The 144,179-nt window shown below is 43.3% G+C and overlaps 2 protein-coding genes across 3 annotated transcripts; both read right to left on the bottom strand.

Moving 5' to 3' along the window:
- Positions 1-14,403: 14,403 nt before the first annotated feature.
- MPHOSPH8 (M-phase phosphoprotein 8) lies at positions 14,404-28,188 on the bottom strand. The gene is made up of 14 exons (XM_072134258.1): positions 27,939-28,188; positions 23,989-24,141; positions 22,128-22,889; positions 21,682-21,778; positions 20,470-20,724; positions 20,233-20,358; positions 20,041-20,129; positions 19,343-19,483; positions 18,646-18,732; positions 17,770-17,921; positions 17,157-17,311; positions 16,903-17,030; positions 15,544-15,627; positions 14,404-15,059 (listed from the first exon to the last, which is right to left on the bottom strand). The coding sequence occupies exons 1-14, from the start codon at positions 28,077-28,079 to the stop codon at positions 15,018-15,020; spliced, it is 2,412 nt and encodes an 803-aa protein (XP_071990359.1). The 5' UTR covers positions 28,080-28,188; the 3' UTR covers positions 14,404-15,017.
- A 10,749-nt stretch (positions 28,189-38,937) lies between these two features.
- Positions 38,938-124,329, bottom strand: PARP4 (poly(ADP-ribose) polymerase family member 4). Of its 2 annotated transcripts, none has more exons than XM_072134260.1 (45): positions 124,250-124,329; positions 113,445-113,577; positions 110,123-110,309; positions 109,573-109,636; positions 108,690-108,783; positions 107,894-107,992; positions 106,462-106,611; positions 104,898-105,035; positions 104,124-104,297; positions 103,214-103,374; positions 100,381-100,518; positions 98,156-98,254; positions 97,578-97,761; positions 97,262-97,421; positions 95,171-95,295; positions 94,961-95,092; positions 94,783-94,869; positions 94,462-94,626; positions 94,333-94,379; positions 92,733-92,814; positions 91,309-91,446; positions 90,123-90,300; positions 88,742-88,812; positions 88,435-88,616; positions 78,590-78,689; positions 77,833-78,003; positions 75,737-75,817; positions 72,834-72,914; positions 71,939-72,034; positions 69,830-69,937; positions 66,922-66,966; positions 65,963-66,055; positions 64,222-64,263; positions 62,131-62,175; positions 60,155-60,319; positions 58,431-58,541; positions 56,029-56,706; positions 55,302-55,391; positions 53,850-54,038; positions 51,218-51,280; positions 47,026-47,073; positions 45,633-45,686; positions 44,584-44,686; positions 42,652-42,784; positions 38,938-41,267 (listed from the first exon to the last, which is right to left on the bottom strand). In XM_072134260.1, exons 2-45 carry the CDS (start codon positions 113,574-113,576, stop codon positions 41,081-41,083), a joined length of 5,670 nt encoding a protein of 1,889 aa, XP_071990361.1. In that variant the 5' UTR covers position 113,577; positions 124,250-124,329; the 3' UTR covers positions 38,938-41,080. The 2 variants fall into 2 exon arrangements, with proteins under 2 accessions (XP_071990361.1, XP_071990360.1); XM_072134259.1 differs by having other exon boundaries at positions 124,185-124,277.
- Between the last annotated feature and the right edge of the window lie 19,850 nt (positions 124,330-144,179).

The raw sequence follows: 144,179 nt of genomic DNA, 5'->3' as shown, positions 1-144,179 counted from the left end.
CAAGCCCTACCAAACCTGGGTCCTAGATTTATTTTTATTTTATTTTTATTTTATTTTTTTAACTGGACAACCCCTATATGGAACAAATTATTGTGCAAGTATTGCCATGTATTTTACCTCACAATTATGGTAAGTAATCTAATAGTAATAAAACATATATTACATTACTTGCCATTAATGTGAAGTGAAATACATGAGATAACATACTAAATGTGAGGTAATAGGTTTTATAACCATTAATGTGAGGTAAAATACATGAGATAAGTAATAAAACCTGTTACCTCACATTTAGTATGTTATCTCGTGTATTTTACCTCACATTAATGGTAAGCAATGTAATATATGTTTTATTAATATTACATTACTAAATGTGAGGTAACAGGTTTTATCTCATGTATTTTACCTCACATTAATGGTAAGTAGTGTAATAGTAATAAAACATATATTACATTGCTTACCATTAATGTGAGGTAAAATACATGATACCATACTATATGTGAGGTAACAGGTTTTATTATCATTAATGCGAGGTAAAATACATGTTATCTCATGTATTTTACTTCACATTAATGGTAAGCAATGTAATATATGTTTTATTACTATTACATTACTTACCATTAATGTGAGGTAAAATACATGAGATAAAACCTGTTACCTCACATTTAGTATGTTATCTTATGTATTTTACCTCACATTAATGGTAAGTAATGTAATAGTAATAAAACCTATACAGGCGGTCCCCTACTTAAGGACACCTGACTTACAGACAACCCATAGTTACAGACAGACCGCTCTGACCTCTGGTGAAGCTTTCTGAATGCTTTACCATAATCCCAGGCTGCAATGATCAGCTGTAAGGTGTCTGTAATGAAGCTTTATTGATAATCCTTGGTCCCATTTACAGCAAAAAATGTTTAACCCCTTCCCGACATTTGACGTACTATTACTGCATGGCGGGAGGTGCGTTCCCGCAAAATGCAGTAATAGTACGTCAAGCTTCTGGCGCCGGCTTCTTAACGGAGCCGGCGCCAGAAGCTGCGGGTGTCGGCTATATATTATAGCCGACACCTGCCTCTAACACCCGCGATCGGAGATTTCTCCGATCGCGGGTGTTAACCCCTAACACGCCGCGGTCGCGCTGACCGCGGGGTGTCAGGGGCATTTTCGCTGGAATCGGACCCCCTGGACCCGTACGGTGAACGCCGTAATAACAAAACGCGAAAAACTCGCCAAAAATTTAAATTTTCATAAAATCCCTTCACAAAAATGTTCCAAAAAGTGATTAAAAAAAAGTTATGTGCACCAAAATGGTACCACTGAAAAGAACAACTCAACACGTAAAAAATAAGCCCTAAACTAGCTCTTATATTTAGTTATTTCTTATATATAGTTATATCTCCGTAAAGATGGCGATGCAAAAACAAAGGAGATTTTCTTTATATTTGTTTTTTTCCTGTAAAATATATAAAAAACTATATAAATGAGGTATCACCGTAATCGTAGTGATCTAGAGATTAAAAATATTATAGTATTTTTAGTGTATGGTGTACGACCCCCAAAATATACAAAAAAAAAGGAACCCAAAATTGACAATTTTCTTTTCCTCCATACATTAAAGAGTTAATAAAATCTCATCAAAAAGCTACAGACCCACTAAAATGAAGTATTTGTAAAGTTCATCTCATGTCGCAAAAAATAAGTCCTTATATGTCCAAATTGCCAAAAAAATAAAGATTGTATAGCCATTATAAAGTGACAATGCATAATCTGCTCTGAATGGCGGAGCTCCCCTTCGATGCCCTGGCGTGTGCCCATACAGCAGGTTACCACCACATATGGGGTATTACTATACACAGGAGAGATTGGGTATCAAATTTTGTGGAGCGTTTTGGTATTTTATCCACTGAGAATTTGTACATTTTATGAAAAACACATTATTTTAGTAAAAAAAAAAAAAATTTCAAAATTGCATCCGATTTTGTTTTAACCCCTGTAAACCAATTAAAGGGTTAACAAACTTCATAAAAGTTGTTTTATGTACGTTGAGGGGTGTAGTTTCTATAATGGGGTAATTTATGGGGTTTTACTTTTATTTAGGTCTCTCAAAGTGACTTGAAACCTGAGCAGGTCCCTCAATAGCAGGATTTTGCTTTTTTTATGAAAATGTGAAAAATCGCACCTAACGTTCAAAGCCCCATAACATCCTACAAAAATGATAGTATGTATAAAAAACCACGGAGGTATAACGAAGACATTTGGTGAATGTTAGTTATTATGTTTTCTGGTGTTATGACTCATGTGTGGAAAAAGTAGAACATTTTGAATTTCGAAAATTGAGAATTTTTCCAAATTTTCACCAAATATCTGATTTTCTCATAAATAAATGCAAAACATACAACCAAAATTTTGTAACTATCATGAAGTACAATGTGTCACGAGAAAACAATTTCAAAATCACTTGGATATGTTAAAGCGTTTTGAAGTTATAACCACTTATAGTGACACAGGGCAGATTTGAAAAAATGGGCCGTGTCAGGAAGGTGAAAAGTGGCTTCAGCGTTAAGGGGTTAAACTCCAATTGTCACTGGGGCCAATTTTTTTTTGTCTGAATCTACAATTATAAAATATACAGTTTCAACTTACATACAAATTCAACTTAAGAACAAACCTCTGGACCCTATCTTGTACGTAACCCGGGGACTGCCTGTATTACATTGCTTACCATTAATGTGAGGTAAAATACATGAGATAAGTAATAAAACCTGTTACCTCACATTTAGTATGTTATTACTTATCTCATGTATTTTACCTCACATTAATGGTGACTTACTAAATGTAAGGTAATAGGTTTTATTACTTATCCCATGTATTTTACCTCACATTAACATATTGCCTCACATTTAGGAAGTTATCCTATGTATTTTACCTCACATTAACAGTAAATTATCCAACAGAAATGTACTCACATTAAAGGAAACCTACCAACCGGGATCTTCCTAATATGGCATGAACTTACCATGGGATCTACCCTAACATTAACCCCTTAACGACTTGGCCTTTTTTAGTTTTTTCACTTCCATTTTTCACTCACCAACTTCAAAAATCTATAACTTTTTTATTTTTCCACATAAAGAGCTGTGTTATGGCTTATTTTCTGGGTACCAAATTGCACTTCATAGTGACGGTATTTAATATTCCATGGCGTGTACTGGGAAGCGGGAAAAAAATTCCAAATGCAGTGAAAATGGTGAAATAACACATTTGTGACGTTTTCTTGTGGGCTTGGATTTTACAGCTTTCACTCTGCGTCCCAAATGACATGTCTACTTTTATTCTTTGGGTCGGTACGATCACGTGGATACCAAATTTGTATAGGTTTTATAATGTTTTCATACATTTAAAAAAATTAAAACCTCCTGTACAAAATATATTTTTTTTATTTTGCCATCTTCTGGGTCCAATAACTTTTTCATACTTTGGTGTACGGAGCTGTGGATAGTGTCATTTTTTGCGAATTTTGATGGCGTTTTCATTACTATAATTTTTGGGACTGTGCGACCTTTTGATCACTTTTTATTAATTTTTTTATATTTTTCAAAATGGCAAAAAAATGCCATTTTCAACTTTGGACGCTATTTTCCGTTACGGGGTTAAACGTAGTGAAAAAACTTTATTATATTTTGATAGATCAGGCATTTTCGGACGTGGCGATACCTAATGTGTTTATGATTTTTACTGTTTATTTATTTTTATATCAGTTCTATGGAAAGGGGGGTGATTTGAATTTTTAGGTTTTTTATTATAATTTTTTTTTTAACTTTTTTTTATTTTTACTTTTATTTTTACTTTTACTATTACTTTTACTATTTTGAAGCCGCCGGCAGCACCGATCGCGGGTGTTACCGGTAAGCCTTTGCTGCAATATGCAGCAAAGACTTACCGGCTATGGAGAGGGCTCGGCCCGCGAGCCCTCTCCATGCGTCGGGAATGGGTTAATCTATATTGTTCTTCTTAAAAATGTAATCTTTGTTTATGTAAATTAACATGGAAGGCTACTGTGGTGTGTACTCTACACCGTGGCTTCTCTGCACCCTCTGATGATGATTTACATAAACATTACATTTTTAAGGAGTTTAATCCATATGTAATGATTAAATGTTATGGCAGGAACTTACCATGGGCTCTACCTTATCTGTTAATGGTAATTTATCCTTTGTTAACTCACATTAATAACCCCAACAAAATATTTGACCTCTGAAGGTACCGCTGTGTGCAAATAATTTTTTACTTTTTTTTATTTTTTTTTATTTCCTTTTTGGCTGCTTACACATGGCCGTGTGCTCACCCAGGCCATAACCAGTTGCACAGCAGCTGCCGGGCCAAGTCACGGTGTAGCAAGACATTGGAGGAGATTCATCAATGTGTCTACTTTAGTAAATGTGGTGCACTGCATTTCAAGTGCAAATTACTCTAGTTTTCTGAAGGTTTTAGACCAATTTTAGGCTGTCTTACAATGCATAGGAAGAGGCATGTCTATGCCAGAAATAACCACACGTGCGGCACCGTACCGCTCCGTACCCGGGAAAAAGATAGGACCTGTAGTACGGCGCCGTGTGCCATTACTTCCTATGGAGAGGGGCGGGGGTGAGCTGTGCTCACCTCCTCCTCCTCTCCCCGTGCAATGCCGTTGCCCGGTATGGTACGGGCGGGCGGGCGGGCGGGCAACGGCAGTGTGAATATAGCCTTATACTGCACCAGTCTTAATCATCCAGCATCAGACATAGGGATTAGTCTGGTCTAGTTCAACTCTGCACTGGTCCAAAGTCCAACGCATTAATAAAACTTTAACAGTAGGCAACAGGCATATTATGTGTATGGGAAACTTCTCCAAGGATGGATTCACACAACTGTGTCTCTGGTGGGGGGTTTTTTGGTATCACTTCAGTTTTCTGTCCGCATCCATTTTCAATTTTTCACTTTGGTTTGGTACAATCGGATATACCAAATTTAAAGAATAAAGGAGATGTGTCCTCTGGACCACGCAGTTAAAGGACACCTGTCATCAGGTCTGTGTCACTTGTCCTGTCACCACTACCTGTTGGAGCAGCTCACAAGGATCCATCCCAGCCTTTATCTAGTTATTTCATAAATTATTCATTGTAAAATCATCTATTCTTTATCATGTAAATGAGGCTGGTCACATGGTCAGAGGCAGTGATGTCACCCCTGTTCCCCCTCCCCTCTCCTCCCCCTGCTCATGTCTGTGTGTAATGTATAGTAAAGTATTGCTGGTATCTGTGCTGCATCTGCTGACATGCTGCATCCTCCTAATATACAGGTGAGAGACACAGACATCAGCTACACATGAATCTGACATGTTCTGCTGTAACATGGCTGCCTGGAGCTGCTGTATCTATCCTATACACACACACACATGTACACACAGGCTGCAGGGGGCGTGGCCACCAGCACCAGGAAGCACATCATTATACAGCCTCACATCATTATACAGGCTGTCAGTCAAGCACTGCGGGTGTGGCTGTGCCTCCCACTCATGAATAGAGTGGACAGCTTGAATATGCTAATGCTTCATTGGACATTTCACAGATCATTTGCATACAGCTTTAGGACCTCATTGCTTAGGTTTACAGGTATGTAGAGGGACAATGAAGGGATAGAGGCAATGCTCTCTAATGGCAGTTTATGAAAATATATTTAGTTTAGGGGGTTATTTTGCATGACGGGTTCTCTTTAAGGCTGTAATAAATCCTGTTATAGAATACCACTCACAAACCTAGTCGCTAGGAAGAGTCAAATTTATTCATGGTCGCCCAATAGCATTCACATCCAAAGCACCTTGAAGTGAATGCTCAAAGGGGGGAGCCTTTCATTATTATAATTAGCATAATTTTAAAAGTTGATTTTAGAAGGAAGGAAGAAGCCATGGATAACTAATATAAGAAGATTATCACAGTCAGTGTCTGGATCCATGAGTAATTGTCCCTGGTTTATTATGGTGGTATATTTCCTTTAACCCCTCGGGACTCGGCCTATTTTGGCGATATTTTTCTAAATCTGCCCTGTGTCACTAAGTGCTTATAGCTTTGGAACCCTATAAGATATCCAGGGGATTCTAAGAATGTTTTCTTGTGAAACATTGTACTTCAAATTAGTTTAAAAGTTTGGATGAAATCTTTTGTGTTTAGTTATGAAAAACACAGAAATTTAGCAAAAAATTTTAGAATTTAGTCAGATAGTCATAGCACCCAAATAAATTCATAACTTACATTTCCCAAATTTCTGCTTTGTTGGCATGGTTTTTTAAGATTCCACATATTTCACTAGAATATTATGAGTAGAGATGGGTGAATTTATTGAAATTCTGTTCAAATTGAAAAAATTTGATTTGAAACGAATCACGTTCAAAAAACAGGTATTTCCTGGCTGCAGAGAGCCTGTAGGGTGTTGTATAACTTTGTGCCATGCTTAAATATGCATAGAGAGCGTGGTTTGGTCCTCAAACAATGCTGTGTTTTAGTATGACATGCACATGACAGCTGCCGCTCTTAGAATCGTTTCACTTTTCACTTCCATGTGCACTTACATAGGCCAACTTCACCAAATAAGTGAAGCGGGAACGCAGCCTGACAAGGTAACGTCTGTGCCAGCTTGAAAGGACTGAGCTGAGGGCCAAGATCCCACTATAACATCAAAGAGTGCACTATTTTTACACTGACATCAGATGATTCCATAGTTTACGACAGAACCTGTTCTGTTAAACCCTGTTACATGTAGAAAACCCCCCAAAAGCTTGGAGAGGGTGTCAGCAGTAATTCTGCATTGACGTCACTGATCACTTTGCCCTTCATGTCATCACTCAGTGTCCGCTTTCAATCGGTCAATAATCCATCAGTGTTGCTAAAGCCAAAAACAAACAGGAGTGGATCCAAATTAGAGATGACCAGTAAATGGGATATTTGCATGTCCTCTGTATCCACTCCTGCCTTTGGCTATCAATCCTGAGGCTTTTCGTTCCTTCTGACAGATGAAATGAAGGGGAAAACTAAACATAGTGGCAACATCATAGAGCGTGGATGGTTAAAAAAAAAAAACAGCATTATGGAAATCACAGATTGTGTAGGTGGCGGATAATTCCAGTCCCTGGTAAAGATGGTAGGAGGCAAATGGAGCAACTGGCAGCAGATGTGGCATCAGGTGGGTGGTAGCATCAGAATAGTGGCTGAGGCAGGTAGTTAGAATACAGACTCCTTTCTCAACGTTTGGTGGAGGTGTCATGGCTGATCTAATCTGATGCATAAGGCATTGGTGATTTGAATTCCAGGCCGATCCAAGCCTGATTCATCTTGACAAAGATTAGTCTCTCCACATTATAGGTGGACAAGTGGGTTCTCCTTGGGGGTAACAATGGCCCCCCTGCCGCACTGAACACCCTCTCTGATGCCACACTACTGTCCGGGCAGGACAGCTTCTCTACTGCAAACTCCGCAAGTTGTGGCCACGCATCAAGTTTGGCTGCCCAGTAGTCTGGGGAATCCTCTACCTGGGGTGGTTAAGTGCTGTCCAAGTAGGCCACCACCTGCAGGGTCTGCTCCATGTCCTGCTGCTGGTGGCACTAGGCGGATGAAGGAAGTTGCTGATGGAGGTGCTCCTACCCCCCCCCCCCCCATCTCCCCACAGCAGCCGTGGCAGTAGTATGTGAGCGATCACTGCCAGGAATCCCTTGGTCAAACCTGTCAGAGGATGGACAATGGCGCACAAAGTTACACTGGGGAGTACTCCATACGGGTGGAAACATTGCATATCAGACTATGTTGGGGTAGGCCATTCTGACGCTGCAACTCGAGGAGGGTGTACTTGGCTTTGTAAGAATGGCTGAAGTGCATGCACAGTTTCCTGACCATTTTTAGAATGTCTTGCAGATGGGTGGAAGACTTGAGGAACTTGTTGACAACCAGATTGAACACGTGTTCCATGCAGAGCGCATAGGTCATCCCTCCACGGTGCAGCGCAGGCACCATGGTTCCGATTTTCAGATGTCAAGGAGAAAGCCACAGATTAAATTCTTGTTGCATGCAGTTCCTCCCCTGTGTCACTTCGTTCACCCAGGCCAGTGATTTTCAACCTTTTTTGAGCAGCGGCACACTTTTTATACTTAAAAAATCCTGGGGCACACCACCAACCAAAATAGCACAAAATGACACTAAAACAGTCATAAAAGGCCTCCCTTTACTAATAAAAACCTCTAGCGGCCTCCCTTTACTAATTAAGAGCCCCTAGCGGCCTCCCTTTACTAATAAAAACCCCCTAGCGCCCTCCCTTTACTAATAAAAACCTCTAGCGGCCTCCCTTTACTAATCAAAAGCCCCTAGAGGCCCCCCTTTACTAATTAAAAGACCCTAGCAGCCTCCCTTTACTAATTAAGAGCCCCTAGCTGCCTCCCTTTACTATTTAAAAGACCCGAGAGGCCTCCCTTTACTAATTAAGAGCCCCTAGCGGCCTCCCTTTACTAATTAAAAGCCCCTAGCGGCCTCCCTTTACTAATTAAAAGACCCTAGAGGCCCCCCTTTACTAATTAAAAGGCCCTAGAGGCCCCCCTTTGCTAATTAAAAGGCCCTAGAGGCCCCCTTTACTAATTAAAAGGCCCTAGGGGCCCCCCTTTACTAATTAAAAGGCCCTAGAGGCCTCCCTTTACTAATTAAAAGGCCCTAGCGGCCCCCCTTTACTAATTAAAAGGCCCTAGAGGCCCCCCTTTACTAATTAAAAGGCCCTAGAGGCCTCCCTTTAATAATAAAAAAAAGACCCTTCCTTCCTTATACAAATAATAACATTATATACTTACCCTTGATGTCTTCTTCCGCGTAACTTCTCTCCTAATGGCGATCTGCCCATCTTCTGTAGCTCCTGCACCGCGCGGCCCATGTCACGTGACTTACGCGACCTGACGTCAGGTCGCGTCAGTCACGTGACATGGGCCGCGCGGTGCAGGAGCTACAGAAGATGGGCAGATCGTCGACGCGGGGCTTGTTGGTAAGTATGGGGGCCAAAATATGGGACGCGGCGGCAGCGCTACACAGGGGCTCGCCGCGGCACACTCAACCATGTGTCGTGGCACACTAGTGTGCCGCGGCACACAGGTTGAAAATCACTGGCCCAGGCAAACCAGGTGTAGAACTGTGTCACATTGCTGTGCCCTGCACATGTGGTATGATGGAGCAGCATTTAGACATGTGGAGGCTGGCGCAGGAGCAGCAGTTTGACAACGTGGAGGAGAAAGTGCCGTCTCTTGTGGAAGTTGTTGGTGTGGCTGGGCAGAAAGCACATTCACCCAGTGGGCTGTAAAGGACACGTACTGGCCCTGACCTTAGTTACAACTCCACACGTCCGTGCTGCCGGAAAAAAAAAAAAAAATTGGGGCTTAGAACTCTCCACCTTGGTTCAGCACAAGCCATTAGTTCTCTGAAGGGTGCAGAGTCCACGATTTGGAAAGGGAGGGACTGCAGTACCAACAACTTGTACAAGAGCACTTTCAGCTTCTGCACCTTAGGATGGCTGGATACATACAGCTCCCTTTGGCAGGTGCTGGAGTCTTGACTGGGTGAAATGGCATGTGTGCCACTAGGTTCTGCTGCACCTGCTGGATGGACCACATCTGACACCCGTTTCTCCCAGGCCATTGGATGGTGACGCTGCATGTTTTGACGCAGGGCGGATGTGCCATTAGCTCCCTGGTCACGCTTCACTTTCTGGCCGCAGATTCTACATATACACACACTTGGCTCCTCTGGTGTCTTAACAAAAAAACTGCCACACCACCGAGGTGGTGATTTTACTGCTAACACTCTGCACTGATTAAGTAACGCCGCTGCCTCGCTGAGCCCCTGCTTACTTGGACCTCCAAAGCGGAGTTTGTACCCCGTACTTGCTGGCTGATGCGATCTTCGCCCCGACGATGATAAATCCTTTGCTACACCCGGCTCCCAAGTGTGATCAGCTACATCATCGTCAATTTGCGTTTCCCTGTCACTGCTACTATCCTCAATGGTGTCAGTATGCACAGCCTGCCTACTGCACGAAACAGCGGATGTCTGCCCCATCTCTTCACTGCCAAGCAGCTGCTGACTGTCCTTAAACACTTCGTCCTCGCTGAATAGTGGCACAGAGCCCAGAACACCTAGTACAGTGATGGGCAACCTTTTCAGCTTGGTGTGTCAAAATTCGTCAAAAAACCGAGCATAACTCGAGTGGTGTGTGACTTCTTTGTTAAGCTGTCAGTTGGTTTCTTTTGTTGGTCTTGCTGTTATTTAACTGGTGTGGGGTGCCATGAACTAAGATAAGTGAGGGGTAGGGGCCGTTACGTGAGGGGGAGGGGGAATTCTTCCAACAACAGCTGGACTACCACAGGTTCGCCATCACTAGTCTGTATGCAGCTATTCTGTACATATAATGAGCTCCTTCTAGTCAGCTGCAGCGCGATCCTTCCATTCTGTGCCTCACTATGCGCCCATAAAACAAGTCACGGCCACATGTGGGGGGTCTATGTACTCGGGAGAAATTGCATAACAAATTGTATGGTGGGTTTTCTTTTTTTATCTTTTGGAAATGTGTAAATTTTAGGCTAAATGAACGTATAACCGATACAATTTGACCCCCCTTCCCTAAAGCAGTGCACATTAACCCCCTCTGTCTAACGCCCTTAGACAGGACTGGCAGTGCTCAATTCCTCAATTAAGATCCCCCCCAACAAATAACAAAAAAGCAGTGTACTTTTAACTACTTTTAAGGACATCTGTGTCCTGAGAAGTGCCCCCCAAAGCAGGGTACATCACAGCCCAGCCCGGCAGAGCTCAACTCCCCCCGCCTCAGCTCCTGTCTGAGAGCCGGGGGTTTCCTGTCTCCACGCTCCACTCTGACGTCATTACGCGGCCTCCACAGAGCAGGATGGGAAGACAGTAGCAGCAGCTGCGATCTCTCTGACTGAGATGCAGCCGCTCGCTGCAGACCACATCACCGGGCGTTACGGTGGCAAACATAATGTTGCTTGCCAGTCGGCCGAGACAACAGCGGCCGGCCCCAGACAACAGTGACCAGTTCGCCCCTGCACTACAGCAATTTTTATCTGGCGGGCAGTGTGTCACTGAAAATGGCTACACGTGTCATAGGTTAGCCATCACTGACCTAGTAGCTCTCTGGCTGAGGGAAATGAACAGGACAGAGGCTAGTTGAGGAGAGGTGAGGGCCGCTGACCTGCTCCTGGGTAATACCAATTAATTGTTGTATCTGACGAACCCACGGACTCTTGGCTGGGGTTGTCAGATGTTATATTTGTGGAATTGGGTGACCTCGTCAACCAATCAACAACCTTTGGGTGAGGCAGTACTGGCCTGCTGCGACGTTCCCTTACTCTGCTGCGACCTGTGCCTGCTCCACCTGCCACCACTCTGTCTAGTGGTTAGTCAACTACGTGAATTTGACACGTATTTCTTGCTCTCAACTTTAGCAACACAAGAAGTATGGGAATTTGCATTATACAGATACCCCACAAGCGACACCCTGGGAGAGGAGCAAAAATCACTACAGCAGCTGTGCGGATAGGACACAGATTTCTTCCTAGTGGCTTCAGTAACAAAAAAGCATTGCTATTTGGGGTACACACATCTCCCTAAACACACACGCTGGGAGAGGGGAGAAATTGCTACAGCACAGTACAGTAGAAGCAGCTGGACACTATAGTGTGAAATGCAGAGATTGCAAATGGCTGCCTTTTTTATAGGGCTATGTGACATCACATAAGCCTGCAGGTGGCTGATTGGCTTACAGGTCTGCAGACGAATGACGAATCCAATTTTCTGTGAAATTGGTATCAAATTACACTTCGTTTAAAGCGATTCACCCATCTCTAGTTACGAGGCTCAGAATTTGGGTGCCATTTTTCTAATTTTTTGGAAAATCAGCAAAACCCGTATGTAGATGGACCTGCTCGACTTTTAATTGACAGTGAGAGGCCTAAATAATAGCGAGACTCGTAAATTACCCCATTATGGAAACTACACCCCTCAACATATGAAAAAGCACTTTTAAGAAGTTTAACTCTTTAGGTTTTTTTTTTTTTAGGTGTTGAAACAAAATTGAGGTGTGATCTACAAATTGTAATGTCTCCTGAGTACACCGATACCCTATATGTGGCGGTTACCTGCTGTATGGGCGCACGGCCGGGCATAGAAGGGAAGGAGGCGCCATCCAGATCAGATTTGCTATGTCACATTGTACAGGCTATAATTTTTTTTTTTTTTTTTTGTGCACCTATAGGGGCTTATTTTTTGCCACATGAGATGAACTTTTCTGTCACATATTTTTGGGGCATCTATAGCTAATTGAGATTTTATTAACTCTTTGTTGGTGGAAGAAATGGAAATCAATTTTTAGTAAGATTTGGGGAGGGGGGGGGGGGAGTTTCTTTGGGCGTTTACCATATATTAAAAAAAAAAAGTTTATTATTTGTATTCTATGGGTTGCCAATATTAAAGAAAATACCTCTTTTGTATAGATTAATTTTTTTCCACATTTTACTGAATAAGTAATTTGGCAAAAATGTTAATTTTAGCATCATCGTCTTTTCATATGCATAACTTTTATTTTTCGAGTGACAAATCTGTTTAAGGGCTTATATTTTGTGAGAAGCGTTCTTTTCAGTGGTCTTATTTTAGAGTGCGTAACATTTTTTAAATCACTTAATATCCTTTTTAAAAAAAAATTCTCTAATTAAAAATTTTTTTTTTCGGAGCGTTTGAGGTTTTTTTTTTTTTTTTTACGGGGCTCACTTTGTGGGTCCAATAACGATTCTGTTTTCTTATTCAGATTGTCACAGACGTAGCAGTACCAAATATGTGGGGGTTTTGTGTATTTTATTATGAATAAAAACCAATTTGGAAAAAATCTTGTTCATTTTAGCATCACCATCTTTTCATATGCATAACTTTTTTTATTATTCGGCTGACAAATCTGGTTAATGGCTTGTTTTTTGCGAGTTCTTTTTAGTGGTCTTATTTTAGAGTGCCTAACAATTTTAATATCTTTAAATCACTTTTCAGACCATTTTAAAAAAAATTATAATCTTTTTTTGGAATATTTTTTGCGGCGTTTATCATGCAGGTCCATTAATGATTCTGTGTTATTATACAGATTGTTACGGACGTGGCAATACCAAATACATGGTTTTTTTTTGGTGTATTTGTGTTTTTTTATGGGAAAGTGACATTTTAAGGGCTTAAATATTTATATATTTTTTATTTATTCTTATGTTTAAACTACTTTTTTTTTTTAACTTTATTAACTTATACAAACTTGAACCAGTGATGCTCTTATCGCTGGTTCAAGCCCAATACACTGCTCTACAATACCTATTCACTGTAGAGCAGTGTAAACTGTTTGTAAACTGTCTGCGTGTGTGTCTGCATGCTCAATCAGACCCGGAAGGGATCCGACTGCCAGGGAGATCGGGCAGTGCAGGGTCACCCGGCAGACCTCGGGGCTGTCGAGAATTGAATCTGATCCCCAGGTAAGTGGCAAGGGGTGGGGGGAATCTGATCCATAGAGGGATGGATCATGATTGACTGCGGCATGTAAGGGGTGGGTGTCAGTGGTAGTAGACAGCTGACAGCCGCGGCTTCTGGTGCTGGCTCAGTTCGTGAGCCTGTGCCAGAAGTGGTACGCTTATAGTACGTCCACGTGCGGGAAGTATCTTTCCGCGAGGACATACTATAGCGTCCTGGTGCGCGTAGGGGTTAATGGTGGCACTAGACAGTATAACAACAGATAACAAGCCCTCATACAACTCTCTACACAGGAACAATGGGGGAGGGGGGGGGGAGGCTTATGGAAAGAGGGGAGTGAAAACAAACTCAAAAACCATGAGTTTAAGGGGTTCAAGTATGTGCTGCCAAGAAGCCAGTTTGTAGGTAAACTTACTGGATACTGTCACATCCTGAGCATTTCCCTATTAGAGCAACACAGAAGCTGTTTTGTGCTGATCTATAACTGCAGAGTCATTGTGGGAGTTGCTGAAGTAACAGGGTTATCAGAATGGCCTCCTACTATAAAAAGATTGTGTATAACCTGCTATGACTTAGGGCAGTCAATCAGTAGCCGCCCCTGCAGGTGATGTACACCAAAAGGACAATAGCAGGACCCGCTGCATCCAGCCAAACAACTGCGCGCAGCACAAGACACCTGGACCAGGATCCGGAGCATGGATCAGTACAATTCACTCCCCACTTACCTTGGCCCCTTTAGGGAGAAGGGGGTTAAGAAAATTCTACAAAACCACATTCTAATCAATAATACATCAGTTTTAAACAAAAAAAAACTTTACTCATTTATAGAAAGTAAATTTAAATATCATCCTCTATATTTTATTTGATAGGAAGCTGCAAAATACAGACTCTATAATGAGTTATTCCACATTGTGGAAATATTCTGACATAAAATGTGATAAAGGGCAAAGATGAGAATCATCTTCATTTATGTATACACGTCCTTTTCACTCGCATAGCCGCGCCACCAGCGAGCATTCCCAGGATCCGTCCTCCTATATATACAGCCTGCATTGTCCTTGGATCTCCTGGAACCAGTACTAAGTCCAGGAATGACATCTCTGCCTGTGCAAAGATTCAGCAAACGTGGTAACCAGAACTCCATGGTGAGCAGCACAGAGGATGTCAGTGACCCACAGGCAGGGAGTGAACAATGGGAGGAGAAAATAAAATTCTGTAGTTCACAATATTAGACTGGGGAAGGAGAATTAAAAGAAAAAAAAAGGTTCAGATGACTGGAGAACACACCGACTAATGTGAACCCTGGTGTCACAGCACAAAAACAGCGGCAGGAATGACGTTAAATAAAATATTCTACTGTACATTGTACTTCTAGTAAAACACAGGGGTGGGCAGTCCTGCAGACAGGTCCCTTCTTACTGTACAGGAAAGGGGCCCAGCCTTCTGTTAATGGGGCTGTACTCTGTAAGCACAAATCAGCAGCTTCACCTGAAAAAGAAAGCAGTCATTATTATACAGCAAGTAGCTACAAGCCCCCAGGAAACCAGGTAAGAAATTATTAATAAACTGTTCCATATGTGCAGCACCTCAGCCCACTCGGGAAAATTCCTCCCACCGACTGCTATGAACTCAATGACATACGATGAAACCCGTCTGCTGCGCCAGCTATATCAGGAGGCTCCGGCCATCCCCTGTATCTGGCGGGCGGCAGCACTGGCATACAGTTATACGCCATGTCCTATTGCGCCATCACCTGCGACCATTCAGGCCTTCTGGCACTCTAGCAAGTGAACACCCTGTGCTGAAACACTCTGCCACTGGGAACGTCTGCCTTCACACCCCTCCATGCCAAGTGGCGTAAAATGGAAAATTGCAAATTCGAGCGGCTTGTACAAGCCCTTATAAAAAGGAGCGGAAAACAGTAATTTGCCAGACAGTCATTGGGGGCAAAGATCATGAGACAATAACTTACCTTTGCAGTGGGTACCTCAGATAATCTTATAAAAAGTTTATTTGCCCCAGGGACAGGGCTGAATGAATAAATAAAGTTAGCATCCTGCAAAGGAAAAAAAAAATACATAACACATCACAGGCCTAACAGATAAAACATTGAGAGTAGGATGTATATAGTTTTCTCTGTATATAAGCACATACAAGGAAAGCTGCCAATAACTGTGCTGGGGGCAGAAGGCTCACTGGTACTGGCTGCCTTCACAATATGACAACTATGTGCTGGGGAAGAAACACTCACAGGTTCTGCTAAACCTAAAAGCTTGTCCACGGTCAGCAAATATGGTTTGTGCAAGGAAAAGTTATACAATTTTCCAATGTACTTTATGTATCCATTCCACAGTTTTCTACATCTCTGCTGGCTCCTAGGTTTACTTCCTGTGGAAAGAAATTTGTCCCAGGTCATGTGGTGACGGCTCATTATATAACACAGCTCTGATTACAGTAACGAGCCGCGCACCCCTGGGACATCACTTGGGCATGGACAGGGTTCTATCCACTGGAAGGAAACATAGAAGCTTTCTACAGCAGGACAGCAAGCAGAGATCTAGAAACCCGGGAGAAATTGTTACAGAAAGTACACTGGAAAATTGTATACATTGTAAACTCGCTGTATTAGATGTACATTTACAGTTTTAGGCTGCAATCACACAATGTATGTGGCATACATCGGTGCCGGGGAGAGGAGGGGATGAGCCCCGCTCACCCCCGCCCCTCTCCATAGCAATATATATGGCCGTGTCGCCGCATTACGGGGAAAGATAGGACATGTCCCATCTTTCTCCCGTCTATGGAACGGTACGGCCCCACACGTGCTGCACCCTACCACTCCCATAGGGCACCGTGAGCCCATTGCCGTGTATGGGAGACGTATATACGCCTTATATACAAACCCCATACATTCCTGTGAATATAGCCTTAGAACAAATAAACATAACAAAATAATGGTAGAATCACTTTTAGATTTTATTCAGTGCATGGGTCCTGCACAGTGAAACTGCTAGGAAAATCATTTTATATATTTTATACATTTTCGAAGATCGCATAAAAAAAAATTATGTACTGAACCATCAGGATTATATATTGTTTACTGCCATTATAGACTTTACTAGTGCCAACACACCCTTTGTTTTCCAGAGTACTGGAGATCCCCAGGCCAGTGTTAGAGCACAGTATTTGACGCTCATCCCCTACTGTGACGCCCCTACAAATATCTTCTTTTACAACATCAATCTTGCTGCAGATGGATAACACCTTTAACTTCCTGCTCCACATATTTTATGGTAATCTTACACATACACAAGTTTTTGCATTAACTTACCAAAAACACTGGTAGCTGGAATTTGTCATTCAACACCACCGCCTGGACACTGCACGGCCCACAGAGCCGAACAACCACTTCCATACCAAAGAAGTTTGCATGAAAAACGAATAAAAGAATCCCAGACTCTGAAAGCAAAAAAAAGGCAAAAGGAAGAAAATCTTTAAAAATAGAAAATAAATGTTGTAATCAATGGGCAAATATGAATACAAGCCAATAAATAATAAAGTCATAAAATAAAATAAAAAACTCACCTTCGGGTATGTTAAATGGAGGTTTGTAATTGAAATCTAACGAAAAGTCTGGTCCCTCACAAAGCCTGTGACAGGCAATGGGAAAAATGGGCTCAAGTACCACAAGACGGGCTTCAAAGTAATCCTTTATAGCGTCTTCTACTACTCTAGAGAGCCTAAAGAGAGAAGAGAGCGTGTTACTATTAGTCAGGCCCAACTGTGAACGTTATGGAATAATGATTTGACAGGCCCCAAAGCACATGTGCCCTTTCAAAAATGCATCATGTAAAAGAAAACCTACTATCAGGAATACACTAATGGAGGTTTTCCTGATGGTAGATACCGTTCTGTCAACTAAGCCCGACACCCTTTACCAAGACACTTTCCCCATAACTAAAAGCTTCATTGTTTCTGCAGATGAACTTTAGGGACGTGGAATAGCCAGGCCGGGGCTAAGGCTACACCCGCCCCGTAGCCTCTCAAGTCTTAACTCCAGGTACGGATCCGCAGCGCTCTTCAGCTACCCAGCCTACGCCCGCAGGCAAAGGTTCTTTATTTCTATTAGGGGACCTTATGTTTAAATGGGGGAGTCAGGATTAACTCATTTAAATAACAACTAAAACACAATACTTACTTTTGTAAGTGGCCATTAAGTAACTCAAAGACAATATTATCGCTTTGTTTTGCGAACTGTAAAGCGTTGCTCTGGTGCTTTGTCAGTATATTACAATCAGCGCCATGTTCTACCAACAGTCGCACGGTGTCAACATTGCCTTTTTTACAAGCCTAGAGACAAAAGGAAAATAATTAATTTGTTATATATTACTGTTAGCTACAAAAAGACATTCTTATCTTAGGCTGCGTACATAAGGTGGGAAGTCCACTGCCTGTCACAGTTATGTATGTGGGCAAGGCTCATTCAGACGGGTGTTTATTACATCGTTATTTTTTTTTTTTATGGCTCTGTTCACACGTGGTTTTTCTTTCACAGAGGTGTGGGCAGCGAGGAAAAAAAATAATAAATTGCACTATTTCTTTCGCACATGCGGACCACAAAGTCAATAGATCACAAGTCAATAAATAAAAAAAAAAAAAAAAAAAAAAAGAGAAGGCACACAGATCTGCAGTCCATTTGTGTCATTTGTTGTGCTAGGCAACCAACTGGCCAGGGCAAAAAGTACAAACGATGTGGATACAATAGACATTACACGTCTGCATTCTCTTGCAGATGAGCAGCGGACACACCAGGCTAGTCGTCAGCAAGATAGGCGATACGTCTTGTGGGAATAATAAAACAATATTATTATTAGTTCCTTTATTTATATAGCGCACACAGATGCCGCAGCGCGTAACAGAGTTTGCCAAATCAGTCCCCGTCCCCAATGGGGCTCACAATCTAATCAACCTACCAGTTATAAATGAAATGAAAGGTAAACAGATCTTGAAAATCTCAATACATTATACAAATTTGTTATAATTACATTTTTTAGAATTAGGAACCACAAAATACCTTCATCAGAGCTGTTTCTCCAGTCGCCTGTTGCATATTGACGAATGCTCCAGCTTCTAACAGCAAAGCCACCGTAGTCAGGTGATTCTAAGGAAAGAGGAGGGTGAATGTGTCCTATATTACTCATGGCAGACGGCACAACGATCAGTTTGTCAAGACAACTCGTTCTGTGTGTCGGCTGGATACACCAAACTGAGCCCACCACCGCTTAGTAGATCACTTCACTTGGGTTTTTCAATCCTTCCGTTGTTTCCTTCCTTTTAGATGCTGATAAAACTTTCTGCATGGTTTACAAACTATTAATCTATTGCAATTATGAGTAGATAGATGCCTATAGACAGCTACACGCGCTTCCCTCTAGCACTATTACCTAACATTTTCAGCTTCTGCTAAGTCGTAGCTACCGAGGGAAAATCTAGCACTTCAGTTCTCGCCCCTGATGCACTTGAAGGCCGATCTGTATTTCCCCAAAAAATGTGATCATCTCTGCATTAGTTTGTGGCCATGATAAAACAGCTGTAAAGACTCTTAAAAGGACATTACCACCAGGATGAAGGATTGTATGCAAACGAGCCCGATGGGCTCTAGGCTCTATTAACACCTATGGAGCCTCCCAGCTCATTTGCATACAGTCCTTCATCCTGGTGCTAGATGCGCTTTAATATCTCAGCTGGTTTATCATCAGAAAAATACCCACTTTCTCTGTTGCATGGATTAGAGCGGTTGTCCCATTCCTTTGCCTTGAATTGATTTTGGCTCCCTTCTTTATCAGAAGCCTTAGAATATCATCCTGCCCGGCAGCTGCAGCCATCATGACGAGAGTCATTCCACTTGCATCCTACAGAGGACAAAAACAAGCCGAAATTAACATTGCACAGTTTTCTACCTCCTCCCAAATATAAACACAAGGAAAAATGTGGAATCTCCTACTGCATTCCCTAGAAGCATCGATTATTAACGGGGGGACCCCAACAATCAAGAGAACTGAAAGCAATAGAAAGAACACATCCCTCAGTTCTAGAAGACTGATGGGTGACATTCAATTTTCAAAGATGCACCCCCCCCCCCCAACTCTTTGATCACGGCAGCAATCTAATACTCCATTATATGGATGGGGGCATACATGTCGCTCATTGAATAAGACTTAATGCTAAGGCTACATAGCAATTAAGAGGAAAGCGTACATGTTTCTCTGTAAGAAAGAGAAAGAAAAAAAAAAAAAAAAAGCATGGGTGTCTAGAGATAGCAGGAACGCTTCTATCCATGTTACATTGCCTGTATTGATCATGTCAAGGGCTGATACTTGTTGTGATAGTGACACCTAGATTTCCAGTCTTTACAATCTTTATTAAAATTAACAAAACAATAGACAATAGAACAACCCTAATAACTTGCCTCCTGGTCCAGGTTATACTGTTCTTTGGAATTAAGTGCATATTTTACAGTCAGATAGTCAGCATTTTTTACGGCTTCTTTCAATGCACCTGTTAACAAGGGAAAAATTGTGCTGCAATTACAAGTGCATTTCAGCATCACGTATAATATTAAAAAAAACAAAACAAAACCTAAACAAAAGGTGATACTTACTATTTGATATTGGGTCTTTGGGGATGATTTCATCTGATCCATCAATGTGCCTCTGGAAATCTTCTAGTGTCATCCATTCCAACTGCAGGTCCATGCCCACAACTTGGGGCCGGCTGTCCATAGCCCCTGCATAGACATTCATATTAATAAAGCTATGAAATATTGGGAGCAAACGTAATAGAACACATTATTTTCTCTGCAGAACCTGTTCCAAGATCTGGAAAACATGCAACGTACCCGAGTTTTCCTGCAGGTGACACACGGTATCCATAACCTCCTGATCTCCCTCTGATGCTCCAAATGTCCAGGAATCGGCCTCATCTTGTGTACTTCTTCGCTCTTTGAAAGCTGATTTTATATCCTTCATCTTGTAATCTTCTGTTCGCCTGTAGTCAAAGGAAGACTCCTCCTTCTTTGTACTCTCCATACACTCTTCCTTATCCTCAGCAGATATCGTGAAGGCATCATGCGTCACTTTTGGTTCCTTGAGAGCTGGTATGACAATTAAATGCATGAAAAATAAATGTTTTACGGCAAGTTCAAACGCAGAAAGACGCCAAGTAAGTCTATGTTCACACCTGGGTTCGACATTACACATTTCATTATTAATATAAGCGCAGGTACACACTCCCCCCCACTATTAATGGCAGATGCAGAAAGTCCATTAAAGTCTACGGGGAACAGAAGGTGGGGAGAAGACCTTCTATTTTTAGTTTCCATGACACGCCTTTTACACGGAATGTGTGAACTGTAACAAACTAAGCAGGTACACCATCATGCAGTACTTACATTTTTATAGTTTACATTGGGCATTTTTGGATATGGAGGATACCCAAAATGTTTATTTTTACATGGGTTCTAAGGAGCTACTTTAAACTACTTTTACTTGTCAACTCATTACTTCTGTATGCTTGTAATTTGAAAATAGTTGAGTTTAACTTATGTATAACGCAGCAAAGAAACAATCCAGAAACAGGTCTGTGAATGGAGATTAAGGCTGCATTCACACGAATGTATAACTTCTGCAGCGCTGTATTTGCATGCTGTATGAATCTGTATACACGTGACGATTTTCATCCATTTGTGCACTCATGTCACTGTATCCATACAAAATGGTGGGCTGGCAAATGATGGATGGCTGGCAGACAGAATACACGTCACGTATACACAGCAGCATACGGTGCACTGCTATATGCAGCACATATGCATACCTGTATTTAATACGTTCCCATAGACTGAATGGAAATACTGGAGAAAATAGGATATGCTCTATATTTTTATACAGCTTGCTTACGCTACGGTGGGCAATTAGATGCCATGTAAATTGATGGCCGTATTGCCCATTGAAATGAATGAGGCTGTATACTACTCCTATATACGGCCGGATAAATGACTGTTTTCATACATTCGTGCATGCAAAAAATTCTACAAAATTAATTGCACACTCACTTTTTACCACCTTTGGCTCTTTTCTTGCCTCTTTCTCTGCATCGTGCTTCTTTTTGGGTTTCTCTTTGGAGAGCTCAGATTTTTTTGCTTCTTTGTGCTGGGAGAGAAATACAGTAGTAGTAAACAAAAAAAATTATACATCTGAAAATACAGCTGCACTTTTCCATATCGTTAAATTATACCTCCAAAAAGTATGCAGTATAGATTGCATGGAAGAGTAGTGGAATCTTGTTACCAAAACACATCTAAGCATTTACTGACCCAATCAATCAAGGTCCTAGCAAACGCCTATAGGTCCATCCTGGACTATGCCCATTAGGAGCAGGATAGATGGAGCTTATTCTGCATGGATCCCAGTCTACCTTTTCATGCTGATATACCAGGAGTTCTTAAAAGACAAGAAATCCCTTTCAGAATGCTGGTTACAGCTTTAGCGAGACACCTACCTCTGTCAGAGAGTCCACAGATTTCCTGCTCTTTGGGATGAGGGCCGCCAGCTTCTCTGTGGGGAAGGGCTCCCTCACCTTATCAACAGACTTTTGTTTTTTAAGGAGACTCTTTTTCTCCACAACAGGCTCCTCCGTTAACATGGCCTTTATGTCTTCATCTTTATCAGTTTTTTTCTTGTGTTTCTTCTTCTTTTTTTTCAGCTTCACTTCATCCGTCTCCACAGTTACAGACCCCAAAGCAGGGGGCTCCTCTGGAGCATCCACCACCATTTCCAGATCTTTCTTGGGCTCGTCCTGATCCAGCTTCCCCCCATCATGAAGAACATCACTGCTTTTACTCTCCACAATTACCTCAGGTTCTGGAGGATCCGGTTTATCAGTCTGCTCTGGTTCAGGCGTTTTCTTCACCTTTTTCTCTTTATATTCCTCTTTAGCTTTGATTTTACTCTCCTTATTGTCCTCCTTCTTGGATTTCTTGGTCTCTTCCTTTTTTGGCTTCTTAATACTCAGGTCCTCTGAGCTTTCTGACAACCTTTTCTTTGGCTTGGAGTCAACAGGTTGGCTTTCGGATGGTTCTGCCTCCGCCTTTGATTTCTCTTTGTTTTTGACAGATTTCGACTTCTTTTTTAATTCCTCTTGCAGCTTCTTTTCTTCTTCTTCCTTCAGTTTCTGTAGCTTCTTTTTCTTGCTTGATTCATCTGTTAGGTTTTGTGGAGGGTCACTGTCAGTTTCTGCATCAAAAAGATCACTCAATTTCGGCTGTAAAATGGAGAAAAAAAAAAAAAGAAAGAAAAAAAAACTTACTCTCCATGAGTCAACTGAGCCCAAAGTGGTTATTCCCCATAGAAGAGTCAATGTTTTCCTAAACCTATCAAGGACAACTTATTTGCTGATTTCCCAGAATACCACGGTGGAGCATCAATAGCTGTAAGTCTGCACACATCCTACATGGCAGCCTTAATTGGCAGTCTCCGGAAGAAGAGCTTTTACTTCCACGTTATTCCTATTAAAGGAAACCTACCACTACGGATCTACCTATTGAGGTAAGTCCGGTGGTAGGTACCTCTATTATATGTGAGGATAGCCCTTTTTAGGGATAATCCTTTACTCCCCTCTATCTTTGCTAATCTTTAATCAGGGTAATATGCAAATTTTCTAAAGAGGCTACTGGGGTGTGGAGTAACTGGAGCTGAGGCTACACGGCGCGGCTACTTCAGGCTCCAGTAACCTCTTTTATCCTCCTACCCAGACATCTTCAGCGTGCAGCTACAAGGAGCTGCGTGCACTTGTCCGCGAGGCCAGAGTTCTACGCATGCATGCAAAGAACACAGGCCAGCGGCTCCGCTGTGCGATCTTGGCAGCCGGGGCTTCTGCGGATGCGTAAAACTCCGGCTTCACGGGCGAGTGAAGCTACAAGGAGCTGTGCGCTGAAGATGTCTAGGTAGGAGGATCAGAGAGGCTACTGGAGCCTGGAGTAACCACGCCATGTAGCCGCCTCAGCTCCAGCTACTCCACGCCCCAGTAGCCCCTTTAGAAAATTTGCATATTACCCTGATTAAAGATTAGCAAAGATAGAGGGGACTAAAGGATTAGCCCTAAAAAAAAGGGCTATCCTTGCATACTTTAGATGCACCTACCACCGGATCTACCTTACCAGCATAACAATGGGATATTTTATTAATGTCTCATAGGTGCACGAGTACCAACTATGTCCGCACCTATGATTGTAATTCACTGAGATTGGAGAGATAGCCTCAACTTTATGCAAGGCGTAAAACTTCTATACTTGTACTACCCATCAATGTGAATAGAAGAGACATTCGGCTGCTATGTACATGTAGCACTATGTAATATTTACCAGCGTCTCCTTCACAGCTTTCTCCTTTTTTTCTGCTTGTTTCCGTCTAAACGCAAGAAGGACTTCCTTACAGTCATCCAGATGGGCCTCAGGTTCCCAGGTATCCCCATCAGAGTCATAGCCTTTCCAGCGGACGCGGTACAGCACTTCCCCCTGTAAGAAAAGGGAGAATAAATTGCCATCAACAGAGATTCTAGATTACACAATATATGAGAATCAGAGGCAAAGCTATACAGAGTGCAGGGGTAGCAGTCACTGCCTGGTCATGAGGCTCGAGAGTGTGCCTGAAGTGCGCACTACTACATACAAAAACCCTAAAACAACAGGATATGTGGGCATCTCCTCAATTGCACCGGGTGAGATGGGAACAGAAATATATTGTAGACTCTCCAGCTTTAATAGAAGTACGGGCAGACACTATACAACCACATGAATAAAGCTCCAGGAAAACTGTGTCGATGCCCACGCATGATGTAGTCTGCACTGGTACATCACAGGACAGGATGTTATCCCACATGGAGGAGAAACAAATTAGGACATCTGCAAGGGAAGGGGCACGCAAATGAAAATAAAGTGGCCCAGATAAGGCAGGGAAGCGGAGATAACACACAATTACAATGATTCATCTCATAGGGACAGTCATTGGGAGGACGACCCCCAGCATTGTAGGTTCACATCGGCTATGTACAACTAACGGCTCTGCATGTTAATCACTGGGCAGCTGGAGAACATAACAGTACCCCTCTGTTTCACCCAAAATGAGCCCCTTTCTATGCCTTGTCACTATGCCCTTGCTTTCTATTCTTTTGAAATATCAGATGCATGTAAATTCAACCCAAAGGTAGATCAAATCTGACAAAGTAACAGGTGCCAGACTATATAAGGAACGTTTTACTTATTATATTAGAATCTCCCTCTTGGGTTGGGAGGATACAAGTGATGTGAACAGGACCTACAACGTCTATGTAGCACACAATTCAGCGAGTCCTTCCTTCTTATCACAGCTGGTGGCCAGATACCGAGTGTGCTCAAAACTCACACACAAGTCATGGGGAAAATAAAGCCGTCCTAGTACAATCATAGAAAGCCAGGTACCTAATGTAATGTCACCATTAGTGGATCAGTGCTGAACATAGATTTAGATGCCACACAGTTCAGACATGTCCTGCAGATCACCACAAGAGTTAAACATCAGGTAGCGTATTGCCAATATTACACCAAGCTCTAAATATATAAACTAACCAATAGTCCCAGAATCAAACAATGTTGCAGTCACTGTTTAACCCAGCAGACAACATCTTGTGCATAAGAGCTGAGACATTATATGCCAAGTTACAGACGCAGCATGGCACCACATAGGGGACCTAAAAGTACCAACCAATGGTGGAATTAATTTCACTGCCTAATTTAATCAAAGATACACATAACAGTAACCAGGGTAACTGGGTATTAATGAAATGGGGTCCTGGATTAAAATGCAACCAACATCAACAGTAACTTCCACATGGAGATTGTAGAAGTTTCCTCCGGATATTCCTTTTATTCCCTAGATATCTCCCACACACACAAGAACATACACACAAGAACATACACACAAGAACATACACACAAGTTAAATGGGATATAAATTGTTAGCGGATTTGATCCAATGCGTGTACAGACTTTGTACGGTGCTACAGAAAATGTTGATGCAATGACGACATATAAAATTCTGCAATAAGTAATAATAGTATATTTGGTGCCAGGGACAGACTGTTGCTGTCAGGAGGAAGCAGCGCAGTGTTTACACATCACACATACAGGATTAATAAGGGAGACAGGCCTGAGGCAGTGCTACATTCAGGATGCAGAGTGTCAGCAGTAGCAGCAACAACGCAGGTCTCTCAGAGGTTGTGGGGATACACAACAAGGGGGGGGGGGGGTCTATTTTTGGCACATTATATGTCTCTTGCACTTCACACTGCAGAAAAAAAGGTCTTCAGCCCCCCTGCTGCAGACCAATGTATTCAGAATGCAGTAACACCTATTGGGGGGAGAATTTATCATACGCTGGCAGTCCCCCTCCCGTTGTTTCGATTCCGTAGTCCCGCCGCCAAGCTACGCCAGCATGGGGCAGGATCGCCCGGTGCCTGCCCACTCCACAGACAGCCACCCCCCTCCATTTGCAGTTATTTCACTGCTTATACATTTTATCCCTTTTTATCAAGCGATTGAAAGGCTGAAAGGGGTTGTCACAAGGTTAGAAGTTATTCCCTATCCACAGGATAGGGAATAAGCAGCCGATCTATCAACCCCTCACTGATCATGAGAACTGGACCCCTGTGATTCATCCAACTCTCACTAATCGATGGAATGGCAAAAAGAGCAAGTGTCCAGTCACTCCATTCTCTGACTATGCGAGTAACAGAGAAAGCGGATATTATGTTATTCCTGTCCTGTGAGTGGTATCACTTCTAAAATTGGGGTTAACCCCTGTAAACACATCTAAAGGCACGCTGTACCCAAGGAGATTCCTTCCTGCCTTTAATAAGCAGACATAGCAGCTCTATACGATATTGGATCACTCCTCCAAATGATCGTGTTCCCTGCAGGACGGTCCATGTGTTCCCTACCGGTTTCGTATTGAACAGTGTGAATCTGCAAATAACCCTATAGGTAAACGTGGCACAGCTCTTGAAATTGTTTTACGCCACGTGGCATTTTAAAACCTAGAGGCAATATCTCTGTAACATAGACATACAACGGAACACATACATGTAACGATATGTATGACTCAAACCATAAGGAAAACATTCCTCGCTACATGCACGCCATATCACGTTACATGCACGCCATTTTCTTTGCGGTGGCACACTGCCAGTCATTTGCATGCACTTTAACAAGTTTTTCGTGTAGGAGGTTGTAGAAAACTCAGAGCAGGTCCTACTCCTGTCCTTTGCCGTCTCAGGCTTATGGGAATGTAAAAAAATAAATAAAAATACAGATGCCTTATGCATGTCATCCACATGCTGTGTGCAGATCAGGTGCTAAGCAGACAATCCTGGGGTTGTGACAAGCTACTGACAATTTGGAAGCCAGATTCCACACTGATGACACAAGAACCGGCAAAAAAGGACCAAGGATACACAGCTTGGGGCCCGATAACAGCACAAGTAGTCTTACACTGTAACAATTTCATGCAAGTGTAATACTGGTACATTTATGGGCCCTTAGGAAAAATCTGAATTCTGAACCGGTGACCCAAAAGCTGGAACCAGGCTCTGTAATATGACCCAAAAACGCTCAGTTCCTATACTTTTCTGAAATAAAAACTGTGTTCACACATGACATTTACATTGTGTTTTCAAATGCAATACAACAGTCGAGGAGATTAGATTTGCCTTATTACATTGATGTTTACAAACTGCTATGGTAACACGGTGTAAACCAATGTGTTAACATTGTGCTTTTGTAAAGCAAGTGTTAACATCAACGTAATGTAAGCCAGAGCTCCTCACCTTGGCTGGGGTATTGCATTTCAAAACGCAATTTCGGCGTCCCATGTGAACGCAGCCTAAAAAGGTGAAGTCGTACAGATGCCGCCCCAGGTCAGATTATCGATTAGGATAAATGGAGGTCTTATAGGGCGACCCCTTCTTTACCTTGGTAATGGAGAGCTGCTGGGGGTCTGACTCTCCACACAGAGACCCCAAATTGTATGTCCAGTGAGAATGTGGAAAAGCAGCTGCCAGACGCATAGGGCGCCGCTTATCTCTGATAGGACAGTGTGACACAGCACAGGACCTCCAGACATGACTAATCGATCTGTCGGGGGATATGTAAACAAACAGCCCTTGTACATCCATATACCCCCACTATGTACCCCCGTCACTGTAACGGAAGACCCCCCAGTGTAAGTCATGCTGGGAGTTGTAGTCCCCCTGTACAGGCACAGCGCAGGACCTCCTCACCCCTTCTATCTTGGAGTCCAGGATGCTCTCCACCTCGAACACGTCTTCCTCATCCTCGCTCTCCGCCATCTTTGCCCCTTCCCCGGTGTTCTCCTTGCTGGCAGCCCCGCCGCCGCCCTCAGCTCCCGCACACTCCGCCATGATGGCTCGAGCTCGGGCAGAAAATCCTCCTGCGCCACACACACCTCCCCGATACGTCCCGAGAGGGTGGCGCGCCCCGCCAATCACAGCCAGGGGACGGGGATGCCTCCCTCCAATGGGAGGCAGAGATGGAGTTTGCGGTCAAGTATGGAGCGATTTGATTGGATATCGATGACTCTTGACAAGGAAGCGGTAGCCAATGGCTGCATCGTATCGTCGTGAAGGGCGGGACGGATTGTAAGGTAACTTCAGGCAATGCCAGGGAGCCCTAGGACCACGCGTGACCGTCTGGTGCCCTCTGCGCATGCGCGAATTAGATTGGGTTAATTAATTTTACTGTAATTACTGTAATCGAGGTGTAGTGTCTGGAGAAAGCACATAATACCTGCACAACATACGCTGTGCCTTACATACAGGACATTCTGGGCGCTGACTATCTATAAATAAACTACAAGTCACAGCATGTGAAGTTAAAGATGTATCTCAATAAACTGATGTTAACATTTGCGTTTACAAAACTCATCCGTTAATGCGCTGTTAACACAACGGTTGGGTTTTGAAAATGCAAATATTAACTGAATTGAATTAGGCAAAAATCTTTCCAGCTGCTGCAGTGCGTTTTTTAGGGCATCCGTTAGACGCCACGTGTGAATACACCCTGAAAACCTGAACGTGTGAACACACCTAAAGGTGCGGTCATGCGGTGCGTTCTTGGGCCGTTTTGGTGAGTTGAGGGGGCTGTCAGGGAAAGAGGAAAGATAAGAGCAGACATGAAATGTAAGGGTGCGTTCACATGGTGCGTTCTTGGGCCATTCTTGGTCTGTTCCTGTTTTTGCATGCTTACCATGCGTTTGGCTGGTTCGAATATATTTTTCTTTATTTCTGGACGTGTAAGCAGCTGTATTAACAATTTAATTTAACCAGCCAAGATGCATGGTAAACAAGCAAAAACGCAGGCATTTTCAGTGAGTTTAAAAACAGGCCAAGAATACACTTACATTTCATGTCTACTCTTCCACTGCAGCCCCTTCACCTTGTTAGGTGCCCATTACCTTAATTTTAGAGATGCTGCTCACCCTGTCCACATACAACATATACCCACTGTATATGGGTGTAGGACAGCCCTCCGGTCCCCATACCAAGCATCGTGACACAGCGTGCCTAGGCCGCAACCTCCAGCCACTCCGGTATTCTGGGCCCCGGCTGCCTCCAGGCCCCAAGAAAAGTCTAGGCCCCGGTGGGGAAGTTGCATATACATATGAATTTCTTAATAACGTGATGTACTAGTACATCACTCATCTGTTACGGACTATGGAGAGGGCTCACAGGCCTGATCATGGGTGTTAAAGGACATCTACCTTTAGATTCCCTGATGATAGATAATTTATGCTCACCTCTCCATAGGTGAGATTTTAGTATATATATGAGCGGCCGCATTTAGAAGAAATACGTTTTTTTTCCCCGCTCTCTGCAAAACTTTATACAATGTTGTTTGCGCAGCCACAGTTTTTATTAGCCGACTATGCAAACAACATTGTATACGGGAAATTTGCAGAGAGCCGGGTAATGTCACCGGCTCTCTGCTCTGAGTGTGGGCAGGAGGCATGAGGAGAATTGTGAATTAAAAGACGGACAGGCTCAAAAAACGCCTCAGGCTCATTTGAATAATTCCTCTATTTCTTCTAAATGTGGCTGTTACTATTTATACTAAAATCACATTACTGGGTAAATGCAGGATCCGAGTGTGTCCTCTCGGAGGGGTAAGGTGGACCACAGAACAGAAAAGAGATAAAGAAAAAGATGATGACTCTCACCTGGTGTTAGGAAGAGTCTAAGCGTATCAACAAGCAGTTGTGCTCTTAGGTATTTAATGGGCATCGGGACATGCTGACAGCCACGAGATTCAGTTTTGGTCCGTTCTCCCAGGAGGATGGACCAACAAGCCGATACAATGCAATACACGTGGAATGGGAGATCTCGTCAGTCACGGCGCTGCGACATCCAAAAGCCACTCGCAAACTGTAGGTAGACTTTTAACTGTTTAATGGATCACTACGCGTTTCGGCCCCGGTCCGGAGCCTTCCTCAGGTGTAAAAGACATATACTCTGTATATATATATGTCTTTTACACCTGAGGAAGGCTCCGGATCGGGGCCGAAACGCGTAGTGATCCAATAAAACAGTTAAAAGTCTACCTACAGTTTGCGAGTGGCTTTTGGATGTCGCAGCGCCGTGACTGACGAGATCTCCCATTCCACGTGTATTGCAAAATCACATTACTGTAAAGAGGGAAGAGACGAGGAGGCGAGTATAAATCAAGGCATCTGATGGTCATCTACCACCAGGATGAAAGACTGTATGCAAATGAGCCAGAGGGGCTCCAGGCTCCGATAACACCTATAGAGCCTGGAGCCCCTCGGGCTAATTTGCATACGATCCTTCATCCTGGTGGTAGATGTCTTTTAAACCCAATATTGGCTTTTTGTGTTCCTCCCCATGACATCAATAATCAGATGCCTTTATAAGACTCCACGACCTATTATTGCTGAAGATTTGTAACAGTGTGCCCAGAGCCAGCGCCAGCACCCAGCATACCGGCGCAAGCTTTTAGTGAAGGTGGGTGGCGCATACCGCCTGGGACAGGAGCAACTCACTAGTGCCCAGCAGATAGCACTGCAGAGTTGGAGGTGTCGCTTGGGTCAGGTTTATATTGCATTTAGGAACGCAATTGGTGCCGACTCTCAGTGAATGGAGCGGGAGAAGACTCAGAGAACCTCACTGTCACTGACTTCTGCCTTAAACTGTACCCTGCCCGGTAGTAACAGCAGAAGAGGAGAGCAGGAGCCCTGGCCCTCTATGAGGGGGTAAGGTAACTCATGCTTTGCTGGCCATATTGAATCATAAAACTGATGGACATATCTATGGGGTCGGCCTGTATTAACCAAAGCTATGTATACAATTTATATACAGTCTTTGATAGTTTTAGTATATACAGCCCCCTCCCATGGATTAATTATATAGTATAATTAATGCATGGGGGGCTGTATATACTAAAACTATAAGGGACAAGCTGTGTACAATTAGCCCTTAGTGATCCATGACATAATATTACTGCATGGATTGCTGTAACTTAGTGCTCCATGCAGTGATACTACGTCATGGAGCCGATGCCGGTTCAGCTTGTCACCAGATACAGCAGGAGTTTTAAAGGGGTTGTCCGAGTTCTGAAAAAAAAAAAAAACTCAGGGAGGGCGCTGCTTAAAAAAATAAAGTCCTACTTACCTTCCGGTGCCCTCCGGTATCCAGCGCTGCTGTCGCTCCGGTCTGGGCGCCATGTAAACAAACATGGCCACCACTGCAGCGCTGGATTCAGCTTCTGGCCGGGCACGCCTATCCCTCCCTATTCACAGCATTGTGAATGCGGGCCGGAAGGTTGTCGGGTCCGGCCGGAAGCTGAGTCCAGCGCTGGATACCGTAGGGCACCGGAAGGTAAGTAGGACTTTATTTTTTTAAGCAGCACCCTCCCGCCCTCCCTGAGTTTTTTTTCAGAACTCGGACAACCCCTTTAATGCCAGTAAAATCTCTGACTCAACTCCAAAGTAACATAATATATAAATTTATTAGATACAATATTAAAAGTTAAAATAAAATGGAATTCATATATTTTTGTACAAAAAGGTAAGAAACCAGATATTAATTCCTAGATGACGCGTTTCGGGCCAAATGACCCTTTCTCAAAAAACATGACTAGTAGGGTCCAGTACTCCTGTTTTTGAGAAAGGGGCATTTTGAATACGCAACATCTAGGACTTAAAGGGGTATTCCGGGAATATGAACGTCTGACACAAAAACCCATGATGATATAAATAAATGAATACAACAATACTCAATATAATTAGTCACAAAACAGAGCTAAAATAATATGATTTTATGATTTACAAAGTTTATGGCCTCTCTAAAGTAGGTGGAGTTATCACTAAGATGGCCGCCACTGGAAACTACAAGTTCCATGATCCTTTAGTTCTCAGTAACTCCTCCTACCACTTATGCTCCGCTCCCAGTGATGATCTAACAGGTTTTCTTGCTCTGTTACCATAGTAATGATGTGTTACTGCCATCAACAAAACACTGGCCATTCTGGATGCACTGCAACCAACCAACTACAGCCAAACGTAGTGGTGATCACATGACCTGCCCAGACAGGTACAGGACATGTGATGTGGACATGTGACCAGCAGCCATCTTCTGTCCTGCAACGGACCGCGCAGAGAAAATTAACGGACTGATTAAAGGGCCGGGAGCATTTTAATTCTTCATTACAGTCTATGTCACCAGCATTTTCTGCTAAGGGGAGCAAAATTTTAAATAACAACTAATTACACATTAGCTTCTATTTTGAGTGCCAACTTGTATATGAATTATGGTGATTCCTGGAATACCCCTTTAATATCTGGTGACCAGCACTCTATTTCTTTAACCAAGTGTCACAGTCTCAGAGGAATAGACAGTGGACTCCCTGGACCACCGTGGGAGATAACAACCTTAACCGCAACCTGGGAGCGGAGTCTAAGTGAACTCCTGGTCTTCGCCAGAGCCCGCCGCAAAGCGGGATAGTCTTGCTGCGGCGGGGAGTCACCAGGTCGCTCCGCGGGTGCGTCCAGGCCCGCGGTGGCAGCCAAGGTAGGGACACAGGGATCTCAGGAAGGCAGGCAGGACCACGGGAAGGCAGGCAGACAGGACCACGGGAAGGCAGACAGGACCGCCACGGGACACCAGGACCGCCACAGAACCCGGGAACAACACGGAACACAGAGGCGTCTGGAAACGCTCAGGAAGGTTTTCTCTCCAGCAGAATGACGTGAAGATCCGGCAGGGGCTATATAGCCGAGCCAGGAATGCCAGAGCCAATAAGGAGGACGCTGGCCCTTTAAAGCAGGCTGGGTCGGCTCTAGGCTCATCAGAGCGGCCTCAGGGGAGGCCGGTGGAGACTCTGGAGCGGCCTCAGGGGAGGCCGGTGGAGACTCTGGAGCGGCCTCAGGGGAGGCCGGTGGAGACTCTGGAGCGGCCTCAGGGGAGGCCGGTGGAGACTCTGGAGCGGCCTCAGGGGAGGCCGGTGGAGACTCTGGAGCGGCCTCAGGGGAGGCTGGAGCAGCCGTGGCAAGCTGCGGAGTCTGGGGCGCCGCTGGAGCGGCCGTGGCAAGCTGCGGAGTCCGGGGCGCCGCTGGAGCAGCCGTGGCAAGATGCGGAGTCCGGGGCGCCGCTGGAGCAGCCGTGGCAAGCTGCGGAGTCTGGGGCGCCGCTGGAGCAGCCGTGGCAAGCTGCGGAGTCTGGGGCGCCGCTGGAGCAGCCGTGGCAAGCTGCGGAGTCTGGGGCGCCGCTGGAGCAGCCGTGGCAAGCTGCGGAGTCTGGGGCGCCGCTGGAGCAGCCGTGGCAAGCTGCGGAGTCTGGGGCGCCGCTGGAGCAGCCGTGGCAAGCTGCGGAGTCTGGGGCGCCGCTGGAGCAGCCGTGGCAAGCTGCAGAGACACTGGGGACACTGGGACCATGCAGGACAGACGAGGTGGTCGAACTTGAGATGGTTCAAACCTGGACTGGATTTTTGCCAGGAACTTGCTATGGGTAACCATGTCCGGGTCACCACTATCCCATAGAGGAGTAGCCCAGTCCAGCTCCTCTCCAGTGAGCAAAGAAAAAACACATGCCAACTTAGTGCGTTCGGGGGTGGATTGGGAGGACGTCAGTTTGATGTACAACGAGCACTGGACAACAAAACTCCTACAAAATTGGTGTTGCCATCCAATTTTTTTTGGCACAGAAAAATCAGATCCACAGTTCGCTGCTGAAAAACATGGCTGGGGGACAGAAACAACAGGAGGAGTCACAGGAGCCTATTGCTGGGAGGCAATAATCCGCATGGTGGCAGCGAGTTTGTCCAAGAGTTCTTTTTGCGCAGCAATCTCTTGGGACTGCTGGGCAATAGTGCTGGGAAGGTCACCCAGAAGCTGGTACAGATCCTTGACACTGTCCATGGCTTTGGCAGAGATCATGACCTTGGCGGAGTCCATGGCCGGATCTTACTGTCACAGTCTCAGGGGAATAGACAGTGGACTCCCTGGACCACCGCGGGAGATAACAACCTTAGCCGCAACCCGGGAGCAGGGTCTAAGTGAACTCCTGGTCTTCGCCAGAGCCCGCCGCAAAGCAGGAGTCACCAGGTCGCTCCGCGGGTGCAACTAGGCCCGCGGTGGCAGCCAAGGTAGGGACACGGGGACCACGGGAGGGCAGGCAGGACCACGGGAAGGCAGGCAGGACCACGGGAAGGCAGGACCGCCACAGGACACCGGAACAACACGGAACATGGAAACACAGAGGCGTCTGGAAACTCTCAGGAAGGCTTTCTCTCCAGTAGAATTACCTGAAGATCTGGCAGGGGATGCTGGGAGTCGCCAGGTTATATAGCCGGGCCAGGAATGCCAGAGCCAATAAGGAGGACACTGGCCCTTTAAAGCAGAGAGAAGTCCGCGCGCCCCCTCTAGTGGTGGGAGAGAACGACTGCAGGGAAGAAGCATGCGGCCTACACGCTGGAAGGCAGAGTGCAGGCCGGAGCCAGGAAAGGTAAGTGAGGGCTGGGGGAGCGGGGACCGCGGCAGCAGGCACGGGTACACCCACAATCCGTACCGAGGATCGCGGGTGCAACCGTGACACCAAGTTTCCTCTCTGTCATGTATGTTGCCGACCAACTAGTTGGGAAATCGGCGCTCAACTTTTCTGAGGCTTAAGGAGCAGCAGGTCTTGCCCAGACATCTACAAAACAGATGTCCATTACCTACCCTTGATAGGGTTATACGCACTACAGTGGGCTATAGGTGAGCGCCCCATTTGGGGATTGTTTTATTTTACCATCTTGACTTAACATCAACACCCGAGGTGCCGCCCTCTGTTTGTTGTTTTTTCTATCTTTTACTGATCGTTGCTATGGCAGCCTTCCTGGTCTATTGACCCCATGGCTGACCATAGTTACAACCTGTAAGATCCTGTCCTATGGGATTGCATAGGATGACAGTGATAGAATCCTGCAATCAGTACAGCAGGTTATTATAATGAAAAAGCAAATAAAATGTTTTCATATTTGGTGTCTTTAGTTTCTGCATTTTTCATACCGCTACATAAGTTCACTGGAAAGGGGTCCACTACTGAAAGTACATAGAGGTTTATATGTCTTTAGTTGAATATTGGCATACAGTCCCTAAGTACAAGGAGGCAGAGCAGGGATTTGAAGAGACGCAGAGCTGTCAGTCAGAATAAGAGGGTGTGGTTTACTGACAGAAGAGTCAGAGCCAGGAGATGTGAGTCAGGAAAGATAATTTGCATATCTGAAGACCAGCTGTAATTAAGGTACAGGGTCTCACTGGCAGCTAATTGCAGGCGATATGGGGAGGACATGCCATGTGAACATGCAATCCACATGCAACTGAGTAGAATAACCTTTCAAATAAAGCTGCCATTGGCCAAATCTTTTCAGAATATAGATATTAAAGGGAACCTGTCAAAAGGAGACCAATTTTTAGCACTCCCCCCCCCACAGAGCATAGTACATACTCTGCCAAAGTGTTTTTGTATAAAAAATAGGTTTTGGGAAACATGTGACCTTTTCAAATATATGAATAACTCCCAACACTCGGGATTGGTTGTAGAGGAGCAGGGGGCGTCGCTAAGCCTAGTGATTGGTGTTTTCATATATTTGAAAAGGTCACATGGAGGAGCTGTTTCCCAAGGGTGGGGGGGGAACTGCTCCTTTCAGCCCATCCCATTTGGCAACTGCCTAGTCACACAGCAGATGCTAATGAAAGGTACAATATACCGTATATACTCGTATATAAGACGAGTTTTTCAGCACAAAAAATGTGCTTAAAAACGTCCCCTCGGCTTATACACGAGTCTATTATTAAAAAAAATTACCCAGTTAAAAAAAATAAACTTAAATACTCACCCTCCGATGTCAGCGCGGCTCCCCGATGTCGGCATGGCTTACCGATGTCCCCGATGTCAGCGCGCCCCATCTTCTTTCTTCTTCGCGGAGGGTGAGTATTTAAGTTTATTTTTTTAAGGTCCGTGGGGGCAGGCTGCTGTATACTACTAGGGGCTGCTGTATACTACTAGGGGCTTGCTGTATTCTACTAGGGGCTTGCTGTATACTACTAGGTGCTTGCTGTATACTACTAGGGGCTTGCTGTATACTACTAGGGGCTTGCTGTGTACTACTAGAGGCTGCTGTATACTACTAGAGGCTGCTGTATACTACTAGGGGCTTGCTGTATACTACTGGGGGCTGCTGTATACTACTGGGGGCTGCTGTATACTACTAGGGGCTGCTGTATACTACTGGGGACAGGCTGTATACTACTGGGGGCAGGCTGTATACTACTAGGGGCTTGCTGTATACTACTAGGGGCTGCTTTATACTACTAGGGGCTGCTAAACACTACATGTGGGCTGGCAGGCTGTATTCTTCTGGGGGCTGGCAGGCTGTATACTACTGGGGGCTGGCAGGCTGTATACTACTGGGGGCTGGCAGGCTGTATACTACTGGGGGCTGGCAGGCTGTATACTACTGGGGGCTGGCAGGCTGTATACTAGTGGGGGGTGGCAGGCTGTATACTATTGGGGGCTGGCAGGCTGTATACTACTGGGGGCTGGCAGGCTGTATTCTACTGGGGGCTGGCAGGCTGTATACTACTGGGGGCTGGCAGGCTGTATACTACTGGGGGCTGGCAGGCTGTATACTACTGGGGGCTGGCAGGCTGTATACTACTGGGGGCTGGCAGTCTGTATACTACTGGGGGCTGGCAGGCTGTATACTATTGGGGGCTGGCAGGCTGTATACTACTGGGGGCCGGCAGGCTGTATACTACAGGGGGCAGGCTGGGATGGCTGTATACTACTGGGGGCTGGCAGGCTGTATACTACAGGGGGCAGGCTGGGATGGCTGTATACTACTGGGGCTGGCAGGCTGTATACTACAGGGGGCAGGCTGGGATGGCTGTATACTACTGGGGCTGGCAGGCTGTATACTACTGGGGGCTGGCAGGCTGTATACTAGTGGGGGGTGGCAGGCTGTATACTATTGGGGGCTGGCAGGCTGTATACTACTGGGGGCTGGCAGGCTGTATTCTTCTGGGGGCTGGCAGGCTGTATACTACAGGGGGCTGGCAGGCTGTATACTACAGGGGGCTGGCAGGCTGTATACTACAGGGGGCTGGCAGGCTGTATACTACAGGGGGCTGGCAGGCTGTATACTACAGGGGGCTGGCAGGCTGTATACTACAGGGGGCAGGCTGGGATGGCTGTATACTACTGGGGCTGGCTGGGATGGCTGTATACTACTGGGGCTGGCAGGCTGTATACTACAGGGGGCAGGCTGGGATGGCTGTATACTACTGGGGCTGGCAGGCTGTATACTACTGGGGGCTGGCAGGCTGTATACTAGTGGGGGGTGGCAGGCTGTATACTATTGGGGGCTGGCAGGCTGTATACTACTGGGGGCTGGCAGGCTGTATTCTTCTGGGGGCTGGCAGGCTGTATACTACTGGGGGCTGGCAGGCTGTATACTACTGGGGGCTGGCAGGCTGTATACTACAGGGGGCTGGCAGGCTGTATACTACAGGGGGCTGGCAGGCTGTATACTACAGGGGGCAGGCTGGGATGGCTGTATACTACTGGGGCTGGCTGGGATGGCTGTATACTACTGGGGCTGGCAGGCTGTAAACTACAGGGGGCAGGCTGGGATCGCTGTATACTACTGGGGGCTGGCAGGCTGTATACTACTGGGGGGGTTGACCAATGCATTTCCCACCCTTGGCTTATACTCGAGTCAGTAGTTTTTCCCAGTTTTTGTTGGTAAAATTAGGGGTCTCGGCTTATACTCGGTCGTCTTATAATCGAGTATATACGGTAACATATATTTTTTTTCTGTAAATTTTTTATACAAAAACACTTTGGCAGTGTTTGTGAGTCATTTGGATGAGCGCTGCAGTCTCTGAACTGCTCACAGTGCTGTACATTGTATAGTTCAGTAAATGTACTGAAGCTACAACCAGGCCAAGGATATAGTGAAATACTTCTGGAAAGTACTTCTGCAGCTTCAAGCAGTCACCATCCAGTAGGAAACAGGACTGATTCTTTTGAACCCCTTTAAGCACAAGTAGGGAGATTTATCAGCAGTGTCTGAGGTAAAACTGTGCTTATTGCCCATGGAAACCAATCAGAGCTCAGCTTACATTTTATAAATAGCTGTGGGAAAATGAATGCTCTGATTGGTTGCTGTGAGCAACTAGAAAAGTTTGACTCTAAATAGCTTCTGATAAATCTCCCTAATGACTTTTTGCAAGAAAAATGGTTTTTTAGACAAATTAGAATCACGTAGAAAGCCTTTATTCATCACGCCGCATATTCCACAGATGTGTAAGCGCTACAAATTACAAATTAAAGCAAAACAGAAAAAAATGCTTCATTATAGAAACTGATAAATAATATGAAGAAATGGCTACAGTAGAGAGCCCACATATGACCTTCATTTTATTCAACTTATAGAAATCCACATGACCAGATATCAAACAGCCACAGATCATGTTATAGCACCTCAGGACCCTGCATTATGATGTGTGAACAGTGATCGCCCCGTGGTTACTTTGCTATAGCCTCAGTGTAAGTATGTGGTGTATCTTATACACTATTGTCTACAATGGATACAGCAAAGCAGACACTCAGCAATGACAGGTATTGGGTCCTTAGGGGTTTTCAGCTGTACGAGGGCGGTTCAATAAGTACCAGTGTTAGAAATGAAGACACCATTTAAAAAAAAAAATGTTTTTTATTTTTCAACATAGTCCCCTTTTAGAAAGATACACTTCTCCTAACATTCCTGCCATTTTTTTTTACCCCTCCAAAAAATAGAATTTGTCAAACTCTCCAAAATACACTTCTGTCTTGGCGATGACTTCCTTGTTTGAGCTAATTTTTTTTTCCTCAAATTCACTGCCAGCAACCAGAGATCTTAAAGCAAATCTACCATGAAAATACATCATAAGAGACACTTACTCATAGATCCAGGCACTGTGACTGTGGTAATCTCCTTATATTTGTTATCCATGGCCTTCTTCCTTCTAAATTAAACTATTAAATTATGCTAATGAGCCTGAAGTGCTACTGAGGCAGTTCCCAGAGCCCCTCCATGTTGCAGATTCACAGACTGTTATACTGTCTCATTCTCTCCCTTTGCTCCTGGTCGCCCCCTCCCTCAGTCTGATGTAATCTCACTGCAGCACAGTAAGTTTCAGAACCCAGTGGGATGTGCTCCTACACAGTGTAACAGCCTTTAAATATGCAGCATTAGGGGGGCTCTGGGAACTGTGCCAGTAGTTCATTAGCATAATTATGAATGTTGATTTTAAAAGTAAGAGGCCATGGATAACAAATATAAGAAAATTAGCACAGTCACGGTGCCTAGATCTAGGAGGAAGTTTTATTTGATGGTAGATTTTTTTTCATGAGGTGAAATAAACACAAAGCATTCAAAAAAAGTTGCAAATAATTCATTATATAGTAATAAAAGTAAAGCAAAAAAAATAAATGAAATACAACCCTGTGTAAGTGGGTTGCAGAATACAAATCTGCGACTTTATGGGTTTATTTGTGATAAGAAATTTCCTCCTAAGGTAGTTAGCTCACGCTCATGCGCGAGATTAGCAAAATGTTACAAATGTTAGAACGATGTTAACACATGCATCAACATTGCGTTCACATTGCATTTTGTAAATGCAAATGTTAAAAGCAATGTAATTAGGCACATCTCCTGTTCTCAGCTGTTGTATGTAAACACCACGTGTGAACACAGCCTAAGGGCTCAGGTTTCATTCTCACGACCGTCGGGGGTCTTCAGCGCGTAGCTCCTGCATTGGCAGTACACAGGCCAGCCGCTGCACGATCTCGGCTCCAAAGCCGCAGCTACTGTGCATGCGCAGAACTCCGGATTCACAGATGAGTGCGCGCGGCTACAAGGAGCTGAAGATGTCTGGTAAGCGTGGCATAGCCTCATCTCCAGCTACTCCACACCCCAATAGCCTCTTTATAAAATTTGCATATCAAGGCCATTAAACTTTTTAAAAGATTGTGGGGACTAAAGGATTAGCCCTAAAAAGGGCTATCCTTACATTCGTTAGATGAGCCTACCACCGGACCTACCTTAATAGGTAGATCCGTAGTGGTAGGTTTCATTTAACAGAGCATAACGTAAACAAAAAAAAAGATGATTACATACATAAGGTTACCTGTTGTTATTGAGGGTGTGTTCACATGTACAGGTTTTAAGATGCAGCTTTTGATATCCAAACAAGGAGTGGATTGGTGATACCCACACCCATTATGATCTCCAGCTGCTTTTGGCTGCATCTTAAAAACTGAATATGTGAACAAATCCTAGTTGTGTGCTTTTTTTTCCACTAATGTAAGAGGAATTGGACCCTGCCAATCGTAGGTGTGCACTTAGCCTAAGATACTAATTGGCATTTACCTGATGGGTCAGGTGTCTGCTTTAAAGGGCATCTACTACCAGGATAAAAAGACTGTATGAAAATGAGCCTGAGGGACTTCAGGCTCCGTTAACAACTATTGAACCTGGAGCCCCTCGGGCTCATTTGCATATAGCCCTTCATATATGGTTATGGTGTAATATGATTTAGACTTAACTCTTAACACCTTTTTGTAGGGTGTTATTAAACTTTAAAAAGCTGAGATTTCTGAAAATGATAGAGTTAGCACTACATTAGCAGATATAGCACTTTTGGGTTTTATTGGTGTAACTAAAATCATATTTTAACTGCCATCTTGAGAGAACCCTGTTTATAGTGAAAACTGGGTCATGTAGTGACATCCATGAAGTTGGTCATCCCATCTATCGGGGAAGCTCGAGGGACAGTTTTACTTCCAATGAAAAGTCGGATTTGCGTTCACAGCAGAAATAAACAATGAGAAACTGAGTGAAGATCGGAAGTAGTAGGAATCGGATCCAGGTTCAGTAACTGGCGTGTTGCTTGATCCCAGTCTCGCCCCAAACCAAGTCTCATACAGATGCCCGGGTACTGACGATCCGATTTTATTGCCCATTCAATGGCCTTTTCAATGCTTGGATACTGACTGTAGAATAAAAAGAGACAAAAAATATGAAGGGACGATACATTAACTGGTGATGTAACAACGACGTGCGCCAGTAGGGAAAAGCTATAGACTGGCGCACAGTGCTCCAGCACGTGGCACAATGCACCAGCACATGATAAATTCCACCTAATATTTTCAGGAAGATAGTGTTCTTCTTACAGAGACTTTGCCATTTGAGGCCATGTGGCACATTTACTTAGGCCAGTTTTCTGACGGATTTTGCACGTTCATTTGTGTTGCACCCAACCGCTTTGTGGTGCAGTTGTAGTAGTCTTCATGCAACACAAATTTCTGCACTGTAGGGGCTGTTCTGGTGCTCAATAGGGCCATGCGCCAAATTTAACATGCAAAATCCAACTTGAATTGTGTTCCACGCCCTATGTTAAAAAAAAAAAAAGTGGTGCACTCTGTCGGGGCAGTGCAGGGGACGCCAGATTCATGAAGAACATGCGCCAGAAATCCTGAATCTGGCGCCCCCTGCACACTACACAGGCAAACTGCACATAGTACAGACTGCACTGTTCTTAGTAAATGTGTCTCAATGTTTTCCTTGTCCCATCCTGGAAAACAAATTTGCATATTTATCCATTATTTTAACACTTTGTTTGCTTCTTTTGGGCAGATTGTTTAGCAGACGGCTTTGTTCAGACACCTATAACAGTGTTTATCTCCATTTAGGCATATACAGGCGGTCCCCTGCTTAAGGAGACCCGACTTACAGACGACCCCTAGTTAAAGACGGACCCCTCTGCCCACTGTGACCTCTGGTGAAGCTCTCTGGATGCTTTACAATACTCCCAGGCTGCAATAATCAGCTGTAAGGAGTCTGTAATGAAGCTTTATTGATAATCCTTGGTCCCATTACAGCAAAAAATTTTGAAACTCCGATTGTCACTGGGGCCAAAAATTTTTTTGTCTGGATCTACAATTATAAAATATACAGTTTTGACTTACATACAAATTCAACTTAAGAACAAACCTATGGAACCTATCGTGTATGTAACCCGGGGACTGCCTGTACTTCCATTAGTTGCTGTCCAATTTTCAAACAATTTTTTTTTACTGTATGTCACTGTAAAGGACGTATAGCACATATCCCTATAGAGTTATAAAAAAAGAGTTATACTCTGGGTGAATCTATATTGCAGTATTATACTTACATATGGTTTTTGTTCATAATGCAACATTGATGTGATAAACTCATGGCTTAACTAATCACAATGCAGAATTATGGAGCTGATAGGGTCAGGGCTGTGACATCATTCTGATTAAATGTATTATTTATCTCCATAATATTTTGTAAACCAGATATCATATAGAATGGGGTGGAAGCCTGTTCTCCTATTGGTTTATACAGCTGTACCTTCTTGGGACGGACGGGTCCAATTTCAGTAAAGTTTTGAATGTGACTCCGCTCAGAATGTTGTGAGCTCGGATTGTTTGTAGAACCAGGAGTGTAGCGATCAGTTTATGTATTGTATCTATTCCTCTGGAACCTGTAAGGGCAAAAGTGAGATAGTAAGGAATAGACATTGATCAGCTCCCCTATTAAAAAAAATTAGCTACCACAATATTTATCGAGTGGCTCCCAGTAAATCTCTCTCGATTCTTTCATATTCCTGCCAATCGGTTTAGCTAAGGTGCATGTGTAGTGAATAGAGACTCAACGATTTTATCTTTTTTATTTGTCCGATTCTTCATCTCTCTATTTCTGCTTTCAAATGTACATTGTGAGGCCCCATGCCAGGGACGAGGGATAGGCAGGGTAGGCGATCACCACCCTCGCCTGCCACCCTGGGGGCCCTGTACTGGCCCTCAATAGTAATCAGCGGCATGTGCCATCTGTGTCATAGAGAGGACGCCAGCAGAAGCGTCATCACGCTACCGGCATCCTGAAAGAGAAGCATAAGGCTGAGGAGGAAGTGGCAGGCAGATGAGTATTTATTTTTTCATACTGTGCTGTGCTACCTATATACTTGGGGCATGTGCCAGTGCTACATATATGCTGGGGGGAATGATCCTGGATTACCTATATATGGTGGGCTTGTGTCAAGACTCCCTACATACTTGGGGCATGTGCCAGGACTACTTATATACTTGAAGGTAGTGTGTCAGGTCTACTTTTATAATGTGGGGAAGGGTCTGCTGGGCTATCTATATACTTGGGGCATGTGCCGGGCTACCTATATACTGGGAGTATGTGCTAGGCTACATATATACTGGGGGCATATACATTTTACAGAGGGGGGGTCAATTTTTCTTGTCTGTCTGGGGCTGTGTGCTTGGGTATCTATATACTGGGGGCATGTGCTGTGCTACATATTTACAGGGGCATGTGCTGGGCAACCTATATACTGGGGGCATGTGCTGAGGCATATATACACTGGGGGCATGTGCTGCGGTACATATATACTAGGGGCATGAACTGGGCTGCAAAAGTAGAAAAGATGCCAGCTCACCTCTCAGTACAATGTGTTGAGTGAGGCACAGACCACCCCTCTGCTGGGGCGTAACACTTAAAGTAAAAAATCCACGGTCCAGCCAAGCTCCAAACACATTGGTTGTTTTCTTTATTGGTGCATTCAATGGCAATACATAATATCCATTAGCAGCTTACGCGTTTTGGATAGAAAAACTACCCTTAGTTATAGCACGTACTGGGCTACCTATATACTAAGGGCATGTGCTGGGGTACATATATACCAGTGGCATGTGTTGGGGTAAATATATACTGGAGGTATATGCATTTCACATGAGGGGCACAATTTTGCTTGTCTGTCTGGGGGCTGCGTGTGCTGGGGCACATATACAGGGGGCATGTGCTGGCTACATATATATTGAGGGTATGTGCTGGGTTACATATATACTGTGGGGGCATATGCATTTTACAGAGGGATGGGGCACAATCTTGCTCATCTGCTTAGGGCACCAAAATGCCTTGTCCCCAGCCACGTGAGGCCTCATTGGCCTTAGATGCTTGTGTGAACATGACAAAATTGTCAGGTTTGGAAGATTTTATCTCCTATGTATTAGGTTTGTCTGAGTTTACACTATATCTTACAGGGGGCATGAGGTGTACCACTAGAGCAGGGGGCAGATGTTTTAAGCAGACAACTAAACAAAGAGTATCACCGATGGAATCTCAAGGTGTCAGTTAAATGATGGGTCACTTTTTTAGTACCATTTCCCCCTTTTATCAAGATATTTGATGTTAAAGAAACTAACAAGTAAATAACAGTAATGGAATATTCATGTACACAGCCAAACTAGATATAATATTTTGACTGTAACCTACCCAGAGACTTGATGCCTTTCTTAACAAGAAAATCTTCTGTCAAACACTGGACATTGATATTTATTAATTTACAAAGTTCTTCACTGAGTAACCAGTATCCATCCTGTAATAGGAAATAGATGTAAATACAACAGTAAATATATATTCAATTTCTAACCCTTTTCCTTTCTTAGGGTTTGCGTTTTTCATTTCACTTTCCACCTTCAAAAAGCCATAACTGTTTTATTATTTAATTTACAGAACTGTTTGGGGCTTATTATCTGCAGGACAAATTGTACGTTCCAGTGTCACTCTGAATAATGTCATTACTTTAGTAAACTTTATTTCGCATTACCTGGCTCCCTGCCAGCAGTGTGTAGTGAGTGCTGGGGGCAGCTGCAGCCTGTTTTCTGTGTCTCAGTATCCTAATGCATTCTTCCTCTGTTCCACACCAGCCCAATCCCCTGAATGCTTAATGCACATAACAGGGAGAGGGGAGGGAGCTGGATGGGCATGGAGGAGTAGAAGAATGCATGACGAGAATGAGACAAAAGCTGCTGTATCTGCTCTCCTCCCCGGGACTAATTATATGCTGCTGGCAGGGAGCCAGGTACTGTGAAATAATGTTTTATATAGTACTTCCAAATGCTGACAAAGGCATTTTTAAATTCAGAATAGCATAAACTATTGGAACCTGGTACCAGCTAAAAATTACATTCCAGGTGATAGGTTCACTTTAATAATCCATGTAGTCTACTGGCAATGTATAAAAATTCCAAATGCAGTGGAATTCATTAAAAAAACCCTGTTGTACCATTTTCTTAGGGGCTTCGTATTTTTGACTTTTACTGTAGCAACTGATCTGCGCCCCCAATGATGTCACAGGATTCATCATGGTGGCCATGACCAAGATGGTGGCGCTCATGCCACCACAATCGCATTAAACACCCACTTTATGGAGAGGGCTCAGCCCCTAACAACGCCATGATGTACTATTCTGTCTTGGGTCGGTAGGGGTTAATTTTTTTATATTTTCAAATATGTATAATGATGGGAAAAAAATGTATAACCTCATTCTGTAGAGAAGACAGAGATGACCAGGAAGGAGGCACAAATCTTTTTTTCTGCAAAATAAAAATATAGAAATAGAAATAGAATTTTAAATTTGGCAAAGACAAATGAACTCTCTTCAGTGTCTCACTGTATTTGTACCCTAGGACAGGCATAGATATAAACTGGGAGGTAACCCACCCGGGACTTCCTCTCTATAATCAGCTGTTAGCGCTACACAATGGGGGTCATCTACTAAGGGCCCGAATCGCGTTTTTACGTCGGGTTACACGAATTTTATGGTTTTGTGCCGATTTTCCCTGAATTGCCCCGGGATTTTGGCGCACACGATCGGATTGTGGCGCATCGGTGCCGGCATGCACATGACTGAAATCGGGGGGCGTGGCCGTCGGAAAACCCATCGGATTTGGAGAAACCGCCATATTTAAAAGAAAAAATGTGTCGCTTGACACGCGCTTACCTGCACCCGGCCTGGCTTGGTGAACTTCAGTGAACTCCAACGGAATTCAGCGCAGCAGCGACACCTAGTGGACATCGGGGGAACTACCTTAGTGAATCACCAGAAGACCCGAATCCTCCACAGAGAACGCGACGCTGGATCGCGACGGGACCGGGTAAGTAAATCTGCCCAAATATGCAAATATATGGGTATATGGAATGACAACCTCCACCCTTACAGCCTGATCCATCTCAGACAAAGATGAGATGGGTGAAAGGATAAACCACCCGGAGAACAAAATGGGAGAAGAGGCCCACTATGGATTGGAAGAGAAGTTAGATGCAATCAGGCTTACGATAGCAGATATGGAAGACAGAGGGAGGGCATTTCTGTTGTGACACACCTATACTCCCAGAATAAGCTTCTATACTTTGCAGATCTAATTTCTAAATTTGAGATATCCTCATCAGATAGCTATATGTACCTTCTAGTAGCCCACTGCTTGGGTCTAATGGGTAAACAGACAGGGGCTGGCTATATACTAGCGGCTTGTTAGTGAGGGAATGTCATGGCTATGTAAAGGGGGCATGGGCTGGCTATAGACATGGGGGCATTGGCTGGCTATATACTAGCGGGCATGGGCTGGCTGGCTAGATACTTGGGAGCAGGAGGTTGGCAGGCTATATACTGGGGGGCATGGGCTGGCACTAATGCATTTCCCATCCTCGGCTTATATTCGGGTCGGCTTATACTATATGTTTTTTTCCTGCCCCCATGTCATCTAACAGTTGCTGCCAATGGGCAGTGAAGTGCAGCGCTGCTTCCCGGAATTTTGAGGCCCCATAGAGGCAGATCTTTTGAGAACCCCTCCCCCTTAACCTAACACATGCAAATAACACCCACATTAGGAGACACTGATTAGTCACAGGTACAAGTGCCACGTAGTAACTTACAGGTTGTGATTTCTTTGTCAATGCCTTTATATTCCGAAAAACACTAAACTAAAAAAAAAAAACACAGTCACTTACAGTATACTGTCACCTGGATAACAACTTTGTCACTCACTGTGATTCTAAGTAGAGATGAACAGTCCCGAACTTCCCATTCGGGTACAAGTACGCCCTACATGACGCAGACATATTGGCGGATTGGCTGCCGAACAGCTTATCCAGTATATCAACACCCCTAGCCATATAGCCACGGCTTTAATTAAATAGTAGGCTAAATAGTAGCAAGGGACGGAAATTTGCCGGATTGGCTGTTCGGTAACCAATCTGACAATATTTCCTGACCTCTCGTGGCGCATCCAAGCGGTAAGTTCAGGTCTGCCCATCTCTACTACTAAGTAATACAATATATATACCCTCATACTACTGCTGATCCACATATATCATATATACCCCAAGTGCTTCCCATCCCCTCTCATTCACTGATGGGTCCATCACACATTTCTATGCTCTATGGGGCACATTTACTTACCCATCCCGATCCCGAGGTGTGTTGTCCGACGAGGATTCGGAACTGCCGCGATTTACTAAGATCGTGCATCCAATTTCCTGCATGTGTCGCTCCTCCGCTCAGGTCCACCGGAGTTCACCTTCTTCTTCCGGGTGTATGTGAGTGCGTTTCTTGCGACACAATTTGAATTTTAAATACCGCGGTTTGTCCGAATCAGTCGGGATGTCCGAGGGCCACGTCCCCCAATTTGTGTCGCATGAAAGCCAGCGTCGATGCGCCACAATCCGATCGCGTGCACCAAAAACCCCTGTGCAATTTAGGAAATATTCGGGAAACCCGACAGAAAAGCGTCTGACGGACCCTTAGTAAATGTGCCCCTGTGATTCTATGTTTTACTCATTGGGGCTCATTTATTAAGGGTCGCATGCGCACACCTTTTTCGGACTGTTCACAGGTATTTAATAAGTGTGTGCACTGGGATTGTGTTGCATGCGATCCTTTTTGTGGCAAGGCTTGCACTGGCTTCCATGCGACACAAATATGGGGCGGGCCGTCGGACGGTCCAACTGATTCGGACTGAGCGTGGGATTTATCTTTCAAATTGCGTAGCAAGCCCAAGCACTTACATGCACCACTCAAAAGATGGTGAACTCTGTCGGACCTGAGCGGGGAAGCGACACATGCAGAATATCGGGTGCACGATCTTAGTGAATCGCGGCACAGTGCATTATCGTCGGACAATCCACTTTCTGTGAACTCCGGTGACCCTGTAAGTAAATGAGCCCCATTATGTAGATACACTGATAGAGCTCAAGGCCCAAACAAGGTCATACAAGATGCATTACCATTTCCCTTTCTACTAAACAACCAGGACACCACTAATAAGGAATCTCACCCGCTATTAATTGCTTACATGTTTAGGTCCTTTAATTCATCCCTATTTAACCTAAAGGGCGATCCGGGGACACCTCAACAAACTCAAGCAAAAATTGATGAGTTTTTAGAAAAAATATACCTTCCGCACTAAAACTTGATCAATTAGAGACCTTGAATAAACCAATAGAGGAGGAGGAAATAACTTCTACCACAAAACAACTTAAGAGACACAAAGCGCCAGAACCAGACTTTTTTTTTTTTTTATAATGAGTATCAATCGAGAAACTTCTCACTCGTTATCTGTTATCTATATTCAATAAAGCCATGGTAGGATGCTCATTACCCTCAGAGATACTGGAAGCCACCATCATTACCCTTCCAAATCCTGGGAAAATCCTGAATATTCCCAAAATTTTAGGCCGATATCATTGCTAAATAGTGATACTTAATTATATGTAAAGATTCTAGCCAATAGGCTACTTCGGGTCCTGCCGGACCTGATTCATAACGACCAAGTCATTGGGGCTCATTTACTAAGGGCCCGCAGACTGCACTTTCGACAGACATCCCAATGATTTCCGTTTTGTGCCACTGGGACAGGGATTTAAAAGGGGTTTTGGCACCAAAATCCGGGAGGGTGGAGGGGGGCTGCGGGCCATCAGACGATCTGACGGATTCAGACAAACCATGGGATTTAACTTAAAAACTGTGTCGCAAACCATGCACTTACATACACTGGGAAGAAGAAGGTGAACTCTGGCAGACCTCAGCGGGGAAGCGACACATGCAGGATATTGGGTGCACACTCTTCATGAATCGCGTAAGTAAATGTGCCCCATTGTATTTCTTTAGGATGTTAGTGATCCCTATTCCGGCAGGCATATTTAATAAGATTCAAAAACAAATGCTAGCTTTTATTTTGAACCACTGGAAACCTGAAGCGGCAGCATCTATGCAGCTAGCGAGAGGGGTGGCCAAGGAGTCCCTAACCTGCGGAATTACTAGGAGGGCCATAGTGGTCCTGAATCTAGGGGAGTGTTGCAGACCAAGAGACAATACAAGCTGGCCAATACTAGAAGCTAATATGATTGGGGATAATCGATTAGAGCAGGGGTTCAGCGGAGCCTCTGCTGCAGAGGTCATGACACACACATATTTGATTTATCACTAAAGAAGGGTTCAGTGAATGTGCATATGAAACTGGTGGGTTCGGTACCTCAAACAAGGTTAAGAACCATGGTATTCGAGCCTCCATAGAAGCCTAGAGGTCTCTTGTTACCTCCTTTCAGAGGGATTCCCGATAAGGGTCCTAGAATTTTTGATCCCCAACATCTCCCTAGAACAATGGAGAATGGCAAGCATTTCTGTTGTGACAGACCTATACTCCCAAAATAAGCTTCTATCCTTTGCAGATCTAATTTCTAAATATGAGATACCCTCATCAGACAGCTATATGTACCTGCAAGTAGCACATTGTTTAGGACTAATGGGTAAGCAGACTGAGAATCCCTGTGGCACTGGCGAATCTCTTCACACAGTAAGCAGCCAGTGTGAAGGAGAGATGAAAGAAGTCCTAATAGACTCAATAGCAAAATGTCAAATAAAGTTGGGTAGACAGATTTCTAGTAGAGAACGGTGTGTCTTAAAAATCCACAGCTAATGCCAACATATTATAAAACTAGATGGTATCTTACTCCCTCGCTGCTGGTGAGGATTTATCCAGACTCGTCTGAAAGGTGTTGGAGATGCCTTACACAAACAGGCATATTCTACCACATATTTTGGGAGTGCCCCCTCCTATCTTCTTTCTGGAGGGAGGTTTTTCTGTTGTGCTCCTGCTTGACTAGGACACAAGTAAATATAAACCCTGCATTAGCAATATTAGGAGTAGACATACACAAGGTCCCCACTAAACACAGGAAATTAGTAGGACACATTCTCATGTCCACAAAACTACTGATAGCGAGAAAATTAAAGTCTACTACTCCCCCCAATATGAGTTCCCCCATGGGACCTGTAGATCGGTTTAAATCCCAATCTTTCTCCGCTGATGAAAGGTTTACAGCATATAGTACAGATAAATCTATCTGCCTGACATACAGTACAGACCAAAGGTTTGGAAACACCTTCTCATTCAAAGAGTTTTCTGTATTTTCATGACTATAAAAATTGTAGATTCACACCAAGGATTATCAATAAAGCTTCATTACAGACACCATACAGCTGATTATTGCAATCTGGCACTATAGTAAAGCATTCAGAAAGCTTCCCGAGATGTCAGAGGGGTCTGTCTGTAAGTCAGGTGTCCTTAAGTAGGGGACCGCCTGTATAGTATAAAGTGACATTCCCCTTCAAGCCTCTTAGCCTGACTCATCTCTGGCAAAAGATGACAGTTTCTGCTCACTTGACTTTTAGAAGAGATTTTTCTATGGGTAAACAGATGTAATTTCACATAAAATAGAGGAAATTCTAGAAAGGACATTTTATCCCCTACCTAAGGGGACTGCTATTTTAGTGAGGTACATTCTGGTTTCTATTAAATAAGTACTATGTTTTTTCTGCCTCCATGCCATTTAACAGTTGCGGTCAAAGAAAATGAGATCTTGTTATCCAACAAAATGGGCATATGTGCAAACTACAGTTCTGTTAAGTGCAGCGCTGCTACCTGAAATTTTAAGGCCCCATAGAGGCAAATCTTTTGAGAATCCTTCCCCCTAAACCTAACACATGCAAATAACAAGCACATTAGAAAATGGGTCAGTGTCTACACTACTGATCATACACAGGTACAAGTGCCATGTAGTAACTTACAGGTTGTGATCTGTTTTTTGGACTCAATGCCCTCAGCTCTATGTACATTGGCTTCACACTAAACTAAAAAAAAAACAAAGTCACTTACAGTATACTGTCACCTGCATAACAAATTTATATACCCCCAATATATATATATATATATATATATATATATATATATATATATACCCCTTGTACCACAACTGCTCAAACTGTACCCACCACATATATCATATATACTCCAAGGGCTTCTCATCCCCTCTCATCCACTGATAGGTTCCTCACATGTTTGTATGCACTATGTTTTACTCATTATCTAACATCTTTTTTTATTCATTATCATATGTTGTACGTTGCATACAGGTTTGTTTTTGATCGGGTGACCAGGTCTTTTCATTCATTTTCAGGGGTTTGTTAGCTCAGTTTTTGGTTGACCTTTTTTTTATTTCTGGTGACCTGATCATAGGGTACATGATTCATAAATTGTGTGTATATGTACATTCTTCACACAGACCATATATACGGTATATATAATTTTATTGTAAGTTTTTTTTCTCTATGGTTTTTCATTTAATGCACCTTGTATGACCTTGTTTGGGCCCTATACTCTTTCATGTGTACCTACATAACATTTCCCTGTATTCATTTATTCTGTGGCACGCAATGTCAGGGTCACAACTAGGGATTTTGGAGCCCCTGAATGGCACATTTTGTGTCTGTATTGTGTCCATTAGTTTCTTGTCTTATTCTACTACACCATATCACAAAAATATGTTTATGCCTATCACAGGACCTAGGCAGTAAAGGGGTTGTCTGACTCTTGTAGGCAGATTGGGGAGGTATTTAAAAAAAAAAAAAAACATGTACCCACGTCCTCCGTCACTCCCATGTCCCGCACCGCCGTCTTGCTTGTCTGTGGTGAGTTTCCGACCTGTCGAGGTGGCCGGCCATGCCCACCTGTCCCTATTCTCAGTGCCGTATCATCATACGCTAAGATATGGGGACGGGTGGTCGTGGCTGGCTGCCTCAGCAGGCCATAAGCCAAACTCAGTGGAGCAGAGTGTTTGTTTAAGGGACACGGACCAGTGAGATGGCGTCGCGGGACCCCGGGAGCAACGAAAGAGGCATGTAAAGGTTTTTTTTTTTTTTTTTTTTTAAAAACAAACCTCCCCAGCCTGCCTGCAAGATTTTCAAAGGAGTCAGACAACTCCTTAAAAGAAATTGTGGCCTCCCCAACCTTCTAGAGTTTTCAGATCATCTGACGTTTACAGAAAGAAAAACAGTAATATAGGCCGCCTCTGGGTTAAAGAGGACCTGTCACCCAATTTATCGGCAGCTCCTAGTGCTTGATCAAACGCCGTAGTGTTAGAGTGATAGCATTACCGGAAACCTCCGGTAACGCTATCTAACACTGTGGCGGGGTACAGTGTAATTGTCGGACAGCTCGCAAAGCTGTCCGATGTATTCATGAGGGGGCGTGGCGTGGCTAGGGGCAGTGACTGCCGCCTAGCGCGGCAGTCACCGCCACCCTATGGAGCGAGCGGGGCGGTCCGGGGTAGAGGCAGCGCTTTGCGAGCTGTCCGATGATTATATTGTACTCCGCCGCAGTGTTTGATAGCGTTACCGGAGGTTTACGGTAACGCTATCACTGTAACACTGCAGCATTTGTTCAAGCACTAGGAGCTGCTTACTTTAGTAAGCAGCTCCTAGTGCCGAAAATGTAGGTGACAGGTCTTCTTTAAGTACAGGGTAGGTTCTGTAGGTTTGTACTTTAGTCAAATTTGTATGTAAGCTAGAACTGGTATATTTTATAAGTGTAACTGCAGACAGAATTTTTTTTGTCCCTGTGACAATTGGATTTTTAAAAATGTTGTGCCATCATGGGAACAAGGATTATCCTTAAAACTTCATTACAGACACCTTACAGCTCATCATTTCCAGGGACTCAGTAAATTCCCAGCATCCAAAGAGCATCACCAAAGATCACAGTGGATAGAGTGGTCCGGCTGTAACTAGGGGTCATCTGGTACTCGGGTGTCCTGAAGTCTGAGACTGTCTGTATAAGACCTGTTACACTGGAACTATAACATAGCTAAATGTATTACGTAGGGACAGTTCAGAATAGCAGTGTCTATTGTCGGGTTACATCGATACTAGAATTTGGACTTCAATTTTTCAGGTATTTGCACACAGTAAAATTCATTGCAATTTTTCAGTTTTAAAGGTTGATTTCCACACTGGCAGAAAAATCTGTTGTCATAAGACAATTCTGAAACAGTTTTTTTCCGAAATGTGTGTATGGGATTGTCATATATACTACACAGCTACTGGATTTTGATATGGATTTGCAGCGTGGAAATGCTTTGTGTGCAAAACCGCTCATAATATGCAGATTCTGTTCAGGGCCTTTGCATGTTTTGGGAGGTGAGCTTTTGGGGCTCCTGGCTCTAAGCTGTATATGGTATTACCACCAGTAGTGCCATGATGGCGGCCCTGAGTAAGTGTACAGATAGGCTTGTTACATGGCAGACAACTAAAGTAGTAGAGGGAAATCTTAGACTGCAGTAATAAGACAACCAAGGTCATATGTTGTGGATAAATACTACAGTGTAAGAAATTAGTTCAATAAAGTTAACAGAAATATACATACTTTCGAGAGGTCTGCTCTTCGGGCTTTTGTGGTTGGTGCCACTATTTCCTGTGGCTGATTTCTTGCTGAGTCGTCGAAGGTCATTTCTGGGGCAATGTTAGAATTGTAATAAGCTAGACGACTTAACTCATATGAAGCTTCAGCTTGTGGGGCTACTGCACCAAAGAGTGCTGACCTTGATGCCCCCATCTGTATAAAAATAATAATTATGGTAATCAAAGATTTTTATATTGCTAATAGAAATGTATGTACGTATAATGTGCAAGCACATAACAAAGCACTAAAGGAACATACCGTATATACTCGTGTAGTAGCCGGGTTTAACCCCACCTCGGCTTATACACAAGTCAATAAAAAAATACTCACCTTCTCGCGCCCCCGAAGCTTGGCACGGCATCCCGATGCTCAGTGTACCCCCTGTGGCTCCTCTTCAGAATGAAAAAAAGATGGGATGGGAGCATTGGGGAGCAGCGCCAAGCATCGGGGAACGCCAGAAAGTGAGTATGTCAGTTTATTTATTTTTTTTATGTGCGGGGCAAACTGGGGGCTAGCTGGTTATATACTTCACTGGGCTGGCTATATACTAAAGGGGGGTGGCTGTATATTAAAGGGGGCTGCTATATACTACAGAGGACTGGCTAGCTAATTACTACTGGGGCTGGCAGCTATATAATACTGTGGGCTGGCAGGCTATATACTACAGGCGGCTGGAAGGCTATATACTACAGGGGGCTGGAAGGCTATATTCTACAGGGGGCTGGAAGGATATATTCTACAGGGGGCTGGGTATATACTACAGGTGGCTGGAAGGCTATATACTACAGGGGGCTGGAAGGCTATATACTACTGGGGGGTGGGCTGGCTGGCTATATAATACTGTGGGCTGCCTGGCTATATACTATTCGGGGCTGGCTGGCTATATACTACAGGGGGCTGGCAGGCTATATACTACAGGGGGCTGGCAGGCTATATACTAGAGGGGGCAGGCAGGCTATATACTACAGGGGGCTGGCAGGCTGTATACTACAGGGGGCTGGAAGGCTGTATACTACAGGGGGCTGGCAGGCTGTATACTACACGGGGCTGGAAGGCTGTATACTACAGGGGTCTGGAAGGCTATATACTGGGAGGCTGTGACCAATGCATTTCCCACCCTCGGCTCATACTCAAGTAAATAGGTTTTCCCAGTTTTTGGTGGTAAAATTAGGGGCCTTGGCTTATACTCGGGTTGGCTTATACCTGAGTTTATACCATAATTTGACATTGTCAACACATATAACATAGCACCTAATTCTCTTATCACCACAGTACAGCAAGTGGTTTTATATAGTACAATAGATTTTCTGGCGGAAATTATACATAAAATTATTTGTTTCACTAGCACTAAAATTATAGCTTAAAAGTTAAGACTGCAACAAAAACATGTTGGGTTGAAAACAAAAATATACATACCACAGGGGGAAGTGGATGTAGAGTTGTTGAGAAGGCTGGGGATCTTGGGTAATAAAGGGGTGACGCAAATAATCCTTTTGATTGGGGGCCCTGTAGAAATGATAACTATTATTATTAATTATTCTCATAATAGATGAATTACAAACACCTGTTAAATACCTGTCAAAGCCGCACAAATCCCGAAAAATTCTGGAAAGTCTGACGAAAGTGCCTGTGCGAGCCTTAGTAAATGAGGCCCACTGTGTGTTGGGTTCTACGTGGCTGTTTCTGCACTATAGGCTTTTGCTTGTTTCTTATATGCCCTAATAGTTCTAGGGTTTTGGACATTCCTCTTGTGTCTTGCTATTAGGGGCTTTAATATCAATTAGTTGGAAAAAAAATAGAAAGCTATGACGACCAATCAAACTCACACCTGACTTCTTCCTAGGTAACCCTTGAACTTCCCACCAATATATATATAGCATTTTATATAAGAGATGTAAAAAATCGTCACCTTTATAAGCCAAATAGGATAAGGATTTAGGATATTAAATTGATGTCACCCAGTGCAAGCTGGTTGCAAAGCAAAGAAGATCATAAGGACATGTCACAGAGTTGCATACATTTCATGTAATAAGTAGAATGGTTAGACTGTAGTAAAAAGATAAGTTGGGTAATGCAATACGGGTTTTAAAAACTTAGGGAGTAATAAATGTGTGAATCAATGTGAACACATAAATATACATACCATGTGTGGCTGTGACAATTCTTGGGCTGGTGGAGGTGGTGGTGGGGGTCCAGGAAGCAGTGGGTATCCTAGTGCAGGTGGTGCAATTTCTCCCGAAGCTCCTGGAAATCCTGAGGCTGGTTGTGGAAATCCTGGGGCAGGTGAGCCTCCAAAAGCTGGTGATATTCCTAAGGTGCTCCGTGCAAGTACCGGGGCTGGTGGGCCTCCAAAAGCTGATGGAAATCCTGGGGCTGGTTGTGCAAATCCTGGGGCAGGTGAGCCTCCAAAAGCTGGTGATATTCCTAAGGTGCTCTGTGCAAGTACGGGAGCTGCTACGCCTCGAAAATCTGATGGAAATCCTGAGGCTGATCGTGCAAATCCTTGGTTGAGTGAGCCTCCAAAAGCTGGTGAGATTCCTGAGGCTGGTCGTGCAAGTCCTAGGACGGGTGGGTCTCCTAAGGCTGGTTGAAATGGTGGGGGTCCAGGACCTAGTTGGATTTCTGGGGCTGGTGCGGGTGCCAGCCATGTTGTTGCTGCTATGTAATCCCGGGTTGGTGGTTGGAATCCTTGTGATGGTGGGATTTGTGGTAATTTTCTAGACTTTTTCCTCTTCTTTAATGAAGTAAAGCATACATTATCTAGGGAAATGCTTGGACTTTCTTTCTCTGCACACAAATATGAAACTGGATCTGCGGGTTCCTGTATAAAAGTAAATGGGTATTTATTAAGAGTGTGTCATACCCCCCCCCCCCTCCCACATTGACAAATGGCATACTGGACCTCTCATTAAGTCCAGTGCAACACAAGAATTAAATCTATACCAGGTCAGACGTGCCATGATTTCAGCTACAAGTTGTATCACCATAACTGCCCTGGCCCGCCCCTTCTCCCACATCCACTTTATGGAAAAGTAGCGTAAGAGTCAGAAAGCCCTCAAAAAGTCATAATTCCAGGCTGTGCTGCAGGAATTGCAATATTTTCTATTCCTTGTATACTAGAAAACAGGTGTACAAACCTGATAAATCTGCCCCAGTAAATATTTAAAGAATTATTCTAGACTTCTACACTTCTAGACACTTCATTTTTCTTAAATGAGTTGTTCCCATTCAGCAAATAATTGTTATGGTTTGTATAAGGAAAAGTTAAGCAATTTTCCAATATACTTTCTTTATCAATTCCTCACAGTTTTCTAGATCTCTGCTTGCTGTTCTGCTATAGAAAGCCTTTTTGTTTACTTCCGCTGGATAGAAATCTGTCCATGATCATGTGATGGACATCCCAGTGCACTCCTTGTTAGTATCATAGAGAGTAATCAGAGCTGTGTGATATAACGAGCCGTGCACCTGTGTGATCATGGGCAGATTTCTATCCACTGGAAGTAAACTGAACCTTCCTAAAGAATGACAACAAGCAGAGATCTAGAAAACCACGAGGAAAGGTATATTGAAAAATTGTATACAACTTTTCCTTACACAAATCATATAATTCCTCTGATTTAACCCTATATAGCATATATAATGGATCATGTAGACACATTTTTATGATTTGTAAGATCCTGGATCTAACACCATGGACCTGTCTGCATGTCTCCACATAACTATATCAACCACACCATATTCTAGATTCTAGTTGGCGGTCATATTATATCCTTAAAACAGAAAACTATGGAGATCATCAGAAGACGAAAAATCTTCTCTTTAAACTAAGAAGAAGTCCGCTTTGTAAGGTCCCCTCTAATCTGGTGACTCTGTCTAGTGACCCAAATTGTCCAGGTGGGATGAAGATTTAGAAATACAGTACAAAGACAAACTGGGTCATATATTATGGGTTAATAAAATTACAGTGTAAAGCTATATTCACACTGCCGTTGCACGCCCGTACCGTACCGTAGCGGGCAACGGCAGTGTACGGGGAGAGGAGGAGGAGGTGAGCGCAGCTCACCCCCGCCCCTCTCCATAGCAACCTATGGCGCACGGCGCCATATTATGGGAAAAGATAGGACAGGTCCTATCTTTTTCCCGTAGGGTGCCGTGCGCCCATAGAAGTGTATGGGGGACGTATATCGTCCGTATATACGGCGGCCGTATATACGTCCCCCATACGTTCGTGTGAATATAGCCTTAGGCTACATTCACACTGCCGTATGGAGGACGTATATACGGCCGACGTATATACGGCCGATATACGTCCCCCATAGACGGCGATGGGCGTGTGCTGCACCGTACCACTACGTACCCCGGAAAAAGATAGGACATGTCCTATCTTTCGTCGTAGTACGGCGCCGTGCGCCATAACTTCCTAGTGAGCTGCGCTCACCTCCTCCTCCTCTCCCCGTGCACTGCCGTTCCTCCTCTCCCCGTGCAGTGTGAATGTAGCCTAAGAAATAAGTTCATTAACATAACCAGATATATACCGGTACATACCGCAACGGCTGACATGTGGGATGCGAATGAGAATGATGCGGTTGGTATCTCATTTAAAGCTTCAGCATGGGGAAGTACTGAGCCGATTACTGATGAATTCAATTCTTCGAACTGCATAAAATAATAATTTTTGTAATCAAAGATTCTCATAATAAATCCATTGCATATAGAGCTGTAAAGTATTTATACATCACAAGAACACCACACGTATAACATAGCACCTAGGTCTCTTACAACGACAATGTTGTATAAATTACCATTAAAATAGAATTTCCTGCAGAAAATGTACATGAAATTCTTCATGTGAACTATCCCTAAAGTTATAGCTCAAAAGGTAAGACTGTGAAGCAAAGACAACTTTAAGCTGGTGTCCAGTTCTGTTACCACGACAATTCAGCTACTGAATTATCACAAGACCTCTTATACAGACAGTCTCCTACTTAAGAACACCTGACTTACATACGACCCCTAGTTACAAACGGACCTCTGGATGTTAGTAATTTACTGTACTTTAGCCCTAGGCTACAATGATCAGCTGTAACAGTTATCAAATGTGTCTGTAATGAAGCTTTAGTGTTAATATTGATTCTTATGACAATCCAACATTTTTTAAAATCCAATTGTCAGAGAGACCAAAAATTTTTTGACTGGGGTTACGGTAATAAAGTATACTGTTCCCACTTACATACTCAACTTAAGAACAAACCTACAGAACCTATGTTGTATGTAACCCGGGGACTGCCTGTACTTTACAAAGATATGGACAGTCAGATTTCGGTTAGCTACTCTTCGCTCACCTCCTAAACCTCCCCATACAATTTCAGTTTAGATCGGGTATCTTGCATATAAAGGACCTCATTGACCCTTGTATAAGAAGGCTCCTTCCTTCGACTCTGGTGGACGGGCATCCTTGACTTGCAGGTGGAAACTATTATTACCAACAAATTAAAGGACATCTACCACCAGGATGAAGGATTGAAGGGCAACATGCCATGACAGGATTCTTTGTCTTGGTCATGTCACCCGACAAGTAGGGTCAAGCTCCAGGTTTCAGTAGGCCCCTGGATGACATAGCCTCAGTGGGCTCCACTGCCGTGAACTCACGCGGCAGCATTAAAAATTAGGAAACTTAAACAGTCTCCTGTTGCCGAAAATATTCCCTAGTTTATCATCCCAAATAGCCCCCTCAGGGTTATTTTATAAAAGCCCCCTCACACCCTATGGATTCATTAGATACAGCCTCCCTCACTGCCGTGGATTCCTTATGTACAGCCTTATGTGGGCCCCCCCAGCAGCTCTGGGCCCTGTTGACAAGGGAGCAAAGCTAATTTTAGTGTAAAAATGTGCAGTAGGTTGCTGAATCTGTCTCACCAATACAAACTATATAAAATAAATAAATAATAATAAAATAAATAATAAAATAGCATTTTAAAATAAAAATGAATGAAAAAAATTCACCTTCTGTCATCTAAACAGAAGCTACACACGAGTTATATGCTGTATGATATATAATAGATTTCTCCCACTTGTTATACATAACGTTTAACACTTTTCAGGGTTATTTTTTTATTTTTATTAATGGGAGTTGGTCAACCCCTTTAAATGAAGCGTCAAATATCTATACCTGTTGTGATGGTAACTTGGTGCATGTATTATTTCTCCTTGTGAACATTTACAACACATCAAACGTGGTAACAGAGATGTGAACACAACATGATACATACCAAATCGTCCTCCTGAAACGCTAAACCCATGTCCACAGGTTCATCATAGGATAGAAGTGAAGGCTCTGCACGTCTCACTCGTGACTTGTTGGATACTTCCATAGCCAAAGTATTTTGAAATGATCCAAATCCAAACATTTCCTTTCTGGATAAACCACTGGGCAACTGGGGGGCAATTAATCAGAAACATTTTTATGTCCACCTCAGGCTTCGTCCACACAAATGTACATATTTTGGCCCTGTGTTGGCCAATGTTTGCACGGCTAGCACACAACTCCATGAATCACTATGGGCTCATACACACGTCTGTGCTTTCCACGGCCCTGTGTTTAATGCACAAACTATAGAGCAATTCCTATTTCTGCTCGCTTTAGCGGCTTTGCCACTCATTGGGGCACATTTACTTACCCGGTCCATTCGCGTTCCAGCGGCGGCTTCTCTGACGAACGTTCGGGTCCTGCGCTCGATGTCCACCAGGTGGCACTGCTGCGCTGAAGTAAGCCGAGGTGCCCTGGAGTTCATCGTCTTCATCGTGGTGCATGTGAGTATGGCCCGTGCGACCAATTTTTTTTTTTAAATGCAGCGGTTTTTCCAAATCCGTCGGGTTTTCGTTCGGCCACGCCCCCCCCCCAATTTCCGTCGCGTGCATGCCAGCGCCGATGCGCCACAAACCGATCGCGTGCGCCAAAATCACGGGGCAATTCAGGGAAAATCGGCGCAAATCGGAAATATTCGGGTAACACGTCGGGAAAACGTGAATCAGGCCCTTAGTAAATGACCCCCATTATCTAGAGAGCGACAAACGGGTCCATTGCACAAGTCACACAAAGATATCTTAAAGGAGGATTCCTGAAAATACCTGAATAGTTTTTTTATCATATAAAATGAGTTGCATCCCTGTTAAAGTGCATTAAAAATAAAGCTATTATTGAACCATAAAATGAGTTGCAATCAGTATGAACTATGATTAATGGGGCCTTATATTGATTCTACCGGATAAAAATACAATTCCCCATCATGTAGGGTATGAAATATCCTTTCTAGAACTCCCTCTATTTTTTAATTTCACCCGTCAACTTATTAAAAACGCTCCAAGGTCATTGGAAAATACCAGAGAAGAGTCAACTTTTGAGATTAGCCACTTTTAGAGGCCGGAGGGGGAGTTCCAATACAGATCTTTGGTTCTCTAGTACCTAGATAAGGATCTTGTATTTCAAATCACATCACATGTGGTTCTGTGCGCTACAAAATCATAGATACAGGCAGTTCTATAGAATGGGGGCATCTGAAGTGAGGTTCCCCCTTCAACCTCTAAAAGTGACTTTTTCTCAACATTTTCATGTGAGATTTTCAAGTGATATTTTGTTGGTAAATCGGCAAAGTTTTACATAAAAGAGGGAATTATAGAAAGGAAAATGAATTACCACATCTGAGGGGGCTTATAGTTTATTGGGGTAAATCTGGTAGTTCCCTCCAGAATCACCAGATTTAATGCTAATTATGCACGCCCTCGCCACCTCCCTTTCCCAGAATCGGAGAAGCTACAGATGCATTGGTTGCAGAACAATTTCTAAACTAAACCTCTATGCCTTGCATGCATGTTCACCACACAAGACTCGATTGCTGAACAAAATGCATGTTCAAGAAATGTATACGTGTCCACATTTAGACCTGTGAAATGCTTGGAGAATATAATCTGGCCAGATACAGACACCATGATTTTCCAAAGAGATAAGATCCACAAGTGCTCTAAACGCTTAGATTTCCTTCAACCACAGTCTTAGAACCTCAGGGGGACCACAGCGTTCTCCTCCTGTGGACAGTCATTGGCTGCAGAATCGGTGGTGCCGACATTTAAAAAAAATTGTACATGCCAATGTTGGTGGCATTTTGACTTTGTTGGTAGCCATTTTGTTTTGTAACCTTGTAAAAAAAAACTTCCTTAAAAACAAGGTTAAATGAAAGATAAAACTTACTTCTTCTTCTTCTACATGGTCCATTGCTTCATAGCAACATTCTAACTAAAAGGAAAATGTTGCAGTTTAACATATAAATCAACTTTTAGGAGAATGTACATAAAATATAAATTTGGAATGGGTCTGTCCCTATCTTTGGCTTTATTTTAACCATATAGTTCTGGAACTGGTGAGCAGTATAAAAAAGACTGAATATAAATGTAAAAAAAAGTCCTAGTCCACCCAAACTCACAGTGTGGGCCTGCTAGTAGATGCTGCAGTGTGTGGGATGATACATCTCTCTGCACCCTCTCTATGATCCAGGGTGCGATATCCATCCTTAAAGGGGTTGTCCACTTTCAGAAAATAATAGATATGGTTTGTGTAAGGAAAAGTTATACAATTACACTTTCAGTATCAATTCCTCATGTTTTTGGACCTCTGCTTGCTGACATTCTATAAGACGCTTTTATGTTTACTTCCAGTGGATAGAAATCTGTCCCTGGTCACACAGGTGCACACCTCGTGATATCACACAGCTCTGATTACTCTCTGTAATACTAAAGAGCTGTACACCGTGTGACACAAAATTACCATTGACAGATTTCTATCCAGCAGAAGTAAACATAGAAGCTTCCTATAGCAAGACATGAAGCAGAGATCTAGAAAACTGTGAGGAATTGATACCTTGTTTCCCCTAAATTTTTTACAAGCGTAGAAAAATAAAGCCTCCTGTGACGAAACGTGACGTTTCGTACATCTGTGGGGTATGCAAGGTCAGTTAATTATTTTTCTATTACACTCCCGGAATGCACAAGTTCTGGAAGGCCCAGGAAGTGAGTTTGTGTGGACAACTCTACCTCCGGATACAGCACAACAATAAATCACAACCCTGAATGGCTAAAAGACCTCTTTCACTAGCCTCAGTGAAACAGAACCTTATCAACCCAAATAAGCTGCCACCAACACTCAACTAATATAAAACTGGTGCGTTACGGGATTATACAGGGTGAGGAACAAACCTGGTATCTTGTATTTAACTGAGACATGGACGTGGGGATTTGTGGATTGAGATAAAAGAGCAACACAGGTTAAACACTTATACTGAGTCCACAGTTTCATCAAAGGATAGAAGTGAAGGCTTTGCACGTCTCACTTGTGACATGTTGGATATTTCCATAACCAAAGTACTTTTAAATGGTCTAAATCCAAACATTTTCTTTCTGGATAAAGCAGTGGGCAACTGGGGGGCAATTAATCAGAAACATTGGGGCAGATTTATCAAGCAGTCTGAAAGTCAGAATATTTCCAGTTGCCCATGGCAACCAATCACAGCTCCCCTTTAATGTATTCATTGAGCACTGGTAGAATTAAAGCTGAGCTGTGATTGGTTGTAATGGGCAACTAGAAATATTCTGACTTTCAGACAGCTTGATAAATCTGCCCCATTATGTCCAAGGACATATCTTATCTTTCAAATTGCATCACATGTGGTTCTGTGCGCTACACACTCATAGATACAGGCAGCTCTATAGAATGGAAGATGGGGGCATCTGAAGTGAGGTTTCCCCTTCAACCTCTAAAAGTGACTTTTTCACAGCATTTTCATGTGACTTTAAAAAGTTATATTTTGTAGGTAAATAAGCAAAGTTTTACATACAAGAGGGAATTATAGAAAGGAACTAAACCTCTATGCCTTGTATGCATGCTCACCACACAAGACTCGATTGCTGAACAAAATGCATGTTCAAGAAAAGTATACGCATCAACGTTTAGACCGACCTATGAAATGCTTGGAGAATATAATCTGGCCAGATACAGAGATATTCCAAACAGATAAGATCCACAAGTGCTCTAAGCGCTTAGATTTCCTTCAACCACAGTCTTAGAACCTCAGGGGGACCACAGCGTTCTCCTCCCGTGGACAGTCATTGGCTGCAGAATTGATGCAGACACTTTCAGCCCAAACCGGTGGTGCCGACATTTAAAAAAAATTGTACATGCCAATGTTGGTGACATTTCGACTTTGTTGGCAGCCATTTAGTTTTGTAACCTTGTAAAAAACTTCCTTAAAAACTAAAGTTAAATGAAAGATAAAACGCATTTACTTACTTCTTCTTCTACATGGTCCATTTCTTCATAGCAACGTACTGACTAAAAGGAAAATTTTGTGGTTAAACATAAATCAGACTTTTAGCAGAATGTACTTAAGATATAAATTTGTAATGGGTTTGTCCCTATTTATGGCTATATTTTAACCATATAGGTCTAGAATTGGTGACCAGTTAGTCTACCCAAACTCACAGTGTGGGCCTGCTACTAGATGCTGAAGTGTGTGAGATGATACATCTCCCTGCACCCTCTCTATGATGCAGATCCATCCTAAAAGGGGTTGTCCACTCTCAGCAAATAATTGATCTGGTTTGTGTAAGGAAAAGTTATCTAATTTTCCAATATACTTTCTGTATCAATTCCTTATAGTTTTCTAGATCTCTGCTTGCTGTCCTGCTACAGGAAGCTTCTACGTTTAATACCAGGGGACAGAAATCTGACCATGGTCGCACAGGTGCACGGCTCGTTATATCACACAGCTCTGATTACTGTCTATGATACTAACGAGCCGTGCACCTGTGTGACATCAAATTACCATCAACAGATTGCTATCCAGGGGAAGTAAACACAGAAGCTTTATAAAGCTTCCGGTGACGAAACGTGACGTTTCAAACCCCTGCAGGGTACACAAGATCAATTAATTATTTTTCTACAAACAGAACGCACAGGTTCTGGAAGGCCCAGGAAGTGAGTTAGAGTTGTCCACACAACCTCCGGATACGGCACAACAATAAATCACAACCCTAAATGGCTATAAGACCCCTTTCACTAGCCTCAGTGAAACAGAACCTTATCAACCCCAAATAAGCCGCCACCAGCTCTCAACTAATATAAGCCCGGTCAGTAAGGGGATTATATAGGGTGAGGAACAAACCCGGTAGCTTGTATTTAACCGAAACGCGGACGTGGAGATTCGCGGATTGAGGTAAAAGAGCAACACAGGTTAAATTTTATATTTAATTGCATTAAGGGCACACTACACCAACAGTACTCACAATGGGGTAGATTAATCATTAGGTAGGATTTTGAGCAGTTGTCTATGTGTTAGACAGGCAGGTTTCCACCAGTCAGATTTATAGTCCGGTGTATGTGCAGCGTTAAATGCCTTCTGCTGTGACTATCAGCTGTGTGCGCTCTTTGCGAATAGACTGCACCAGTCGCACGTATGTTTAGCATCTACTCAATTTCTGCCTTTATTGCGATGTTTTTGCACAGGAAATTCTCAGATACCTCAAAAATAAAATTAAGCAAAAACTTCAAAATTGAGCAAGTTTGAGATAAATCTCCACCCCCTGTAGTAACAATGGACCCACATACACCACCTCCTATGTGGTGTAGTTTTTCGATTAAATTTGCATTCTTTTGAAAATTCTCTGTTGATAGATGTGGTGATGCGTGACTACAAAAACTGCAAATACAATGTTTGCGCTAAAATTTCCGACAATTATACGCTAAGATGCTACATAGGTCTAATGATTAATCTCCCCAATATATATATATAAAAGTAGAACACCAGGCCACCTGCATGGTGATGACGGATGACATACTGAGGGCAGGACACTGAAGGTGGCTGTATTTTTTTGCCTTGATCCATTGTAGAATGAACAAAATGACACTATCCAATATAGGAAACAAACCCTTTCACATGAGGAATGGTATTTACTAAAGTTCTGGTAGGAAAAGTTTTCTTTATCAAAAAAGTTTAAGAAAAATCAGAGCTAAATACATAACAGGTACTTACGCCACTGCTGTGTGAGAGGGCTAAATCAATGCATTGCTCCTCTGAATATCTCACTGAAGAATCCTGAATGTGATCTGCAAGCTCCAGATTATCCTTAAAGAAAAATATAAAATGTTATGAGCAGGGGGGTAACTTTAGGGGGAGCAGAGGGTGTGGTTGCAACTGGGCCCAAGAGGCTTAGGGAGCCCATGAGGTGTAACTTTCCCATATGAGAAGACTAGTACAATAAACTATACATTATAGTCAGGGGCCTGGCACAGACATTGCACTGGGGCCCATCAGGTTCATGTTACACCACTGGTTACGAGTTAAATGTTACACATGGTAAATTACCTGCCCTTCCTCTATTATCTATACTAATACTCAAGGCCAGCTCCAGGGTTCAGTAGGCCCCTGGGCGACAGAGCCTCTGTAGGCCCCTTTGCAGTGAACTCACATAGCGGAATTAAAAATTCAGAAACTTACAGTCTCCAGTTCCCTAAACTATTCCATAGTTTATCATCCCACACAGCCCCCTCATGGTTATTTTATGTACAGCCCCCTCATGGTTATTTTATGTACAGCCCCCTCATGGTTATTTTATGTACAGCCCCCTCATGGTTATTTTATGTACAGCCCCCTCATGGTTATTTTATATAAAGCCCCCCTCACCCCCTATGGATTCATTAGATACAGTCCCTCTCACCCCACAGATTCCTTATGTACAGCCTTATATGGGCCCCCCAGCAGCTCTGGGCCCTGGCCGGGGATGACCAGTGCTGGCGCCGGCCCTGCTAGTACCTATTTTTCATAGTATTTTCTCTCCACTTATTGTAGTTATACAGTACATGGACACGCAGAAACTGTTTGAGCCCACTATGTGTTATTATCTTAGAAATGATGTCCACGTATGTAGTAACAGTTTTGTCACATATACAAAAGATAGCATGAGAATAAAAATCCATATAAAAATGTATTACCTCCAAAAGGCAAATTGCTTGCACTTCTTCTACTGCAGAATCAACCTTTAAAAAAGTAGAAAAACACTTAAACCTTTTATATTTGCTTCAATGGATTGCCTGCCAAAAGCAAAACAAATAGGCTTGCCAGTAAATGAATGGTACAGTACTATTCAAGTTGATGACAAAAACAATCAGACTTCATAGGGTTAAAGTACCCTCTATAAATACAGTAAAAAATTTTTTTTTAAAAAGTCCTAGAAGTTCATATCATGTATATAAGGTGTGTGGGGCCCTCCCTGAGCATTCACTTCAAGGTGTTTTGAATGTGCAAATGCTCCCAATAGTCCGTAAATAAACCATACTCTTCCTAAAGACTATGGGGGAGATTTATCAAAGGTGTCTGAGGTAAAACTGTTCTAGTTATAGAAACCAATCAGAGCTCAGATGTAATTTTATAAACAGCTGTTGGAAAATGAAAGCTGAGCTCTGATTGGTTACCATAGGCAACAAGAACACTTTTACCTCAGACACTTCTGATAAATCTCCCCCTCTGTCTCTGCGAGTGGAACATACAAAATATTAAAACGGTTATTCCCGACGGTGAACCCCACAACAGAAAATAGTGCTATTTTGCAATACAAAAAAACTTAAAATAAAAAGTGATTGAAAGATTGTACAGTCCCAAAGATGGTAGCAATGAAACCCCACAAAAGTCCGTACACCAAAGTATGAAAAAGTTATTAGCGTCAAAATAGGCAAAGGCATTATTTTGTACAAAAGGTTAGAATTTTAATAAATGTATTAAAACATAATAAAACCTACATAAATTTGGTATCCCGCACCTACTTTGGGTATACTGAGCCAAAGAATAAAGGGGAAATGTAATTTGTAACGCACAATAAAAGCCGAAAAAAAAGTACATTTCACTGCATTTGGAATTTTTTTTCCAGCTTTCCGTTACATGATATGAAATATTCAATACCATCACTTGGAAGTACAATTTGTAACACAGAAAACAAGCCTTTACACAGCTCTGTATAAGAGAAAACTAAATATGGATTTTTGAAGGTGGGAAGCAAAAATGGAAACACACAAATGTATGATAAGAAGATAAATAGGCGCCAGTTTACATAAATCCCTCATCAATTTGGAAACGCTATATATAGATTACCCAGGCTAGAAGATTAGTTAACAATTATTATCGGTAAGACTACCTCTTAGGAAACTTAAGTTCTTTACGGCTACAAGCAGAGCCTTTTTTTTAAACTTTATTTAAAATTTTTCAAAAGTAGAACAACATACAAAAGGCAAAAAGCGCCTCAGGGAAGTACATTATACAATCATAATAGCAGGCTTTGGTATAAAAGGAGTGACATAAGATATTTAACAGACACAAAGTGAGAATAATCTCACTAAATGGCGCTTCTTCCCCAGGGTGGAGAACACACAGTCATCCCGTCACACACACAAATATGGAAGCTATTCCTCCTCCGCGTATGAAGCTGTCTGGGCAGCCAAGCAAACATCCCAGATCAGAGAGTATCGATCCGGAGTACCTCTAGCAGCATGAATCGGAAGATCTGCTTTGATCAGCAAGAGCCATTTAGCAAACGTGGGTAGTTTACAAGGTGTCCAGTTTAACAAGATCCCTTTCCTACCAAAGGACATTAGTAAACAAAAGAGGACTAATTATGGATAGTTAGCCCCAAATAGACAAATTTATCAACAGCCATCAAATTCGAGAACTTCAAAATCAGAGTGGGGTCATAATAATAATAATTCCATAATAATTCCTTTATTTATATAGGGCACACATATTACGCAGCGCTGCACAGAGTTTGCCAAATCAGTCCCTGTCCTCATGGGGCTCACAATCTAATCAATCTACCAGTATGTTTTGGAGTGTGGGAGGAAACCGGAGGACCCGGAGGAAACCAAAGCAAACACAAAGAGAACAAACAAACTCTTTTCAGATGTTGACCTGGATGCGATTTGAACCCAGGACCCCATCGCTGAAAGGCTTTGGTGCTAACCACTGAGCCACCATACCACAACCATAATCATCAATAGCCACAGAAAAGCTAGGAAAACTCAGGATGAGCTTGGGCAGACATGTCTTACTCCATCAGTAGCTCTTCAATCCCCTGGGTACCTCATGATCTCATACCAAACTTGGAGGCGCTACGCTTAAAATCAGTGGGGGTTTTTGTGATCCCAGACTTCCAAATAGATTTAGCACTAAGATTTGTAACGAATGTGAAATAATTCCCCCTGAACCTATCCTTTTAGAGGGGTTATCTTCAAGTTAATAGGAAATATATAATATTCCTTTGTCTTAACTTTCCCCATACTCCCCTTTTCATTAATTATTGGACATTACTTTGATGCAGGATGCATTGCTCTGAAAGGTGAGTAAGGCCGTGCTTTCTATATAAACAAAGCTACTACACCCATCTACACTCAGTCCTCCAGCCTGGCTGACCGCTGGAAAAGTTTTTAGGACGGGTCTTTTCCTCTCTGTCCTGGTCCTAAAGTGTCATTAGAATTTGTAAATTAGGATTGTAATAGAAAAGGTGGACTACAACAATAAAAGATTTGGAATTTCTGTAATATCACCAAAATGCATAACTGGGTTAATATAATTTCATCAAATCTGCAACTGTTTTTGCCCTTTACATAATTTATTTTGTAATTACCGTATATACTTGAGTTTAAGCCGATTCAAGTATAAGCCGAGGCCCCTAATTTTACCACAAAAACCTGGGAAAACCTATATTTTTTTTACTCGAGTATAAGCGAATTTGGGTTTTCAGCACATTTTTTTGTGCTGAAAAACTAGGCTTATACTCGAGTATAAACATCTGTTTAGGACTTCACTTTTGTGACACAGGAATGTGATAAATAAGAGTGATAAATGTACACTTACCCAAAATTGATCAACAGAAGACCAATCCATGTAGGGCAAAATATCCACATCTTCTTCTGATATAATTTCAAGGGCATTTGGTTCAATGTCAAGGATTTCTTCTGCGGTCTAAATAATAAAATATTATTTTATTTTCAATTTTCTTTCAATTCAAACTTTCAAAAATCTTGCAGTATCCATATAATAACACTCAGGAAAACTTACATAATCTGCAGATTTTAAAATCAGAATATTACACATATCCTGACAGGCTTGTATTTACTCCTCCGCTCTTAAAGGGGTGTTAACAAAACCATAATTGTATGGCCCAGTTCACACCCGTGTCAGGGATTTCTGTTACCCTCTCCAGAAACGTGACAGAGCGGAAAAGAAAAAATGAAAAGTAAGTGAACATTTTTCTCTGTTATTTATAACAAAAAATAAAGTGTAGGGTGATGCACTTTTTACTGTTTTAAGTAGGAATGACTGGTGCGCTAGGGTTTAAAGTGAGTCTATCACCTCCACCAAGCTTTATTATCTGTTGGAAGCATGTAGCAGAAAAATGTACTCTTAAATAAAAAATAACTATGATTTCTGTCATTAAAGAGGACCTGTCACCTAAATATTCGGCACTAGGAGCTACTTACTAAAGTAAGCAGCTCCTAGTGCTTGAACAAACGCCGCAGTGTTACAGTGATAGCGTTACCGGAAACCTCCGGTAACGCTATCAAACACTGCGGCGGGGTATAGTGTAATCATCGGACAGCTTGCAAAGCTGTCCGATGTATTCATGAGGGGCGGTCCGAGGCGCTGCCTCTTCCTCGGACCGCCCTGCTCGCTCCATAGGCCGGCAGTGACTGTCGCGCGCTAGGCGGCAGTCACCGCCCCTAGACACGCCCCAACCCGGCCGCCTCATGAATACGTCGGACAGCTTTTCGAGCTGTCCGACAATTACATTGTACCCCGCCGCAGTGTTTGATAGCGTTACCGGAGGTTTCCGGTAACGCTATCACTATAACACTGCGGCGTTTGATCAAGCACTAGGAGCTGCTTACTTTAGTAATTGGGTGACAGGTCCTCTTTAAAGCAATTCCTGAGACATTTTATTATGTATTCTAAAGAGGAAGTTGGTGCACACATCTGTTCTTAGTAACTGTACTGCTACTCCTGCCTGGACCACTTCTTCTGTCAGGTAGGGGTGAGATTGAAATAAGAAGTACGGTAAGTGATTTAGACTAACAGTGCTCCTGGGGCTAAAGGCATGCCCTTTGTGCACCAACTGCTTAATTAGCATACGGATTACATTGGGAATATCTTGGAAATGGCATGTGTGGGCATGGACTCAGGGGTGGATGAAACCTAGTTTAGGAGCAAGCTACCCTGACACTAGCTGCCAGGCCACTACCAAGCCAAACCCTGTGGTCCTAACCATCTAATTCAATCCAATTCAATTCACTGTCAGTCCTCGGTGAGGTACTTTGCAGATGCCCTGTCAAATAGCATTCCCCAATCTCCCACAGTGCCCCTATTATTCTACTATCTAAAATGTTTTATTTACCACTTATGACTTATCAGATTTATCAGGACTTGTATGCCAGTTTTCTGGTGTACAAGCCCTGAAATAATAGCAATTAAAGGTGAACTGCCAGTAATTGAGATTTTTTTTCCCCTTTATGCCACCTCCACGCCAAGTGGGCATTCAAGGGTGTGAAGAGGGATGCGGGGCGGGATTGTTATATCTCCAATAGAGTGTATCATTGGTGATTTTCCTTTTCATTGTGGCCTTTGCTTAATTATTTAGGATGTTAATCACTGGCAGGAATATTAATAATTTTATGGTGGGGTGCTAATATGAATCACTATATTGGCTGCTGCTATAGTGATAATATTAGTAATATTGACCTTTGTATGATGGTATATATGTTGTTGTAATTGTGGTTGCCATCATGTGGCAGTATTATTTTACCCTCATATATTGTTATTTTTGCTAATATTAGGCTACATTAATGTGTTGGTACTTTGCAATGGACACATGGTTACTGAGCTGCAATTTGGACTTTCTATTGACTTTTATTAAGAGGTTGGAGATGATTAAAACATGTAAAGTTTCTACGACTGTTCACTACTCACCCTTTTTTCCACTGCCACAAAACTTGTAAATTGAGTCACTATTGAGTATTCTTTACTAAGTTCGATGATTAAGGACTTCATCTCTTGTTTCTTCATCTGGATCAAACATAAAATGACAGTGGATTATTATAATAATATTCCCAAAAATAATTTCTTGTTTTTTAAGTACACGATACTCTACTCATTATCCTGTAGAGTCGTATCCAAAGATCTACTATCTGGGTAGATCAATGAGCAATTTTGAGTTTCACTGTAAACACCACCATCTCTTTAAATGCCTCTTAGGAATAGAAATATGGTGAAATCTTAGTTGATTTTATACCAAACCTTGTACCTTCAGTCCTTAGGTTGGCCTACACCCTTTTCCTCTCTACACATACATGCTTGATTTAGCAGAAAATATATATATATATATATATATATATATATATATATATATATATATATATATATATATATATATATATATAATGTATCCAACATTGTTCTAGAGGCATTCGATCATCTCTGATACTCCAGTCACATCCAGAGCAGCAGTCTTATCCTTGCCATTGTATAATCTCTAATACTCTAGTCCACTGTTGCAATTATCAATCTATCATTATATCATCTCTGATAACTGTAGCTCTAGATGGGACTGAAGTATCAATCTGATGTTATATCATCTCTCATACTCTAGTCACATCCAGACATGCTCAACAGGTTTATTTATAGTTCTATTGGAAAATATTCAACATAGTTTGCATTTTATACATTTTTATCACCGCTCTTTTTATGCAGTGAAGTCAAGCAGACAGTCCTATGATTAACAGGCAACTTTGTAAATTGATGCAGGGAAGGTTGTCTGTATGGACACATATAATTAGTGTATAAGGTGCAATAGAATGGCACTGACCTCATTCTCATCCTCCTTCTCGTGGAGAATCCCATCCTCATAGTCTTTAATTAGAGCTCGAGCTGTGAGTGTGTGCAGCATCTGGACACAATAAGATTAACATAAGCAAAATTATTTACCAAATCTATGTCGCTCCGAGTCTGAGGGATTTTTGATCCAAATGTAGAACTGCTGAACCCAACCAACAGTTCAGTCCAATTATACATTCGGACTGGTTGATCGTAAGGGGGGAGATTTCTTGAGACTTATATGGAAGTTTTCTTTAGATCTGCAGGAATTGCAGATCTTTAGACCTTTATGCCTCCCCCATGTGCCTGCTCACTTGCACCCATTGCACCCATTGAGGCTTGAAAGGGCCAGGTAATAGCGCAATTTTATGCCAGGCAGGACTTGGTGTTGCACTGTACGCCAGTGCAGATGGCTGCCAGTCGGAGCTTCCTGATGTATCTGGCATGGAGGTGGGGCAAGGCTTATATCATATGTAAATGTCCTCCTCGAGGTGAGTGTGTCGGAAAAAACATGCATATGTACAACTGGCCTTAAGCCCCTTGCCCTATGGCTGTATGCCTGGGTGTAGCATAAAGCAGGATACAGGATGGGTGAGCGTTCCTTACCCCTCCCCTCTTCATGGCGGCCATCTACCTTGGTCACGGTGCTGTGAAAGAACATATGCTCTGTGCACATACGGTCGTGTGCATGGGGCCTAGGAACATTCTCTACATCTGCTGAGCAGGAAACTGCTTTTTGTATATACTGTATATATATATATAATATATATATATATATATATATATAATGTATGTGCTTTATATATTTTATGGGAATACATCTAGCCAGATTTATTCAGACATTATTTTATGGATCATGGGAATTAAAAGTTTATAGGCAGATAAATCAGCTTTTGTCACATTAATGGCAAATACAAATAAAAAGGAGAGTAGTTGCACATAGTAAAGAATTTTCTTACCGTGTGAAAATTATCTAAGTAATTTAGTTTGGGATATACACTCACCGGCCACTTTATTAGGTACACCATGCTAGTAAAGGGTTGGACCCCCTTTTGCCTTCAGAACTGCCTCAATTCTTCGTGGCATAGATTCAACAAGGTGCTGGAAGCTCCTCAGAGATTTTGGTCCATATTGACATGATGGCATCACACAGTTGCCGCAGATTTGTCGGCTGCACATCCATGATGCGAATCTCCCGTTCCACCACATCCCAAAGATGCTCTATTGGATTGAGATCTGGTGACTGTGGAGGCCATTTGAGTACAGTGACCTCATTGTCATGTTCAAGAAACCAGTCTGAGATGATTCCAGCTTTATGACATGGCGCATTATCCTGCTGAAAGTAGCCATCAGATGTTGGGTACATTGTGGTCATAAAGGGATGGACATGGTCAGCAACAATACTCAGGTAGGCTGTGGCGTTGCAACGATGCTCAATTGGTACCAAGTGGCCCAAAGAGTGCCAAGAAAATATTCCCCACACCATGACACCACCACCCCAGCCTGAACCGTTGATACAAGACAGGATGGATCCATGCTTTCATGTTGTTGACACCAAATTTTGACGCTACCATCCAAATGTCGCAGCAGAAATCGAGACTCATCAGACCAGGCAACGTTTTTCCAATCTTCTACTGTCCAATTTCGATGAGCTTGTGCAAATTGTAGCCTCAGTTTCCTGTTCTTAGCTGAAAGGAGTGGCACCCGGTGTGGTCTTCTGCTGCTGTAGCCCATCTGCCTCAAACTTTGACGTACTGTGCTTTCAGAGATGCTTTTCTGCCTACCTTGGTTGTAACGGGTGGCGATTTAAGTCACTGTTGCCTTTCTATCAGCTCGAACCAGTCTGCCCATTCTCCTCTGACCTCTGGCATCAACAAGGCATTTCCGCCCACAGAACTGCCGCTCACTGGATGTTTTTTCTTTTTTGGACCATTCTCTGTAAACCCTAGAGATGGTTGTGCGTGAAAATCCCAGTAGATCAGCAGTTTCTGAAATACTCAGACCAGCCCTTCTGGCACCAACAACCATGCCACGTTCAAAGGCACTCAAATCCCCTTTCTTCCCCATACTGATGCTCGGTTTGAACTGCAGGAGATTGTCTTGACCATGTCTACATGCCTAAATGCACTGAGTTGCCGCCATGTGATTGGCTGATTAGAAATTAAGTCTTAACGAGCAGTTGGACAGGTGTACCTAATAAAGTGGCCGGTGAGTGTACAATTCTACAAACTCAAAACAACTTGTAGTAACATTAGATACTATGGGGCATATTTATCATACGCTGGCGCTTGTGCGCCAGCGTATGATAGCCCCGTCGCTGCATGTTCGCAGCGAGATACGCCTCTTGATGTATCGGGGCAGCCGTCTGCTAGCAATAAGTTAACATTTGCGATTATTTCAGGGCTTCTACGCCACTGGCGTGGTGCAGAGGTCCTGATAAATATACCCCATTGAGTCAAAGTTATTGGACTAAGTAGACTCCATCAGAGGCCAAGAAAATTAAAGGTCATAAAGGACAGAAGAAAAATATTTTCCCACATGTTTAAGCTTAGAGCATATACATTATGACCTCTGAGCAGAGCATGTACTATCCCTACTGGGATGATGATAGATAGATGATAATGATAGATATTGTTAGAGCATTTTAGGCATTTTTTCCTGCACATTTACTCCATATACTTATAAGTTATGGAAAATATATATCCATGGGAAATAACTTTTAGGATCCAGTTGATACCTCTGTTATTTCCATGTGTGATCAAACACAAAGAACAGCTGCTAATCATTATGTATCTCTATGTGCTCTCAACACACATTTTTTGTGAACTGGTGCTAACTGAGGCCAAAATATTGATCAAGTTGACAAGAAGAAGTGTAAGGAGTGATATAACATACGGTTCCCGTTGTCTTCTGCAGCTCAGTGGTTGAGACCATGTTCTCCAGCTCTGTATTATTAACTAAAGCCTTTAGGGTTGCCTGCAGCATGACACAATAAAAGTTTGTTTAACTTCTTGAAGCTTGTAAATAGAAAATAAAATTAAGGAAATCTTAGAGCACTTCACTATAATTTAAAATACAGTATTAAATGGTCATCAACATTTCAAAGAATATATATATCTTGTCAGAGTTCACTTCTCCTCTTACTGCTTCCTTTCAAAACTACTTCTCCTCTTACTGCTTCCTTTCAACACTACTTGTATTTCTATAACCTTTGTTAAATTCCACCTTGCTAGCAAGGCAGACAGAATCTCACTGATACGTCTCCATCCACTAGGACAACACTGTAGATATTATTGCTGATAAAAAAAATGAAGATTATAAATCTTATCATGACATAATGTTATTCCTCAAGTAAAAAAATTGAACTACTAAACTGCAAAGCTGTTCAATTGGGTAAAACATTTTTGTAATCTGGGGTGGTACTAGCAGTGAGAACCAATTAATAAGATACTCATCTCTGATTATGTGGATAGGCTCCTAGATGTTATTGTGAACCCCCCTACTTTTTACTTAGAGGTGCTTGATTTACAGTGCATGCTGGTTGTGATTGTTACAGAAAATGTATAGAAATTAATTGGACTAGCCTCTAGATGAGTCACTATTAGAGGCTGAAGGAGGAGCTTCATATCACTAACAGGCTTGAACCTCATTTCATTAACATTGTCATTTTAGATATTGTAAAGATGAGAATCTTATCTTTAAACTGTTGTGGTTCTTTGTGCTATCGAACCAGAGATATTGATGGCGATTTTTATAAGTAAATGGGCAAGTTTAACATAAAAGAAGGGATTGCTAGAAAGAATATTTCCTACTCTATCTCATGGGGCTTATACTTTAGATGTATTATCTAGAGTTAACAAACAAGGTTAGGTTTGAAGATGGTCATGGTATTAAAATCTTAAGGACATGCCCTAAAATGGCCTTCAGGACACAGCACTTTTCTTTGTTTTTCCCTGCTTGAATTCCAAAAGACATAACTTATTTTATTTATCTTTTTATCGTAAAAATTGCACGGTGAACAGACTAAAACAGCTGTTTTGCTACTTGTTTTTTCATTAAAAATGTATGCAGTTCATCGTACAGTATAATAAACATAATAAAATGATTCTGTAGGTTAGTTCGATCAAGGAGACACCAAACATGTACAGCTTTTCTTATGTTTTACTACTTTACCAAACAAAAAACCCTTTTTAAGGAGACCGCCTATGTGTTACTATATTCTGGGAGCTATAACTTTTGTATTCCTTCATCAAAATAGGATTATTAGGGCTTGTTTATTGCCAGTTAGATTGGTACTATTATAGGGTAAATCTTACTTTACAGTGTGATTGCAATCAGCAGGACGAGATAGATCGTCTTAAAGTGTGATGTACCTGTTAATTAGGATGATCTATCTCGCCCTGCATCATTAAGCAAGAGAGCAATATGTTGGAATATGTTGCAATATAAATCTGCTTTTGTCGCATTTATGGCAAATACAAATAAAAAGGAGAGAAGTTACACATAGTAAAGAATTTTCTTACCCTGTGATAATTATAAGTAATTCAAGCTTGGGATATACAATCCTACAAACTCAGAACAACTTGTATTAACATTAGATACATTATTAGGGCTTGTTAATTGTGAGTTAGGTACTATTATAGGGTACATCTGACTTTTTGATCGCTTTCTATTACAGTGTGAGTGCAATTAGAAGGACGAGATAGATCGTCCTAAAGTTGGGCGTACTTGTTAATTAGGACGATCTATCTCGTCCTGCATCATTATGCAAGAGAGCAATATGTTGGGCCCTTCCTGAGCTTAGAGAAAAGCCAATTGTTCAGGAAAACATGCAGGGCATGTTTTTTTTTAATGTATAGGTGAAGTAAATGTGAGACACTTGTACAAGCCACATAGCCAAAAATGGCTTCACAGTCTAATCGTGACAGCTGAAGACTACTTTCTACATAGTCAGCCGTAGCCAGTTAGCAACTATTATTTAACATACGCACCTGCGTGCAATAAGGGACAAATCCATACACGCAAAGAGAATCATCCGAAAACAACGCTTGTATGTTTGTAGGGGCCTGCAGGATCTCAGGGGAGTTCTTACTAAAGCGCCTCCACTTGACTGAAATTGCAGTACATGGTGTAGATTGGAGACGTTTATTTTGGTTTTCCATCTGAAAAAGAAAATAAAGAAGAAACTTTTAATATGGCAATGACAATCCATTTGATTTTCTAACAATTTTTTATCTGGTTAAAAGAACCCCCCAAAAAAGCTGTTGCACTCAGCTATTAATGACTCCTATTAGTAGGTCATTAGTATTATAGGGGCCTTTATCATTAAAATGATGAGTTCCTAAACGTAAGCCATCAAAAGGTGGGCATCCGGCTCCTGACACAACCGCTGACTGACTGTTTTAAAGGGAACCTGTCACCTATTGGGGGAGATTTTTTTTTTTTATAGGTAAATGGATGAGATTTTACATAAAAGAGGGAATTTAGAAAGGTCATTTCATACTTTACCTGAGGAGGCTAGTAGTTTAGATAGATTGATATATAGATTGGATAGTTAAAAAGCATTATTTATGCCCCGAGGGCATAAAAAAAATTTAATGACATTTAACAAGGTCATTTAAGTAGCAGCAGGACATTGCAATTTTGTATTCCTTACGTCACCCAGGAAAATGACAACCACTACCTAAAGTATCTAAGTTAACAGTATAAAAAGTCTGGACCACTGTAAACCAAGAAGCAATATATTACCAGATCTCTCCATCTGCTCTTAGATTTGTCAGCAAAATATTCAAAGGCTCCAGAACCATATTGTGCCAAGCATCTGAGCATATGCTTATTTACTGTAGTCCTAAATGTAAAGAAATATAAAATTAATACATGTGAACAAGAAGTAGTAAATGTTTTGTGTGCAATTTCTTGTAGCCCAGTTATACATATATTTAGCATAGTTCACTTGGTGTACACTTTTACTATTGTGGGATTGCACCAAATCGCACAATAATAATTATTGTATTTTAACCATAATATCCCTGCTCAGAACTTCAGACCCCTTTGAGAGACTTAATTTGGAAAAAAGGTGATAACCCACATTACATATGAAATATTGACACATGAAAAATTCTGCACTTTAAAGTTTTGGGCTTAAAGTGGAGGTCCAATGGTTAATTTTCTGCAAATTTTGGTTTCTCATATACCTCTCTTTGCTGCCGTAAATGCAGGTTTCACGTCCCCGATTTCCGTCACATGCAAGCCGGCGCTGATGTGACCCAATCCGATCGCATGCGCCAAAAACCTGGGGCAATTCAGGGACAAACTGTGCAAAACGCTAATATTCGGGAAACCCAGCGATCCGGCCCCTTAGTAAATGAGCCCCTATGTTGTCAAGCAGCTGAATACCTTCTAGATCATGTTGCCAGCTTGGTGGCATCGTCCAGAAAATCAACTTCAAAATGAGTTGTTAATTGGTTGTATAAAGTCAAGGAGGCGGAGAGTTTAATACTGAAGTCAAGCTCTCCCTGCCTCCTAACACCTCCTCCCATGTGAGTGGCATAGGACTATAATTACAGTGAAGGGGGCATTTTAAGGCAGGGAAAGCTTGACTTCAGTCGCTGCCTCTTTGACAATTTACATCTCATTTCAAAATTTCAACATTTTCAGGATGTTTCCACCACACCAGGTCATGAAAAAACATGATCTAGAAGCTGCTCAGCTGCTTGAAAACATACTGGTAGTGCTTTATTAAGCCAATTTCTGATGACAGGTTCTTTTTAAGCATGAAGTGGTGCCTTTTTGTAGCCAAGGTCCTCCTGGAGAAGAATCCACTCCTATTGCATCAGTATAGTGGAGCAATCCTGCTTCGTCCCTAATGTGAAGCACTTCAGCGCCAAAAGGGACCACTTCATGTGTTTCCTTCTCTTCCCATAGCTATGAAACAAAATCCACATCTGATGAAGGTCCGCTTTGGACCAAAACTTCAAGCATTTGGATTGTCTGATACAAGAATACAACTTTTGAAACACTACATTGAGTGCCGATTTCTTTACCATTATTTGATGACGGAGTGGGGACAATATTCTGGCACCAACTGATATACAATTTATGCTGAGCTGTGAAATTTTGATCTAAGGTTTGGGAGAAACCTAAACAACTGCTGAATATCAAAGGATGTTTAGTCTTTGATAGAGATGAGCGAGCACTAAAATGCTCGGGTACTCGTTATTCGAGACGAACTTTTCCCGATGCTCGAGTGCTCGTCTCGAATAACGAGCCCCATTGAAGTCAATGGGAGACTCGAGCATTTTTCAAGGGGACCAAGGCTCTGCACAGGGAAGCTTGGCCAAACACCTGGGAACCTCAGAAAAGGATGGAAACACCACGGAAATGGACAGGAAACAGCAGGGGCAGCATGCATGGATGCCTCTGAGGCTGCTTAATCACACCATTATGCCAAAATTATGGGCAACAGCATGGCCATGACAGAGTGACAGAATGAAGCTAGATAGCATCTAAAACATCCAATAATTGACCCTGACACTATAGGGGACGGCATGCAGAGGCAGAGGCAGCGGCAGCAGGCTAGAGAGTGTCATGGCGACATACCCTAAATGGACTCAGGCTTCAAACCAATGGGTGGCAGAGAGGAACCAAAGGAGGTGAGCAAGAAGCGCTCAAATAATATCGGTACATGATAAAAGTTTGCCAGTATATTTTGTGGATTACACAGCAGGGTGGCGACAAAGTTAACATGGAAGCCATGAAAACAACCCAAAATTCTGCCTGACACAGCTCGTTTGATAAGGGGACCATGTATGGAGGCAGTGAACTAGTAGTAGATTAAAGGTGCTGCAGTTAAAACTATGTTAGTTGGATCTTGGCATGGAGCTGGCGCTCCGCTGCCAGGCGAGCTTTCGCCAATCCAAGCCCCTGTCTCTAGGCTACTCCCCAAACAGCCCTTCTAAGAACCTTTTGTATAAGATCAAGTGTAGTAGCGTTCTTATAAGTTTGGGATATGGTGGGTGAGGGGAATGTAAACAGATGCGCAAGAAGCGCTGAAATAATATCGGTAAATGATAAAAGTTTGCCAGTATATTTTGGGGATTACACAGCAGGGTGGCGACAAAGTTAACAAGTTTGATGTGGAAGCCATGAAAACAACCCAAAATTCTGCCTGACACAGCTCGTTTGATAAGGGGACCATGTATGGAGGCAGTGAACTAGTAGTAGATTAAAGGTGCTGCAGTTAAAACTATGTTAGTTGGATCTTGGCATGGAGCTGGCGCTCCGCTGCCAGGCGAGCTTTCGCCAATCCAAGCCCCTGTCTCTAGGCTACTCCCCAAACAGCACTTCTAAGAACCTTTTGTATAAGATCAAGTGTAGTAGCGTTCTTATAAGCTTGGGATATGGCGGGTGAGGGGAATGTAAACAGATGCGCAAGAAGCGCTAAAATAATATCGGTAAATGATAAAAGTTTGCCAGTATATTTTGGGGATTACACAGCAGGGTGGCGACAAAGTTAACAAGTTTGATGTGGAAGCCATGAAAACAACCCAAAATTCTGCCTGACACAGCTCGTTTGATAAGGGGACCATGTATGGAGGCAGTGAACTAGTAGTAGATTAAAGGTGCTGCAGTTAAAACTATGTTAGTTGGATCTTGGCATGGAGCTGGCGCTCCGCTGCCAGGCGAGATTTCGCCAATCCAAGCCCCTGTCTCTAGGCTACTCCCCAAACAGCACTTCTAAGAACCTTTTGTATAAGATCAAGTGTAGTAGCGTTCTTATAAGTTTGGGATATGGCGGGTGAGGGGAATGTAAACAGATGCGCAAGAAGCGCTAAAATAATATTGGTAAATGATAAAAGTTTGCCAGTATATTTTGGGGATTACACAGCAGGGTGGCGACAAAGTTAACAAGTTTGATGTGGAAGCCATGAAAACAACCCAAAATTCTGCCTGACACAGCTCGTTTGATAAGGGGACCATGTATGGAGGCAGTGAACTAGTAGTAGATTAAAGGTGCTGCAGTTAAAACTATGTTAGTTGGATCTTGGCATGGAGCTGGCGCTCCGCTGCCAGGCGAGCTTTCGCCAATCCAAGCCCCTGTCTCTAGGCTACTCCCCAAACAGCACTTCTAAGAACCTTTTGTATAAGATCAAGTGTAGTAGCGTTCTTATAAGTTTGGGATATGGCGGGTGAGGGGAATGTAAACAGATGCGCAAGAAGCGCTGAAATAATATCGGTAAATGATAAAAGTTTGGCAGTATATTTTGGGGATTACACAGCAGGGTGGCGACAAAGTTAACAAGTTTGATGTGGAATTCCCTGTAATAGCTCTTGGGCGGTGTGCCTTTTATCGCCTAGGCTCAGCAGTTTGAGCACCGCCTGCTGTCGCTTAGCGACGGCACTGCTGCTGTGCCTAGAGCTACCGACTGATGGCGCCATGGCCACGGATGGTAATTCGGAGGAGGAGGAGGTGGAGGAGGGGTGGGAGGAGGAGGAGGTATAGTAGGCCTTTGAGACCTGGACCGAGGTAGGCCCCGCAATCCTCGGCGTCGGCAGTATATGACCAGCCCCAGGGTCAGACTCGGTCCCAGCCTGCACCAAGTTAAGTGTAGTAGCGTTCTTATAAGTTTGGGATATGGCGGATGAGGGGAATGTAAACAGATGCGCAAGAAGCGCTGAAATAATATCCCTAAATGGTAAAAGTTTGCCAGTATATTTTGTGGATAACACAGCAGGGTGGCGACAAAGTTAACAACTTTCATGTGGAATCCATGAAAACAACCCAAATTTGTGCCTGACACACCTCGTTTGATAAGGGGACGATGTATGGAGGCAGCTATATGGACGACTTTTGGAGGTAGAAATGGAGACAACGTGTGGAGGCTGCTATGGAGACAATTTAATTTGGATAGTGCCTGTATGTGGCAGTCCAAAAAAGTTTTCAAACCAGAGGAGCAGGTAGGTGGCCCTCCAGAAAAATGGAATAGATTGAGTGCCTGTATGTGGCAGTCCAAAAAAGTTTTCAAACCAGAGGAGCAGGTAGGTGGCCCTCCAGAAAAATGAAATAGATTGAGTGCCTGTATGTGGCAGTCCAAAAAAGTTTTCAAACCAGAGGAGCAGGTAGGTGGCCCTCCAGAAAAATGAAATAGATTGAGTGCCTGTATGTGGCAGTCCAAAAAAGTTTTCAAACCAGAGGAGCAGGTAGGTGGCCCTCCAGAAAAATGAAATAGATTGAGTGCCTGTATGTGGCAGTCCAAAAAAGTTTTCAAACCAGAGGAGCAGGTAGGTGGCCCTCCAGAAAAATTTAATAGATTGAGTGCCTGTATGTGGCACTCCCAAAAATTGTTTAAAACAGAGGACCGGGTAGGTGGCCCTCCAGAAAAATTAAATGCATAAAGTACTATAGCTAGAGCCAGTGTGCCCTGTCAAAAAATAGCCAGTTTCCTCTGCTTTAGTGTACAAAGAGGAGGAGAAGGAGGAAAATGAGGAGGAGGAGGAGTGCATAAATTATTCAGGTTGAGCTTCCTTCACCTGGTGGAGATTGGAAATTATGAGAAATCCAGGCTTTATTCATCTTAATAAGCGTCAGCCTGTCAGCGCTGTCAGTCGACAGGCGTGTACGCTTATCGGTGATGATGCCACCAGCTGCACTGAAAACCCGCTCGGACAAGACGCTAGCGGCAGGGCAGGCAAGAACCTCCAAGGCGTACAGCGCCAGTTCGTGCCACATGTCCAGCTTTGAAACCCAGTAGTTGTAGGGAGCTGTGTGATCATTTAGGACGATGGTATGGTCAGCTACGTACTCCCTCACCATCTTTCTGTAAAGATCAGCCCTACTCTGCCGAGACTGGGGACAGGTGACAGTGTCTTGCTGGGGTGACATAAAGCTGGCAAAAGCCTTGTAAAGCGTACCCTTGCCAGTGCTGGACAAGCTGCCTGCTCGCCTACTCTCCCTCGCTACTTGTCCCGCAGAACTACGCACTCTGCCGCTAGCGCTGTCAGAAGGGAAATACTGTTTCAGCTTGTGCACCAGGGCCTGCTGGTATTCATGCATTCTCACACTCCTTTCCTCTCCAGGGATGAGAGTGGAAAGATTTTGCTTGTACCGTGGGTCCAGGAGAGTGAATACCCAGTAATCGGTGCTGGAATAAATTCTTTGAACGCGAGGGTCACGGGATAGGCAGCCTAGCATGAAATCTGCCATATGCGCCAGAGTCCCAACGCGCAAGAATTCACTCCCCTCACTGGCCTGACTGTCCATTTCCTCCTCCTCCAACTCCTCCAACTCCTCTTCTTCTGCCCATACACGCTGAACAGTGAAGGTCTGAGCAATGCTCCCCTCTTGTGTCTCGCCAACATTCTCCTCCTCTTCCTCCTCATCCTCCTCCACCTCCTCCGATATGCGCTGAGAAACAGACCTGAGGGTGCTTTGGCTATCAACAAGGGAATCTTCTTCCCCCGTCTCTTGTGACGAGCGCAAAGCTTCCGACTTCATGCTGATCAGAGAGTTTTTCAACAGGCCAAGCAGCGGGATGGTGAGGCTGATGATGGCGGCATCGCCACTGACCATCTGTGTTGACTCCTCAAAGTTACTCAGCACCTGACAGATATCAGACATCCACGTCCACTCCTCATTGTAGACTTGAGGAAGCTGACTGACCTGACTACCAGTTCTGGTGGAAGTTGACATCTGGCAGTCTACAATCGCTCTGCGCTGCTGGTAAACTCTGGATAACATGGTTAATGTTGAATTCCACCTCGTGGGCACGTCTCACAACAGTCGGTGAGCGGGCAGTTGGAGGCGGCGCTGCGCTGCCCTGAGAGTGGCAGCATCTGTGCTGGACTTCCTGAAATGCGCACAGATGCGGCGCACCTTCGTGAGCAAATCTGACAGATTGGGGTATGTCTTGAGGAAACGCTGAACTATCAGATTTAACACATGGGCCAGGCATGGCACATGTGTCAGTCTGCCGAGTTGCAGAGCCGCCACCAGGTTACGGCCGTTGTCACACACAACCATGCCTGGCTTCAGGTTCAGCGGTGCCAGCCACAGATCAGTCTGCGCCGTGATGCCCTGTAATAGTTCTTGGGCAGTGTGCCTTTTATCGCCTAGGCTCAGCAGTTTGAGCACCGCCTGCTGTCGCTTAGCGACGGCGCTGCTGCTGTGCCTAGAGCTAGCGACTGATGGCGCCATGCCCACGGATGGTAGTTCGGAGGAGGAGGTGGAGGAGGGGTGGCAGGAGGAGGAGGAGGCATAGTAGGCCTTTGAGACCTGGACCGAGGTAGGCCCCACAATCCTCGGCGTCGGCAGTATATGACCAGCCCCAGGGTCAGACTCGGTCCCAGCCTCCACCAAGTTAACCCAATGTGCCGTCAGCGATATATAGTGGCCCTGCCCGGCAGCACTCGTCCACGTGTCCGTGGTCAGGTGGACCTTGTCAGAAACGGCGTTGGTCAGGGCACGGATGATGTTGTCTGACACGTGCTGGTGCAGGGCTGGGACGGCACATCGGGAAAAGTAGTGGCGGCTGGGGACCGAATACCGAGGGGCGGCCGCCGCCATGAGGTTGCGAAAGGCCTCGGTCTCTACTAGCCTATAGGGCAGCATCTCCAGGCTAAGCAATCTGGAGATGTGGACATTAAGGGCTTGGGCGTGCGGGTGGGTTGCACTATATTTTCTTTTCCGCTCCAGCGTCTGGGGTATGGAGAGCTGAACGCTGGTGGATGCTGTGGAGGATCGTGGAGGCGACGATGGGGTTTTTGTGCCAGGGTCCTGGGCAGGGGGCTGACTATCAGCTGACACAGGGGAAGGAGCAGTGGTGTGCACGGCCGGAGGTGAACGGGCTTGGTGCCACTGATTCGGGTGTTTAGTATTCATATGCCTGCGCATACTGGTGGTAGTTAAGCTAGTAGTGGTGGAACCCCTGCTGATCCTGGTTTGGCAAAGGTTGCACACCACAGTCCGTCGGTCATCCGGTGTTTCCTTAAAGAACCTCCAGACTTCTGAAAATCTAGCCCTCGCCGCGGGAGCCCTCGCCACGGGAGATTCACTACGTGACACATTTGGCGCTGATGCACCTGCTCTGGCCCTGCCTCTCCGTCTGGCCCCACCACTGCCTCTTCCAACCTGTTCTGCTATAGGACTCTCCTCCGTCTCAGAAGCACTGTGTTCACCCGGCCTCTCAACCCAGCTTGGGTCTGTCACCTCATCATCCTCCGATCCCTCAGTCTGCTCCCCCCTCGGACTTCCTGCCCTGACAACAACTTCACCACTGTCTGACAACCGTGTCTCCTCATCGTCGGACACCTCTTTACACACTTCTTCCACTACGTCAAGAAGGTCATCATCACCCACAGACTGCGACTGGTGGAAAACCTGGGCATCGGAAAATTGCTCAGCAGCAACCGGACAAGTGGTTTGTGACTGTGGGAAGGGTCCAGAAAACAGGTCCTCAGAGTATGCCGGTTCAAATGCCAAATTTTCCTGGGAGGGGGCAGACTGGGGGAGAGGAGGCTGAGGTGCAGGAGCTGGAGGAGTGCCGATTTCGGTGACATGGGTGGACTGCGTGGAAGACTGACTGGTGGACAAATTGCTCGAAGCATTGTCGGCAATCCACGACATCACCTGTTCGCACTGTTCTGGCCTCAACAGTGCTCTACCACGAGTCCCAGTAACTTGAGACATGATGAACCTAGGGAGTGTAGCTCTGCGGCGTTCCCCTGCTCCCTCATCAGCAGGTGGTGTCTCAACCCACCCAGGACCACGGCCTCTGACCCCTGCAGTAGATGGACGCCCACGTCCCCGCCCTCGTCCTCGTCCTCTACCCCTAGCCCTCGGGTTAAACATTTTGAAAATGAAAGTTATATAACTTTAATTTTTTTTAACTTTTTTTTGTGTTTTTTAGTTTTTAAAACCAAACAATGCTATCCTATTGCTATGGCTATTTTCTAGCCAAGTATGAAAGCACACTGCTATGCTAGATGAGATGACGCTGAGTTATGAAAAAATAAACGTAAAATAAAAAGGAAATGGCAGACTGTGCCTAATTGAAATCCAACCCCTAATAAATTTTCCCACTTCGGTCTTTGCGATGGATATGTGCGTCACTAAGCGCTAAACACAGCGGTCGCAAGTCTCACTCCAAATTCCTCACAATTGGCTAGTATATGCACTGCAGCAAGGACAGCCACCAGCAGATCAACCAGAAATAAAATATATATAACGCTATTGTAGGCGTAAGTAAGCCGTTTGGATTCTCCTTTGGCCATTTTCTAGCCAAGTATGAAAGCACACTGATGAGATGACGCTGAGTTATGAAAAAATAAACGTAAAATAAAAAGGAAATGGCAGACTGTGCCTAATTGAAATCCAACCCCTAATAAATTTTCCCACTTTGGTGTTTGAGGTGGATATGTGTGTCACTAAGAGCTAAACACAACGGTAGCAAGTCCCCCTGCAAATTCCTCACAATATGGTACTAGCTGCACTACTAGTGCCAGCAAGCCCAGCCACAAGCAAACAAAAAAAAAAAAAAGTATAACGTTATTGTAGCCCTAAGAAGGGCTGTTGGGTTCTTGTTGAATCACTCCTGCCTAACAGTAATCTACTAGCACCCTAACGCTGTCCCTGACCAGCAGCAGCTCTCTCCCTAGCGGCATCCAGACACAGAATGATCCGAGCAGCGCGGGCAGCGGCTAGTCTATCCCAGGGTCACCTGATCTGGCCAGCCAACCACTGCTATCGACGTGTAAGGGTACCACGTCATGCTGGGTGGAGTGCAGAGTCTCCTGGCTTGTGATTGGCTCTGTTTCTGGCCGCCAAAAAGCAAAACGGCGGGAGCTGCCATTTTCTCGAGCGGGCGAAGTATTCGTCCGAGCAACGAGCAGTTTCGAGTACGCTAATGCTCGAACGAGCATCAAGCTCGGACGAGTATGTTCGCTCATCTCTAGTCTTTGAGTCTATTTGGAATAACCATCATCAATCACTGGTCATAAATGTGCTCCATTCATATGCAGTATTTGGGTTCTTTGCAAGACCTTAGGTCTCAATGTTTACTGTGAATATGACATAAGTGTTCATAGTGGGGAAACCCCTTTAAACAAGCACAATGCAAGTCATTTACTAAGGGCCCGATTCACGTTTTTGCGACGTGTTACCCGAATATTTCCGCTTTGCGCCGATTTTCCCTGTATTGCCCCGGGATTTCGGCGTACGCGATCGGATTTTGGCGCATCGGCGACGGCATGCCCTTAAAAAAAACACGACGGATTCGGAAAAACCGCCGCATTTAAAAAAAAAAAAAAAAAGTGTTGCTGGACTCGCGCTTACCTTCACCCACGATGGCTCAGTAAACTCCAGTGCGTACCGATGCTCTTCAGCGCAGCAGCGCCACCTGGTGGACGTCGGAGGTCCCGGCCGGACCCGAATCCACCGCAGAGAACGCGCAGCTGGATCGCGAATGGACCGGGTAAGTAAATCTGCCCCAATGTGCAGAGACTTGTCATTCCAAAGCTATGCCCAGCTTATTTATAAGTATTAGCAATCAGCTACTAGGTAATTATAAAGTAACACATTATTGATTGATATAACTTACCCTACACCACAGGTAAACAGCTGTATTTGATTCTTGTTTAGAATCTGAAAGACCAGATTTTCATTTTGGATATGTCCATCACTGATAAGAAAAACTTTTTGACTTCCTTTTTTTGGTGTCAGCAAACTCAAGGATTGGAGAACCTTCCAGAAATCAGTGCTACCCATGTTGGGTTTTGCTTCCTGTCAGTAAATAAAAAATAGTGGAGTAATGCAATAAAAAGGACATGATTAGAAATATAAAGAAAATGAAGGAATGAAAGAAATGTTCTCTTATCTTTAAAGAAAATGGTTGTCAAGCAACTTACTTTTAGAAACTTATCGATCTCTGAAAATTCATAACGGTGGGACTTTGGGAAAAAATACATCTCTTTATAATCTGCAAAAAATATAATAATATTTTGGTGCTGCTATTAAATATAAATTGGTCATAGAAAACAGTGCAAAGTTACAACCCTTGTACCACACTGCCAAACCTCCTGCTATCCATGACAGAAGGGTAAGCCCTGAATTTCTCCATGGAAATACATGCTGGGCCAAACAATGTGTGAACATGCCCTTACAGGAAATCTTACCACCTCAAACAACTACAAATTTTTGAAGACCCTCAAATGTGCCGTGGATTTTGGAATACTTTCCTGTCTACTTGTTGCTGTGTTCTCTAGCACTAACAGTTTTTGAGCAATCAGTGACCAATTAGATCTGGAATATCATTATGCCAGCTAGTGACAGGTGGGCAGTACCAGGCTGTTTTCTCCTGTCAAAAAAGATTCATTAGCATTTCATGTGACAAAGCTAAAAGCACTAATTGTTTGATAACGGTGTGACCTTATAGAGGATGCAGAAACACTCTGCTTGTAGCCTAAGTGTATACGTAAATATTCTGAGAATTTGTAGATTCAAAACAAAACAATGGGGGGGGCGGGGGAATTATTAAGATGGGTGTTTTTAATGTCTTCAAATTCCCAACGCTTGCTGTCATATCCACTTAGAGGCTCTGGCTTCTTGGTAAATGTGGGTGAAAACTCCGCCAGTTCGGACCTGTAGACCATTTCTATACTGGCGAAGTTTCTATACTATAGTTTCCGCCCCGCTGCCCACCCCGCAAGGCTCAATGTGAAGTGCGTGTCAGAGAAGCCAGAAATCTGTCGGGGAGGGGGAGACTCATGTGCCTTCTCTGCCAGAAAACTAGTGGAAAAGGCATAATGAATTTCCCCCACTGAGGGGAGTAAAAAGCAGGAGAGGTACCATATTTCCTATGATCATCCACTCCTAGTTTTAGTTGAAAAACTGCATGCAGAACCCTGCGTTTGTTATTACAAATATGATAAGACCACCGAACATAAGATACTAGATTGCCAACAACACATTTTGCTATGTGTAATAGGGATTAGCTTAAAGTATTCAATGAAATTGTGAGCCCCAAACTTTATGTAACCAGGGTTCCAGGGATTGGGTCGGGTGCACCCCCATGGTCACTGGTAAAAAATCTGTATCTGTACCTAACCCCAACCTATATTATGTCCCTATGTCCCCTTTCCCAAAGCTCCCCCTATTATAGTGCCCTCTTTTTTTCTGCTCCCTCCTTATTGTGCCCACTTTTCTGCAACCACCACCTCCTTACAAGGACTGGGAACTTCTGGTGTAAAAGAACCCATACAATGTGCTTTACTCTATACAATTACTTACGTGATCCAAAAAGTACAATGTTTATGTAGTTGAAAGAAGCAGAATGCAGTGCGAGCAGAGCAACCTGTTTAGCGCTGTGAAAACAGGACTCCATGGAGTTGGAGCAGTCAAGGCATATAGTCAGAAATGTATCTTCAGAGCTATATTCTATTTCAGGTTTAAAAATTAACATACACGCCTATAAAAACAGAATCAACATTAATCAATGGATGGGGTATTATTACCTGTAAAAGATCTGTAAAGGAAAAGGTATCAACTTCAACCTATGGGGGCTTATTTACTAAGGGGATCGCATATCTGTCATGGTTTTTGGGATTTGCGGCGCTGGAACAAGGATTTAGAAGGGGATTGTTTCGCACGCGATTGGATTTTGGCGCAGCGGCACCGGCTTTCATGCGACAGAAATCGGGGTTGTGCCGTCGACCAATCCGACTGAGTCGGACTAATATTCAAATTGTGTGTCATCCAATGCATCGGGAAGAAGGTGGTGAACTCTGTTGGACCTGAGTGGGGAAGCGACACATGCAGGATATGAACAAGAATTATCAATAAAGCTTCATTACAGACACCTTACAGCTGATCGTTGCAGCCTGGGACTAAAGTAAAAAATCCAGAGGTCCCATTGGGCAAAGAGGTCTGTCTGTAACTAGGGGTCTTCTGTAAGTCGGGGACTGCCTGTACTTCTATGGTAAGCTGTAACCTGTTTTTTTATGTTTTATGTTTAATGCTACAACTCTTCATTTATATATTGATAATTTTTTATGTTTATCTGCAAAAATAGAACGCCCTAAGCTCCACTATCTGACGGCTTTGATCCCTAACAGACACAAGAGTAGACATGTATGAAAACCCATCTGTCTGATCAATATATGTGGATCATATTATTTCCGGATCACTTCCAGCACATGTATTATTATATTATGTTGTTGTATAAAACTTGAAAAAATTGTCTGATAAAAACATTTATATAAAATAAATGTGCTTGGTACCGCAGAGACGAGAATAAGATCCACATATTTATCGTCAATCTAAATTAAATCCTATACAAAAACTACAATACTCACTTTTGAAGACAGTAGATCATCTCTTCATACTAGAGACACCTAAAGCCGGGATAACCTATTCTGACCCTATGGATTCGTCTTCAGTTTTAAAAATTTCAGAGAATATAGTTACTGTGATTTACCTCACTGTCTTTATCTGGGTGTTTCTCTACCCACATCCTTGGGATATAGGCCTCTTCCAGTTGTAATTCAATGGAAAAACCTTGATCATTGAAGGAACTGGATTCTTCTGTCTGGATTACAGCTGTGCACTCAGTTTTCTGCAATACCGACAATTTACCAATACTGTAGTTTATAATACCCAAGAAACAAGATCACAAATGTCTGAGCAAAGTAACATATACAATCAAAACATGTTTTGGACCCAGGGGTGGATCAAGATGCCATGGGCCCTGGGATGTATGAAAATTGTGGGCCGCACACCAGTCTAATTTGGAAAGGAAGGGGATGAGTTTTCCAATTTAAGGACCTTCAAAAGTTCTGGAAAGCCTCTGTATGTGTATGTCACATGCTGATATACATGAACGAGGATTTCAGGGTTGAGAGCAGCATGACGTGAGCGGATTCAAATTTGTGCCTCGGCTGCTGCCCAAACTACCCATATTATGATTCCCTACAGCTTGGCCTAGTAAGATCTAGTGTGGTTGATTTAACATGGATAAAGGCAATAATAAAAGAACACTAAACGTATAAAACATACATGACAATAGCATTTCCTTTCTTCCAAAATTATAGAGCAAATCTTACTGCTGCCCAAGTTTGCAGCATGGGTGGTCTTTTCTGCTGTCACCGGCATGTGAGCGGACCTCAGACACTGAGGGCACATGGGCCGAAAACAACGCACCATCCATCTGTCTGTCATACGCATGAGTCCTGGTAACAGGATCAAGTAAGGATATGGAAGATGGCGCTCAATCCAATTTTGAAAATAAATGCTTTTATTCTTGTACCAATCCACTTTAATACATATACATGACATTTCGGTCAAAAAGACCTTTCTCAGATGCGGATTGTACTGTATAGCGATCCTAAGCCTGGAAGATAGAAGCTGTATCCGCACTTCAGACCTTGGCTGTGTGTCAGCCTTGTTCTGGTCTTAGTGTGTATTAAAGTGAATTGGTACAAGAACTAAAGCATTTATTTTCAAAATTGGACTGAGTGCCATCTTCCATATCCTTACTTGCATACGGGGTTGGGACCCTATTTTGGCACCATCAAATACTGAAACAGGAGTGCAGTGGAGTTTGTACAATATAAGTTGAAAACGTAACCCCATCCCCTTGGCTGTACCCCCCTCTTATTCCCTCCGCTACTTTCTCTTTTTACCTATCTATAGTTTATATTAAGTTTAGTTATTTATCTCATATCGGTGAGCCTTGTCATTGCTAGCATATGCTTATGTACAAGTCTACATACTACAGGCCCTGTCTACACATCTCAATTTCTACATGTGGCAACAACAGCAATTGTATTGTTTCATTTTACCTAATAAAAGCCTTGAATGATAAAAAGAAAAAAAGTGTTCACAAAAAAAAACCCCACTTACCTTCATTTTGATTTTGTGTGTGAAACATGAAATATTATTTATTTTTCTTGGCATCTTAATGGACATGTCCAAGCAAAAAGATCTGAAAGAGATTTTTTTAAATTTTCAAATATAACAACAGTCTGAACATGGTCGGAAAAGAACAATAGGAATATATAAGCAAATTTTCCGAGGATGGACAATACCCATCCAGGACATTAAAAAAAACAAAAAAGAATTAACATAATCAATGAAGGAAAAAACTAAATAAAAGCAAAAAGTAAAAGAGAACCTGTCTTATACATTACCTAGAGAACATTAAAGGAGCAGAAGGCACGCAGGGTGCCAAGAGACTATGTGAGGGTTAAATACTAAGGCCAAAGCAATAAGAATCCCCCGGAGAGCAAATGGAATCAAATTTTTATCTTGTTACCTAATTTAGTAGTTAAATGTTCCATTAAAAGGGCGTATTAAAAGGAACCTGTCCATGCTTGAAGTGAGATGTAAATAGTTTGTATAAGGTGAAGAGTTTAACACTGAAGTCAAGCTTCTACCACATCTCAACACCTCCTCCGCTGTGATTGATATCATGTGCTGGACTTCAGGAGATCTGGACCATCAAACGGGGGTGTTCTGACACAGGGAGAGCTTGACTTCAGTGTTTAACTCTCCGCCTCCTTGACTTCATAACACCAATTCACATCTCACTTCAAAGTTGATTTTCTGGATAATGTAACCACACTGGGCCATGAAAGAAACATGATCTAGAAGCTGCTTGACATCATACTGGAAATGGTTTATTGGGTCAATTTCTGATGACAGGTTGTATTTAACAATAGATGAAGGTGGGACAAATCTTTATTTGATCTAAAAAAAAAAGGTGGGACAAATCTCTTCCAAAATAGGGCAACTAACCGTGTAACTGCAGTGAGTACATGAAGTAGCAGTCTGGCAACAGGGTAATAAATTAGGTTGGTATTTGGCAGTGTCCAAGGGGACAACCAGTTTTACTAAGGCGTCTTTCACACTAACTTATGCTCACGAGCTGGAGAGAGGAGGGTTGAGTGCTGCTTACCCCTCCCCTCTCCATAGTGAGGTATGGTACATGGCCATACATACACGAAAAGATATAACATGGATGGTACAGTACGGTGACACGTGTGTCTGATGACCGCACCATGGCCAGGTGATATAGACTTCAGTTTGCAGCTGAATATCAGTTCCTCACAGGTTAGTGTGAAAGAGGCCTGACATAAGTCTGACATAAATTTCTTGATCATTTCCCAGTGGGCCTTTAAAGCAGAACAAATCCAAAATTCCTGATACACAAATTCCTCTCTCTCACTGCCCCAGCCCATCCTCATGGCGTCTCCCGCTGTGTCTCTGTCTCACATTCTGTCTCACTTAGACAGGGAGAGGGGAGGAAGTAGGATAAGTCATAACCTCCTGCTGCAGCCCCTCCTATTCATCAGTGCTCAGACAAGTAAACAGAGATCCGCATCCAACATTTTATAGTTATTGTTATATGCAAATTTATCACTAATAGATCAGTTACAGTTACTGATGAACCAGGCTGATTTTTAATTCTTCAAGTTGGCTGGGTGTTTTTTTACCTACTTACCCTTCTGGTGCTTTGTCACTTTCAATGCCCACTGTGGTTACAGTGTCCTATGAAAAAAAGATACCAACATGAACTACCATAAGGTTTAATATGCATCATTACAAATTGACTGCAATGTAAGATTCTTACTTGAGTGTTTTCCTTTAAAGCTTTGTCTTGTTGCCATTGAGCCATATTACCGGGAATTGAGAATGTCAGGTATCTATACTGATACTTGAGTTCCATAACATAGGTGATTTTTATGATAACGGTGGCCTTGGATGGTAGATTTCCAACACTCACTGTGAAGACGTCCTGAAAATGCAATAGTAAAACTTACTATCTTAAATCTTTCAAAAATAGTGCATTTTCAAAGTTACACTTCTGCCATTACAAATAGGGGATATCAAGGCCATTACATCTATATAGGGTTTTTGTAACTTTGCATTTTTTGTCTGTAATAAAACATACAGGGGCATCTTGGTCCATGAGATAAGCTCCGTGTCCCTCACTGATGGCGGTCCTGTACTCTCGATGCGCCTGCTGCTTTTCCTTTACCTACAAAGAATCAATTACATTGTCAGACAACTGGGATTTTTTTTTTGCCATAATAAACAAAATCTCTTTGTGTTAAGAGCGACTTTTGTACCTCTCCTATGATGTGTTTCCCATTGATAAAAGCTTCAAACCCACAAACAGCTGCTGTATCGTCCAGAGGGAACACATACTTTGCCTCAATAGGGGAGCTGGAATTATTCTTATAGGTCTGAAATATCACCACCTGTTATAGAAAAGACAATTATTGGCTGCCATAGCTGAGAAATTCTATGTCTTCTGGATTACAAAGTGTTTTGTGTACCTTAGCTGCCAGATCCATTAATCGAGCTTTAACGTGTATGCTCTCCAGAGGAACCTGCTGCCCATCACTGCCCTCCAGGCCACATTTTGTCACCTGTTTTTCAGGTAGATCATCTAATGAAATATCTATTAAATTAAGAAAACCCACATTATTGGTGGTGCTTACATTCTCTAATGTGATGACATTTTGCATGGAAATGCCATTGATGGGTGGGGGAGAACACATTTGGGCACATTTACAAAGAAGAGTGCAAACTGCACTAAATGTAGTTTGCCTACATATAGTGTAGCCTGCATCAGATTCAGGATTTCTGGCACATGTTCTTCATGAATCTATTGCACAGAATGCCACTTTTTGGTGCACCTTTAACATGGGGAGTGCAACACACTGCTGTAGGACTTTGCATGATAAATGTGGCGCACGGTCCGACTAAGCACCGGAACGCTCATTACAGTGATGAAATCTGTGTTGCATGAATAGCGCAGACGGGTGTGTGGACAGAAGGGTATGTGGACCAGACACTTCTTAAATACCTGTGCAAGAAGTTTGCACATGACTGGCACAAGGAGCAAAGTAAATGTGCCCCATTTAACCACTTTTATTAAAAAAAAGTGCAGTGTGCAGAGTTCGTCTGATTCATGAATTGTGGTGCACGGTCGTCATGAATCTGGTGCTTGGGAAGTAAGTACCATTTGTTTTTTTTGGTGCACTTTGATCATGCAGCAGAATTGTGGCGCACAGTCTGACTAAGCACTAACTTGGCCTCTTTTGGTGCATATTTTTAATTGTAGACTCGCCACTATAGTACGAAGCAACTTAAAACAACAAAGCACTCGGGACTCGTCAGCATGGAATTTTTCCCCAGCACCCCTACTCCCTCCACTCCCTGACTCTTTACTTGTTTCTATATTTATTTCCTGGTTATGATAATTGGGCACATTTACTAAGGGCTTTGCTTTGCACTTTAGTCAGACTGTGCACGTTCTTCATGGCTAAAACGGCTTCCACGGGTATTTAAAGGGAACCTGTCACCAGGAACCTCATTTTTCACTAAAGACACGTTGGAGAAGCTTATTACACCTGCAGTGCAAATCTGCCTTTCTGCCTTTTCTAAGCATTTGCATTACTATATAATTGTGTGATATAACTTACTCTTGCTCCCTGACAAAATCCTGGGGTAGTCACAAGGGCTGGACTCTGGTTTGGATGCATTTCAAAAAACAACATGTGACTTGTCTGTTACCCACTCCTCAGAGCTTGGCCCCCACCTTTGTGCCTTTGTGCTCCTGTCTAGCTCCACCTCCTGCTGGTTCTCAGAGGTTACAGCCTGGTCAACCTGACATCAGTGGGGGAGGGACAAGCTGTACAGGAGCACAATCATGGAGGCAGTCTGCAGCTCAGACAGGGCACATGTTGTTTTTTGAAATGCATGCAAACCAAAGTCCAGCCCCTGTAACTACCCCGGGATTTTGTCATGGAGCAACAGTAAGTTATAACACACAATTATATTGTAATGCAAATGCTTAGAAAAGGCAGAAAGGCAGATTTGCACTGAAGGTGTCATGGGCTTTTACAATCTGTCTTTAGTGAAAAATGAGGTCCCTGGTGACAGGTTTAAGAAGTGTCTGCACCGCTATTGTGTTACGTGCGACCCTTTTGTTGCGCAGCTGCGCTGGCTTCCATGCGTCACGAATTAGGGGGCGTGCCGTCCGTCGGTCCGGACAGCCCGAGCGCTGTATTTAACTTGCAATTTGTGTTGCACACCCTATGTTAAAGGTGCACAACAAAAAATATGGTGAACTCTGTCGGACCTTAGCGGGGAAGTGACACATTCATGATTTCTGACGCACGATCTTAGTGAATCACCACTCGCTGGATTATACACGGAAATAGCACTTTTAGTGCAGTTTCCGACTTTCTAAGTAAATGTGCCCCAGAATCTTTTATTATGTTAAACTAAGATAAGGTTTCCTCCAGCATAAATTTATCACAATCTGTCCTTAGCTGTAATCTGTTCTCTGACCTCCTGAACAGAGGAACCAATTCTACCAAGAACCGGTATATAAAACTTAATTTTCTAACGTTTCTTACCTTCAGACGGGTCAGACAGGCTAGTACATTGACTTTGTGTTTGATCAATGGAAATAAACAAAGATTCTCTTTGTAGGTCAACATTGTCCCCATTAGTGGAAAACTGAACAACGTATCTCATTTGTACTTGATTCACATCATACACAACATATTCATCGTCCTATAAAGTAGACAAGGAGATCATAAAGTATTTTAATATCTACTTATAGGCATAACTAGCAACTTCAATCCATCTTCTTTCACAGGTGAGTTGTGAAATTTGTGCATTTTCTACCATGAAAATAAATGAATGAATAATAAAGGTAACACGACTTACTGTAAAGTCAGAATTAACCCCCTCCTTGCGTTGGACACCATGTACACTATGGAAGCCATTGGGTGGTTCAGTGATTGTGTAATCTCTGTGAAACACATCTGTGCATTTACCTAGAGCCACATCACAGACAACCAAAAGTCGAGATCCAGTGATATCACTTGGCTGGGAGTACTTCACACTCGTGCTGTGTGATAAAAATATATACGGTAGTTCTGATATAGATGCACCATTCTTATTGGGCTTTAATTAAGCAGATTAAAATTAATCTTGGTGTACTGCTCAACACACCACAGTTTAAAGGGTCTTTACCACAATAACATTGATCGCTAACCCACAACCACTAGAATAGTGTCCTTAGACCCCCACTCAATGCATTATCGTAGCAAGAGGAGCAAGTTGAATCGGTCAGTCTTAATAATCAGTGGTGGTCCTATCAACTATATTGTTACATCCTTCAAAATATTACTCAAACTATTTCCAAAACTAGCCCAACTATTGCAGAGTACTAGACTAGTGATGTCCTTTAATTGTCATCATTAATCAAGATTATAACAATATTGTCAACTTTAAGTACAAACCTTATTGAATCCGAGAAATAAATGCCACTTCCGAGGTTCCCAACATCTGTCCTTTCACCACCAAATTCTTCAACAATCATTTTTGGCAGCATTAGTCCACTGCAGAGAAGACAGAAAATAAATGAGAGTCAGAAATGTGACACCACTTTCATGAAAGGGGTTTAGAAGTTGGAATATTCTAAACAATATCCAAGAAGGAATATGTGGCTAGACCTTGTGGGGTTTTTTCAGATGTGGCCAACTACGATGCACGGTATGCTAATATGCCACTGAAATTAAAAGTGTTACATCTGCAATTGATGGCAATGTATTCCCTGTGAAGACTTTCATCAATTGTGACACATGCAATGTAGTTTATAAAATTGACTGTACAATTTGCAATTGATCTTATTTTGGATGTACAGCACGCAAATTAAAAAAAATGCATTGCTGAACACATAAATGATATTACAAATGCACATTTAAAAAAACGTGTCTAGTGCCACACACCATTTCCGTACCATTCACCATGGGAAGACTGTGGGAATAAATTTTGGATTAAAAGGGTGTCTTTCCCACCAAGAGGTGGAGACAAAAGAAGATGTCTTTTGAATAGGGAAGGTTTCTGGATTTTAGTATTGAACAGTGTTGTACCACATGGCATCAATGTCAGAAACAATTTGATTTTAGTATACTAATGTTTTTTATATGTTTTGTATCTGAATAGGGTTATAATACCCTGTTTCCCCAAAAATAAGACAGTGGGGCAGATTTACTTGCCCTGCCCATTCGCGACCCAGCGGCACGTTCTCTGCGGTGGATTCGGGTCTTCTGGCGATTCACTAAGGCAGTTCCTCCGACGTCCACCAGGTGTTGCTGCTGCACTGAAGTCCACCGAGGCCCGCCGGAGTTCATGATCCTATACTTGAAGGTAAGTGCGTGTCCAGCAACACTTTTAAAAAAAAAAAATGCGTCGGTTTCTCCGAATCCGTTGGGTTTTAGTTCGGCCACGCCCCCCGATTTCCATCGCGTGCATGCCGGCGCCGATGCGCCACAATCCGATCGCGTGCGCCAAAAAACCCGGGGCAATACAGGGAAAATCGGCGCAAATCGGAAATATTCGGGAAACATGTCGGGAAAACGCGAATCGGGCCCTTAGTAAATGACCCCCAGTGTCTTATATTCATCTTTGCTCCTAAAGAGGCAATAGGTCTTATTTTTCCATGAACAAGAATTTACCTTTATCTTTGAACAAAAAATCAACTTCTCGAACAATCTTATAATCTTATAACTCTCCAAACTCTGAATTTCATGCTATATTTCTTGTGACTCCATTTCTATTTGAATAATTGGCCCCAATCTACTTTCCATAAATGACCCTTCTTATCCTGGTGGCTGCTGGGATCACATTTGCAGCACAACAGCCAATGATTTACCTCCATGAATTCTTCTCCATGTCACAACCTTCTGCAGCATCAAAAAGATTTACTAATACTAATGTATGGGGGGAGCTGCTGCAATGACTGCCGCTAGGTCTTATTTTCAGGGGAGGCCTTACATTTCTAAGCCTGAACAAAATTGTACTAGGTCTTATTTTCGGGGGATGTCTTATTTTAGGGGAAACAGGGTAGTAAAAGAGGAAATGATGTTTTTTTTTTCTCCTCCCACTTATGGTTATTTATATACCCTTACATGCTTTTGTATCAGTGTCTATGATTAAGAGTCGCAAGGACTCGAAACGCGTAAGATGTGTGGATCTACTACTCTCTGGTGTTGCCAATCTGTCTGTTATTGGTTGTATGAGGAAGAAATAAAGAAAAAGTTTTAATGAGAATTCCTCCCTGTGGAACAAGCTTCTCAGACTTGATTTTTGTTGGTCTAATTATGTGCTAAGAAAAGGGCCACGAAAGTTTCGGGGAAACTAGAAGAGCAGGAAAAGTATCAGGATTGGCTATGGTTATTATAAGAGATTTACATCTGTATAATGATTTTTTTACGTCCTATATCCTACCACCTCTATACCATTGCATATATCACATAGTTTGTGTAGTCTGTAGCTTACTTTATCCTAGTCTAACCTCCTACCCCTCCGTGCTACAAACATTTGCTAAATTTATAGTATAGTTTACAACCTCCAATTCTCTTCTAAGAGTCCACATACGGTAGGTCAGATCACCTACTGCCCCAACTGTTTGGTTGTTAGTTAGACACAAAACAACAAGAAAACACAAAAAATGCAAACTCACCGTGAGAGGATCCCCACAAAGTTACATGGGGAAGAAGCATGCAGCAAGGGCTTGACATTTCCCACATCACTCTTAAAGTTAATGGCCTCACTTATTCTCCCCACCCGGAACACTCTTAAGATATTAAACTCTCTATTGCTGTAAAAGAAAGAAAAAAGAATTAACATACATCACAGAATTGTCTCCTTCTCTCTACTTAGTAAAAGTACATTAACAAAATCTAGGTAGAACAGTTCAATAGAGATGGAAGCAGATTATGCAAAACTTTTGAAGAAAATGAAAACAAAATAAGAAATGAAAACCTGAGTTCCATATTGGATAATAGTTTTCTATAAATATCTTGTAAGGACATATTTTAGAAGGATATATCACAGTCAGGAAGGATTTTCATAAATAAATGCCACAGAGGTAAATTCAAACTATATAAAGGTGTAACTGGAAGCTTCTGGACTCCAGGGACAAATATGCAACCGGGCATATACAAGGTCGATCGTAAGATGTTGAGAATGTCTTGTCTGCGACAAATTAATAACATTATATTTTACCTTCTCTAGAAATTATATGGTAAAAACAGAAGGTGAATGTAAGGTCATTGAGTAACCTTGTGTTCACTATAGACTTAAACCCCTTAAGGACGCAGCGTTTTTCGGCTGATTTCTCGCTCTCCAACTTCAAAAATCCATAACTTTTTTCATTTTTTCGTGTACAGACCTGTGTGAGGGCTTATTTTGGGCGTAACAAATTTTACTTTCCCGTGATGTTATTTATTTTAACATGCCGTGTACTGCGAAGCTGAAAAAAAATCCCAAATGTGGAAAAATTGAAAAAAAAACGTCACGTGCGTCACGTTCTTGTGGGCTCAGTTTTTACGACTTTCACTCTTCGCTCCAAATAACACGCCTACTTTATTCTTTGGTTCGGTGCGATCGCGGTGATACCAAATTTATATAGGTTTTATTGTGTTTTAATACATTTTCAAAAATTAAACGAATGTGTACAAAAAAGAAAAAATTTTTTTTGCCATCTTCTGACGCTAATAACTTTTTCATACTTTGGCGCACGGAGATGTGTGAGGGGTCATTTTTTGCAAAATGAGGCGACGTTTTCATTGCTACCATTTTGAGGTCTGTGCGACATTTTGATCATTTTTTATTTCATTTTTTATGTGATGTAAAAAGGTGTAAAAGTCGCATTTCGGACATTTGGGCGCCATTTCCCGCCTCGGAGGTCACCGCCGCCCGTAATCGTTTTTATATTTTGATAGATTGGGCATTTTGGGACGCGGCGATACCTAATATGTTTGTGATTTTTACTGTTTATTATGTTTTATATCCGTTCTAGGGAAAGGGGGGTGATTTGAACTTTTAATATTTTATTAATTTTTTTTATTTTTTAAACTTTTTTTTTTCTTTTTTTTCGCTCCTACCATATACTGCAATACTTCTGTATTGCAATATATGGCATTTTTGCAGGTCATACATTACAATGAGCCACTGGCTCATTGTAACGAATCTGCAGATGCCATTAAGCCTCGGGTCAAACGAAGACCCGAGGCTACCATGGTAACGGATCGCTGCCCCCCGATGACATTCGGGGGCGTGGCGATCGGGGAAAAGATGGCGGCGCCCGCGCGCCGCCGTCTTTTAAACGCCGCCGGCGACTTTGCCGGCGGCACTGAGAGGGTTAATAGCAGCGATCGGTGCAAGCACCGACCGCGGTTATTAGCGGTGGGGGTTTTGTGCAAAATGCAAAAACCCCCACCTCTGTATGAAGAGGACTCGTGAGCCCTCTTCATACATCCCTTATACGGCGCAGAGCGTTAAGGAGTTAATGAATCTTTTGTTATCTTCCATTACACATCCATTAACAGTAATCGAACCACCCTTTGACAGGAGTTACCTAAGAGCATCGGAGTGAAGGAGGCAAGAGGCAGAACGAGGACGGAGAGGTATTTTTTCTGTATGCTACTGGGGATATCTCTGTGACTGCTGACTCCTGGGTGCATTCCCATGACTATTGGCTACCGTGGGGCATCGCTGTGACTGCTGGCTACTGGGGCCATTCCTTTAACTGTTAGCTATTGGCGGCATTCCTGTGATTACTGGCTACTGCGGGGCATCACTGTGACTACTATTCATAACAGTGGTAAAATTACAGTTATGAATTAGTAACAGAAATAATTTTAAAGTTGGGGGTCACCATAACATGAACTCAATTAAAAGGTCATGGGATTAGGAAGGTTGAGAACCACTGAAGTAATTTATTGCTATTTACAATATGGTAAGGTTTTAGTTTTATTTTCTTCCATAAAACACTTATGAAGGTGGGCAAAGGTAAGATTTCAAAAATTGTTTTATGGATTAAACTCATTTTCCTTTTTGATACAGCTATCCTCTGTTCATATAAAATTAGTATGAGAAGTTTGGTTTTGCCAAAAAAGAATGTAAAGTATGCATTCTCAAGCTTAAACCAGTCTATGGTAGATTGGTCACAAATCCTGAAAACGTGAAAGAAATACGACCTTTCTCAAGCCTGAGTTTACAATACTGTTAGAGACACCAGAAGTCTTGGTGGATTTGATGGACATACAAGTACAGCAGGCACAGTTCTATAATAATTAATAATTAATGATTCCTTTATTTATATAGCGTACACAGATTACGCAGCGCTGCACAGAACTTGCAAAATCAGTCCCTGTCCCCAATGGGGCTCACAATGTGGGAGGAAACCGGAGGACCCGGAGGAAACTAGCCGCTGAGCCACCGTGTTCTGTCAAAAAAAGTTAATAAATATTTTTGCCCATAGAAAAATTCTAGATATCTTTGTAACTTACCTGTGGTTGTTATCCAGAATTCCCTGTTTCACCTGATGAAACTCTGCCGAGTTTGGGTCGATATATTCTACTCTGCATCTGAGCGCTTGATATTTGGCAGTAGAGGTTGAGTTGTATGTAGATAAACTCGTCTCACAGACATTGGTCATGTCCCTTATGACCTATAAGTTGATATTAAGACAAGAAAGAAGAGCTTTGCATATACATTATGGGGGAGATTTATCATTAGGCAGGATTTTGCGCAGTTGTCTATGTGTTAGACAGGCAGGTTTCCACCAGTCGGAGTTATAGTCCGGTATGTGCAGTGTTAAATGCCTTCTGATGTGACTATCAGCTGTGTGTGCTCTATGCGAATAGACTGCACCAGTCACACGTATGTTTAACATCTGCTCAATTTCTGCCTTTTTGCGATGTTTTTGCATAAAAAATTCGCAGATACCTCAAACCTCAATACCTCAATATACCTCAATAAAATTGAGCAAAAACTTCAAAATTGAGCAAAAACTTCCCCCCTGTAGTAGCAATCGACCCCCATACACCACCTCCTATGTGGTATAGTTTTATGATTACATTTGCGTTCTTGTGAAAATTCTCAGTTGATAAATGTGGTGTTGCGCACTCTGTGGCGTATTTTTTCCGCCATTGTGTGACTTTAGAGTTGCGGTTTTTTTTTGCTAAAAAAAAAACGAGCAAAAACGATGTTTGTGCAAAAATTTGCGACAATTCTACGCCAAGAAGCTACATAGGACTAATGATAAATCTCCCCCTATGTTCCATGTCTTAAACCTCATTCATTTTAGCAGGAGTACCCCCCCCCCCAATATTTAGTATATTTTACAAACTCCCATGTAAAATAATTTGTAGAATTTGGTCAAAATTGTAAACCTAAATGCAAGGACATTTGTTGTACCTGACATAAGTCCTGTTTAACCGTCAAGAACTTCATATTGATGTTATGGCATATCTTCTCCTTGTGTGGGACACATCGGTAGAACTCCTGCATCATCTGAGAAATGTCTTCTTCTTTATCTTTCTTGATTAAAGCTTTTCGCAACTGGCAGAGAATTCCTTCTGCTTTACTCAGCTTAGGAAGAAAAATGAAAAGAATTATAGTTAGAGTTCATTGCTGGTATTCTGCAGGGAAATAGGGACTCCCTGCATCATATATCTCTACACTCTGTGGTCAGGACACTGCATGGTCCATGATTCATGGTCCAACCACGACCATCTGCCCTAAGGGTGACCTAATGGTATCAACAGAAAGAGATACCCATCATTACAATTCATGATTTATATGCACAAATATATGTAGAGATGATTACATTACAGGCAGTCCCCGGGTTACGTACAAGATAGGTTCCATAGGTTTGTTCTTAAGTTGAATTTATATGTAAGTCGAAACTCTATATTTTATAATTGTAGATCCAGACAAAAAATTTTTGACAAAGTTTGACAATTGTAGTTTCAAACTTTTTTGCTGTAATTGGACCAAGGATTATCAATAAATCTTCATTACACCTTACAGCTGATCATTGCAGCCTGGGACTATAGTAACATCCAGACAGCTTCACCAGAGGTCACAGTGGACAGAGGGCTCTGTCTGTAACTAGGGGTCGTCTGTAAGTCTGGTTGGGGACCACCTGTACTCATAGCATTGGCCTTTCACCCAGTCACCATTACTTACATCATTAAGACTAATGTTTTCCACTGGACAGGAAAGTATAGAGTCCAAATGTCCAATCGCATCCACCCAAATAGACTCAACCAAGCCGGCGACTTCTGGGGACAATTCTGTGATATTGATAGCTTCTCCGAGTAGAACCTTATCAGTGCAGAAAAATACAGGATGAAAAACTATAGTTTTTTTATCACTGGGAAATTTGCGTGAAAAAGAATATTGCATATATTACAATAAATACTTTTTCAAAAAATAAGATTCATATGTATTGTATAAAATGATAAACGTTCAGTAGATATATTCAGGCTATTTGTCTTGTGGATAGTGTATTTTTTAGTTTCAAATTTTTCTTTTATTTCAAAGGGATTTTGTTACCAAATGTTATCCAATTGAAATAGAAGCCCCCTCAGGTAGGGTGTGAAGTGCCCCTCTTTTATGTGAAATGTTTCCTGTTTACCTATAAAAAAAAAGAGAAGAATCATATTTGCCTGACATGCTTTAAGTTTAGATGCTGCATAGAGAGGGTCAGTTTAGATTCCAGATGCCGCTATCTTTGTTTTTTTAGCATTTAAAAATATGCTCTTGCTGTCATATTAAAGAAAAAAAAATCTTATCTTTCAGATCACATCAGGCTTGTTGTTCTGTGATATACAGAAAATTCTAGTTAAAAAAAAGGTAAAAAAAAAGATTTTTTTTTGGCAGCTTGCACTTACAACTTATATTACACTTATATTTTAACTGCCTGTATTTCAGTTTTGTTGCAGTTTGACAGATAAGAATCTTACCTTTAATATGACATTAACAACATAGGGGTAGGGGGTGTCTGAAGTGACACTATTCCTTCAGCCTCTAAACCTGAGTTATCTCAGACAAAATATTACCTTTCCTTTCAGCTCATTGTCACATGACTTGGAGGAGATTTTTTTTTTATAGATAAACAAATGAGATTTCAAATAAAAGAAGGAATTCTAGAAAGGACATTTCATACCCTCCCTGAGGGGGCTAGTAGTTTAGTGAGGTAAAATCAAGTGACCAGTTCCCTTTAAAGGAAATCTACCATCAAGATCAAGCATGATAAACCAGGGGCACTTACTCATAGATCCAGGTACCATCACTGTGGTAATCTTCTTATAATTGTTATCTATGGCCTCCTTCCTTTTAAATCAACTTTTAAAATTATGTGATTGAGCCTCAGGGACTACCCTAGGCTATCTGGTGTTACACTGTCTCACAGTCCCTCCCTTCTCCCTAAGCAGGAAAAGGTAGGGAAAAACAGAGTAGCAATCCGATCACAAATGGGCTAGGATAGCCCCTCGGGTTCATTAGCATAATTTAAAAAGTTGATTTTAGAAAGAAGGAGTACATGGATATAAGACGATTACCACATTCACGGTGTCTGGATCTATGAGTACATGTCCCTGGTTTATATACACTCTGTTTTTGGGACTGAAGACTACGTATAATAGCATCATGATGTATTTTGATGGTAGATTTCCTGTGTTAAACACTGAAGTTCTACATTCTCTATTCAGTGTCTATGGTGCGTCTACAAATGCAAGGCCTGATTCACCTTCTGTAATGCTTTGGAGGCCAGGTTCTCGGCTTGCAGAGGGATCTTATCTATTTGTGTGAATCCTTTATTTTTTAGATCATTGAATCGCTGCTCATATTTCTCACCGGCCTTCTCAGCTGTTTCTACTACGTGAAATGTGAATTCCTTCTGCAAAAAAAAAAAAAAAGAATAAAATGTTGTTTTTTTTGCGAGATAACAAAGGGCGTTGTCCAACCAAACTCACTTATCCCCCATCCAGAGGAGATGAATAAGAGATTGCCATGGGCATGCAGCAATCAGGACAAGGTTTGCAATGTATTTTGACACTAAAGTAGCTTTTTGTAAGTGTATGAGACGAACCGAAGAGGAAAAGGAGAAACATCACTTCTATGCTGCCAGAACCTTGCATATAAGTGAATGAAGTGTGATAGAATTTAATGGAGAGCTGGCAACAGAGACGTACTGGACCGCCAGTCACTGAGGGACTTTCTATTGAACCCAAATAGGTCTAAGTTAGTTTGGTAGGACAGCCGTTTTTTGCTCCATAAGAGCACTGATACCTGCTGATGGATACAAAGATCATTATGTAAAGAAAAAATCAGCAGAGAATTGGGGACATTTATCATATGTCGCTGTTCCTGCACCGGTGTATGACAAAGTCTCCGCCCCTCTGGCACCACTGGATACATCCAGAGGTTCCGGCCTCTTGATGTACCTGATGGACGGCTACACATAGGACATGGCATAGAATTGTGCAATTAATTAGTGACCATTCAGCTTTAAAGGTTACTAATTGTAGCAAGTTCATAGGCCCGGAGCTATCAAGCCCTCTACCAGCCCACTACGCCACCGGCCACACCCCCGTTTCTGTCCTTACACGCCCCCTTTTAGATATTTTTTGGAAGTTTTCTGTCTTGTTTGAAACGGGGAGTGACCTCTTTAATGTAGGAAAATAGCACATGCATCACAAAATTTAGTGCATGCGGCACAAAATTCTATATTGTGGTGCTACAAACTAGACCAACTAATAGGAGGTGCAATGTACGACTTTCCAGACTTCACCAGATTTATCATCCAGCATCAGACACAGGGATTAACTTGGCGCAGCAAACAACTGTCTATTTCTAGTCAAGATAGGCCTGGGTGTTCTAGAGAGGCCTGGATGCCTTTCTGGAGAGCAAAAATATCACAGATTATGGGGAAAAAACATTTTCTGGACTCGTCCAGCCTTATATACTATACTAAAGACTGACACATTAATACATCTACGCCAATTAATTATTAATTTAGACTCACAGCGATCATAATAAATGAGGCAGAATATCTTTGTTTACATCAGAATCTGGTTGGTAAGCCTTATTGAATTCCCCTTAATGATTTTTTAAACCTTTCTTGAGGTTTAAAAAAGATTGCATATATAGAGTGTCTTTCCTAATGTAGTATCATTTACCTGCGATGTGCCTGGGACTCCACAAAGAGTGGATATCCTGAATGGAAATGCGCTCTGCTTATTGAAGCAAAGCAGTTCAACAATGGCATATTCTTTATCCTGAAAAAGAAACATATGAATATTACGGCATATCGGAAAATCATTTGGGACTAGAATACATAAGCCCCCTACGGGCATTTAATTACAGCATCTCTAACCTGCCTAAAGAAGAAAATAAACTAGAATAATGGGGTTTGTTTACCAAGGGTCGCGCTGCTCACTTTCGTCGGACTGTTCCCGAAACTGTTTCGTTTCGGCATGGACAGGTATTTGAGTTCTGGGATTGTGTCGCACATTTTTTTGGCGCAGCTGCACTGGCTTCCATGCGACTCAAATAAGGGGGCGTGTCATCGGACGGTCCGACTGATTTGGACTGAGCGCGGGATTTAACTTTCAAATTGTGTCGCAAGCCCAAGCACTTACATGCACCACTTAAAAGATGGTGAACTCCGGCGGACCTGAGCAGGGAGGCGACACATGCAGGATATCGGGCGCACGATCTTAGTGAATTGCGGCACAGTGCATTATCGTCGGACAATGCACTTTCGGTGAACTCGGGTAAGTAAATGTGCCCCAATGGGTCTGCTGGGGAGTTGATCCTCTATTCAAGCGCCAAACATATACCCTATGCCGTGGACTGTGTGATAGGAAGGGGAACTTGACAGATATATGTATGTAGAGAAATATATATATATATCTTCCCATGGATAGTGCTGTAAATTATGATGTGTAATGTCAAGAAATAACACATTTTTACCTTTTGAAAACAACAGTATTTTGCCACTTCTGTGTCATCTGGAATATGGTCATTATTTCCACTGTCTTCACATTCCAACTCCTCTTCCAAGTTACTATTGGGAATAATGGACATTTATTATCATTTATCTCATTATGTTCGGAAATATTATCGACTTCCGTTGAACCCTGCTGTATAATCAATTACTAGAAAAAGATAGATTACAAAATAAAATAGGCATCGCACCAGCAGAATAATGGTAAAAATGCTCATATGCCCATAGCCTTTCTGGTTCACTAGGCTCATCATTTTCATAGAAAGATGGAGGCCATGGATAACAAATATAAAAAGATTACCATAGTCACGGTGCCTGGATCTTTGAATAAGTGTCCCTGGTTTATCAGGATGGATTTTCCAGCTGTGTGCGGCCCTTCATCGTACTAAAAACAGTGGCATGGAAGAAAATCTTCCTCATTTGTACAAATTAATACAAAGGGTCCTTTTGCACCAAAACTCATTTGCTGTCTTTTAAGTTATGCAGGATACAGGTCATGAGGATGATTAAGAATCAAGGAAGGTTATGTAAAGGGTTTAGTATGGCCCTGGGCTGTATAAATATTATAGCCTCTACAAGTCTGGAGATCACTTCCTATATATGATACTAGAATCAGCTTCTCGAGAAATGAAGGATGTGTCCCTTCTGCCTGCTTTCAGTCTGCAGTTTCTGTGTACCTGTGTACTGAGATGGGTATAGGTCCTTCTCAGTCTACAATTTGGTCGGTGGTTTGGGTGACCATGGGCCCCCTAGAAGGCTTGGGCCCTGGGCTAAACACCTATATCATAATCCACTACTGTTTATATATAAAGGATATGGATACATGTAAAACATAATCATAATTGTTACCTTTCCAGGTTCTTTTTCTTGTTCACAGCAAGAAATTTTGCAAAGAATAGATTTTTCTTGTCTTCTAAAAAAAATTCCAAAGCAAATGCAATAAAAAGGAACACGTTTGTAATAATATTTCAAGAGTCGCATCAACATTTTATACTTAGAATTTCTACAACTTAGACAACTTCCATACAAAACTTATAGTCCTACTTTTTTTGCCAAATGATGGCCAATGTGGCAGGACCTGATGATCCTCTTATGGGGGGGGGGGGGGGGCTGGAGGGTGTCACTAATTTTAGGTTTTTTGCTTCCATGACGGAAAAGTAATACAAAAAACTTGACCTAAAACTGATCATTATGTAGTTTGTATCATATAATGAGATATAATTTGGGGATCCATATATTCAGAACAAAACAGAAATAGAAAAACAGAAATATTTCTGCATTTTAGTGATTTTGATAAAACATGTGAACAATATACTTTCTAATAAAATTTGTTTTTATTAAACACAATTAACACAGGAAATGAGGAAAAAGCATAGGCCCGGCATAAAGATGGCTTTACCTTCCTCTTCATCCACGGTGACTTCATATGGTTTGTCATCGTCCTGACCTTCCACTTCAATAAGTCGCTCTGCTTGCTCTGATTTCCATATGAAGTCCGGATTCACTAAAGCGATGCTGTGTTTCGCTATTTTCTTCTGCTGAGTATTGTTTAGGGTGGCAGCGTTACTGACCACCGCGTGTGTGCACTAAAACATAAGAGAAATTATTTTTTTCCCCTACTTTATCATATGGAATCTGCATGTATATAATGCAGTGACGGAACTGTTTTGGTGGACTGCAAGGACAGTGAGCCCTAAGCTTATCCCCCTTCCCAACTGCTCCTACCTATTGGCCCGGTCTACCCTTTGTGGTAGATGATAACTGGTTGATGTTCCCTTCCTGCCTGAAGTGCAAACACTGAGACAAAGTGGGTTATTTATGTTACGCCGGCACTTTTGCAGGTTCTGGCATATAAATATTCTGCAGCACTATTGAAGGTCAGGAATTGAAAGGCAAGAACGACCCACCCTGGCCCACTCCTCCTCCTGCCTCGCCTCACACCCCCTCCATGCCCTTCCACTCCCGGATCACCAGGCACTTGCTACTATTTCAGGGTTTCCATGCCAGTTTTTTGATAAATATCCCCTAAAGACTGGACAATACACACATAGAAGAGCAGTCCAAGAGGACAATACAGTACAGAATCGATAGGTAAACAGATAGTCAGAAAACAGTGTCAAGCAAAAAAATAGGTGATAGGAAAAAAATGTGAGAGAGCTCCAAATAACACTTATAGAAAGCAAAGTTGGAGGGGAGACCTTTTATGAGATGTCATGATATCCAGAAATGAAAGACCAGCATTGGAAGAGTGTGAGTGGAGGAAGATTCTGTCTGTCCCAGGTAACTTAAAGACAACCTGTCACTAGGTTTTATCAGCTTTGCCCCACTAAACTACTATCCCCCTCAGGTAGGGTATGAAATGTATTTTCTGAAATTCTTTCTTTTGTGAGAAATCTCACCTGTTTATCTGTAAAAAAAAAATCTCCTCCAAAGTCCGGCAAATATGACTCTTCTTACCTCATTTTCAAATGAGTCAAGTTTAGTGGTTGCAGGGGGAGTGTTACTTCAGAAGTCCTTATCCTGTCATATAGTACCTAGAAGTAAGCTTTGTATATCATATTAACTGGTTAGCGACCGCCGCCGTGTATTCACGCTGCATATTGCAGCAAAGACTGCGGGTGTTATAACAGCGATCGCTGCCGGCAGCCTCAAAAAGATGGCGGCGCATAGGATCGTCGCTCCCCATGACGTCATCGGGGAGCGGCGATCCGTCTCCATGGTAGCCTCGGGTCTTCCGAAGACCCAAGGCTATTTCGTTTTAACCGCTTCATTAATGAATGAGGAGGAAAATCCCCATATACTGTAGTATGGCAGTACATGATAGGATCGATCAGACAACGTAGGGTTAAAGTAACCTAGGGAGTCTGAAAAATAGTATAAATAAAAATAAAAAAAAGTAAAAAAAAAATTATAATAAAAAAACCTAAAAATTCAAATCACCCCCCTTTCCCTAGAACTGACATAAATATAAATAAACAGTAAAAATCATAAACACATTAGGTATCGCCGCGTCCGAAAATGGTTTTTCAATGCGTTTAACCCCGTAACGGAAAATAGCGCCCAAAGTTTTGAAAAATATAAAAAAATGTATAAAAAGTGATCAAAAGGTCGTACAGTCCTAAAAATGATATCATTGGAAATATTATCAAATGTCGCAAAAAATGACACTACCCACAGCTCTGTACAACAAAGTATAAAAAAGTTATTGGCGCCAGAAGATGGCAAAAAAAATTAAAAATAATTTTTGTACAGGAGGTTTTCATTTTTGTAAATGTATGAAAACATTATATAACCTATGCAAATTTGGTATCCCCGTAATCGTACCAAACCAAAGAATAAGGTAAACATGTCATTTGGGGCGCTCAGTGAAAGACGTAATATCCAAGCCCACAAGAAAATGGCGCAAATGCGTTTTTTCACCATTTTCACTGCCTTTGCAATTTTTTTCCCGCTTCCCAGTACACGGCATGAAATATTCAATACCCTCACTATGAAGTGCAATTTGTTACGCAGAAAACAAGCCATCACACAGCTCTTTACGTGTAAAAATAAAAAAAGTTATAGATTTTTGAAGGTGGGGAGTGAAAAATGGAAATAAAAAAACAGGAAAGGTTAAAGATATGGATGTTTTCTTTCAAATTCCAACAGGTTTATGACCTGAAGTGATTTACAGAAGAAGAAATAGAGGCAGCTAAAGACATAGTTGTAAATACAAGCTGCACATAAAGATCCAGTTCCTGCCTATTTTTTAATGCCTGTTTGTCCAGTTATGTAGCTCACAGAACTATAAGCCTGATGTAATCTGAAAGATATAATCTTTATTACCTATATACAGTAGTTTCTTTGCTATCCCCCTCAGATTACCACCAAGCTGCAATAGCTGCTTCCTCACCATGTGCTGACAAGCCCTGGTGTCTAGTGATGTGTCATTCGCATTCGTTTGTGAACGCTGGGAGCCAGCTCACATAACCCGGCCCCTAAGCGGCTCACCACACCCCCTTTAACTTGATACAATTGGGTTAAAAGTGGAGTGGTGTGGGATAATTGACTGGCCTATGGCTCCCTATTATATATTTAATAGGGAGCCATTCAGGAGCCAGAAGAGCCAGCTCTTCTTAGTGAGCAGATCCTAATGAGCCAGCTCACTGAGAAGAGATGTAATTCCCATCACTATTGGTGTCCGTACTTTGTTTACACTTTGTTTCTGGTTTCAAAGAAGGGGAGGAGCTGCTGCTCCCTGCTCACAGAGGAGGAGGTCATGTGCCAGTGAATGTAGCAGAGCTGGATGTGCTGGATATCTCCTTCACAGAATAGTGAGGTACAAGATCTCCCTGTTCCCTATCAGTCCCTCCATCCCAAATTGTGATTCTACAGCACTTTCTCTCATGCGGCTCCCTTCCCCCACCTTGTGAGCTCTGTGCAGATAAGCTATTAACCCTTAGTGCTCACACAGGCATAGACTTCATGTACTAATGATTTCTCCCAGCATATCCTCAGGGGTACTTTATGGACAGAGAATAACACTGAAGCATGAACAGGCACAGATGTTACACTACAACTAAATGTCCATTTCTCTTCTCTACATTGGGTGGCCCCAGGAACTGCAGCTAAGGGACCCCTATTTGACATTAATGACCTATCCAAAAAGAACATTCATATTATAGAACTATTACTGTGTCATTAAATATTCCCAGATATTGGTAGCTTAGATATAAACATACCTTTTCATTTAACACATATGAAACTTCTCCTCCGTTAGAAATTATGCAGTTTTTTAGCTTTTTCTTTTCTTTGAGGGGCAAAGAGTTCACTTTGAGGAAGAATATACAATCTGAAAAAGTGCCCACACCCATCCTAGAGAAAGAGAGAGAACAGTCAGTACTCTGGTCTAGATGGGGGAAAAAAAACTTCCTTTGAATTTTAACATTTAATTTTAAACACAGTTTCATTACACGTAGATGGGATTTTTATGCTGCTGATAACTAAAGGCTATTTCCCATGGCCAAGTTTACAACATTAAACTCAGTCCATGTGACGCAACCCTAAAGGTTATGTTCCCAAATAGTTATTTTTTTTAAGAAAACTCGAGCAAAAAGACTTCAATGAGAAACCAGTCCGTCTCTTCAAATAATTGAGAATATTTCCTACAGTAGTAGAGGTAAATAGCAGTAATTAGTGGCGAGATTTCTATGTGGATTTCTTTTGGGTTATGCAGCTCAGTTTTAATATTATTAGGAGGGCGAAAAACCTGGTTCAAGACCTTGTCAAAACTACTTAAAATACATATGACCAATACAAAAGGTCTTTAAAATACCTGCACAACTCTGGGTTTTAGAGGAATTTTGGAAATGAAAAACAACCTCCCAAAAAACTGCATGTGAACACCTTTCAAAGCTCTAATCATTAATAAAAAAAAAATGTATTGATACAAAAAAAAAAAAATGTGAACCTCCCCTTAGGCTATCTAATCTGCAGGTCATAAATCCATAATTTTTTCCCAAAAGTAAATGTGTAGGATTTGGCTGAATTCCCTGTTCTGCTTTTAATGGCTTACTGAAATATAAGATGTTACAAGCAAGCTTTCGGGATAGCTACGGTCCCTTCATCGGGCGTGAAAGCTTGCTAGTAACATTTTATAATAATAATAAAGCCCCTTCTACACTGGCGTTTTTCACGCGCGAGTTCTGCGCGTGCATTTGACGCGCAGAACTTCCATTGCACTCTGTCCCATTGTATTCAATGGCTCTTTCTCCATTAGCGTTGTTTTTGACGCGCGTGCTTGCGTTCGTTTGCACGCGCGTCAAAATCGCAGCATGCTCTATTTTTGCGAGTCACGCGCAATTTTCACGCCCCATTCAAGTCTATGGAGATGCATCAAGAACGCATTGCACTCGCAATCATTGCAAGTGCAATGCGAGTGCAATGCGTTTTAAACGTAAGGGTTGCTAGGTGACCAGAATAACAGTATTTCCCCTGCTCGCGAACGATCATTTAATTAAAAAAACACAATGAAGAACAGTGAAGAATAGAATAAAACCAGTGAACACAGTGAACACAGTGAACACAGGATCATTTAAGATAAAAACACAGTGCAGAACACAGTGCAGAATAGATTACAGATGTTCGGCACATCTGCTTACTTGTCGGGAGATACGCGCGGAACGGTGCGGCCAAAATAGCATGTGAAGAACAATATATATGTGTGAAGAACACATTGCAGATGTATTTAAACATCTGCAATTTGTTCTTCACACACACACACATATATATTGTTCTTTACATGCTATTTTGTTCGCACCGTTCCGCGCGTATCTCCCGACAAGTAAGCAGATGTGCCGAACATCTGTAATCTATTCTGCACTGTGTTCTGCACTGTGTTTTTATCTTAAATGATCCTGTGTTCACTGTGTTCACTGTGTTCAATGTTTTTATTCTATTCTTCACTATTCTTCACATCTGCTAACTTGTCGGGAGATAATATACACGGGGAACAGTGAAGAATAGATCGCAGATGTTTGCAACTTATCAGAAGACATTATTTTTTCATTAAATAACACATTTTAATCCCAAACCATGGTCCCTTTGAAAAATGCTCGATTCTCCCATTGACTCGCGCGTGAAAAATGCACCGAAAACGCAAAAAAAAACACGCGCGTGAAAAACGTAAAATCGCTAATTACTCCAAGGAAAAATGGAACAAAAACGCAGCCAAAAACGTCAGTTTTTCACGCATTGCACCCTGACGTGAAACGCAACGCTAGTGTGGAAGAGGCCTAATTCCTTTATTTATATAGTGCACACAGATTATGCAGGGCTGTACAGAGTTTGCCAAATCAGTCCCTGTCCCCAATGGGGCTCACAATCTAATCAACCTACCAGTATGTTTTTGAGTGTGGGAGGAAACCTGAGGAAACCCACGCAAACTCAGGGAGAACATACAAACTCTTTGCAGAAGTTGAACCTGGGACTTGAACCCAGGTCCCCAGCGCTGCAAGGTTATAGTGCTAATCACTGAGCCACTGTGCAGCCTAAGTATATTTCAGTAAGCCATTAAAAGATATCACAATCTCAAGATGACCTATCTATCAAAATCCACAGTGATAAATATGGCGCAGCAAAAAACTAGTGTTGTCTGACTTTGCACTGGTGTAGACTGCACCGTATTGATACATCTCCCCCATTGTGTAGACGTCCTGATAGATTATACCATCCACTAATGATGTATGTATAAGCTTTTCTACCCAAAGCTCATCTGAAGTGATGGTGAAGAATAAATTGGTTGTACCAATTTTGGAATATAATGCCCAAATATTTCACAGAATAGGGAATAATAATCTGATTGGTTGGGGTACCAGCCAGTAATGGTTTCTGCGGTATCCCGGGGCTGAAACCTTCTCGGGGGCCCATGACCACACACCAAATTTTATACTCAGTAGGACTTTCCCCCATGGAATCCTCGTACAAATGTTTCTACTCTCAATACATGTGTACACAATTTCCATTTCAGGACCTTGGAAGGTCCTGCTTCTGCAGATTAAAAGCAGGCAGAAGGGACGCATCCTCCATTCCCCACGAAGCTGATTCTAGTACAACTTGAATCAGCTTCATAGGATCTATAATATTCACACAGCTAAGGACCCATGGCAGGCTTAATTGGCCCCTGGTCCTAGCAGTCAGATGAGAGCAAGAGGCCCTACATGAATGAAGCTGCAGGTCCAGCATACAGGATAGCGCCACTAATGTCCCCAGGTACTTGCGTTTGCCATGACTCAATGATCTTTGTCTGTTCTCCACCTGTTCCTAAGTGACTGATGATTTGGTATGCAGAGCCCAGGGTGTGTCATTTTCAAGAGGTCACCGTTAGAGATGAGCGAACATGCTCGTCCGAGCTTGATGCTCGGTCGAGCATTAGGGTACTCGAAACTGCTCGTTGCTCGGACGAATACTTTGCCCGCTCGAGAAAATGGCAGCTCCCGCCGTTTTGCTTTTTGGCGGCCAGAAACAGAGCCAATCACAAGCCAGGAGACTCTGCACTCCACCCAGCATGACGTGGTACCCTTACACGTCGATAGCAGTGGTTGGCTGGCCAGATCAGGTGACCCTGGGATAGACTAGCCGCTGGCCGCGCTGCTCGGATCATTCTGTCTCTGGATGCCGCTAGGGAGAGAGCTGCTGCTGGTCAGGGAAAGCGTTAGGGTGTTCTATTAGCTTACTGTTAGGCAGGAGTGATTCTCAAAGAACCCAACAGCCCTTCTTAGGGCTACAATAACGTTCTACTTTTTTTATTTTAATTTGCATCTTTTACCATTTTGTGAGGAATTAGCAGGGGGACTTGCTACCGTTGTGTTTAGCTCTTAGTGGCGCACATATCCATAGCAAAGACCGAAGTGGGAAAATTCAGTAGGGGTTGGATTTCTATTAGGCAATAACTCAGTGTCATCTCATCTGGCATAGTAGTGTGCTTCCTTTGATACTTGGCTAGAAAATAGCCATAGGAGAATACAAATAGCTTCTTGAAGCCTACAGTAGCGTTCTATATATTTGATTTCTGGTTGATCTGCTGGTGGCTGTAGTTTCTGCAGTGCATGTACTTGCCAATTCTGAGCAATTTGTAGTGAGACTTGCGACCGCTGTGTTCTGCGCTTAGTGGCGCACATATCCATAGCAAAGGCTGAAGTGGCAAAATTCAGTAGGGGTTGGATTTCTATTAGGCAATAACTCAGTGTCATCTCATCTGGCATAGTAGTGTGCTTCCTTTGATACTTGGCTAGAAAATAGCCATAGGAGAATACAAATAGCTTCTTGAAGCCTACAGTAGCGTTCTATATATTTGATTTCTGGTTGATCTGCTGGTGGCTGTAGTTTCTGCAGTGCATGTACTTGCCAATTCTGAGCAATTTGTAGTGAGACTTGCGACCGCTGTGTTCTGCGCTTAGTGGCGCACATATCCATAGCAAAGGCTGAAGTGGCAAAATTCAGTAGGGGTTGGATTTCTATTAGGCAATAACTCAGTGTCATCTCATCTGGCATAGTAGTGTGCTTCCTTTGATACTTGGCTAGAAAATAGCCATAGCAATAGGATAGGATTGTTTGGTTCTAAAAACTCAAAAAAAACAAAAAACACAAAAAAAACAAAAAACACAAAAAAACACACAAAAAAAAAAAAAAAAGTAAAAAAAAAAAAAAAGTTATAACTCTCATTTTAAAAATGTTTAACCCCAGGGCTAGGGGTAGAGGACGAGGGCGGGGACGTGGGCGTCCAACTACTGCAGGGGTCAGAGGCCGTGGTCCTGGGCGGGGTGAGACACCACCTGCTGATGAGGGAGCAGGGGAACGCCGCAGAGCTACACTCCCTAGGTTCATGTCTGAAGTTACTGGGACTCGTGGTAGAGCACTGTTGAGGCCAGAACAGTGCGAACAGGTGATGTCGTGGATTGCTGACAATGCTTCGAGCAATTTGTCCACCACCAGTCAGTCTTCCACGCAGTCCACCCATGTCACCGAAATCCCCACTCCTCCAGCTCCTGCACCTCAGCCTCCTCCCCCCCAGTCTGCCCCCTCCCAGGAAAATTTGCCATTTGAACCGGCATACTCTGAGGAACTGTTTTCTGGACCCTTCCCACAGTCACAAACCACTTGTCCGGTTGCTGCTGAGCAATTTTCCGATGCCCAGGTTTTCCACCAGTCACAGTCTGTGGGTGATGATGACCTTCTTGACGTAGTGGAAGTGTGTAAAGAGGTGTCCGACGATGAGGAGACACGGTTGTCAGACAGTGGGGAAGTTGTTGTCAGGGCAGGAAGTCCGAGGGGGGAGCAGACTGAGGGATCGGAGGATGATGAGGTGACAGACCCAAGCTGGGTTGAGAGGCCGGGTGAACACAGTGCTTCTGAGACGGAGGAGAGTCCTCGACCTGAACAGGTTGGAAGAGGCAGTGGTGGGGCCAGACGGAGAGGCAGGGCCAGAGCTGGTGCATCAGCGCCACTGTCAACTAGTGAAGCTCCCGTGGTGAGGGCTCTTGCGGCGAGGGCTAGATCTTCAGAAGTGTGGAGGTTCTTTAAGGAAACACCGGATGACCGACGGACTGTGGTGTGCAACATTTGCCAAACCAGGCTCAGCAGGGGTTCCACCACTACTAGCTTAACTACCACCAGTATGCGCAGGCATATGAATGCTAAGCACCCCACTCAGTGGCAACAAGCCCGTTCACCTCCGGCCGTGCACACCACTGCTCCTTCCCCTGTGTCAGCTGCTAGTCAGCCCCCTGCCCAGGACCCTGGCCCAAAAACCCCATCGTCGCCTCCACGATCCTCCACAGCATCCACCAGCGTTCAGCTCTCCATACCCCAGACGCTGGAGCGGAAACGCAAATATAGTGCAACCCACCCGCACGCCCAAGCCCTTAATGTGCACATCTCCAGATTGCTTAGCCTGGAGATGCTGCCCTATAGGCTAGTAGAGACCGAGGCCTTTCGCAACCTCATGGCGGCGGCCGCCCCTCGGTATTCGGTCCCCAGCCGCCACTACTTTTCCCGATGTGCCGTCCCAGCCCTGCACCAGCACGTGTCAGACAACATCATCCGTGCCCTGACCAACGCCGTTTCTGACAAGGTCCACCTGACCACGGACACGTGGACGAGTGCTGCCGGGCAGGGCCACTATATATCGCTGACGGCACATTGGGTTAACTTGGTGGAGGCTGGGACCGAGACTGACCCTGGGGCTGCTCATATACTGCCGACGCCGAGGATTGCGGGGCCTACCTCGGTCCAGGTGTTTCAGGCCTACTATGCCTCCTCCTCCTCCCACCCCTCCTCCACCTCCTCCTCCGAACTACCATCCGTGGGCACGGCGCCATCAGTCGGTAGCTCTAGGCACAGCAGCAGTGCCGTCGCTAAGCGACAGCAGGCGGTGCTCAAACTGCTGAGCCTAGGCGACAAAAGGCACACCGCCCAAGAGCTATTACAGGGCATCACGGCGCAGACTGATCTGTGGCTGGCACCGCTGAACCTCAAGCCGGGAATGGTTGTGTGTGACAACGGCCGTAACCTGGTGGCGGCTCTGCAACTCGGCAGACTGACACATGTGCCATGCCTGGCCCATGTGTTAAATCTGATAGTGCAGCGTTTCCTCAAGACATACCCCAATCTGTCTGATTTGCTCACGAAGGTGCGCCGCATCTGTGCGCATTTCAGGAAGTCCAGCCCAGATGCTGCCACTCTCAGGGCAGCGCAGCGCCGCCTCCAACTGCCCGCTCACCGACTGTTGTGCGACGTGCCCACGAGGTGGAATTCAACACTGACCATGTTATCCAGAGTTTACCAGCAGCGCAGAGCGATTGTAGACTGCCAGATGTCAACTTCCACCAGAACTGGTAGTCAGGTCAGTCAGCTTCCTCAAGTCTACAATGAGGAGTGGACGTGGATGTCTGATATCTGTCAGGTGCTGAGTAACTTTGAGGAGTCAACACAGATGGTCAGTGGCGATGCCGCCATCATCAGCCTCACCATCCCGCTGCTTGGCCTGTTGAAAAACTCTCTGGTCAGCATGAAGTCGGAAGCTTTGCGCTCGTCACAAGAGACGGGGGAAGAATATTCCCTTGTTGATAGCCAAAGCACCCTGAGGTCTGTTTCTCAGCGCATATCGGAGGAGGTGGAGGTGGAGGAGGATGAGGAGGAAGAGGAGGAGAATGTTGGCGAGACACAAGAGGGGACCATTGTTGAGTCCTTCACTGTTCAGCGTGTATGGGCAGAAGAAGAGGAGTTGGAGGAGTTGGAGGAGGAGGAAATGGACAGTCAGGCCAGTGAGGGGAGTGAATTCTTACGCGTTGGTACTCTGGCGCATATGGCAGATTTCATGCTAGGCTGCCTATCCCGTGACCCTCGCGTTCAAAGAATTTATTCCAGCACCGATTACTGGGTGTTCACTCTCCTGGACCCACGGTACAAGCAAAATCTTGCCACTCTCATCCCTGCAGAGGAAAGGAGTGTGAGAATGCATGAATACCAGCAGGCCCTGGTGCACAAGCTGAAACAGTATTTCCCTTCTGACAGCGCTAGCGGCAGAGTGCGTAGTTCTGCGGGACAAGTAGCGAGGGAGAGTAGGCGAGCAGGCAGCTTGTCCAGCACTGGCAAGGGTACGCTTTACAAGGCTTTTGCCAGCTTTATGTCACCCCAGCAAGACACTGTCACCTGTCCCCAGTCTCGGCAGAGTAGGGCTGATCTTTACAGAAAGATGGTGAGGGAGTACGTAGCTGACCATACCATCGTCCTAAATGATCACACAGCTCCCTACAACTACTGGGTTTCAAAGCTGGACATGTGGCACGAACTGGCGCTGTACGCCTTGGAGGTTCTTGCCTGCCCTGCCGCTAGCGTCTTGTCCGAGCGGGTTTTCAGTGCAGCTGGTGGCATCATCACCGATAAGCGTACACGCCTGTCGACTGACAGCGCTGACAGGCTGACGCTTATTAAAATGAATAAAGGCTGGATTTCTCAGAATTTCCAATCTCCACCAGGTGAAGGAAGCTCAACCTGAATAATTGATCCACTCCTCCTCCTCCTCCTCATTTTCCTCCTTCTCCTCCTCTTTGTACAGTAAAGCAGAGGAAAATGGCTATTTTTTGACAGGGCCCACTGGCTCTTGCTATACTTCATGCATTTAATTTTTCTGGAGGGCCACCTACCCGGTCCTCTGTTTGAAACAATTTTTGTGAGTGCCACATACAGGCACTCAATCTATTCCATTTTTCTGGAGGGCCACCTACCCGGTCCTCTGGTTTGAACAATTTTTGGGACTGCCACATACAGGCACTCAATCTATTCCATTTTACTGGAGGGCCACCTACCTGCTCCTCTGGTTTGAAGAATTTTTGGGACTGCCACATACAGGCACTCAATCTATTCCATTTTACTGGAGGGCCACCTACCTGCTCCTCTGGTTTGAAACATTTTTGGGACTGCCACATACAGGCACTCAATCTATTCCATTTTACTGCAGGGCCACCTACCTGCTCCTCTGGTTTGAAGAATTTTTGGGACTGCCACATACAGGCACTCAATCTATTCCATTTTACTGGAGGGCCACCTACCTGCTCCTCTGGTTTGAAGAATTTTTGGGACTGCCACATACAGGCACTCAATCTATTCCATTTTACTGCAGGGCCACCTACCTGCTCCTCTGGTTTGAAGAATTTTTGGGACTGCCACATACAGGCACTCAATCTATTCCATTTTACTGGAGGGCCACCTACCTGCTCCTCTGGTTTGAAGAATTTTTGGGACTGCCACATACAGGCACTCAATCTATTCCATTTTACTGCAGGGCCACCTACCTGCTCCTCTGGTTTGAACAATTTTTGGGACTGCCACATACAGGCACTCAATCTATTCCATTTTACTGGAGGGCCACCTACCTGCTCCTCTGGTTTGAAACATTTTTGGGACTGCCACATACAGGCACTCAATCTATCCCATTTTACTGGAGGGCCACCTACCTGCTCCTCTGGTTTGAAACATTTTTGGGACTGCCACATACAGGCACTCAATCTATTCCATTTTACTGCAGGGCCACCTACCTGCTCCTCTGGTTTGAACAATTTTTGGGACTGCCACATACAGGCACTCAATCTATTCCATTTTACTGGAGGGCCACCTACCTGCTCCTCTGGTTTGAACAATTTTTGGGACTGCCACATACAGGCACTCAATCTATCCCATTTTACTGGAGGGCCACCTACCTGCTCCTCTGGTTTGAAAAATGTTTGGGACTGCCACATACAGGCACTATCCAAATTAAATTGTCTCCATAGCAGCCTCCACACGTTGTCTCCATTGCTACCTCCAAAAGTCGTCCATATAGCTGCCTCCATACATCGTCCCTTTATCAAACGAGGTGTGTCAGGCAGAAATTTGGGTTGTTTTCATGGATTCCACATCAAAGTTGTTAACTTTGTCGCCACCCTGCTGTGTAATCCACAAAATATACTTGCAAACTTTTACCATTTAGGGATATTATTTCAGCGCTTCTTGCGCATCTGTTTACATTCCCCTCACCCGCCATATCCTAAACTTATAAGAACGCTACTACACTTGATCTTATACAAAAGTGCTGTTTGGGGAGTAGCCTAGAGACAGGGGCTTGGATTTGCGAAAGCTCGCCTGGCAGCGGAGCGCCAGCTCCATGCGCATCATGCGCTTCTTGCGCATCTGTTTACATTCCCCTCACCCGGCATATCCTAAACTTATAAGAACGCTACTACACTTGATCTTATACAAAAGTGCTGTTTGGGGAGTAGCCTAGAGACAGGGGCTTGGATTTGCGAAAGCTCGCCTGGCAGCGGAGCGCCAGCTCCATGCGCATCATGCGCTTCTTGCGCATCTGTTTACATTCCCCTCACCCGGCATATCCTAAACTTATAAGAACGCTACTACACTTGATCTTATACAAAAGTGCTGTTTGGGGAGTAGCCTAGAGACAGGGGCTTGGATTGGCGAAAGCTCGCCTGGCAGCGGAGCGCCAGCTCCATGCGCATCATGCGCTTCTTGCGTATCTGTTTACATTCCCCTCACCCGGCATATCCTAAACTTATAAGAACGCTACTACACTTGATCTTATACAAAAGTGCTGTTTGGGGAGTAGCCTAGAGACAGGGGCTTGGATTGGCGAAAGCTCGCCTGGCAGCGGAGCGCCAGCTCCATGCCAAGATCCAACTAACATAGTTTTAACTGCAGCACCTTTAATCTACTACTAGTTCACTGCCTCCATACATGGTCCCCTTATCAAACGAGCTGTGTCAGGCAGAATTTTGGGTTGTTTTCATGGCTTCCATGTTAACTTTGTCGCCACCCTGCTGTGTAATCCACAAAATATACTGGCAAACTTTTATCATGTACCGATATTATTTGAGCACTTCTTGCTCACCTCCTTTGGTTCCTCTCTGCCACCCATTGGTTTGAAGCCTGAGTCCATTTAGGGTATGTCGCCATGACACTCTCTAGCCTGCTGCCGCTGCCTCTGCATGCCGTCCCCTATAGTGTCAGGGTCAATTATTGCATGTTTTAGATGCTATCTAGCTTCATTCTGTCACTCTGTCATGGCCATGCTGTTGCCCATAATTTTGGCATAATGGTGCGTTTAAGCAGCCTCAGAGGCATCCATGCATGCTGCCCCTGCTGTTTCCTGTCCATTTCCGTGGTGTTTCCATCCTTTTCTGAGGTTCCCAGGTGTTTGGCCAAGCTTCCCTGTGCAGAGCCTTGGTCCCCTTGAAAAATGCTCGAGTCTCCCATTGACTTCAATGGGGTTCGTTATTCGAGACGAGCACTCGAGCATCGGGAAAAGTTCGTCTCGAATAACGAGTACCCGAGCATTTTAGTGTTCGCTCATCTCTAGTCACCGTACAATAAGTAGATCCTGCAGCCTTGGAATTGCTGTGACACCTTTCATCACACATCTTACTACATACCTGCTCCTCATGGAGTAGGGTGATTATAGTAGATTTTCTGATTTGATTTAAAGTGAATAACCCACCTCTTACAGTCAGTGGTGTCAGGCGATCTTCAGCAGTACATGAGTATGAATATGTTGTGGTCTGAGTTCCTGGTTGGGAGGAGACACTGACAGCAAATACAAGAAACCAAATCCCTTCCTGACTCCTCTTAAAGGCGCAGTCACCATTTACAGCTCTAACTGAGGCTGCAAATATTCTGACTGTACTAATGTCAGTGAACCAGACACAGTATCCTCCGGAGTGCTGCTTCATTGCTAATTTTTACTAGACGTATGGGTCGGTGTCGGACCCCCTTCTGAAGACCTGCACCCAATTTTTTCTTTTTTACACGGTGCTGCTCCTTAGCCTTCCTTTGGTTTGGTATCTGGTACAAGGACACAAGATGGATGTCCTGTACTTTCCTGTTTGCTCTAAATACAAATTATAGTTTATGTTGTTATATTAAAAGGTGCAATACTACACTGCATTTACAAATGCCTAGTCACCAGCTTTAGGCTAAGTTCACACCTGCATTCGCCAGAAAAAAACGCAGCAGCTGCATTTTTCCCTGCTATTAATAACAGGAGAGTAACAAAAAGTAACCGACCACTGCATTAAAGTCTATGGAAAGAAGAAGGTTTTTAGTTTCCAATACACTCTCCAAAAAAAAAAGTTCAACAGAAAGCACCACCATCATGTATAAACACATGAAAACTGGGGTAGAATCTGTGAAAGAATGGCAAATTCTTGTGCAGTGCAAAAATTAGCGAGGGGTGCGTCAGGCGTACATTCACAGGTATTAACAAAAAAATTTGCCTGGTCGGACCTAGAATAGTTAGGATACAAAAAGAGGCCTAAGTCAAGAAATCAAGAAGAGAAGGTCGGGCAACTGGGGCCCTAAAGACTCCTCTAGTGCTCTTCTGCAGTTGAATGCAGGATATTAACCCCTTAAGGACGCAGGGTTTTTTCGCTCATTTCTCGCTCTCCACCTTCAAAAATCCATAACTTTTTCATTTTTCCGTGTACAGACCTGTGTGAGGGCTTATTTTGTGCGTAACAAATTTTACTTTCCCGTAATGTTATTTATTTTAACATGCCGTGTACTGCGAAGCTGAAAAAAAATTCCAAATGTGGAAAAATTGAAAAAAAAACCGCACGTGTCACGTTCTTGTGGGCTCCGTTTTTACGACTTTGACTGTGCACTCAAAATAACACCTCAGCTTTATTCTTTGGTTCGGTGCGATCGCGGTGATACCAAATTTATATAGGTTTTATTGTGTTTTAATACATTTTCAAAAATTAAACGAATGTGTACAAAAAAGAAAAACATTTTTTGCCATCTTCTGACGCTAATAACTTTTTCATACTTTGGCGCACGGAGATGTGTGATGTGTCATTTTTTGCGAAATGAGGCGACGTTTTCATTGCTACCATTTTGAGGTCTGTGCGACATTTTGATCATTTTTTATTCCCTTTTTTATGTGATGTAAAAAGGTGTAAAAGTCGCATTTCGGACATTTGGGCACCATTTCCCGTCTCGGAGGTCACCGCCGGCCGTAACCGTTTTTATATTTTGATAGATCGGGCATTTTGGGACGCGGCGATACCTAATGTGTCTGTGATTTTTACAGTTTATTATGTTTTATATCAGTTCTAGCGAAAGGGGGGTGATTTGAAGTTTTAATATTTTATTATTTTTTTTATTTTTTAAACTTTTTTTTTTCACTATTTCTTAGACCATCTAGGGTACATTAACCCTAGATGGTCAGATCGCTCCTACCATATATTGCAATACTTCTGTATTGCAATATATGGCATTTTTGTAGCTCATTGTAACAAATCTGCAGATGCCAGATAGCCTTGGGTCAAACGAAGACCCGAGGCTACCATGGCAACCGATTGCGCGCCGCTGTCTTTTAAATGAAAGGGTTAATAGACGCGATCGGTGCAATATGCAACAACCCCCACCCTTGTATGAAGAGGACTCAGCCCGTGAGCCCTCTTCATACATTCCCTACACCTCTGCGCCATAGAGCTACGGCGCAGAGCGTTAAGGGGTTAATGCACACGTAGGGCAGGTTATTCTGGAGATACATCATTGCTGGTAATGCCACAAGTGCATATATCTGTCTTGGGAGTTAGGGAGAATGGAAGTAAGTACCACCAAGCATCTTGTGTGCTCCACCCAAAGGTGTTTTCTGCGTAACAAATTGCACTTGCGGGAAAAAAATTCCAAATGCAGTAAATAGGGGAAAAAACACATTTGCGCCATTTCTTGTGAGCTTGGATTTTACGGCTTTCACTGAGTGCCCCAAATGACATGTCTACTTTATTCTTTGGGTCGCTGCGATCACGGGGATAACAAATTTGTATAGGTATAATGTTTTCATACATTTACAAAAATGAAAACCTCCTGTACAAAATGTATTTTTTTATTTAGCCATTTCTGGCGCTAATAACTTTTTTATACATCGGTGTACAGAGCTGTGGGTGGTGTCATTTAGTGCAACTTTTTAAGATGTTTTCAATGCTATCATTTTTAGGATTGTACGACCGTTTGATCACTTTTTATAGAATTTTTAATATTTTTCAAAATGGCAAAAAAGTGCTATTTTTGAATTTGGGCGCCATTTTCCGTTACGGGGTTAAACACATCGGGCATTTTGGGATGTGGCGATACCTAATGTGCTTATGATTTTTACTGTTTATTTATATGACTTCTAGGGAAAGGGGGGTGATTAGAATTTTTATGGTTTTTTATTATAATTTTTTTTTAAACTTTTTCTATTTTTACTATTTTTCAGACTCCCTAGGGTACTTCAGTATGGCAGTATATGGGGATTTTCCTCCTTATTCATTACAATGTGAAATTAGCACATTGTAATGAATGGATTAAAAAGAGACAGCCACGGATCTTCGGCAAGATGGTGGCACCTGTGGATTTGCCATTGCCGATCGGCAGGATAACACCCACGATCGGTACTAGCACCGATCGCGGGTGTTACCAGTAAATGTTTGCTGCAATATGCAGCAAAGACTTACCGGCTATGGAGAGGGCTCAGCCCGTGACCCCTCTCCATAAACCCGACGCACGCCGTAATAGTACGTTGTCGGGAAGGGGTTAAAATGGACAAAAAATGCATTTGCACCATTTTCCCTGTTTTTACAGCTTTCATTGTGCGCTCCAAATGATACCTCTCCCTTATTATGGGGGTCAGTACGATCACATGGATACAAAACTTATATAGGTGCTGGCACGGCAGGCATGACAGCCTGACTGCTACACGATTGTATGTCATATAACATCTATAAGTATACTGATTATGAGGCGTGGCCTGGTGCCGACCTAAGAGGACGTGCGCCGCTGAGCTCCCGGGCCCCTGCACCCTATCTCCCTTCCCAGACAGCCATCCTCAAACTTTACTCCTTCCAGCCTGCTCTTCTGTGCCCCCGGTACAGGCCCCTGCTCTCCGGTGCCGATTTGGCTTCGTGGCGCTCCCCCCTCACTCCATCTCCTGCGGTCTGCCACGTGTCCCGCCCAGCGCCACGGCTGACTGTGGGCACAGCGCTGATCACCGGGGGGGGGGGGGACCTCCTCCCTGCAGACTGAGCCACCGCTCCACATTGGCGGATGGGCCGCGGCAGTAATCCAGCCAGCCCTGCATCTTGACCTGAGGTAGGGAAGTAATCACCTGCTGCTATCCACCTCTTCCCTGGGGACCTTTAGGTTGTGCAGCTCAGCAGGCACTGTATGAGCCCGCCACAATCCCAGTGATCCCCTGTTCCTGGGTCCAGTTTTATATCAACCCATGCAGTGCCGCTGCATCTCTCCACCTGGGCTTGAATTTTATCTCTGCTAATTAACTAAACTCTGCGTCAGGGGCATTTGCGCCTCCATCGGATGATGAATCTGTCTATGAAGATCCTCCAGTCTCTAGAACCTCTGGATGCGCAGAATTGCTCCACATCCAAAGCCGTTCTTGGACAGATACAGTCCGACGCTGCCAAAAAGTTGGGGAAATTCTCCCGTACACAGCCCTGCTCTCCTCAGGGGTCCCCAAACTCCTCTCTCTCCCTCTTTGATGGTATGAGGATGGCGCCAACCCGCCTGACCTGGCCATGGCGCTGGACCGCAAATTTGCATTGGTGCTGGCGGCCATAAACGTGTGCCAGTCCAAACTTGTTACCAAAGTGGATGAGCTGCGGCATGACTTTGTTATACTAAGGCATGTCCTCCATAAAACCAAAGAGCGAATTACCGAAACCAAACATAGAATATCTGAGGTGGAGGATGTCCAGAGGCCTATGCTAACACAGATCAGCGAGCTTCAGCGCCAAATGTCTGCATCCATTGACAGAGCGGATGACCTCGAAAACGGGCTGCGACGGAACAACCTCGGAGGGGGAACAATGTGGAGGGGTCAGACCCTGTATCCTTTTTTGAAAATTGCCTCAAAAATATGCTACCCGCAGACACCTTCTCCCCGTTCTTCACAGTGGAAAGTAATTGTGGAAGTAGTACACGTCACTCAATGTTGGTGGTATGGGTGCACAAGTAGGCTGCAACACCTCTCAATAAATCTTGAAAAAAACTTGGCACTCCTGTGATACTTGATTTGCATATTTTATTATAGTGAAACAGCAATCCAAAATTAATGCAATATTTGGGTCTTATAACATCAGACCTTCTTCAGGCACGGATTGCTGGGCTTGCGGTGGTGTGAATACGGTTCTATGACCGTGGTGGCGCTTGGGGAGCTGTGGAGCGCGGGAGACCCCGCTGTAGGTTGGCTGCACCTTCACATTGGAAAGGGCCCATTAAGTACCATCCCTCCCTGGCCCCCCAGGGGGCAATCCAAGCCCCTTTCTGGCCCGGGTGCTACATTTTAGGGACAGGGACTCTATCCTCAGGGCGGTCCGTACCAAGGGAAAAATTCGGTATGCTGACAACAGAGTGTCCTTTTACCCTGATTTCTCCACATCAGTCAGGAAGCAGTGCTCACAGTTCACCGAAGTCTGTGCCCGCCTCCGTGACAAAGGGTATAAATACTCCATGATGTATCCATCCAAGCTTCGAATTGTGGACAGCCAGAAGACTCGATTCTTCACCGGTCCAACTGAAGCCCTCCATTGGGTCGATGCAGCACCTCGGGCAACTGCTGGAAGGCCCGCACATTCTGAGTGACTGGACGATATCCTTTTTCTTGACGTGATCTTATACTGCTTGGACTCTGTCTTGAATAGATGTCCAGGGGCTCTATATCACTGGTTTTTCTACTAATGGTTTTGAACGGGGCTCACGCCTCGCACATTGTACCCTTTGTCTGATTTGCTTTCTCTTTCGGTCAACTTGGCCTGCTGCTCCTCAAGTTGCGTTCCCCCCCTTCCTACTCTCCGCCCCCCCCCCCCCCCGTTACCACTCCCTCCCCATGCCTCCCCTTCCCCCCCCCCCCCCCACTCTCCTCTTTTGCTCTCTCTAAATATGGCTGCCTAACAATTTCCTTTTTATATACACATTGAGGGTTGGGGGTCCCGGGACAAATGGTGTAGGTTTGTCTTGAGTTAGGGACCACTGTTCTACTATTTGACTGTTAGTGGGTATAGGTCTACACTACTGCTGTTAGGGTGTTAGACAGGGGGTTAAAAAACCTTTTTCTTTTTGGGATTGTTTGTTTGGTTCTGTGCTGCACCTAATATCCAGTAAGCTGGCTGCTATGCCTCCCAGTCCGGTACTCTGCATCGGAGACTTCAATGCAGTCCCTAACCCCACCTTGGATCACACAAGCGGCCTAGACATGGGCTCAGTCCGTCTGAATGAATGGCTTTCTCCAGACCTCACCGACGCTTGGCTTAGTAAGCACCCTCAAGAGAGAGAATACTCCTTTTATTCCTCTGTACACTTCTCTCAGATTGATTTGGCCTTTGTCTCCCCAGATATGTTACCGCATGTCGATCAAGTATCATATTGTCCATGCAGCGCATCAGACCACTCCGCTATGCTCATCAGTCTCCTTGTAGGCCCCCCGGCGACTCCTGCCTATGGTGCTTGCACCCAGCCTAGCTCCTATCCTCAGCGGTTCAGAGTACTGTTAAGGCAGCGCATAGTGAGTTCTGGGATACACACTCAACACATCCTGATCCTCTCCTAGTCTGGGACTCGTACCAGTCTTCGGTGCGGGGTGCATTTATTTCGGGGGTAGCAGGACATAGAAAGTCATTAAATGCTCAAGAGGAAAAGCTGACTGCTGCGCTAGTGGCTGCAGAAAAGGAATACCTCGAGAAGCCTACTCCGGAGTGTAAAAAGACTTTGGCGCAGATGAATCATCTAGCTGTAGTGAAAGAGCGCACGAGCAAGCGCCTGCTAGCCAAGGAAGTGTCCATCTGCGAATTTGGAGATAAAAATGGAAAACTGCTTGCGTATCTCTCGTGGGCTAAACGTCCTTGCGCTTCCGTTCCTTCTATCCTTGACGGTAACGGAGCTTTGATCACAGAACCCCGGGCTATAAACATGGTATTTCACGAATTTTACTCTTCTCTTTACAGCTCCAGACTGTCCGCCTCTTCCGTTGAGATATCTAGATTCCTTGATAGTCTTCCACTTTGGAGGCTCACACCGGCGCAGTCATCAGAGCATGATGCCCCGCTCTCGGCAGAGGAGGTGGAACTGGCCATCCAATCGTTACCCCCCGGTAAGACACCTGGACTTGACGGGTAGAGAGTTGACTGGTATAGGGATAGCTGTGAGAGCCTGGTCCCCCATCTCCTTAGCCTGTACTCCGCTGCACTGGAAAGTGGCTTGCTCCCTGACTCCATGCGAGAGGCCCTTATTGTGGTTCTTCCCAAGCCTGGCAAGGACCCTCTGCTTCTCAACTCATACTGCCCAATTTTCCTCCTAAACTCAGATGTTAAAATACTAGCAAAAATTCTGGCATCAAGGCTCAATAAAGTAAAACTATCCTTGGTTCACCCAGACCAGACAGGCTTTATGCCTGGGAGGGGAACTGACATAAACATACAAAGACTACATTTAAACATAGCAGAGGCGGAGGGGTCATTGGATCCTGGGTTTATATTATCCTTAGATAATTGCAAGGCGTTTGACTCTGTGGAATGGCCCTATTAGTGGACCCTCCTGCCCAGACTGGGTATTGGCCCCCGCTTTACAGTATTAGTTAGACTACTGTATAACGACCCTAAGGCTAGGGTAAGGACCAATCTTGATATCTCCCCCACTCTCCCTATGGCCAGGGGCACTAGACAGGGTTGCCCACTATCTCCCCTCCTCTTTGCACTTGCCATTGAACCCCTCGCTGTGGCGATCCATCACTCTGATGGCATTAAGGGCATTACTAGAGGTTACATACTGTATCCGATACGGCTAGTTTCCACTACATGCAATTGCGACATGCATTTAAGGCACAATTAGGCTCCTTTAGCCTGACAGTGAAATTTTCCAAACTGGAGACTCTGATGAGTACCCCGGACCTCCCTAAGACACTCACCCAGGTCTATGCTCTGCTACAAGAACAAAAGTCCAGACCATTTGATAGAGCCTGTGACTGTTGGAGACAGGATATCACTGACCTGTCGGATGACGACTGGAGGGAGGGCGAACTGTCCTACTTCACATCTGTAGTGAGTGCGAGGGACTTCCTGATCCAGTCTATATTCCTCCATCGAGTATATTTCACCCCTGCTAAACTATTCTGCATGGGGGTAATGCCCAATGATCTATGCTTTCGCTGTCAGCCTTCTAATCACCTGTGGTATTTACTTCTCTCCATAATGAAGGAGACTGAGTGTTCTGGTACGTGTGTTATGTGTGTATGACTGATTGTCTAAGTGTCAATAGTTATTCATGTCTTAGCAAGACGTCTGGCTACAATATTCTGCTGTCATTTACTATGTGATATCCCTCAGTTAATTTTGGGATAAAGTAAGACCATGATTGTTAACACTGGATGTTATTTAATAATCTTGTTCTTTGGTTCTGTTTATTGTATTTATTTAAAATTTTAAAAAACTGCAAAAATAAATACTTTAAAAAAAAAAAAAGTATACTGATTATATTTTACCCCTGTTGAATTTCCCAGGAAAGGAAATGTGTTGGATTGTGAAATCTTGTTAGCAATCAGCGTAGAATCCTTCCCTGTATGGAGTACAGTAGTCTATCTCTAGCTCAACATTAGGAGAATTAGTGAGCCCTCTAGTGGTTATGGAATGTAATGGCAGCTAAATGATCAGAGCAAGGACTTCTGACTGTACAGTGATGCTCGAGTTACATCCTTGCAAGTGTGCGTGTCCGCAGTTCGAAGACTCACTAGATGTTTTCTGTACATCCAGAACAATGTTTAGCATTCACAAATAAAGGTTACGTTTAAGCCCCCTATTTCTATTTATGATGCAGTGAATTCAGGATTAGGTAACTGGGCAGGAATTTTCAAATACATTTTCCATTCAAGAAAAACTTTATTAAACAACAGACATAGGTATATCAACAATGGCATGACATACATATGGTAACAGTATAGCACCTTTGAGGGCATTGTGAAACCAAAGCCAAACATGGTGAAGTCAGCACTGTACCGGTATATTGTAATACATGGCACTAACTTGTATAGTCATATTCATAACTTGAGATAACTAAGGATAAAGAGAAAAAAGAGAGAAAAGAAGAGGAGTGATGGGGGGTGGTGGTTTAGGGATGGGGTGATATCAGGAAGGGGAGGGCAGCCAGAGGCAAATACATTTTATTGTTTTTTCATATACACTCACCGGCCACTTTATTAGGTACACCTGTCCAACTGCTCGTTAACACTTAATTTCTATTCAGCCAATCACATGGCGGCAACTCAGTGCATTTAGGCATGTAGACATGGTCAAGACAATCTCCTGCAGTTCAAACCGAGCATCAGTATGGGGAAGAAAGGTGATTTGAGTGCCTTTGAACGTGGCATGGTTGTTGGTGCCAGAAGGGCTGGTCTGAGTATTTCAGAAACTGCTGATCTACTGGGATTTTCACGCACAACCATCTCTAGGCTTTACAGAGAATGGTCTGAAAAAGAAAAAACATCCAGTGAGCGGCAGTTCTGTGGGTGGAAATGCCTTGTTGATGCCAGAGGTCAGAGGAGAATGGGCAGACTGGTTCGAGCTGATAGAAAGGCAACAGTGACTCAAATCGCCACCCGTTACAACCAAGGTAGGCAGAAGAGCATCTCTAAACGCACAGTACGTCGAACTTTGAGGCAGATGGGCTACAGCAGCAGAAGACCACACCGGGTGCCACTCCTTTCAGCTAAGAACAGGAAACTGAGGCTACAATTTGCATAAGCTCATCGAAATTGGAAAAACGTTGCCTGGTCTGATGAGTCTCGATTTCTGCTGCGACATTCGGATGGTAGGGTCAGAATTTGGCGTCAACAACATGAAAGCATGGATCCATCCTGCCTTGTATCAACGGTTCAGGCTGGTGGTGGTGGTGTCATGGTGTGGGGAATATTTTCTTGGCACTCTTTGGGTCCCTTGGTACCAATTGAGCATCGTTGCAACGCCACAGCCTACCTGAGTATTGTTGCTGACCATGTCCATCCCTTTATGACCACAATGTACACAACATCTGATGGCTACTTTCAGCAGGATAATGCGCCATGTCATAAAGCTGGAATCATCTCAGACTGGTTTCTTGAACATGACAATGAGGTCACTGTACTCAAATGGCCTCCACAGTCACCAGATCTCAATCCAATAGAGCATCTTTGGGATGTGTTGGAACGGGAGATTTGCATCATGGATGTGCAGCCGACAAATCTGCGGCAACTGTGTGATGCCATCATGTCAATATGGACCAAAATCTCTGAGGAATGCTTCCAGCACCTTGTTGAATCTATGCCACGAAGAATTGAGGCAGTTCTGAAGGCAAAAGGGGGTCCAACCCGTTACTAGCATGGTGTACCTAATAAAGTGGCCGGTGAGTGTATGTTTTCATATGTGAACAGTTCAATTTCTTAACATCAGTAAGGAATCCCATTTCCAACCCACCTAATCACCCATTTTTGCACATTGGCATTACAGAGACCTAGACAATACAAAAAAATCTTAATATATCCAGACATTTTCTTATAATTAGAGGTTAGACCATTTGTCCCAGTTTGGATTCATTCTTATAACTTTGAGAGCTGCTTTCAGTTTCTCCAGCATTGCTTCACTAGTTCATTCCTCCATCTAGGAAAAGTCTGAGATTCTTCTTTTGTCCATTCCTTCATTAAACCCCCCCCCCTTGTTAGAAATAAGGTCACTCTCAGGAATGTTTTTTTTTTATAGTTTGAAAACAGGAAAAATGCATCTCTGGGAAAGATCCGCAATGCCCTTTTTTGTTTTTGCGTTTTAATTTTTCACTCCCCACCTTCAAAAATCTATAGCTTTTTAATTTTTTCATGTACAGAGCTGTGTGACGGCTTGTTTTCTTTGTAACATATTGCACTTCATAGTGATGGTATTTAGTATTCCATGCCATGTACTGGGAAGCGGGGAAAAAATTCCAAATGCAGTGAAATTGGTGAAAAATGCATTTGCGCCGTTTTCTTGTGGGCTTGGATTATACGGATTTCACTGTGCACCCCAAATGACCAGTCTTTGGGTCGCTAGGATCATGGGGATACCAAATTTGTATAGGTTTTATAATGTTTTCATACATTTACAAGAATTGAAACCACCTGTACAAAATGTTTTTTGTTTTTATTTTGCAATCTATTGGCGCTAATAACTTTTTCATACTTCGTTGTACAGTGCTGTGTTATGTGTCATTTTTTGCAACTTTTGATGACGTTTTCAATGCTATCATTTTTCGGACGCTTTTTATTGAATTATTTATATTTTTCAAAATGGCAAAAAAGGGCCATTTTCAAATTTGGGCGCTATTTTCCATTACGGGGTTAAACACAGTGAAAAAAATATTATGAATATAAATTTTTTTTAAACGTTTTTTTTAATTTTTACTATTTTTCAGACCGCCTAGGGTACTGTAACCCAAGGTTGTCTGATCGATCCTACCATACACTGCCATACGACAGCACATTGTAATCAATGGGTTAAAACAAGACAGCCTTCTTCAGAAGACCCAAGGCTGTCATGGCGACTGATTGCCGTCCCCCGATGACGTCACGGGGAGCGTCGATCTTCGGTGAGATGATGGCGCCCATGACAATTTTTTAAGTCGCTGGCGATGGACGGGTTAACTCTCGGTCAACAGGGTTAACACGGTTGAGCCCTCTCCATGCACCCGCCCCCGACTTGTGACTTACTATTACGTCACATGTCGGAAAGGGGTTAAATTTCAGAACGCCAGCGAGCACGTGCCCTAGGAGGCGGGGAAACGCGTGCTGGAGTGAGGAGATCATCATTGGATCGTGGGATGGTAAAAAGGTCGTCCATGGGGGTCCCAGGGCACAGTGAGGGACACGGGTGCACCTGCGACTCCGGACATGGGTCGCAGGAGTACCCGTGACAGCAAGCAGTTTGCACTACAGAGAACGTGCAAAGTCCGACAAAGAACTGGCGCACGACCCTTAGTAAATGTGCCTCATTGTTTGGACAGCTTTAGTTTTTTATGACAGTTTAATATACAATATGTATTTCAAAGGTTGTCCTGGCCCTGGTAATGTCCTGGTAATGTTAATTTAAATCGGATAATTTAGGGCTCATTTAGACGTGCGTTTTTAACAAGAGAGTGCAGAAGCTCCTTTCGAACAATGGGTCCTAAGTGCAAATGTAACATCGCCTAGAAAACATTTTTGATTTGAAAACTGTTTGATTTCAGTTTGTAATAACCTGCTAATGCTTCTAATCTCACAAATGACCATTTGTTTGTTATTAACAAAAATTAAAAGGTTGAAAACTCTGCTGTGCATAATAATTTAGAACATGCATTTTGAGTTTTTTGTTTTTTTTTTTAAATATACTGTTATCATAGGCAGTTTGTTCAAAAACATTTTAATTATACTCGAATAGTTGATGACTGGAAAATTACAATGACTGCAATTCATATAGGCAATTTTGGAAAATATGAGAAAATATTATTTGCATAATAATTTGTAGAGGTACCAGACTTTACCACCCTGGGATACAGATTGACACGGCAGGGCTCAGAGCTGTGGACCTTTTTAGATTTTTCTTTGACAATGAGTTAATGAATTCAATGATGATTCCAGACAAATCTCTATGCTGCACAGCATATTGACCAAAACCCCACTTTGTTACGCACAACCCCACTGGTGGGACCCCTGTTCCTGCAGCATAGTTGGAGAAATATTGGGGTAAAGTACTGCTTATGGGGCTAGTAAAGGAGCCATCAAACAGGGACTACTGGAGCACTGAAATTCTATACCACACCCAGTTGTTCCGCATGGTGATGAGCAGGATGCGCTTTGAAAGCATGCATAAGTTTCTGCATTATGGCGTGAAGATGTATAAGCCTTGTGAGAGTACATCAGGGTATACGTACAAGTTCAGGTTTTATGAAGGGAAGGACTCCAGAATGCCCCCCATTACTGTAAAAGTAGCTAGGGATTTGGTGCACCCACTACTGGACCAGGGCTACCACCTCTACCTGGACATATTTTTATACCAGTGTTACACTAATCAAGAGCCCCGCTTCCAGAAACAGTGAGGCATGTGGGACAATAACAACATTTCAGAACGGTCTCTCGAAGTCGAAAAACGTAGAAAGCTCGAGAGATAGGCACTATGCAGCAACTCTGTATTATGTGTTAAGTACAAGAGAGAGGTCCTTGTATTAACAAAACATGGGTACACCAGCACCTCTGTCCCAGTACAAGGTACCAGTACAGAAATCCCCAAACCTGACTTCATATTGGAGTATAATCAGGGTCGGCTCCAGGTTTCAGTAGGCCCCTGGGCAACAGAGCCTCAGTTGGCCCCTTTGCAGTGAGCTTACATAGCGGCATTAAAAATTCTGAAACTAAAACAGTCTCCTGTTCCCTAAAATATTCCCTGGTGTATTATATCAAATAGCCCCCTCATGGTTATTTTATATAAAGCCCCCCTAACTCCATAAAGAGGGGTTGACTTTGTCGGACCAGGTGCTTCAGCCATATAACGCCATGTGGAAGTCGAGGGTGTGGTACAAAAAGCTGGTCATCATGCAGATGGCACTATATAATGCTTACATGTGACATCGATGTGCAGGCCAGAGGGAAACTTTCCTGGAGTTTTAAAAGGTAGTAAGCAAACATTTGATTTTTGAAGACCAGGATGGGGGAAGTGCTTCTGGACATGTGTGTTACAAAAGGGGCATTAGGAAGGACACCACTTACCAATGCGACACATGCCCCAATTAATCTGGATATGTATTTTCTCTTATACTGTAACTTTTTTTTTTCATTTACCCTGATGTACTCTGCACAACTTATATATAATGATGCATGCCACACCTTCCCTTCTAAACCCTGCCATGTGCCCAGTCTGTAGATCATTGCCACATACATACCGCCCAACATTTCCGAAAGAGAACGAGGGAAAAAATGGCGGCGATTCCCCCTAAGCCACACCCCTAATCACGCCCCGAATTTTTATTACTAATAATCATCTCCATTATAATAAGAATCATCTCCATAATAATAAGAATAATAAAACTCTCACTAATAATAAAAACATTTTTGCTCAGTTTGGGATTTGAACTCAACATGCAATAGAGATGGAGGCCTCTATCCACTAGGCCAGCGGTGGCGAACCTATGGCACGGGTGCCAGAGGTGGCACTCAGAGCTCTTTCTGTGGGCACCCAGGCCTTCACCCCAATTTAGAGTTTGCCAGATAGGACTCAAGGCTTTCCCCTGTGATCCAATACAGCCCAGGACGTGCCAAGCTCTGTGCTATTTTAAAGCAACATCCTTGGGTGGCAGGACTACAGGAGGAGCAAGAAGGTGTGGATAGAGATGGATTATCTTTGGTGCTCCTGCTCTGGGTTACCTGATCCTTCCTCTTCAGGGGACCTTGGTGGGAAGCTACAATCCAAATTTCTCCATCATCTTTCAATTGTATTGGTGAACTCAGGACGCCAATACAATTAAAACCTGTGATACAGCAGGTTCCAATAAGTTACTGCTTAAATTGTCATGTTGGCACTTTGTGACATATAAGTGGGTTTTGGTTGTAGCTTGGGCACTCTGTCTTCAATAGGTTCGCCATCACTGCACTAGGCTATTGGCTTAGCAGATAGCAGTGGGAGGATTTTATGTAACTAAGTCTTTTACAGTCTTTTACTGTTACACAGTGACACAGGCTCCATGCACTGGTATATAGAGATACATCTTCTGAGGGATTATTATTGTAATTATTGAGACAACTATTATTTTTATTACTATCATGGAGACAATCATTGTTATTATTATTTTAATAATAATCTCAATAATAACCTAAATAGTAATAATAATCATCTCAATAATAATCTCAATACTAATACAGTAATCTCAATAATAATCTCAATACTAATAATTTCAATAATCTCAATAATAATAATAATAATCTTAATAATAGTCTCACAATGTAACAGTGAAACTCTTAGTTACATAAAATCCTCTCATTGACATCCACTGAGCTTATAGCCTATTGGATAGAGGCTCCCTAGCTCTATTGCAGAAGGCTGTAGGTTCAAATCCCAGGCTGGGCATAAATTTATTTAATTAAATAAAGAGCTGGTGTCTGGGGAAACCCTAGGAGACCATATATGGACAGATGCTGATCTGAACCTGATGACGTGCTCCCTGCTCTCCGCTAACCCGACACATCTCTCAAAAGGATTCCCTGCCCGATATCTGTAGAAGCCATTCAGTATCGCAGGTTCTGGCTTTGAAAGTATTTACTAGCCGGGATAACCCCAGCCAGTGCGGGACCTGGAGGGAATATCCGGGACAGAGGTAAAAAACCGGGACTGTCCCGGCCAATCAGGGACGGTTGGGAGCTATGCACATATGGGGTATTGCCATAATTGGGGTGTTTGTCTCCAATAGCATGAGCTGGGAAAAAGATATTTGGAAGTAAAATGCAATATTGAGAAAAAATTGCTATTATTTTTCTATGCACTATCCATTATGCATTATTTTTGGGTCACCACCTATGGGGTTTAAATGCTCACTACACCCCTAAATTAATTAATTGCAGGGTTCAGTTTCCTAAATAGGGTCAGTTCTTTACTGGTTCCTAAGGACATCTACAAATACTGCATGCTGCCCCAAAAAATAGGCAATATGTCTGTACTCCAAATGTCAGTTCTTGCCTTCTGAGCCCTGTCGCAGTTGAGTTGGTTTATATATGAAAAGAAGTTCCTGAAGTTGTGCCGACTCACTCTAGGGATTATGTCCACAGTTGCAGATTCTCAAGATTCGACAATAAGGATCCAAGCAGGTTTGCTCAGGTTGCAGTTTATTACTGTGATGACAGCAGGGTGGAAACTGTTACACTGAGACTAAGGACACAGTTCAATATATATACAATGGTCTTACATCACACAAGTTGTTACTTTCACACCACAACACCTGTTCACATCCCCCTACCATTGTCTGCGGAAGTCTCCGGAAGATTCCTCCCAAATGGCTGGAAGGTTTATTCCAGAAACATCCCTGTCTGACCAGAATGTACTAGAATATTCCACCAGAATATTCCACTATAACTCTTCTAAGTGCCCAGCCTGTAGATTATTGCTACATGTGGGGTATTGCCATAGCCAGGAAACCTACACAATGGGGCACATTTATTTACCCGTTCCTTAGAGTTCCCCAAAAGTGCATTGTCCGTGTATAATGCACTGTCCCGCGATTCACTAGGATCGTGCGCCTGATATCCTGCATGTGTCCGCCGGAGTTCACCTTCTTCTTCCTGGTGTATGTAAGAGCATTGTCTTGCAACACAAATTGAATCATAAATCCCGTGCTCAGTCCGAATCAGTTGTCCGACGGCCAATTTCTATTGCATGAAAGCCAGCGCAGCTGCGCCACAATCCGATCATGTGCGACACAATGAAGCAGAGCTGTGTGTGTAACTGTATGGATGAAGCAGAGTTGTGTGTGTAACTGTATGGATGAAGCAGAGCTGTGGGTGTATCTTTCGGCCTCCCCTCTGATTGTCCTTTGTCTGCCTTTCATCATGCTTGCAGGAAAGTGTGACATAGATTCCTGGAACGTTTAATACCGGAAGGTACCTCCGGTTTATTCAATTATCAGTGTTCACTGCACCATTGTCACTTTACCCCCATTTTTGTCCTATTGTTTGAAGCATTACATTTTGATACTTTAACTTGGCACGCTTTGATTCTGGGGCATACGGAGGAGGGGGGTGGTGGTCGCAGGTACTCTGTGGTGGTCCCATTTTCCATCTGGGACATCCTGTTTCCCCCATATATTGAATTTCCCCAATATTTTTGTGAGTTGTATTTGTGCATTATTTGTATGGAATGTTAATAAAGGATATATACTTTTTCTAAACATTTTTCAGCTCTTTGTTTCGGTATTGCTGGTCTCTACAATTTGAGAGTTGATAGGATATTTAACATTGGGGCAAAGTTGGTTTTTCTGTGTGTGTAACTGTATGAATGAAGCAGAGCTGTGTGTGTAACTGTATGAATGAAGCAGAGCTGTGTGTGTAACTGTATGGATGAAGCAGAGCTGTGTGTGTAACTGTATGGATGAAGCAGAGCTGTGTGTGTAACTGTATGGATGAAGCAGAGCTGTGTGTGTAACTGTATGGATGAAGCAGAGCTGTGTGTGTAACTGTATGGATGTAGCAGATCTGTGTGTGCTGTGCTTTAGTGCGACCAACAGGGATATTTTAATTGGTGCAAAATATATTTTTCCTTTATTGGAAGCCTAAATCTGGGGTGCGTCCTATAGTAAAAAGCGTCTTATATGGTACTTCATAAAAAGGTCTTGCTAACGGAGGTTTATAGTACATAAGCCTCTAAAGGTACTTCCAAACAAAATTGGTCACCAAAAATATAGCTTTTAGCAAATCTCTTGAGAACCTACTACTAAACCTATTAACCTTTTCTTTATGATGGAAAGAAAATGAAGACAAATGGCAAAAGTTCTATAATAAAAGTTTGTGGAATTACTTTTTGTCTCCAAAGCAGAAAATGTGAAACAGAATTTTTTTTTATTTTTTACATTTTTTCAAATTGTTTAAGGTTCACACCTAAAAAACATAGACCTATTACTACTAACATGAACGACAATGTGTCGTGATCTCAAAATCCCGAACCATATATACTCGAGTATATCCTGACCCGAGTATAAGCCGAGGGACCTAATTTTACCACATAAAACTGGGTGGGAAATGCATTTGTCATAGCCTCCCCAGTATATAGCTAGCCAGCCCCCTGTAGTATATAGCCATCCAGCCTCCAGTAGTATACAGCCAGACAGCCTCCAGTAGTATATAGCCAACCAGCCCCCTGTAGTATACAGCCAGACAGCCCCCTTTAGTATACAGCCATCCCCTGTGGTATACAGCCTGCCAGCCCCTGCAGTATATATCCTGCCAGACCCATATAGTATATAGCCTGCCAGACCCCTGTAATATATAGAGTGGCTGACCCCTGTAGTATATAGCCATCCAGCCCCCTGTAGTATATAGCCATCCAGTCCCCTGTAGTATATAGCCATCCAGTCCCCTGTAGTATATAGCCAGCCAGCCCCTGTAGCATATAGCCATCCAGCCCCCTGTAGTATACAGCCAGACAGCCCCCAGTAGTATATAGCCATCCAGTCCCCTGTAGTATATAGCCATCCAGCCTCCTGTAGTATACAGCCAGACAGCCCCCAGTAGTATATAGCCATCCAGTCCCCTGTAGTATATAGCCATCCAGCCCCTGTAGTATATAGCCTGCCAGACCTCTGAAGTATATAGCGAGTCAGTCCTCAGTGGTATATAGCCATCCAGACCCCTGTAGTATATAGCCATCCAGACCCCTGTAGTATATAGCCATCCAGCCCCCCTGTGGTATATAGCCATCCAGCCCCCCTGTGGTACATAGCCATCTAGCCCTTGTTGTATATAGCCATCCAGCCCCCTGTGGTATATAGCAATCCAGATCCTTGTAGTATATAGCCATCCAGCCCCCTCTAGTATAAAGCCAGCCAGGCCAACTGTAGTATATAGCCAGCCAGGCCACTGTAGTATATAGCCTGTCAGCCCCCTGTAGTATGTAGCCAGTCAGCCCCCTGTAGCATGTAGCCAGTCAGCCCCCTGTAGCATGTAGCCAGTCAGCCCCCTGTAGCATGTAGCCAGTCAGCCCCCTGTAGCATGTAGCCAGTCAGCCCCCTGTAGCATATAGCCAGTCAGCCCCCAGTAGTATATAGCCAGTCAGCCCCCTGTAGTATATAGCCAGTCAGCCCCCTGTAGTATATAGCCAGTCAGCCCCCTGTAGCATGTAGCCAGTCAGCCCCCTGTATTTTTTATAATTTTTTTTATTTTTTACATTTTTTCAAATTGTTTAAGGTTCACACCTAAAAAACATAGACCTATTACTACTAACATGAACGACAATGTGTCGTGATCTCAAAATCCCGAACCATATATACTCGAGTATATCCTGACCCGAGTATAAGCCGAGGGACCTAATTTTACCACATAAAACTGGGTGGGAAATGCATTTGTCATAGCCTCCCAAGTATATAGCTAGCCAGCCCCCTGTAGTATGTAGCCATCCAGCCTCCAGTAGTATACAGCCAGACAGCCTCCAGTAGTATATAGCCAACCAGCCCCCTGTAGTATACAACCAGACAGCCCCCTTTAGTATACAGCCATCCCCTGTGGTATACAGCCTGCCAGCCCCTGCAGTATATATCCTGCCAGACCCATATAGTATATAGCCTGCCAGACCCCTGTAATATATAGAGTGGCTGACCCCTGTAGTATATAGCCATCCAGCCCCCTGTAGTATATAGCCATCCAGTCCCCTGTAGTATATAGCCATCCAGTCCCCTGTAGTATATAGCCAGCCAGCCCCTGTAGCATATAGCCATCCAGCCCCCTGTAGTATACAGCCAGACAGCCCCCAGTAGTATATAGCCATCCAGTCCCCTGTAGTATATAGCCATCCAGCCTCCTGTAGTATACAGCCAGACAGCCCCCAGTAGTATATAGCCATCCAGTCCCCTGTAGTATATAGCCATCCAGTCCCCTGTAGTATATAGCCATCCAGCCCCTGTAGTATATAGCCTGCCAGACCTCTGAAGTATATAGCGAGTCAGTCCTCAGTGGTATATAGCCATCCAGACCCCTGTAGTATATAGCCATCCAGACCCCTGTAGTATATAGCCATCCAGCCCCCCTGTGGTATATAGCCATCCAGCCCCCCTGTGGTACATAGCCATCCAGCCCTTGTGGTATATAGCCATCCAGCCCCCTGTGGTATATAGCAATCCAGATCCTTGTAGTATATAGCCATCCAGACCCCTCTAGTATAAAGCCAGCCAGGCCAACTGTAGTATATAGCCAGCCAGGCCACTGTAGTATACAGCCTGTCAGCCCCCTGTAGTATGTAGCCAGTCAGCCCCCTGTAGCATGTAGCCAGTCAGCCCCCTGTAGCATGTAGCCAGTCAGCCCCCTGTAGCATATAGCCAGTCAGCCCCCTGTAGTATATAGCCAGTCAGCCCCCAGTAGTATATAGCCAGTCAGCCCCCTGTAGTATATAGCCAGTCAGCCCCCTGTAGTATATAGCAAGTCAGCCCCCTGTAGCATGTAGCCAGTCAGCCCCCTGTAGCATGTAGCCAGTCAGCCCCCTGTAGCATATAGCCAGTCAGCCCCCAGTAGTATATAGCCAGTCAGCCCCCTGTAGTATATAGCCAGTCAGCCCCCTGTAGTATATAGCCAGTCAGCCCCCTGTAGTATATAGCCAGTCAGCCCCCTGTAGTATATAGCCAGTCAGCCCCCTGTAGTATATAGCCAGCCAGCCCCCTGT

Source organism: Engystomops pustulosus, chromosome 2 (assembly GCF_040894005.1).
Source record: "Engystomops pustulosus chromosome 2, aEngPut4.maternal, whole genome shotgun sequence".
Classification (NCBI taxonomy): domain Eukaryota; kingdom Metazoa; phylum Chordata; class Amphibia; order Anura; family Leptodactylidae; genus Engystomops; species Engystomops pustulosus.
The sequence above is the reverse complement of the archived record's forward strand: the minus strand, read 5'-3'. Positions and strand labels throughout refer to the sequence as shown.

Coding starts and splice junctions, on each gene's coding strand:
- PARP4 (XM_072134259.1), bottom strand. Junction 69,938..71,938: donor TTGTGGCAGTGGAAAAAAGG/GTGAGTAGTGAA, acceptor TTTATTATTTAG/ACCGCAGAAGAAATCCTTGA. Junction 42,785..44,583: donor GAAAGGCATCAAGTCTCTGG/GTAGGTTACAGT, acceptor TTGCCCTTACAG/GTTCCAGAGGAATAGATACA.
- MPHOSPH8 (XM_072134258.1), bottom strand. CDS start 28,079: ATGGCGGAGTGTGCGGGAGCTGAGGGCGGCGGCGGGGCTGCCAGCAAG. Junction 15,628..16,902: donor TCCAGCTACCAGTGTTTTTG/GTAAGTTAATGC, acceptor TTTCCTTTGCAG/GATGCTAACTTTATTTATTC. Junction 15,060..15,543: donor CTGAGGTACCCACTGCAAAG/GTAAGTTATTGT, acceptor TTTCTTTTTCAG/GTGAAGCTGCTGATTTGTGC.